Raw genomic sequence first — 144,179 nt, 5'->3', positions numbered from 1 at the left:
GAGTTTCTCCGAAAACAGTTTTATTCTTAGTCACTCTGAGATTGTTGAAAGTGTCATGATTGCTACTAATTTTTACTCGCAGATGCATAATAAATTTGTGAAAGCAGGACCCATGGGTGTCATGTTCATCCTTGTATCCTGTACATCTGACAAGGTGTCTGGCATGTAGTAGGCACTCAGTAAATATTTGTGGAAAGAGGATAGGCAGGCAGAGGAGGACTGGGATATGATCTCATGTCAAGAAAGCAAGTATAGGATGGACACCCAAATCTTGTCCATGATGGGAAATGGAAGTCACATTCACAAGCAGGAACAGGTACTAGTCTTGCATGATAACACATGTAAAGTCCAAGTGCAAGACTCAAATTCCATGACCAAATTCTCTGTTTACATCAGTAGCAGTTAACATGGGGGCAGTAACATGATTGGCTAGTTGAAGCTCAGACCTCATAAATAAGCCTCTCTCATTGTTTTAAAGGGTTAACTAGCCCTCTGAGTGAATCAACTGATACAACCATGTTGTCAGCTGGAAACTCCAGGAACTGTTCAATGTAGATGCTTAGAGAGATTTTTAAATAAAGTAGACAGTTTAGCTGCTGCCGTCACAGTGCTGAATCTTCTCAATGAGAGAAATCTTGCATGAAAATATGATAGAAAGAAATATGATGAATGTCAAAGCAAGTGATAAAAACAATGAGTGTCAGAGCAAGTGGTAATTCACAATAAAAGGATCACTGTGAGATACAGAGGCACTCCAGCATTCATTGGTAGGCAGTATTTACACTAGACTTTAGATACATGATTTGGACTTCCCTCAATGATAAGGAATAGGAAAGGCAAGAGATAGGAGTTAGATATGGTGACAGGAATGTGTAAACCATGCTGAGGTTCCATGTGACCAAATTTCATGAATTTCCTGAGTACAAAAGATTCAATTTCTGAACAAAGATTTAGCCTTACTGGGGAAGAGTTTGCTGTCTATAAAAAGACCAGGGTTTTCAGTGAACATGTTTGCCCTTGTTAAGCATAATCCTGAGCTGTGAATCTAGCTGTTACCAAGACTAGTGTGATTGGTAGTGTTGGTATCATCAGCTGATCCTTCACTAAGCTTTACCCGTGTTAACCTAATTATCCAAGTATGCAAGAGGTAAATACTGAGATCATTCCAGTCTTAAAATTAAGAAACTGAGATTTAGAGATGTCAAAAAAGGAAAGGGACAGAATTTGTCCACAACCACAGAACTAGAGGCACCTACATTGAGCACAGGGTTTATATGGAGGAGTGACAAGAGATTGGAAGAAAGGCAGTGATTTGATGCCAAAGGCTAGATTAAGAAGTTCAAGGTTTTTTCTGCTATTCGCTGGTAGCTGTGGAAGCATTTCTCTCCTTATGTCATGTGGGCTGCAACCCAGTTGTCCTCATCCTATCAACACACGAGTGATGGATGGTTGGGCTAATCCCTAGTACTACAAGTATGCAGCAAACTAGGTCAATGGGATTTCCTCAGCCTCTGCGGTTGTTGGGGCCAATCATAGGCCTGCAGAGCTGACACACTATAGTTCAGTTTTTCTCTCACTGATTCTTGAAGGCATCTTAAAATGAGAGATCATGTAACTCCCACTTAGATCAAGTTCTCCATTAGTATTCAGCCAGCTTGCTTTACTTCTCTGTCTGCTAAAAATCCACAGGTGACCAAATTCTAAGGTGGCTTACATTGGAATTTCCCTTCAATATAAACAATTCAACTTTTGAACAAAGATTAGGTTAATTGGGGAATGGAAGATAGGAGACGGGATTTTCAGTGGACTTGTTTACTCTTGGTAAACTTAAGGACTATGGCTAATATCTTGTGGTAGAAGAAATCCTTATCCTGCTGGTCTGATTTTCTATAATCCCTAAGATTTAGCATAGTTCATAATGCATAGTATGTCTTTATTAAAGAAACGAGTAAACATTTCTTTGATAAATGAGAGGGGATATAAATTGGATTTAACAATTTGCATTTAATTTCAAAATGTCTGATTTGAGAGAAATGTTGTACATATTGAAACATGTTTGAGTAAGAAATAAGAAATTGTCCTGCTTCTTCTTTCACAAGTCTTACTGTTACTTAGGAAGAATGAGGGCAGTCTACCAATTTTTCAGTGATTATTATTGTTGTTAAAGAAATTGCTTTTTTTTTCTTTATATTATCTCTTTACACAGAACAGACCCAGCTGTTCTTTGAACTATATTTGCCTTTAAAATCACAATGGTGATTTCTGTAACCTCCAGAAAGAGTGGTCCAGTAAGGGAACAAGTAGGTTCTTCAAAGTTCTTTAAAAACACAGGATTTTAGGATTTTAAAATTCAGAACTTTGTTGCTGTGTTTATGCTGTGATGTAAGGGAAGTAAATTGGTAATGTGGACCTCAAATTCTTCATCTGTGAAACTGAAGATAATAATACCTTCTTTGGGTTCTCATGATAATTAATGAGAAAATTGTGTAAAGCACCTGACACATAGTAGGTGCAAAATAAATCTCATTTCACTTCTTTTGTGAAGTGAATAGTTTGTACAATTAAACAATAAGTATAGCTCTGCTAAATTTGGTCTGTGTGGAGGTTCTAGCACTGTTACTATGACAACTCACTTTTTTTTCTGGAAAGGCATTTTCCGTAGGATTGGTAATTTTAAAAATTAAGCTGCTCTATAAAGTTACCAAATACCTGCCAAACACTTGGTATACTCCATCTCTATTAACCAGTTTTCTTGGAGTATTTTTACTTTATTTTACTGTAAGATAGGAAGGAGTTTCTTTTTTTTCCAATAGACATACCTGGATACCATAAAACATGCTTTATTCTCTGTATTTAAAAATAATTATTTTAAAAAAATACACTAACTTATACTGAACCACTCCAGTCAAAGATTCCTTTTCAGGCATTTGAAATCATAGAAGATCAGGACTATTTGTTGTTCTCAAAATATCAAGGGTGACAAACACATAGCATAAATTCTGGGATTTCCACAACCATGTTCCTGGCACTCTTTCCTAATATTCCAATTTTTCCTTGAGAATCCTCTGAACATAGCAGTACAAAAGACAACTGCCCTTAAGTTGGTGTTAATGCCTAAGTTCATATATATATATATATATATATATATATATATATATATATATATAAACCCATCATGTACTAAACTGTGTGTGAGGTCAGATGCCCATGAAGGTTTCTTGATATTGTGTCTAAAATTAATCATTTGATATACATCGCTTGGGTTAATAATGCCTTCCCTCCAAAGATCTCTTTGAAATGCTTTTTATCCATGAAATTGGTGTCACACTGAGACACAGAGAGAGGCAGAGACATAGGCAGAGGGAAGGGAGGCTCCCTGAAGGAAGCCTGATGCATGGAACTCAATCCCAGGACCCTGGGATCATGACCTAAGCTAAAGGCAGACGCTCAACCACTGAGCCACCAGGTGCCCATATTGATAGTTTATTTTCAGTGTTGTATAATATTATATCTACAAATATACACAATATACATGGAGCTCTGAAACCTAATATTCTGTGAAAGACAAGCACAGAAGAGAATACACTATATGATTTTTCTTTTAGAAAAATTGGGTATTAAAAAAAAAGAAAGAAAAGTTGGGTATAACTAATCCATGTTGTTAGAGGTCATTATCTTAGTTACTCTTGAGGGGAGGTAACTGGAAAGCAGCTTATGGCGGCATTCTGGAGTGCAGGTAATACTCTGTTTATTGCTCTGGGTGCTGGTTGCATGACATGTTCCCTTTTCAAATATTCATCCACTTTTATGGTATTATTTACATTTTTCTCTCTGTAGAATGTAAAAATTATTTAAAGTACAAAAGTTCACTGAGAACTGTAAAATAAAAATAATTTTACACACCGATTTGTCATGGTGTAACTATCGGATATCAGAATAAAACCACCTGCGGGAGAAGGATCAGTACCTACATAGGAGCCATTATTAGATGGGTAGTGGATTTGTATCAACTAGAATAGATGTCCAAAAGTCAATGATGGAACATCTTCAAAGTACTGAGGGAAAATAACTGTCACTTTTAGAAGTATATATCTAGCTTCGCTATCATTCAAGATTGTGGGGTAAAAAAAATACAAAACAAACAAAAAACCAGCAACAACTCTCAGACATTTTCCAATATATGAAGTTTACCACCTATAGATTTTGGCTGAAAGGATGCACTGAAGTAAAAGTAGAAATAAATTCACATTAAATGCACATACAAAGTCATTGATATATTTGTAATTAAATATTGATTATACTACATAACTTTTTAGATATTAACAAAAAATGGAACTAACATCAAGAAAAGGTGGGTGGTAGGGAAAAATCAGGAGATAGTTAAAATGCTACGATTCTTGAATTTTTCAAGAAATGATACAGATAATGATTTTAGCTTCTTTGTTTGGTAGATAGGGAAATAGACAACTTGAAGTTCAAGAAATCAATGAGCTAGCAATTTCTTATCTAGGTGTGTACCCTGGGAAAAACTCACATAATTTCACAAGAAGACCTATGAAATTGGGACACCTGGGTGGTGCAGCAGTTAAGCATCTGCCTTCAGCTTGGGGCATGATCCTAGGATCCTGGGATCGAGTCCCACTTTGGACTCCCTGCATAGAGCCTGCTTGTCCTTCTGCCTATGTCTCTGCCTCTCTGTGTCTCTCATGAATAAATAAATAAAATCTTAAAAAAAAGACCTATAAAATACATTTTTTATGATAGTGAAAAGCTGAAGAGAACTCACGTTTCCATCAATGGGGGAAAATATAAATTATGTTACACATAGATGATGGAGTACTGTAATATAGTTAAAATGAAAGTACCAGATCTATGTCTATCAAAATATACCAATGTTTCTAAAATATTGAATAAAATAGTGAGTTATGAAAGCATATATGGTATAATCACATTTATATAAACATTTTAAAGTCACTCAAAAATAATATATATGTGTGAATGTATATTATAGAATTTAGAGACCTGGATTGGATACATATTGATGACAGAGATTTCTTCTGGAGAGGCCTCTGGTTGGCTGAGTCAGTTTAGTGTCTGCCTTTGGCTCAGGTCATGGTCCCAATGTCCTGGGTTTGAGCCCCCCCGGCATTAGGCTCCCTGCTCAGCAGAGAGCCTGCTTCTCCCCCTCCCTCTGCTGCTCTGTCTGCTTGTGCTCTCTCTCTGTCAAATAAATAAAATCTTAAAAAAAATTCCTCCTGGAGAGGTAAAGCCAACTATTAATAATGTATTTTTAAAAATAATTCCATCAGAAAGGGGGACCCTCTTGCACTGTTGGTAGGAATGTGAACTAGTGCAGCCACTCTGGATAACTGTGGGGAGGTTTCTCAGAGTTAAAAATAGATCTGCCCTATGACCCAGCAATTGCACGGCTGGGGATTTACCTCAAAGATACAGATGCAGTGAAATGGCAGGACACCTGCACCCCAATATTTATAGCAGCAATGTCCACAATAGCCAAACTGTGGAAGGAGCCTCGGCGTCCATCGAAAGATGAATGGATAAAGAAGATGTGGTCTATGGGGATCCCTGGGTGGCTCAACCGTTTAGCGCCTTCATTCGGGGCAGGGCTGATCCTGGAGACCCGGGATTGAGTCCCACGTTGGGCTCCCGGTTCATGGAGCCTGCTTCTCCCTCTGCCTGGGTCTCTGCTTCTCTCTCTCATTCTCTGTGTCTCTCATGAATAAGTAAATAAAATCTTAAAAAAAGAAGAAGAAGAAGATGTGGTCTATGTATACAATGGAATATTACTCAGCCATTAGAAACGACAAATACCCCCCATTTGCTTCGACGTGGATGGAACTGGAGGGTATTATGCTGAGTGAAGTAAGTCAATCGGAGAAGGACAAACATTAGATGATCTCATTCATTCGGGGAATATAAAAAATAGTGAAAGGGAATAAAGGGGAAAGGAGAGAAAATGAGTGAAAATATCAGTGAGGGTGACAAAACATGAGAGACACCTAACTCTGGGAAACAAACAAGGGGTAGTGGAAAGGGAGGTGGGCAGAAGGTGGGGTAACTGGGTGACGGGCACTGAGGGGGGCACTTGGCAGGATGAGCACTGGGTGTTATGCTATATGTTGGCAAATTGAACTCGAATTAAAAAAAATAAATAATTTTAAAAATTAAAAAAAAAAAGATTCATCAGTCGGTTAAGCATCCAGCTCTTGATTTCTGTTTAGGTCATGATCTCAAGGTTGTGAGATTGAGTCCTGTGTCTGGTACCATTCTGGCATATAACCTGTTTTAAGATTCTCTCCCTCCCCTTTGTCCTTCTTCCCCCCACAAATAAAATAAAACAAAAAATTAGATGAAACAATGTCAAAATATTGATACTTTTAAATTATAAGTGGTAGGTACTTTGGCATGGTCTTTATCCTTTCCATTTTTCTCTCTTTTCTCATAATTAAAAGAATTAAATATCTTTTTACTTGAAAATTGATATTATTTAATTCTTCAAACAAATATTATCAAAACAATCTTACTGATATTGGGAAATTCTGTTGCACTGTAGAAAAATGATAGAAACTTCTAGGAATGAGAGTCTAGTTGGTGAGAGTTGAAACCCATAGGTCACAGCCAGAAGGGTCTAATTTTTGACAGAGAAATACTTCCCCTGATGTTTTTAGAAGACTGTGATTTTCCCTTAGGAAGGCAATTTTCTGTTTTCTTTGCAGAAAACAATAATTTATGGCTTTTCAATTTAAAACTTTTCCTTAGACATTTTTTAAAAAACTTTCTTCAACTATTCACTCTGACTCTTCTTCCTTTTCATAAATTTCTTTTCCCTGTTATATCAAAAGATAGTCAGCAATTGAGTATTTTGAGTCAATTAATACGTAGGGCTTTGAAAATAGTGTATCTAGCATTGACCAGTAAGCCAATAGGATATAGATCCTCACCCTGTGCTGCTATGAGGTAGAGAGAGTTATGAATTTGGAGTTCTTGTTTTCCTACTCTTCTTGAAATGATGGTATCTCAAAAAAATATTTTTAAATAGTTTGCAATGAAATATTTGATATACTCATATATTTGTTTTGTATTATGTGTTACTGGTCTGTTATAGTTATATAAAAGAACTTTTTTTAAAGCAAAAAAATGCCTTATATATGTCATTTAATACATATATATTTTGGGCATAAATCCTCTCTCGGATTTTTGATTTGCAAATATTTTCTTCCATTCTGTGGGTTGTCTTTTCTCTTTCTTGGTGGTGTCTTAATGGACAGAAGATTTTAATTGTGATAATGCCCAATTTACTTATGTTTTTCTTTTGTTGCTTGAGCTTTGGTGTTACATCTAAGAAAACATTTTCTAATCCATTCAAGAAGATTTACTTCTCTGGTTTTTTGTTTTTGTTTTTGTATTTTGTTTGTTTTATACATTTAGGTTTATTTCGAGTTGATTTTGTTTATGGTGTGAGGTAGATAATCAAATTCATTTTTGCATCTGGATATTTAGTTTTCCCAGTATCATTTTTTGAAAAAAAAACTTTCTTTCCCTATTAAATTATCTTGGAAAACTTCTTAAAAAATATTTATTCATTTATTCATGAGAGACACAGATAGAGAGAGAGAGAGGCAAAGACATAGGCAGAGGGAGAAGCAGGCTCCATGCAGGGAGCCTGATGTGGGACTCGATACTGGGACTCCAGGATCATGCCTTGAGCCGAAGGCAGGCACTTAACTGCTGAGCCACCTGGGTGTTGTCCCTGTCCTGGAAAACTTATTGACAATCAATTGACCATAAATGAAAGGGTTTATGACCTTTCAATTCTTTCAATTCTCTTGATTTCTATGTCTCTCTATACACTAGTGCCACACTGTCTTGATTAATGTAGATTTGTAGTAAGTTTTGAAATTAGGAAATCTGAAACCTACAATTGTGGTCTAATATTCTTCCTAAGATTTTTTGACCTGTGTCCCTTGCATGCCCATGTAAATTTTAGGATCAGCTTGTCAATCAAAAAAAAATTTGAAAGATATCGCATTGCATTTAAATATCAATTTGAGGAGTATTATCATCTTAACAGTATTAAGAAATACTATCTATTGTAAATGGAATTTTCTTCATTTTTGAATTTTTTGTTATTAGTGTGTAAATATGGTAATTGCACTACTAGGTATTTACTCAAAGGATACAAAAATACTAATTCAAAAGGACATATAATCCCTGTGTTTATAGCTGTATTATCAACAAGAGCCAAATTATAGGAAGAGCTCAAATGCATCATCAACTGATGAATGGATAAAGAAGATGTGGTATATATACCTCACACATATGTCTCATATATATGAGTGTGGGAGGTGTGTTTATCACATATGTGTGTGGAGGAGGGAATGGAATATTACTCAGCCACAAAATGAAATATTACTCAGTGATAAAAAATAATGAAACCTTGGCATTTGCAATGATGTGGATGGAGCTAAAGTGTATTCTGGTAAAATAAGTCAGTCAGAGAAAGACAAATACCATATGATTTCATTCATGTAGAATTTAAGAAACAGAGCAGATGAACACAGAGTTAAAAAGAGAGAGAAAGGAAAACTTTTAAAACAGACTCTTAACTATGGAGGACAATCTGAGGGTTTCTGGAAGGGAGGTTGATGGGGGGATGGTCTAAAGGGGTGATGGGTATTAAGGAGGATAATTGTTATGAGCACTGAGTAATGTATAGAATTGTTGAATCGTTATATTGTACACCTGAAACTGATATAACACTGCATATTAATGATAGTGGAATTAAAATTAAAATCTTCAAAACAAGTAAATAAAAATGATTCATGTCCCTCCCACATGCAAAACACCTTTTCCTTCAACCCAGAAGCCCAACAAAGCATCAGGCTCCGGATTAAAGTTCAGGAATTCATTATCTAAATCAGGTGTAATTACAAATAAGCCTTCATAAATTTTAAAGATCTGGGAAGCAAGCACAGATGTCATATGTTTCCCAAAAACCCAACATAAAATACTGAGACAGAGATACAAGTACTATAATAGGAGCTCCCATGAAAAAAAAAACGCTGGGAATGAGGAAACAAATGACATTCACTGATTTATAGTAATCCTGAAATCTAGCTGGGCACATGTCACTAATTTACTGTTCTGGGGACAGAAAATGTATATTGATTAGAGACCAGTCGAAGTATTTGGAAATAGTTCTCTTTGATTCTCATTTATCTGGGTTCTTGGATCTGTCATCTTTTTTTTTTTTTTTCCATTAAATATGGTCTATGTTCACTCTAAGAATTTGGGGATTCAAAAGTCTCTTTTCTTTGAACTGTGTTCTTTTCAGTCTAATCTCTTATAATTCTTTTAAAAACTTTGTTGTTTTCCAGTGTATCAGATTATAAGAAGCTTCATGAGACTGAGCCACAGTTCTCTGAGATCAGACCCTTTCTACTTTGGGCTCAGTGTCTGAATGATATGGTCTTCAAAATTTTCTGAGTTTTAATAATTTTGATCTAATTTTAAAAAAATTTAAACTAGAAAGACTGAGTTGTATTTAACTGGGAAGTTTGCATGCCTTTCTTCTCCAATTTCTATCCTTATGAACTTCAAGGAAAAGTGGAATAATAGTTAAAGAAAACAAAGAACTAACCTCTTCTGGCACCTCTGAATGCATTGAAACAGGGTTTTCAGTTCACTAGACCCAACCATGTGATTTCTTCTGACCTCTCACCAGTGATTTGACTTAACAACTTTTGCTAGATGTCACTGAGCTTTATAGATAAGCAAAATCAAAGGAGAGAGTGATTATTCCTTTGATTCTTTTTTTTTTTTTTAAATTTTTCTAATTTTTATTTATTTATGATAGTCACACACAGAGAGAGAGAGAGGCAGAGACACAGGCAGATGGAGAAGCAGGCTCCATGCACCGGGAGCCCGACGTGGGATTCGATCCCGGGTCTCCAGGATCGCGCCCTGGGCCAAAGGCAGGCGCTAAACCGCTGCGCCACCCAGAGATCCCCTATTCCTTTGATTCTTAATTTTAGATGCTTTTGCTCTATTTGCAATGAATTTGCTAATAAGATAGTGTATCTAATAATATCATGCAAGCATTGTTTTTTTTAAATTCTTTTTTAAAAATATTTTATTTATTTATTCAGAGAGAGAGAGAGAGAGAGAGAGAGAGAGAGAGGCAGAGACACAGGCAGAGGGAGAAGCAGGCTCCATGCTGGGAGCCCAATGTGGGACTCGATCCCGGGACTCCAGGATCGCGCCCTGGGCCAAAGGCAGATGCTAAACCTCTGAGCCACTCAGGGATCCCCTGAATTTTTTTTTTAATATGCCCAAGACTTCTATTTTTTTAACCCTTTGAACCCCTTTACCTATTTCTCCTGCCCTCAGCCTTCACCTCTGGAAACCACCAATCTCTTCTCTGAGTTTTTGTTTAAGATGCCATGTATAAGAGAGATCATAGGGTATTACAGTGTTTGTTTTTTCTGTTTGACTTATCTCACTTGGCATAATGCCTTAGCATAATACACACACACACACACACACAGAGGATTATTATTCAGTAATAGAAGAGTGAAATCTTGCCATTTGCAACAACTTGCAGGCTATACATATATAAAACACTTCTGTATCCACTTATCCATCATTGGACACTTTGGTTGTTTCCATATCTTGGCTATTGTAAATAATACTGCAATGAGCGTGAGTGAGGGTGCATATCTTTTCAAAGTTAGTGTTTCTGTTTTCTTTGGGTAAATACCCAGAAGTGGAATTGCTGGATCACATGATAGTTTTATTTTTAATGTTTTGAGAAACCTCCATACTGTTTTCTAGTATAATGGCTACACCAATTTATATGCCCCCCAACAGTGCATAATAGTTCCCCTTTCTCCATATCCTCACCAACACTTGTTAATTCTTGTCTCTTAAAAATTTTTAAATTTTAATTCCAGTGTAGTTAGCACACATTATATTAGTTTCTGGTGTACAATATAGTTATCCAAAAATTCTATACCTTACTCAGTGCTCATTATGATGAGTGTACCCTTTATCCCCTTCACCTATTTCACCCATACCCCAACCCACTTCCATTCTGGTAACTCTCAATTTGTTCTCCATAGTTAAGAGTTGGTTTTTTGGGTTGTCTCTTTTTATGTTTGTTTATTTCTTTAATTCCACATGTGAGTGAAGTCATATGATATGACTTATTTTATGTAGCATTATACTCTCTAGTTCTATTCATGTTGTTGCAAATAGCAATAATTCTTTCTTTTTATGGCTTAATATTCTATTTTATATATTCCATAGGTATATATGTATATATCTCATAGGTATATATGTATAGGTATATATATCATATCCCCTTTATCTATTCATCTATCAATGAACACTTGAGCTGCTTCCACAATTTGGCTATTGTAAATAATGCTGTAATAGACACAGTGGCGTCTGTTTTCTTAGGTAAAATGTCTGTTCAGATTTTATGCCTATTTTTTAAACTGGTTGTTTACTATTGAGTTGTACAAGTTCTTCATATATTTTGGATGTTATCCCTTTATCAGGTACAAATATTTTTCTACCATTCAGTAGGTGGCCTTTTCATTTCACTGATGGTTTTCATTGTTGTGCAGAAGCTTTTTAATTTGATTTAAACCTACTTGTTTATTTTTTGCTTTTGGTGTCAGATTTAAAAAAAAAATCATTGCCAAGATCTATGTCAAGAAGCTTACTGTCTATGTTTTCTTCTCAGAGTTTTATGTTTCAGGTCTTACATTCAAGTCTTTAATCCATTTTGAGTCAATGTTTCTGTTTGGTGTAAGATAATGGTTGATTTTTTTCTTTGTATGAAGCTATTAATTTTCCCAACACCATTTATTGAATATTGTCCTTATCCCCATTTTATATTCTTGGCTGCTTTTTTTGTAAATGAATTAATCATATATGCATGGGTTTATTTATGGGTTCTCTGTTCTGTTTCTTTGATCTATATGTTTGTTCTTTATGTTAGTACCATACTGTTTTAACTACTATAGCTTTGTAATAGAGGTTGAATTAGGGTTAATGACATCTCCAGGTTTCTTCTTTCTCAATATAGTTTTGGCTTTTGGGGGTAGTTTATGTTTTATTACCAATTTTAGGCTTATTTTTTCTATTTGAAAAATGTCATTGGAATTTTTATAAGGATTGCAAGAATCTATAGATTGCTTTGGATAGTACAGAAATTTTAACAATATTGATTCTTCCTATTCATGATCATGTGATCTTTCCATTATTTGTGTCTTCTTCAGTTTCTTTCATGAATATCTTATAGTTCACAATATATATGTCTTCCACATTTTTGGTTAAATTTCCTGTAGGTATTTTAAACTTTTTGATGCAATTATATATAGATTTGTGTCTAAGTTTTTCTGAGATTTATTAATGTATAGAAGTGTAATGGATTTTGGTATATTGATTTTCCATGTACAACTTTACTGATTTCATTTGTTGGTTCTAATAGTCTTTTAATGGAAGCTTTAGGCTTTTCTTATGATATTTTGTCATCTGCAAATAGTGGTAGTTTTACTACTTCCTTTCCCTTTTGGATGCTTTTTATTTTTCTTGCCCAACTGCTATGGCTAGTGCTTCCAATTCTGTGTTGAATAAAAGTAGTGAGAGTGGCATCTATAATTTACTTTCTTGTGCTTTACTTGTCTGTTCTTTTTTAAATCAGGGTAATGCTGGCCTCATAAAATAAATTTGGAAGTGTTTCCTCTTTTTTCTTTTTGAAGAGTTTTAGAAGGATTGCTATTAATTCTTTGATTGCATACTAGAATTTACCAGTGAAACTGTTTAGTTTTAGACTTTTGTTTGTTGGGAGGTTTTGGATGAAAGAGTCAGTCTCCATTCAAATAATTGTTCTGTTCATATTTTTTATTTCATCATGTTCAGTCATAACAGGGTGTATGTTTTTAGGCATTTATCTGTTTCTTTTAGATTGTCCAATTTGGAGGTACCTGAGTGGTTAAGTCAGTTAAGCATCTGCCCTCTGCTCAGGTCATGATTCCAGGGTCCTGGGATCAGGCACTGTCGTCAGGCTCCTCACTCAGTGGGAGCTTCTCTTTTCTCCACCCTTTATCCCTGTCACTATCTCTGTCTCTCCCTCAAATAAATAAATAAATAAATAAATAAATAAATAAATAAATAAATAAGTCTTTAAAAAATATATTGTCCGATTTGTTTGCATATACTTATAGCAATGTTTTATGATCCTTTGTGTTCCTGTGCTATCAATTTTAACATATCCTCTTTCATTTCTGATCTTATTTGAATCCATTCTGTTTTGTTGGGGTGGTCTAAGTAAAGGCTTATCAATTTTCTTTATTTTTTTGAAGAACCAATTCTTAGTTTTATTAATCTTTACTATTGTCTTTTTAGCCTATATTTCCTTTATTTCTGCTCTAGTATTTGTTATTTTCTTCTAACTTTGGGCTTATTTGTTCTTATTTTTCCAGTTTATTCAGATATAAAGTTAGATGTTTTTTCTTGAAATTTTTTCTTGAGATTTTATTAATTATGGGGGGGGGCAGTAAGGAGCAGAGAGAGAGAGGGACAAGCAGACCCATGTAGAGTGCAGAGCCCAAAATGGGGCTCAATCCCAGGACCCTGAGATCATGAACTGAGCAGAAATCAAGTGTTGGTAGCCTAACTGACAGAGCCACCCAGGCACCTCAAGATTTTTTTTTTTAATTTTTAATTTTTTATTTATTTATGATAGTCACACACACACACACACACACACACACACACACACACACAGAGAGAGAGGCAGAGACATAGGCAGAGGGAGAAGCAGGCTCCATGTACTGGGAGCCTGATGTGGGATTCGATCCCGGGTCTCCAGGATCGTGCCCTGGGCCAAAGGCAGGCGCCAAACCACTGCGCCACCCAGGGATCCCTCAAGATTTTTCTTGCTCTTGAGGTAGGCATTTGTTGTTATGAATGCCCCTCTCAGAAATGCATCTCACAAATTTTGACATGTTATATTTTCATTTTGTGTAAAGTATTTTTTTTTACTTCATTTTTGAGTTCTTTTTTGACCTGTTGGTTATTCAATAGCATGTTACTTAATATCCACTTATTTGTGAATTTTTCAGTTTTCCTCATGTAATTTCTACTTTCATACATGTGTGGTTGGGAAAATTTTTTGGGGGGGTGGGGAAGGAAATGCTTAATATGATTCCAATCCACTCAAATTTATTAAGACTTATTTTGTGGCCTAACATGTTGTCTATCCTGAGTAATGTCCCATGTGCACTTGATAAAAATGTGTATTCTGATGCTTTTGATTGGAATGCTTTGTATATATCTACTGAGTCCATCTGGCGTAATGTGCAATTTAAGGACAATGTTTGGTTATTGATTTCCTCTCTAGAGTATCTATCCATAGATGGAAAAGGGGTATTAAAGTCCCCCGCTATTATCATGTTGCTTCCAATTTCTTCCTTTAGATCCACTAATACTTTATTTAGGTGCATCTGTGTTGGATGCATAAATACTTATACATGTTATATCCTCCTATTGGGTTGACATTTTATCATTTGGGTTGCCTGTCTTTGTGTATTACTAAAGTAGTTTGTTTTAAAGTCTATTTTGTCTGGTATAAGTATAGCTACCCTACCTTTTTTGAGAGTTTCCATTTGCTTGGAATATCTTATCTTCTTCTATCCCTTCACTTTCAGTTTGCATGTCATTATATCTGAAGTGAATCTCTTGTAGGCACCATATAGATGGGTCTTGTTTTTTTATCCTTTTAGCCAGTCTGTCTTTTGATTGGAGAATTTAGTCCATTTACATTTAAAGTAATTATTGATAGGTATGTACTTATTGCTATTTTGTTAATTGTGTGTGTGTATGTGTGTGTGTGTGTTTTAAGCTATCTTTATAGTTCCTCTCTTACTTTTTTCTTCTCTTGATATCTTCCTTTGTGGTTTGATGACTTTTTTTAGTGATATTCTTATATTCTATTACTTTTATGTATTACTTCTAGTTTTTGGTTTGTGGTTACCATAAGGCTTACATATAAGAACTTATTTCTATAATAGTCTTTCTTAAGTTGATAACAATTTACATTTGACAACATTCAAAGCTCATTTTTACCACCCCAATTTATTTTTTTGATGTCAGATTTTATGTGTTTTTATTTCCTATCCCTTAATCATTGTAATCAGTTATTTTAACAACTCTTGTTTTCTTAGCCTTTATATTAGCTTTATATGTGATTAATCTACTACCTTTACTATATTTTTACATTTCCAGTGATATTTGTTCTTCCTTATGTTTTCTTGTTACTAATTAGCACCCTTTCTTCTCAGATTAATTTAGTCTGTTGAGCATTTTTTTGTAAGGCAAGTTGTGTCTTTTGCATGTCTGGGAATCTTTACATTTATACTTTAATTTTGAATAACTTTGGCAGGTAGATTATTTCTGTTGGAAGGGCTTTTTTGGTTGTTGTTGTTTCAGTACTTTGCTTGTATTGTGTCACTTTCTGGACTACGAAGTTTCTGATGACAAAACTGCTACTAGTCTTATGAGGATTACCTTGTACATAATAAGTTGTTTTCTCGCTTGCTGTTATTAAGATTCTCTCCTTGTCTTAAACTTTTGACATTTTAATTATAATGTGTCTTGGTGTGAATCTCTTTGGGTTCAACTTATTTAAAATTTCCTGAGTTTCCTGAATCTAGATGTCTATTTGCTCTCCCAGGTTAGGGAATTTGTTAACCACTATTTCTTCAGATAAGATTTCCGCCCCTTTCTCCCTTCTCCTGTAATGAAAATGTTAGTCCATCTGATGTTGCATACCTCCTTCATCTGTCTTCATTTTTTTGAAAAACCTTCTTTATTTTTGCTACTGTGGTTTGGTTAGTTCAACTGCCTTGTCTTTTTTTTTTTTAAATTTTTTTTTATTTATTTACGATAGTCACACAGAGAGAGAGAGAGGCAGAGACACAGGCAGAGGGAGAAGCAGGCTGCATGCACCGGGAGCCCGACATGGGACTCGATCCCGGGTCTCCAGGATCACGCCCTGGGCCAAAGGCAGGCGCCAAACCACTGCGCCACCCAGGGATCCCCTGCCTTGTCTTTGAATTGAGCTACCTCTTTTTCTGTTTCATCTAGTCTTCTATTGAAACCTTCTACTGTATTTTTAAGTTATTGTATTCTACAGCTCTGTGACTTGTATGTTATTTTCTTACATATTTTTCCTCTTTGTTGAAGTTCTCATTGTGTTTATTCACTCTCCTTTCCAGTTCAGCAAGCATCTGTATGACTATTATTACCTTGTTGTAGGCCATGTTTTATTGACAGTGCTCTGGATTTAGTTTTTTTTTTTTTTTTTTTTGGATTTAGTTTTTGATACAAAAGCATTTCTTACTTTGAGAGTGTTGCAGGATGCCTGGGTGGCTCAGTAATTGAGCAGCTGCCTTTGGCTCAGGGTGTGATCCCAATCCCAGGATCAAGTCCCACATCAGTCTACCTGCAGGGAGCCTACTTCTCCCTCTGCCTATGTCTCTGCCTCTCTCTCTCTCTGTGTCTCTCATGAATAAATAAATAAAAAATAAAAGCTCCCTCTAACTCAAATAAATTATATGGGATGCCTGTGTGGCTCAACAGTTGAGTGTCTGCCTTTACCTTAGGGCATGATCTCGGTGTCCCGAGGTTGAGTCTCACATTGGGCTTCCTGCATGAAGCCTGCTTCTCCCTCTGCCTGTGTCTCTGCCTCTGTGTGTGTGTGTGTCTCATGAATAACTAAATAAAATCTTTAAAAGAAGAGAGAGGGAGAGAGAGTCTTCTTGCTGACTGGCAAACTAGGAATATGAAATACTTCCCCTTTCCAACCTAGCCAATTTTTCATTCATAATATCTCTCTAAACTTTTCTGAAAACTGAACAGTTCCTTCTTTGCTTCATTGTTATTAATACAAAGCTAAAAAGAAAAGCAGTTTGACATTTTTATTATTCTTTTTTGAAATCTCCTTAGCCAAATAAGCTTATTTATATGTTCTCTTTTTTTGTGTCAACACAAGAAATACCAAACTTAAATTTTAGTATAACACAAAAAACCTTTTCTCCAGCCTCCTAAAACACTGTCCTTTCTTTCTTTCCGGATGTTACTAACAATCTCCTGTAGACCCTTCTAGCTTCTTCTTGCCACCAAGTTTTGAAACTAATGCTGTATATTTTAGGTTTTGTTATGACAGGATTCACTTTCAGGTATCAATTTCTGTTTTTTTTTTTTTTTTAACTGCTATGTAACAAAACACTGCAAAACTTAGTGACTTAAAACAATGATTTTGCTTTATCTCTAATTTTTATGGAGGTTAGTTGACCTCAACCAGGAAATTCTTTAGTCATTTTTTAGGATCTCTTAAGTGGTTGTATTCAGGTGGCATCTGGGACTAAAATTTTTTTGGAGTGTTAGGATGGCAGCCTCTTTTTCTCTGTATGTAATCTCAGGGCTTCTCCTCTCACATAACCTCTTCACATGGTATCTAGACATGGACCTTCTAAAAATGTAGCCAGATTTCCTACATGGAGACTCATGGGTCCCCAAAGCAGAAGCTGCCAAGTCTTCTTAAGGCTTAGGCCCAGATTGGCATAAAGTGATTCCTGATACATTAGTGAAAGCAAGTCATAAAACAATCAGATTCAGTGGTATTCAGGTTTGAATACCAAGAAACAGAGTTCATTGAAAGTATTCTTTGGAGATTAGCTGCCACGTATGCTATAATTTAAGTCTTCAATAGGTTACTTTGATTGCTATAGTTAGAATGAATTGTGGGGGACACCAGTAAAGTAATATAGATGAGAAATAAGTGTGGCTTATTACATGTGGTAGTAGTAATGGAGATGAGTAAAGTGTTCAAAGTATATTTAGAGATAGATTTAGAAGGATTTGTTGATGTATTGGTTGTAAGGGGTGAAAAATAAGGAGAGGTCAGAATATGATTTTTAGTTTTTAGGTATATGCAACAGAATAAAAAGGTGGTTCCATTTATTGAGTTATGTTAGACTGGAGTAGGAAGACATTTGGAGCATTTCCAACAAATAATTCTGTTTTTTGATTTGTTAAGTGTGAGAGACATTTAAGACATATAAAAAAAGATTTCAACTAAAGATTTCAAATATATAGGTGAGGAGAGGAACTCAAGGCTAGAAATCTATATTTCATAATTGTCAGGTATACATGGTATTTAAAACCATAAGATTCAACTGAGATTATCTAGGAATAAATACAGGGGATGAAAAGAGGGCCTAGGGCTGAGCCTAGGAAATTCCAATGTTTAAAGGTCTGGAGAATGAAAAGGAGGCAGCAAAAAAGACTAAGAAGAAGCTTAAAATGTGGTATGATGGTAATCAAGAGTGGGAATCACAGGTGTCTGGAAAAGAAATTGTTTCATTGTGGAAGGATGGTTTCCCTGATTTAAATTCTGATAAATCTGTAAGATGAAGACAAAGCATGTCCATTGGACAGCTTTAGTGACTAGCTTGTTTCATTCTAACAACTTGTTCATTGATTATATATATATATATATATATATATATATATATATATATATCAATTCCCTGGCCTTTTATATATTTATTATGTAGTTATTTATTATCTTTGTCCTCCACTAGAATATAAACTCCAGGAGAGCAGGGCCTTTTGTCTGTTTTGTTTATTATTGTAAAACTGTGCCTGGCATGTAACATTTGCCATCAATTCTTTCAATCACTCAACAATCTTAGGAAGGTAATATAATTATTCTCAATTTAAGAAAAGGAAACCTGAATATCAGAAATGAAGATTCACACAGGGAATACACTGGATAACCATGTTTCAAATCCAGATATGAGTCTAAAGTTTCCTATTATTTTCACTGAACCATTCATCATCTACTAAGAATGTTCTGTCACATTTATCATAGTTTTGCTGGGAATATTTAGTGGTTAACCATTAGGTATATTTTAAAAAGGCATCATAAGTGTAATTCCTATTTGATTAAGTATGTGGTTGGAATAATAATATCTGTTTTTGCTTCTTTGGAAGTTCTATCTTAAAATGCAACTGTTCTTCAAAAGAGTATTAATATGCATATTTTCTTAATTAGCATATAATCTACATATTAATAAATTTATTTTGCACTTCAAGTAACAGGGAAAATGTTCACATAAGTAATACATTAAATAATAGAACCCAAACAGTTTTTTAAACACATGCACTGCAAAACAACAGAAAATTTAACCTATTACATGTATCTTTTTAAATGTGTGACTTTTTAAATGTTTATACAGGTAACATGCAAGACACTTCAGTTAAAATGATCACAGACATTACATGAATTATTTGGTTTTCTTGATTTCCAATTAATTTATCCTGTGTGGAGATTTAAACACAGAGTAGCAAGTAAAGGAAGAAGTTAACTAGAGACTAATAGGAGGAAAGAAATGAAAATGAGGGAGAAGAAAGAAATAAATATAATGGACAGCAGAGGGCTGAGGGAGAGGAGAAAATAGGGAGGACATTTTAGAGGAAGTGAGGAAAAGGCAAAAAAGAGTTCTAAGAGCATTTAGGTACCCGAGAATGGGTAGTCCTTGGAATTCTGAAGACAGATTCTAGAATTTTAGAGAAGGACCCTTTCTTCCCATGTATCTGAGATAATCAATATAAAGCCAACTGATACACTCATTTTGTGTATCCTTTAGGCCATGCTAGCTGCTGTGCTAACCACTTTACATATGTTAGCTTCATGTGACCTGTATCCTTACTTAAGATCCCTACAAAGTTATGTATACATATATATCTCCCAATTATGGAGATGAATAATGATAATGGTGGTGGTGGCTAAAACATATTTAATGTTAATATCTTAATACATGTTAAGGACTATGCTTATTGTAATCAATCCAATGATATTGCTGCTGTTAGATACATAAACAAACAAACATGGTCAGGTAAACTTACCTAAGATCATGCAGTAAGTGAATTGCAGAATGGAAATCTTAACAGATACGATTCCAAATTCCTGTTCTTAGCTTCAAACCACACATAATTTGTAGAAATGAACCCATCTGTACTTCTCAGAGCCCTACCACTTACATATTTTGGCCATTTTTTGCCCATGTGTGTGCATTGGGTTATATATAATGATGATGGTAATGGTAATGATGATGGTAAAACATAATGAGATTGGTGTATACACACACACACACATACACCCACTCATATGCATACACACACCACAATACTAGTACAGATATTTATTATATCCTTCCACTTGATCTTTAGCTTTAACAATTTCATTCTTGCTCTTCTATTGTAAATCCTAGGGACCATTTATTTAGATCTTTGTCCTGCATCCTTTCTGTAAGAATGGTGCTTGAGTTGGTAGGTAGGTAGAGTTGCAGGAAACTTCCCTGGCCTTGAGAGTGCTCTGGATGGGGGCATTTGTTTATGGCCATATGAAATAAAGTTTGCTAGCAAAAGATGAGCTATTATTTCCCTGCTTGTGATGGTTGAAAACATTTCAGAACTTATCCCTCTGAAGTTACTTGCTCAGTAATAAAAATAAGGGTTCTGCCTTCATATTTCAAACATTGTTCTTTGAGAAGATACAGAGAAAAAATGGAAATGTTGTGGACTTTGAGTCCTTATCCATTACACACTAGCTAGTTACCCTGGACAAGTTCCTTAACCTCCAGAAACTTCAGTTTTAACATCTACAAAGTGGAGATAATACCTGTCAAGCAGAGATAATTCATGTTAAGCATTTAAGATAGTGCTGTGTTTATAATAGAAATGCAGTAAGTTTAAGTCCTCCTTTACTGGAAGTAGACTTCCTAATCTTTGTTGCTCTTCCCAACCCCAGAATGCTGAGTCTGGGAGTCGAGGCAGATAAATAGGGAAAGGAAGAGGTGAAATGGTATAGCTGTGCCCCTGCTGGAAGCAGTGTAGATTTGTATAACTATTTAAGTGAAAATAGGCATAAAAATATGCAAGCCTCACTAACCAAGGAATGTTATGACTGGAAATTTATCTTTAGGATATAATTTAACAGAAGAAAGCTATAACACAAAACTGTCAAGTAACAATGTTTATTACAACTCTGTCTATAACAGTAAAAAGTTAGAAACTTACGTGGTTAAGTAAATTATACATAAAATAAGAATTTCTTAGGAAGAATAAATATTAGAACAAGGAGATGGGTTTTTTATATAATGTTAAGTAAAAAATAAAAATAATATATTCATTTTGTTTATGCCAAAAATAATATTCATATGGAATAAGACTAAAAAATGATTTGAGAAAATGGATATGTTTTATGGTGTGATAGGATTAAAAACAATGTTTAAAAATTTTAAAAATTTGATAAAATAAATTGTACTTATTCAAAGAATATATATTTGTGGGATGCCTACCATTTTCCAGGTATTGTTCTAGATAAAACAAATACTTCAGTGAACAAAGCAGGCCAAAAAAATTGACCCCTTAGACCTGGTGTTGTCAGAGTACTTTGTAAAATTTGTTGAAGTCCTATTATATCTAAATTAATATATTTCTCAACTAAAAGTTTTAAAATTACATAGTTTTGGAGGCAAACAGAGAAACTTGGAAAACAATACAATATTCACCCATGTTCCCAGGACACAGAGCTAACATATATTTATATTTTTTATTTCCTTCTTAACCCTACTTCTAGGAAATAAAAGAAAAATAGCAAAAGTAATGAATGCCCTTATTCCTTTTACCTTTATTACTTAAAGGTAATCCTAGTTGTAATATAGTTATGTTATCATATTTATCCATGTTTTTAATTTTTATGTATAAACACAAATAATATATGATTAAAAGTTTTAAAAATTTATATAAATGGTGTTACGTGGTATTTATTCTTATATGATCATTTTTGTTCATTCATTTTTACTGCTACATAATATTGCAATGAATTACTAAACAGTTTGCATAAAAGTGGAATTACTAGGTGGTGGATACATGCATCTTCAACTTCGAGGAATATTGCTGAGGTGCTTTCCTAAGTTGGTTTAACAGTTGAGAGTCCCAACAGCAATGTATGTCTTCCTGCCTCCTCACAAAATGTAAACATTTTTTGCCTGTTTATGATGGAAATCCTCCTTTTTGTTTTAATCATTTACTCTCTCTAGGGCTTGGGACAAAAATAGATAAGAGGTCAGCTCTTGAGTCCAATATGAGGCACTAGTAAAGGAGTCTTTTTCTAGGCAGACAGAAGTCCTAATCCTGTGAACTAACAAATCATAGGGAGCACTTTGAGTGAGGCTTACTATTGACAGTGAAATCAGTGGAGGCTCATGCCATGCTAATTTGAGATATATGGGTATACTAATATGTATTTAATGAGATTATAGGTATTAAATGAAATGTCAGAGGTCTGATTCTTAAGAGATGTTTAGTTAATGTCGTTACATTTTCTTTCCCAATTAAAAAAAGTACTCAGGGTGATATGCTAAGTAACTTTCTTTTTGCCTATGTATGCAAATATTTATAGTGGTCTATATATTTTGATGTGTATCATAATCAGTGGTCTCCAATTTTGATGTGTATCATAATCCCCTGGAGGTTTTTTTAAGGCACATGCTGCTAATTCAGTTTCTGATTCAGTAGATCTGGTATGGAGCCTAAAAGTTTGTATTTCTTATAAGTCCTCATATGATGTTGCTCTTGCTCCTAATCTGGGAACCATTCATTGCAAACCACTGTCCCATATGTATCAGCCAGAATGTTATATCACTGCTGTGTGGGTGTTGGAGGATAAATGTTGTCAGGGTTACACTGATTATTCCATTGATCAATTCACTGATATTCCTCTCTATTTCATATTGGGACTCCCTGGAATGCACCTATGCTTTATTTAGGTGATGGTTCCTGCAGCAGTGGAACAATGTTCTACCTTCCTTCTTCACTCAGCACATTTGTCTGATGATTCATGAAATCACAAAAGGATTTAACTTTTTTGCTTCTTTCTGCCTGTCTGACTCATTACAAATGAGCTAAAATAAGCAGGTTGAGATGTAGGGCAGTTTTCACTGGTAGGAAGCTGCTTGGCACCGGGAGCCATCTAGGGGAATGGGCAAGGGTTGCAAGGTTCTTATTTTAATTTAATGTTATCCATCTTGCTCCCTTTTCCACCATCTTACCTTCTCAACTGCATCTTCAAACTCAGATGTTCAGTGCTCTTTCTTTGAACCCTTGCCTAGAATCATTCTTCACTTAAATTCAGCAACTGAAAGACTATGCAAAAGGGAAGCAAGATGAAATTCTGGGGAATCTATCCACTTGAAGAGGTGTAAATTTTAGACCACTTCTTTCTTTTCTCTCTATTTTAAAAGTTTTTATTCATAAAAGTGTAATTAAAATATATTTTCACATAAATAGGAAATATATTCATAACCATATGCTTTCCAGAAAGTATATTTCTTATGAACACTGGTATAAGTTATTCATTTGGGATATACTTCAAATATAATATTACAGATTTTTAACAACAAATATAAACTCACGATATTAGATGTCAGAAATAGAAGATATAAAAGATGTTATACATTGCAAAAAGCACTACACAAAGAAGAGGGTGGAGTTTTTTATACCCTACCCATAAGATCCATGTGAGCCAAGGCTGTCTTTATATTTTCCCAGTTTTATAGAGAGATAGTTGAAATATAGCATTATATTATTGTAAGGTATACAACATGATTTGATATGTGTATATATTGCAAAATTGTCACCACAAAAAGTTATTTAAACACCCATCACCTCACAGTTACAATATTTTTTTCCTTATAATGAGAACTTTTAAGATCTACTCTCTTAATAATTTTCAAGTACACAGTACAGTATTTCTAACTATAGTCATCATGTTGTATATTACATCCCCAGGACTAAATAATTAGAATTTTGTACCCCATGCTCGTCATCCATTTATTCCACCCCCCACCCTTCCTCTTCCTAAAACTACCAATTTGTTGACTGTGTATGAGTTTTTTTTTTATTAGATTGCATTGGTAAGTGAGATCATACAGTATTTTGTTTTTATTTCAATTAGCACAGTCTCCTTAAGGTTTATCCATGTTATAAATTACATGGTTTTCTTTTTCTTAATGGCTGAATAATATTCCTTTGTGTGTGTATGTGTGTGTGTACGTTCCACAATTTATCCGTTCAACCTTTGATGGACACTTAGGTTGTTTCCATGTTTTGACTATTATAAATACTACTTCAGGAATGATGAAGGTACAGATATCTCTTTAAGATAATGATTTTGTTTCCTTTGGTTATGTATACAGAAATGGGATTGCTGAATCATATGGTACTTCTTTTCTTTAGTTTTTTTGAGGAAATTCTGTACTATTTTTCATAGTGGCTATACCAATGTATACTCCCAACAACAGGTGACAGGGATTCCCTTTTCTTCATGTTCTTACCAATAATTGTTATATCTTGTTTTTTTTGATGATAGCCATTCTAACATTGTGGTTTCAATTTGCATTGTGTGTGTGTGTGTGTGTGTGTGTGTGTGTGTCTCCCTCTCTTTTTAATGACCTCGGATAAAGATAATCCCTTGAATAGAGCAGTGTTACAGAAATGAATGAATAATAAGGAATGCTAGAAAGTACAATGAAAAGACAGGAACTTTTAAGTTCATCAGATGTTTAATTCTGATTTTACTGTGTGGATACTCTTGTGCAACTTTCTTAGTTTTTCTGAACCCTAGTTTTCTGGTTTATTAAACAAAGACTGAATCCTATTCCTTGTCTGAAATCATCACAGTGAAATTTAAATGAACCACGCTGATTGGCACATTGACACCCAGATGATATTGGTCCCTTCCATTTGAGCACCACTAGTTTCTTAACAAAAAAATACAGTATTAAAGTTATTGCTAAATTTATGACTAATATGGACTGTATTTTCATACTCCCTTATACAATTACTAATTACCAATTCTTTTATTGGAATCCTGTAAGAGATCATATTTTATGGAGATAATGAGAAAAGTGAGCTTAAAGATACTAAGTAACTGCCTCAGGGTAAGTCAGGGAAACATAAAGCAAAAGCTGGATTTCTAAATTCAGAATTCTTGCTCCCGTGTCTTCTTTCTTCTGAGGCTAGGCAGCCAAACTGTAATTCTTGATTCTAATTTAGCAGAAAAGGTGGTTTTGGGACCTAGAGAAGTTTAAGTCATTTAAGTTTGTGTTATTCAATTTTATATTTTTCCAGTGTAAATGGGAGAAAACCAGACGACAGTGTAGATCACTTTTTGCTATGATTTGTATGACCACTTTATTATTATTATTATTATATCTGTATTCATTGATTAGGTAACATTAAAAATGTATTAGATGTAATAGCCTTTGAAATAGATGGCTGCTTCCCAGACAAGCTTTAGTGCTGAGAAACTGTATGTACCAGAACAAATCATTACATATTAATAAAAACAACAATAATAAATATAGTATTTATTGTAGAACTGTCAGGTATGGATTATTGTGGTAAGCTCTCTATAAGCTCTTTAGGTGCATTATATGAATTGCTCCCCAATTATATACATCCCTCTGAAGAAAATGTTATCATTATCTCCATTTTATACATGAGGAACTAACTAAAGCCTTGGAAAGTTTAAATAAGTTACCTTAACTCAAGCTCAGAAAGATTAAAAGCTGAACTCAGAAAGATTAAAAGCTGAACTCAGAAAGATTAGAGTGTGATCTATCTCCAGAGCTGAAACTCTAAATACTAACCTTATAAATATTTATTGAGTGCCATGTATGTTGGGCCCTTAGGATAGAGGAATTACTAAAACAGAAAAGATCCTTGCCCTCTGGGAGTTGAAGTCTGGTTCTAAATATAGAATAAATGGCCTAGAGTGAATATAAAAATTTCCTAAGTAATGTCTGTGGAATGAAGGATATCTTTGGAGTTTTTTTTTTTTTTTTAAGGGAAAGAACAATCCAAACCCTAATAAGTTTAGGGAACTCTGCATGCTGTTTTCCTGTCTTCAGGATGAACATTACATGCATATTTGAGTATTAAAGTCAATGAAAAGTCCTGCTATTTAAAAAAATTAGCATTTTTGAACTTATTTGAAGACAACCTCCTGCTCTCCAAATTATGTCTATTAATTTGTTATTGCATGTATTCCATGAAACATAGTTTAGGAAATGGCTGCACTGGACAAAGTTCTTCAGTATTTAATCTCTTTATTTTGGTGTTCATGTTTTCCAAGTATTCCAAGCTAACACAATGTATATGAAGCAGCCCACCCCATGAGTTTATAGTCTCTGTTTATTCATCAAAACCTCCCCCAAAAAGCTAGTCATGCACCTCATAATCAATAAAGTTCCATGCTCATTCCTAACAGCTGCCTCTGTTCCCTTCTTAGCTGTCCGTTTTTTTTTTTTTTTCTTAGCTGTCCTTCTTAAAAGTACAGCTGTCCCCATTCATAGCCCATTTTCCCCCCTATGGTATGCTCGTTTCTGCCTTACCTCAGCTCTGTCCAGCTATGTGGTAGGGGTTAAAAGGGAAGAGATTGTGATAGTTTAAAAAAGTCAACAAGCAAAGGAAATTTCAAGGAGTTTAGAGCATTGAGATCAAGAATAGGAGAGAGATGAAATGTTTATGTTGAAAGTTGTTTGTGAGCTAACAGGAGAAAAGGTGCAAGTCAACGTAGGTGAGAAAAGATCCATCTTAAAGGTGGAAGTTGGGAAGGTGGGCAATTAACCTTGTTGATTCTTTAGCTCTATGGAGTTCTCAGAATAAACTTGGAGTTCAAATGTTTAGTTTGGAAAAACTAAAGTTCTTTTCCTTATCAGAGCTGATCAAGAATTATCTGTTCATCTGTTATTTTCAAAGTAAAAACTGCCATTTGAAATGGTTATTATATTAAAATATTTCCATTGTTTCTATAAAACCCTTCTAAAATTATAAATTTTAGAAATCTCTAGTGCCATTTTTCCCCAGAGAACTGTACTTACTTCTTTTCTGCAAAAAGATGTACCCCTCAACCTGTGCATATTCGATTTTATAAAGAATGTACAGTGCTAAATGAGCACATGGTAGGGGCTAAAATAAACATTTGTCCTTTTCCCTTTATACCGTATTTGATAAATAAGTGTATAATTCTATGTATGTTGACATTGAGAGGTCCATAGCCATTTAGAAGTCCAGAAAAGCTTCTTGTCTTTAGGAAGGACCAGAAGTTTGTTCTGCATGAAAAGCAATTATGTTGTCTTTACAATGAACTTTAACTCAGGAACTCACAAGCATTTGCTGCTTCTGGACTTGGATCAACCTTCCATTATCTTACTTTGATTTCATCACAACCCACTAAGGTAAGAATAATTAGTCCCTTTTTAAAGATGAGAAAAGTGAGTCTCAGAGAAGCTAAATGACACTAAGGAGGTGATGCTGTCAATGTGCAAACCCAGTGTGGTCTAAGTCACTGTCCTAATAGGGTATGTGTGTAAAATACTTAGAACAATGCCTGGCAAGTGGTAAAGGTGAAATAAATGCTAGTTTCTATTTCATTTTACTCCATTTATTTTCCTATGAGCAGTAAATAAACATTCTGCTAATGTAAAGATCATTGAACTGCTGCTTTCAGCTCCCTCTGCCCGCTGACATGAATTCATTAGCTCAGTGAGCTCAGCAGCTTCAAGTAGCTGAGAAAGAGAAGGGGTGGGGGCAAGGGGCACTCTGTGGCGAAGAGGAAAAATTGAAAATAAAATTAAAAAAATTTTTCCACTTTATTCACTAAACAGAGAAGCCTTTCAGTTACCTTCTCTGGGAGCATGGGCTCAATGAGAGCAAATTTATAAAATCCTGCTATAGTTCATTTTGAAAAGTATTACTGGTGCCCATTAAAAAGCACAGTCCAACATTCCAATTAAGCAAAATATATGCCTTATATTCACCATACTGTTCTTTTGCTTCATCTTTAGGTGATATACCCTGGCACACATGAGGCTTTGGGATGCAGACAGTAAAAGCTGGTGGAAGTTGCTTAGCAAAATTGCTATTAGTGGTTTAATCACTTGTGTTAAATGCTGTGGATATAATCCAAAAGTGGTGGAAATTGCTTTCTGGAGTGCTGGACTTCAGCAGTTTTGTAAGCTTAAGAAATTTTCTCTCAGCAGAGTATTTGGGTTTAAATTTTAGGTCTGTAAATACAGTCAAGTACTGTGATTCATAAGTAGAATCAGACAGTGTCTATCCCTGATCCCACCATATATGATTACTTATTTATGTTGCTTTTCAGGCCTAAGAATTGTTGCATTATCCAGTAGTTGAATAAAAGAATTGTTTAGCTTCATTATGGTTGTTCTGCCTATTTTGCTAGAATCCTGGGCCACCATTTTCACTACCCTGCCAGGCTTTGTCCCTGGAGGTATCTCTGTTTCATGTTGTAGTCAAGTTCATAACCACTTGGAAGAACAGAAAGGCCACTCCTTGACTCCGGGAAGAACAGGCTTTTGTTTGTCTTTAAAAACATTTTTTTTTATTACCTGTAAAAGTGGACTTCACCCCAAAAGAAAAAACAAAACAAAGAAAGCTGCTTCAAATCTAAATCAACTTTACAGAGCCTAAATGCCTCAGTTCGTCTATCATTTGGTATGGATGGGTGCTGACCAGGAGTTCAAGTTTCTGACACAAGCAAACTCATCTGATTTGACTTCTTCTCTGATTTGTCCCTGGAACTCTAGCTTTCAATAAAGTTTCTAACTCGGAGCTTAAAATGGACCCCCTCCCCCAAAATTTCTCTTCGTGTATAGGGTAGGATAAGGAAGGTTGGGATGACACATACATGGCACAGATTGTCATTACTTCTGTGCCCACAGCAGACATTGTTCAATCACAACACTTCTTTCCAACAGTTCTTGGAAGTTTTAGCAGTACCTGGAGTTTAAGAAGTCCTTAATTAATTGTTGAATGAGCATATGCTCTGTTTCCTGAACTTAATTGCAAGTTTTCTGAGAGCAAGTGGTCACTGTGTGCTTCATTAGGTGCAGTACATCCAATGAAACTGCTTTTAAAAGTTTAGCTGTTTTTTTCTTGAGAGCAGACTTAATTTCATATGCTTGTTTATCATCCATTTAGATATGGGAGGGTATGGATTATTAAATAAGGTGGTAAAGATAGCCAGAAATACAGAGTATATAGTTTTATTAGGAAGTGTTGATCTAAAAGAGCAGTAAATTGCCACAGACCCAATACAGGGTCATGGGGAAGTTGATTTTTTTACTCTTTGTGTCTCTTTAATTTGTCACTGTAAAGCAGAGAACATAGCCTTTGAAGTCAGGCTTTAAATTCATGCTTTATTTTTTTTAAACTTATTGTGTGGTATTGAATGAGATTTTAAATTATTATATATACTCCCTTACCCAGTTTGCCAAGGCATAAATTAGACATGGTAATTATCTCAGTTTATTTTTTTTTTCTAGAAAAAGCAAATTATGTAACACAGGTAACACATTTTTGCTCGCTCATTATTTGCTATTCAGTGAAGACCTTAGAGGAGGGGGTGAGGAGATAAGCCATGACTATTTGAAATACAGAGCATATAAGTAACATAAATTAGACATAAACCTATGCCCCAAAGTTGTCTCATCTCTGACTTGCCCTTTTTAAATGATCTAAAATGCATTTATGTCTCCTAGTTCTGTCAGTCTCTGTAGAGTTAAAAGCAAATATAGACATATGTGTTTCTTTCGTATTCAGAAACATCGGAATTCTGCATCTGTGCAGCTCTTGGAAATGCATTCTCAAAGAAAGAACAGTTTGCCTAACAGCTGTATAGCTTCATTGCCCCCTTTTGATTCTTTAAAGTGTCCTATAAAGTGCTTCCTTTCTCAATATTGGAGAGGGGGCCAGTGAAGGGAGGGGATGGAGGTGGAGAAAAAGTGAACCTGCTTCCTTTGATTAATGGTATACATTTCAACAGCTCAAGGGCTCTTAATTTTTTCATTTTTTTAAAGATTGGGTAATGCTGAAAGTTTTATTCATAACTTTATTACTATTTTTTGAAAATGTTCTTGTATTTCATTAAGAGAGGTAATTTTTGAAGTGAAGCCAGGCTAAATATTGTCCTGTAAATTGAAAAGCATAGATGCTGTAAGGGAAAGTTCACTTGGTTTTCTCCAGGAATTTCCATATGAGCTAATTAATATGTTTAGTTATTACCAAGTCTCTCTCATTTTTACTGTTATACAAGTTATGGTTACAGCATTCCTGCATTTGAATCATACCATTCCTCCTGACCCAGCTTAATGCTACAAGTATGAAGTGTAAAGATGATTACTTTGCATGTTAGAGTCACTTGAGACTAGTGTGGGAAGGCTTTTGTTTTGCCTAATTTCACAAGGCGACAAGAGTTAATGTCTCAGCTGGAAGATAAAAGTTGGGTCAATTAGCCAAACATTATTTTTCACTCTTTCCCACCTCACTTCCAGATCTGTTTCCTTTTAGATTGACTTTTTCCTATTCCTTTGAGTTCCTCCAGTTGCCAAACAAAGTAGATGAGACCTGCTGTAACAATTTCATGTAGGCAGGGTGGGTGTGCTACACACTAGAAAAGGTACAGAGCCCCTGCATTTTCACTCTGTAAGAGAGATCTGGGTTTGAATTCATTTTCTGCCACAGCCCAGTCATGTGACCTTGGACTTTCCCTCTCTGAGCCCCAGGGACCCACATCTGTAAAGTGGAGATGAACAGTAGGAATATACAGATGTATATGTGTATATATATATGTATATATATATATATAATCACAAAGTACTCCTCCCTGATGCATAGTTAATATTCAATACATGGTAGTAATTAATGTTTGATATTTGCACAGTATATATAATGTCATGCTTTTCACTGATATTCTGTATGAGATTGACAGTTACCCAGCTTCACTGCATGGTTCTTTAATGCCACAGTGAGGACTTAGCCTCAGATCCCTTCTTTGGACTTATAAAGAACCATGTATTCTGAATCTTTTCTTTTAATTCCAGTATAGTTAACATATACTGTTATATTAGTTTGAGTTATCCAGTATAATGATTCAACAATTTCATACAATACCCAGTGCTCATCACAAAAAGTGCAGGCCTTAATCCCTATCACCTATTTCAGTCATCCACCCAGCACCTCTGCTCTGGTAACCATCAGTTTGTTCTCTATAGTTAAGAGTCTGTTTCTTGGTTTTCCTCTCTTTTGTTTTCCTTTGCTTGTTTGTTTCACTTTTAAATTTCATATATGTGTGAAATCATATGGTATTTGTCTTTCTCTGATTGACTTCAGTTAGCATCATACTCTTAGCTCCAAATGAGTTGTTGCAAATGGCAAGATTTCCTTCTTTTTTATGGCTAAATGATATTCCATTATATATGTCTATATCTATGTGTACATATCTATATATCTATATGTCTATATCTACATCTATATCTATATATCTCACATCTTCTTTACCCATTTACTTATCAATGGACACTTGAGCTGCTTCCATAATTTGACTATTGTAAATAATGTTGCTATAAACATAGGGGTCCATATGTCCCTTTGGATTAGTGTTTTTGTGTTTTTTGGGTAAATATCCAGTAGTGTGGCTGCTAGATTGTAGTATAGTTTTCTATTTTTAACTTTTTATGGAACCTCAATACTGTTTTTTAGAGTGGCTGTACCAGTTTGCATTACCACCAACAGTGCATGAGAGTTCCTTTTTCTCTGCATCCTCGCCAACACTTGCTTTTTCTTGTGTTGTTGATTTTGATTTTTGTAATTCTGACAAGTATGAGATAATATTTCATTGTAGTTTGATTTGTATTTTGCTGATGATAAGTGATAGTGAACATCTTTCCATATATCTATTGGCTATCTGTATGTCTTTGGAATGTCTGTTCATGTCTTATGCACATTTTTAATGTGCATGTGTTTATTTTGTAGGGGGGTGGTGTTGAGTTGAATAAATTCTTTATATACTTTGGATACTAACCCTTTATCAGATACATCATTTGCAAATATCTCTTCCCATTCAGTAGGGTTTGTTTGTTTGTTTAGTTTTGTTGATTTTTTTCCTTTGCTGTGCAGAGACTTTATTATTTTAATGTGGTTCCAATTGTTTGTTTTTGCTTATGTTTCCCTTGCCTCATGAGACATATCTAGAAAAATGTTACTGCAGCTGACATAGGATACATTATTGACTGTGCTCTCTTCTAGGATTTTTATGGTTTCACGCCTCACATTTAGGCCCTTAATCCATTTTGAATTTATTTTCACAAATGGTGTCAGATAGTGATCCAGTTTCATTCTTTTGCATATTGCTGTCCAGTTTTCCCAACACCATTTGTAGAAGAGATTGTCTTCTTCCCATTGGATATTCTTTCCTGCCTTGTCAAAGATTAATTGACCATATAGTTGTATGTTTATTTCTGGGTTTTCCATTCTGTTCTAGTCATCTATGTATTGATTTTTGTGCCAGCACCATACTGTTTTGTTTACTACAACTTTGTTATATAACTTGAAACTTGGAATTATGATTCCTCCACCTTTACTTTGCTTTTTCAGAATTACTTTGCCTATTCATGGTCTTCTGTGGTTCTATACATTCTGATTCTGAATGTAGATCTGAGTTAGGATATTTTTTTCTATTTATTCATAAACATGTCTTAAATTTTAGTATAGAAGATGTGATCACTTTTGCCATAAGTAATAGATGTACAATCAATGCCTTATATTTCCTTTTTGATTTAACTAGCACTTGAGGGCTTTCTTTATACTAAGTGCTTTGTATACAATGCTTCTTATTTCCAAAAACTCTTCTGAAAGGAAATATTGTTATTAATATGAGACTGGAGAGGAAACTAAGGTTCAGAGAGCTTAAATAATGACCCAGGTCAACGAAATATAAGTAGCTAACAACCCAGATTAATACATAGGCCTGTTTAAATGCAAACTCATGACCTTTCCACTATGCCGTGCTACCTCCCCATACCTCAGAATAATGTAAAAGTAGCTTTACAATTCATGATTGTTTCCATCAGTATAGACAGCGTTATCCCAATTTACAATGTTTTATAACACTGAAATATACTTTTCATTTATGTTATATGTCCATTATGGGTCATTTTTCTGGGACTCAATGTTATTATATGAAAGTCTTAAAACAGACAGAAAAATAGCAAAAATGAGAAAATATGATGAATCTTAAATCTTTTAGTCAGAAACAGTATATGTTACTTCTGCTCACAGTCTGTTGACCAAAATAAATCTCATAGCCAAGGCCAATATGAATGGATTGGGGAGGTATATTCCGGACAGAGAGAGGACAGCAATTATTTAGGAATACCAATAAATCTAACAGAATATTGTGTGATTTATTTATTTTCCTTGTCTAATTTTATTCAGGTTTATATACAAATGTGTATTCCCTGAAACACACACTATGTTAATGGTAGGAGACAGTCTGAGGAGAATGCAATAGAAGAGAGACTCTGCTAGAGACTCATTGTGGATTTGACATATCTAATATACTAGATATTATTGAGATATGATACTTATGACCTTTGTGTTGACCAGCATCAAAATATGGGGACTTGCCCATTTGCCAAGTTCATTTCTTTTGCTGCTCTGCACACTAACACATAGCAATTTGGGAGATGATTATTTTGCATCTCTGCAGTAGCCAATAGACCTGAAATTGTGTTTCTGAGATGATATCCTGAGTTAGAATTGCATTTTCAGTTTCAACCAGCTGGTTGGTATGGAGGAGATTTTGTGTCTGCTTTGGCACCTCCACGTTTTTATTCCTCCTCACTGCTTCCATCTTAGGAAAAGCTTTCGGCTACATTAGGAGATTAAATATGAGAAGGTTAATAACAGGAAGATAAGCAGAGGAATTAACTGGAGAGTAAAATCAGATAAAAAAATTTTTGTGTGATTTTTTTTCTACAAGTGCTTTTTTTCTTCCATCATTATTTACTGCTATTGTTCCCTTTAAAATAGAAACTTCAATTTATTTTTCCCCTCACTGTCTCATCAACTATTCTGGTCCTGGTCTTCAGCACCCTAAACTTCAAACACAGTAAGAGCCTCCCAGATTGTTTCCTGGTGTCTGCTAGTTTCCTCCCTCCTTTGTCATGAATGATATCAGAAACAACTGAATTGGGGCACCTGGGTGGCTCAGCCGATTAAGCGATTAAGTGGCTGCCATTGGCTCAGGTCATAATCCTTGGGTCCTGGGGTTGAGCCACACACCAGGCTCCCTGATGAATGGGCAGCCTGCTTCTCCCTCTCCAATACTAGTGTTTTCCTGCTCTCTCCCCTGTTCTCTCTCAAATAAATAAATAAAATCTTAAAAAAAAAACAATTGGATTGTTATAAGAACCAAAGTTATAGAGCCTCACAGAGTGTAGACCCATAAAATTTTGGCAGCTCCATTGAGAGCCCCATCCTTATTCTTCTTCCCTAATTACACCTCTCTAACTTCTATCTCTCCTTCCTTACCTATCCAGTTCTTTTGGACCTACACTCATTTCAGCTTTCCATCTTGGCATGGTAACTCACATACTCTTCTTCCTAACTCCTGAGATAGGGATGACATCTACTATATTCAAATACTCTTCCAAAAATTCTTCTTTGATCAGTCAATGCCACTGTCCTAAATTGAAAACCTAACATTGTTTCTCTGTTTCCTATTGAATCAAGTCTGAACACTCTCTCTAAATTTTTCTGTGAAATTTCATCTGAGATGCATCTGGCACACATAAACATTTTTCATTTTCTTTAGCTGGCTTTCAGTCAAGGTAAATTGCTGTTCCTTTCACTTTAGAACTTTAACAACCTTCTTACCAAGCTCATCTTTGTTCCTACTAACTCTGTCATGCTCCATTTTACACAGTGTGGTGGGAGGAACAGAGACTTTAACATAAGGGAAATGGCTTTGAAACTTGGCCCCATCACTCACTAACTATGCAACTTTGGTCAACTTATATGTTACTCATCATTTATATGATCCTTTCCATCTTCCTCATCTGTCAGGGGATTATTAATACTTTGTGGGATTAATCAGAAATTAAGCAGATGCTTCCTTTGGGGGATCCCTGGATGGCTCAACAGTTTAGCGCCTGCCTTCAGCCCAGGGTATGATCATGGAGACCCGGGATTGAGTTTCACATCGGGCTCCCTGCATGGAGCCTGCTTCTCCCTCTGCCTGTCTCTCTCTCTCTCTCTCTCTCTCTCTCTCTCTCTCTCTTTCTCTAATGAATAAATAAAATCTTAAAAAAAAATAAAGGATGTAGAATTTTGTAGATAGTCAACAAATTGAGTCTTGTTAGTACTTTTCCATCCAGTCTCTCCCATCCTCTAGAAAAATCTTGTCAGAAACTTTTTCTATTTCCATTCTTCATTGAACGTTCAGGCTTGGACTTTATTGTACAGAAAAGGGGAAATGTCAAAGGGTTTTGAAAAGGGAACTGGAAATATGAGATTGACTTTCAGAAAGGTCACTCTGACTGCTATGTGGAAGAAGGACCAAAGGAAATTGAGACTGGAGGCAACTACAGAAGTCTCCTGATGAGAGGACACAGCACCTTAAACCGTGGCAGTGACAGTGGCAGCAGTGTGCCTCTGTGATCCATTTCTCTACCATATCAGGCATGACAGAATAAAGCCCTATCACTGGGCCCTTCCCCAGGGCCCAAAATAGGACTCAACTAACTCAAGCATAAAAGTTAAAGTTAATGAAGGTAAAGAAGCCATAGCTCAGAAGAAATAGTCTTTTTCAAACTGAAGAGTTAAAATTTCAAGAGGAAATTGCAGTCATCCATTTGGGGATGGCAGCCCAGAGCTACAAGTCATGTGATAGGGTTGAGGGGTTTTGTTTTTGTTTTTGTTTTTTTGCCTCTGAGGGCTTTAGTCCATGTCTGTGCTTTAACAAGGCTATGGATGCAGAATAAATTCTGGAAGTCAACTATTTGAGAATGTTAGTGCAAGTTAAAATAGAATGCATGCCAAGGACAACAAAAACAAAAACCAATGCAAGCAGAAAACTAAACACTGAGATTATGTGTTATGCATTAAATAATCAAAAGTTTTTCAGGTTTGGGGAGGGGCAGGAAAAGCAGATGACAGAAGGGATAGAGCAGATCTCAGTGAGGCAAAGTAACACAGCAGCATTTAGAGGGAATAGAAGGGAAAGAAAACATTCTGTCACTGACCGATGAAGCAGGTGAACAAGTGGATCAGAGTGTATGTCTATGGAAAAGACAGTAATTGAAACTCTATATGAACCAATATATTTTAACATCCTGCTGGTTGATAATGTGGCTTGAAATTATAAGGATGCTGAACAAAAGTTGCTGAAATCACCTACTAATCCAAACACACTAACCTGTAAGGATATCTTTGGATGAGATGGTTGCCCTTGGTAATTATAGGAGTCTGAAATGAGTCTGACAGGCAGAAGAGAAAGAGCAATAGAAACACCAGCAGGAGTCAATGAACACACCTTTATCACAGTTTACTGCATTTCTGGATTTAATAGCTTTTGGGTTTTTTTGGTGACTTCTTAAATAGCACATTTCTCAGAGATGGTGACTCTTTCAGAAGAAGGAGATTAGTTTCTTAGCAGGTCAAGAGCTCTATGGAAAAGTTCCAAGGTCCTTATGGCTTACACAGCCCCCCCCCCCCCCCCGCCCACACACACACACAACCCTCACCCCTAATGAGTGTGTTTAGTTTGTCGGCTCCAGCCTTAGGAACTGGAAGGGACAGTGCCTTCTGTCTACCTTCACTTTCTCATTATGGGAATGTGAATACAGCAAGTGGATCCTGTCACAGGACTTAGTGTGTGACTATTAAGCTGGGATTCATATTCAGGTCTCCTGACCCTTGGACATCAAGTCCATTGAACTGTGTGGTACATCACACTATCCCTCTGCGGATGTTCAAAGATCATCTAAGACTGCATAGGGCTTGAGCACCTGACTCCCCAGCAATGACTGTTTCTTGTTGGAGACAGTATCTTACCAGATTAAACCATGGTGAATAAGTGATTAAGTTAATTTATAGGCTTTAAAGGGTATTTCTCACACCCACGTTGATTTTTCCTTACAGTTCTAAAGGTTCCAAATGTCATGAGCTCACAATCAAGGTCAGTGTAGATAGAAGCAATGTGTCTGGTGAGAAACAAATGCCTGAATCCCTATAATATGGGAGGAGTGTTTGAGGGGGAGGCCTCCTGCTGACGAGAGCCCTTGTATGCTGCTACACATGCACTGTGGGCGTCTGGTAATTGTTAGCTCTGAATCCTGCAACACTGAAGTCCTAGCCACACAATTTAGTCCACCACTGTATACAAACTTATGTGGCTTGAGGACATGGTCATTAGTGTCAGTCAAATTTGCAGCACCTTTGGTAACTAATGGAATCTCGCTGAGCCCCCACCTTTTTTTCCCCATAAAATGGGAGCAATATGACCAAGTTTACTGAGTTGACACACGGATTATGTGAAAACATAGGTGGAATTACATAGCATGATGGCTTATCCCTTGGCATTGGTGGATAAGCATTCACTTTTTTTCCTTCTAATTTCCAGAGAAGCAAGCTATTCCTTATAAATTGCTTAGTACTTACTGTTTGGAATCAAACATTTTGTAGTTACTAATAATCTTTTTTTGTTAATTACGTGTGTGTAATTTTAATATTGTACCTTCTTCTATAGAAGTCAATGGCTATTCCTCAAACCCTCCAGATGCACATAGCACCTAGCATAGAGCCAAGACCTTAGTAGCCCTCATTAAATGTTTATCAGCTGTCTGAATTTGTGAAGATGTGAGCATAAGATAAGAGCACAGCTTGAAGTCAGTGTTTCTCTTGCTAGGCTGCAGTTCTGCCTGCAGGGTGTTTGGCTGTTAGGATTGCTAGGATTTTAGATTAGTTTTTGGTGAGAGAGGCACAGAGCAGGAGCTGAGTTTTTGGGCAAGAAGGGAATAGTGCTGTTGAAACCCACAAAGCCAGCTTGTTAGCTCCATCCCCTGTACATTGTCTTACTCCTCTTTGTAACTCCCTCAGGTTCCTTTCACAATTCCTGGAGCATAATAATTCATGTATTTGCAATAAATTAGTAGAACCATGTTACCTTTGTTCTTTATATTAAAATTATTGATGTGTGGTTCATTCATCTACTTAGCAAATATCATTGAGCACCTACTATGTACCAGGCATTGTTCTAAGGGCTTTTGTTTTATAGCAGTGAACAAAACAAAAATCCCAGGAAAAATAGAGCTTATATCTCAAGAAAAAATAGATAAGAAATGTACTTGGTTACGTTAGTGAGGGTATGTGCTATGGAGAGAACAGAGTATGGGAATAGAACTTGCATGTGTGTATGCACACCTGTGTGTAGCATGCACTTTTAAATAGGATGGTTCAGGGAAGGCTTCTCTGAGAAGGTGACATTTGAATAAATCCTTGAAGGAGGTGAGAGACCAAGCCATGTAATACCTAGAAAAAAGCATAATGAATACTAAGTGAAAAGGCTCAGAGGCAGGAGCATGTCTGACATCTATAAGGAATGAACAGGCCAATTTGGTGTGGCTGGAGTGGAGTATTTTTTTTTTTTTAATTTTTTTTTTTTTTATTTTTATTTTATGATAGTCACACAGAGAGAGAGAGAGGCAGAGACACAGGCAGAGGGAGAAGCAGGCTCCATGCACCGGGAGCCCGACGTGGGATTCGATCCCGGGTCTCCAGGATCGCGCCCTGGGCCAAAGGCAGGCGCCAAACCGCTGCGCCACCCAGGGATCCCTGGAGTGGAGTATTAATACAACAGAGGATGAACTCCAATCCTGTGGTACTAGTAGCTCAACGTAGGGACATGATGGCATTTTTCAGCGAATTCCTAAGAGTTGGGTGAAAAATTGCAAGCTCTGTGTTGTAACCAGATACTACAGTGATATTAATTCATTAATTCATTTATTCTTTCTTTCATCAATTCATTATTTATTGTTGATATTATATAAATATCAACCATATTTGTTGAGCTCTTTTAACTAGACCTTACATTTATTGAACACTTGTTAGGTGCTAAGAAATATGTTTTATGTAGGTTTTACAATAACCTTCATACAACCTAATAAGATAACTATACCGCTGTTTCCAGATGAGAAAACTGATATATTTGAAAGTATTTTTAAAACATTTATGGTTGAGGGGCTCATTATTTTACAAGGGAATTGAGATAACTACACTCATACTGCACAAGATAGTTATAAGTAATATGTATGGCTCAACCAAGTTGGAGGAATTTAGATAAAGAAGCAAATATCAGTTCTTTTTACCCATTTTTCCCTTGAAAATATAATTATAGTGACAGTACTTCTTCTATACTCTTTGTGTTTCTGAAAAGCCCAGACGTGTGTCAAGGTTTCTAAGTGCCAGCCCTCTTTCCACAAGAAAATGTCATGTAGTTCAGAAGCACTACCATCTTAACAACTTAGCCTCACAGAGTTCCTGGAAAGCCAGAATATGACCCTGCCATTTCAGCCTGACAGTTTCTTTAAACTCCTGAGTCATCTTCTAAAATTAAATAGGGATTAAGATGGTCTCTAATGTTCCAGAAGAAAACATTTGGGGGGAGTGTAAATTTTTGGAAAATAACTAAATGGACTGTAATAATTGAGTTTGGTGCTCCATTGCACTTAAGGCACCTTTGCAATCTCTGTCAGATTAATTATTTACACCTTGTCCATTAATCTGCTTTAAAAAAGAACTTTGCCCCCTTCCTATTATCATTTTCTAATCATATCAGTCACCTTATATAGATAATAAATGTCTTGATTTCATCATTTGTAAAATGCTATCTCAGCACCACTAGACATGGAAGGAGGAGCTAGTGAGTTTAATTAACTAATAAATAATTGAAAGCACTTTGCCACATAAAGTGCTTTGGACATTCTAAAAAGAGACTAGATCTGGCTCCTGTGCAGTTGAATTACAACGGGTGCAGTTCCTGCATATGGGCTACGTCTGATCGGGGCCAATCTGTTGTAGCATTTTCCATGTTGCATTTTGACCTTTATTGTCTGAGAAAGAAAAAGAAAAGTTACCATCATTTGCCATCCTGCAATATGCATACACCAAGCCAGATTAATTGCTTTGGCCTTTTTAGTCCATGTGACAAAATCATTCATCTTGCTTTTTATTTCATGTTTCTAACTCTTTGTGGTGCTTAGGGGATTATTATTTCTATTGATAAAATATCTTTTATATTAGAGAGAGCTCCCCCAAACCAGCACTGGAGCCAAAGTTTTGTTTTGTTTTTGTTTTTAATTTATATGAACCATAGGCCAGCAAAGTACAGCCCATGGGCCAGACTTGTTTTCATACAACTCATTTTGTTCAACATTTTTAAACAAGTTGAAAAAGAATCAAGAAAAGACTAATATTTGAGAAACATGGAAATGAAGAAACATTCAAATTTCAGTGCTCATGAAGTTTTATTGCAACATACCATGTCCATTCACTTACGTTTTTTCCATGGCTTCTTCCACCCTATGATTACTAAGTTGATTAGTTATGACAAAGACTATAGGACCTCCAAAATCTAAAACGCTTATTATCTGCACGTCATGGATAAAATTTGCTGACTCTTGGTATAGACTATTTTAAGAGCTCTATATGTTGGTGGATCATGAGCTTATAGTAAGTAAAATAACCTGTCTCTGGATAAAAAAAAGTTGTTCATTCATCTTTTTTACTATGGAAAAGAACCATGTTTTAGCACTCAAATGAAATTACTTCAGAAAGATTATTATAATTAGATAAAAATTTTAAAAACTCCATATGGTACTAATTTATAATATGTCCCCCTGTGTCATTTAATGCTTTTTTTTTCTGGTTTTGCTTATATTCAATCTTTTTATTACATCTGTTCATTTGTTCATTAATTCATTTTTTAATAGTCTACCTACATTTGTAGTCTGTCTACTCCATGCCAAGGGCCCAGAGTAATAAAAAGGAGATGGAGCACAGCCTTTGCTAAATTCATAGTCTATTGGAGAAAAAGCTATTTGAGTAAGTAATTTCAATGCAGTGTAATAAGTGTTTCATAGTACTATATGCAAATCCTCTGGGATCCCAGTAGAGGAAATGATTCATTATGGGGGGTGGGGGAAAAGGATATTTTAGTTTGGTCTGAAAGATGAATAGCAATTCTTTATGCTAAAAAAATGGAAAATGTCATTTTATCTTTAAATTTTATTCATTAATTTATTTAAATTTTTAGAAGGGGGAGGGGCAAAGGGAGAGGAAAAAGGGGAATCTTAAGTAGGCTTCACGCCCAGTACAAAACCCAGTGTGGGGCTCCGTCTCAGAACCCTGAGATCGTGACCTGAACCAAAATCAAGAGTCAAATGACTAAGCCACCTGGGTGCCCCATACTTTTATTTAATTTTTTTTTAAATGGAAAGGCTCATTTTAGGAGCAGACACCAAGGCCCGCTGGACAGAGATATTAAAATATATATATATATGGTGTGTTGGAAATGCCAGGTACATTGTATGGCTGGAGTATAAGATGCATCAGGGGAAGCACTGGAAAATGAGTTTGGAATTAGAGAAGAAGATTATGAGCATTATCCATAAGGCTGAGAGGTCTGTACTCTATCCTTCAGGCAGGGAGGCAACAGAGCTTCTGAGAGAGGCAAGGCATGGTTATCTGTGCACTTTAGAAAAATACTCCAGCAGCAATGTAGAAGATGGACTGGAGGGGTAGGAATCTAGAAAAGGAGACTAGTTGTGAGGCTATGACTATATTCCCATCCAGAGGTAAGGTTCATGGTGTACTAAGGCTGTTATTGAGGAGACTATCAAAAAGGAATATATTATATTGCTCCTTTATAATAAAATCAGCTTGAATCCTGCTAATGGTTCTGAATATCTCAGATTTTAATCTTAGGGGAAGAGGAGAGGCAGGAGGCAGAAGAGAGCCCTGCTGGTATTTTCAGTATTTGATAGAATACTTTTAATTGCAGTTGCATTTAATTTTTCTTCTGAACCACACATATAATGGTCTGTGGATCCTTGTGCTTTAACTTCTATGATGGGCAGGCAGCCCTAGAGCCAGTCTGAGGGACTGCTCTACTCTGGCTATCCTGACTCAGGCTTTCCTGAGAACACTCCTACTTGGGAGGGGTCTCAGAGACCACTCTTATAGCAGATTTACAAATCTCTGGTTCAGAGCAGTGTCTGGATGTGCCAGGGCCCGGGGTGGGGGGACTCTGTCACCCAGCAGTGGTGCTGCAGCTCTGTTCAGCTTTCCTCCTGTGGTTCCAGGGCATACCCTGTGTGATTATTTGTGAGGTGTGGAATTGAAGAGCTGCCACTCTCAGTTCCTGTGCTGCAATATCATCTGGCTGAATCTAGGCATGTGCTGTCACCATTTCTCACATCCTCAGTAAGACTATAACTTGGCTGTCCAAGGTTTCCTATTGAAGTCTACACCTTGGCAGGACAAGGGATAACTTCGTGGTTTGTCTTATCTGGGTTGTAAGGAGTGGATCTGGGGATTACAGCAGGCTTGGATTGCTGAGAGAGGTTTTTATAGGATTATCTCCCATGTCTGAGAGATCATGACAGTGCTAGAGATACAGACATGAAAAGGTCACTTTTTCAGTGTATGGACTGTTTGAATGATGCAAGACATCTCAAATACTTACCCGTGACATTTGAATCTAAAGAGGACAGGGTGATAGCCTATTACCTTCTTAGTGTTGCTGACGATAAACCAGTATCGACCTGCACTGGAAGTGCGGGCAATCCTCTGAGACCTAACAGAGGTGGCTCCTAAGGGGTGACTACTTTACCCAGACTTGATACAGGAAGGAAAAACAGCCTCATGTATGGAAAAGTCATAGACTTCAGAGGCAGTAGACTCAAATACCACATACTTTTCTCTTTATGAAACTTAAGCAAGTTACCCTTTTGGAGCCTTATTTACTTTGTCTATGTAACCTCCCTAGGTTGTTTTGAGAAACAAAAGAAATCACGTGTGTGTATGTGCAAGTGTGTATGTTTGCTTACACATAAAAAGCACCTTTTGAATGCTTGGTGAGAAATGAGCTCTCAATAAATGTATTAGTTTCTAACCACTTTTGAAAGACATGATTGATTTCAGTAATAAAAACAGACTCCCGGGAAGGATGGACATGGTATTCATTATCTCTAAGAGAAGGCATCATGGCTTACTCACAAAGTCTTTGATTTGGGGTGTCTGGGTGGCTCAGTTGATTAGGCATCTGACTTTGGCTCAGGTCATGATCTTGGGGTCCTGGGATCGAGCTCTGTGTTGGGCTTCCCACTCAACAAGGCGTCTACCTCTCCCTCTCTCTCTCTCTCCCCTTGTCCTTCACCCTGCTCTCAAATAAATAAAATCTTAAAAAAATAAAGTCTTAGAGACTAAAGATCTCAGCTTGATTCATCAGTCTACCATTCAAGATGAGAATTTGGACAAATCATGTACCTCTATAATTCTCAGTTTCCATATCTCTAGAGTATGTACTTTATAGGATTAAAACATATAATAAAGTTTTTATAGAGATAGGCCCAATTTGGGGGGGCCCAAACTTTCTGTAATTTAGCAAGGAGAACTTTAAGAAAGTGAACACAAATTATAATTCCAAAATTAAATTCAGGGCTTTGGAAGAGACTTATGTAGGCGAGGGGCCTTCATTAGCTGCATGGTAAATCCACCTCTGAGTTTCTGGCACTTAAGTATATTTATATAATATATCTAGTATAATTAATCTTTATTGGATAATTTTATGAAAAAATGAATATGAATTTGTTAATTTGACAAGCCTGAAGCTTAGAGATAATAAATGCAAAAGTTATGGGAAAACATTAGTTGAGGGTTTTGTTTTCTTAAAAAAAACCTAGAAATACTAATTTAGCTTTATGCAGGACACAGCAATTTCAGAACAATAAACTTTTAGTGAATATGTTGGCAACAAGCACTGTCCTAGGCATAGGAGAAACAGTATTACTTGAATGAATAATAGGTACAGCATTTCTTGGAGACGGAATGCCTGTCAGTCACTATCCTCCACATGGACGTTTTTGATTCTGCAGTGTATCCACATGGAAGTTTTTGATTCTGCAGTGTATCAGTCATTTTCCTGACAGAGTAGTATCGTGAAAGAGAATAAAATTTTTCAGAGCTTAAGAGATGTGAGGGATCAGTTTACATATCAGAAAGATTTATTCATGTATAAAACATTGACTTGGCATTTACTTGTGCTTAGGATTGAGGCAGGCACTAGGAATATATTAGTAGTAATATTAGAATTGATATATAGTTTTATTGTTATGATTGTTTTAAAGGAAGAAAAAATATTCTCAGCAGCTGACTATCCTATGGTCCACTTAATTATTTACTTATAGATTTACCTGCAATAGCACTCACCTCTTCTTCTTTACCTCTGGTCTCAGAAATGTCTTATTTAAGGCAAATCCCTCCTCTCTGAGCAATAGATGATTTTTCTGTGACATTCAAGGTGAGGATGCCTTCTTGCCAATGTAATGATCTTAACCCATTACTAGTTGAAAGCATTGCTACTTTTACCCTAGAAAATCACCATAGAAAATGCTTAATAAGGGGGCACTTTTAAGCATCCAACACTTGATTTCAACTCAGGTCTCAATCTCAGGGTCCTGAGTGTAAGCCCCGCATTAGACTCCATGCTTGGCATGGAGCCTACTTTAAAAAATGTGTAATAGGTATTAACCTAAGACTAGAACTAGATGTTTATTCTCTTTCACGCTCATAAACAACAGACTATATCACAGGTGGCTGGGATAGAGGTGTGCAGGTTGGCTGTTGCAGAGGTCCTCTTTGTCAACCTGATATTTGGAGCTCACTGACTAGACCTCAGGGCTTTGGAGTGGTTTTGTAGAACTGTGCCCTAAAATAATTCCCCCAAACCTGAGGTAAAATCTTAGGAATGTGTATCATTAGTTACCTTTCATTCTGGGCTCATTCAGAGCTCTCTCTAGGTAAAGAAATGGGATATGAATCCTTATTCCAAGCTTATAGGGACTCACTCAGGACCTGTGTGTCTTGGTAAGCATGCAGCTTGGCTCCCATCATCCTCAGGAGTGTTCTTTTACTTTGAAAGATCAATCACTAGCACTGATATTAAAAGGGCAGCTGCCTGGGAAAAGCACTTTGCTTTGGGGCACTCAAATAATTCAAATGTAATAGTTTCCTCCACAGAGCAGGCAGTGGATTAGATACTCGTCAGAGGGAGTCTTTGTCTTCTTTCAAGACCACAGTTGCCCTGAATGCCCTAATTTATTATGATTTTTTTGCCCCAATAAAAGCACCTCATATTTGCCTTGTGCTTTATAGTTGACAAATCACTTTCATATCCATTATCAAATGTACTCTCAGCACAGGTTTTGCAAATGAGTAGAACATAAGAGGAAGTAGGTAATTTAATAAGTAATAGCATCCCTATTTTATACATGCAGAACTGAAGCTCAGGAAAGCTAGGTGACTTGGCAAAGGCCATATTATGGTAGGATGGTTATGATGGTTGTATACAAGCCATTTAAGGCCAAAATAACTCTTTCTGTTATATTTTTGCCTTTCATTTACAGCTCACAAAGAGCTTTCATGTGTATTATTTCATTTACTCCAGGGCAATTTGGCTATGGTGGTTGAGAATATGTGTTAGATCTCTGTTCCAGTTCCAGCTCATTATTTACTAGCTGTGTGATCTTGAAGAAGATACCTCACTTCACTGACCTCAGTTTTCTTTTTGGTAAAATAGAGATAAGAATAGCTTTCTTGGGGGATCCCTGGGTGGCGCAGCAGTTTAGCGCCTGCCTTTGGCCCAGGGCGCGATCCTGGAGACCCGGGATCGAATCCCACGTCGGGCTCCCGGTGCATGGAGCCTGCTTCTCCCTCTGCCTGTATCTCTGCCTCTCTCTCTCTCTGTGTGTGACTATCATAAATAAATAAAAATTAAAAAAAAAAAAGAATAGCTTTCTTGCAAGCATGAGAGATCTCGTGTAGAAAGCACCTTGCACAAATTCTGGCATCCAATAAATACTCAAAAAAAATGCCAGCTACCATTGATATTATTAATCACTCAGTGACCGAACCGTTTTATTATTAACCATTCTTCGACTCTTTTGCAAATGTGAGAACCAAGACTATGAGGAAAAGCAGAATGATATTCATTAGGTTTCAAAGGCCCTAAAAAGAGAAAAAAAAAAAAAAGTGTTGGTGTATGCTGGTAAGATCTGGGAAGCGTGGAATCTTGACTCTGGACATCATGACTAAGGTTCTTGGCTCAGTTTGGTATGAGATGAAGGTATTTAACAACTTGTGCTCTGAGGTTTTTGAATGGCAAGTTTAATTTTTCAGATAAATGGAGTTGGTGATAATAAAACTGTACGAGGTGTCCCTTTTCTCTTCTCCTCTGGAGGTGGCCTCATTCTGCTTATACCTTTAATAAGTTGAAGTTAGCCTACTATCAAATCAAGTTCCCTCTGCTCCATGTGCCAGAACATGTGTGAAATAGCTGGTACAGGTGTTATATTTGTAATCCAGAATGAACTGGTGATCCCTATAGTGATGCTTTTTACCATACAGAGCTTTTGAAAGAGTATGATTGTGTTGAGATGTGTTCTCTCTTTCATTTATATTTACCCCAGACAGGTGAAACCTGGTAGGACAAATTGGAAGCTGCTTGCATTATATTGAAAGAATTAACAGGCAGTATCAGTGTCATCTCTATTGGGACATTTGCTACATTGGGGCCTAATAAATGAAAAATTCCTTGGATAAAAGGCATTTTAGCAAAAGGGGAGAGAAGTTGTTGGCTTGCATCTCCATTCTGGGGCAGCGTGCTATGTTCAACAGGTCCAGATCCCCTCACATGTGGAAAGTCTCCCATTGTCACTCATTCTCTGCATTCCTCCCAGCTAATAGATGTGAGCACTGGGGCAGATAATCCAAGACTCATTTATATATGGCTTTTAAAAATCCTTAAATGAATTTTTCAGCAAATTGACTTTCTTAATTTAGTTTTGGTTAGGCTTTTCATTTACAGCTCTCATTTTTCTTAATGAACATGGGTATCTCTAGCTGACTCAAGAGTCAAGCAAAAATTCTCAAGGTACAGTTTTTGTAAATTAACTTTAAGTGAGCAATTCCTATAGAATGTTAATAATATTGATTTATCAGATGATTATTGAACATATTCAACATGCCAGGGTTTGGGGATAGCCTTGGTGATACAGCAGGTAGGGATTCTCCAGGCTGGTTAAAGAAGCAGACCTAGGAAACTGTATTTCATGTGGTATGTCATGCAGATATTGCTGAGAAATTCTTTCCCATGGAAATGTGGTCCAACTTTGATTGAACCACAGTTCCACAACCTGGGACAGTAAAAAACTTTCCTCCCATTTCCCATTTCTGTAACTTACTTTGTATTTCTTCCTGTCTCCAGGACTCTTGTGTTCCGTATGTGTACACAGACACTGTCCTGTTCTCTCCCAGTGCAGACGTAAAGCAAAGCCTCTTTCCAACTTACCCCCCTACTCATTTTATTTCCTACAAACAATTTGAGAGTTGCAAAACTTTGCTGATAAACTGAACAGTTATAGTGAGGGGGGTTCACATATTTCAGATCATGGGATTTTCCTACCATCCTGCTGGCTTCCTCTCCACCTCTGCTTCTTGTACTGGTTCCTTCATGTTCCTTCTCTCCTTCCAAAGCCTTTTTCTCCTTTCTCCTGCATGCACCCCCTTCTCTGCTTGTCTCTCAGGGGGTAAGCCCATCAAGCCAGGCATCTACATAGGAAATGGGCTTTTCAAAGTATCTTTTCTTTCACTGCAGATCTTTTACTATAAGAGGCTTTCCTTTTTTTTTAAATTTTTATTTATTTATGATAGGCACACAGTGAGAGAGAGAGAGGCAGAGACACAGGCAGAGGGAGAAGCAGGCTCCATGCACCGGGAGCCCGACGTGGGATTCGATCCCGGGTCTCCAGGATCACGCCCTGGGCCAAAGGCAGGCGCCAAACCACTGCGCCACCCAGGGATCCCCTAAGAGGCTTTCCTAAGGAAATAACATTCTTCCCTATTGTTATAATACAAAAGTGTAAATGTGATGAATAATGATGCAAACGTATTATGGAACCTAAGAAGGGGTGTCTAACTTTTCTTGGAGGGAGTGGTATTTCCAATCAGTGAAATTGGCCAAGCAAATGTGGCAGGTGGGGGGTGGGGTAGGAAAATACACACTTCTAACAGGGGAACAAACATGAGCAGATGTTCAGAGATGAGAAGCAGCATGATATATGAAGGGAATTGCAGTTAATTCAGTGTTTCAGACCATGAAGCAGTAGAGAGACTGGTAACATTTGAGGCTGGAGAGGCAAGAAGGGCTGGGTCAGAGAGGGCCTGAAGTCTCATGCTAGGGAGACAGGATCTGGTCACACAGTGGAGAGCCACTGACAAGTTTAAGCATGCGAGGGACACTGCAAGGTTTTTGTTTTGCATCTATCATTGTAGTGGCTATGGGTATCTGTAATTTGGAGACCCAGAGCAGAAAAAGCCTGGATTACTATCTAGTCCTTTCCAGTTCACATTTAAAAGGAGGGATTTGAGGTCTCAAAGTGACTTTATGCCACACCAGTTAGACCAGTCTGCCCATCCAGTGGCCAGCATGCTAAGTTCAAGGTTCAGAACCTGTTGGGCATAGTCTCTAACTGACCTACCAGGATGCCAACAGCAAATGAGAACCCTTCCCTTCCACCTAGCTGGGCAGTCCATGAGAAATTTTCTATGAGAGGAATCTTGGAATATGATAAATAAATGTAAAATTCTATAAGCTTAGTTGCTAAAAACAAAGCGATAGAGTTTTAAGTGGTACTGTTTTTATAGTAATATTTTAGGGATAGAAGACTATTTCTAATAAGGGGCTACATCTGCAGGCAAATCAGACAGGAATAAGTAAAATATGCTTTCTTTTCTTTTATCATTTTTGAAATGAGCCATGCCCTGCATTTCCAAATGATAGAAGGACAAGAAAAGTCTAGTCCATTTCCAGTGAGATCTGGGAGTCGGGGGAGAAGTCACATGAATGCTGAAACCCTAAATAATATCAAAAGTTTTCTGTTAGGTTTGTGTTTAGCATTTGAGAAGTTAACATTTCTTCACAAAGGTTTAAATATATGATGTGTAAAGAATCTAGGAGAACCTCGTTCTCAGTGCTCAAACAAAGACATCCCCAAAAGATAAATCTTATATCATCCGAGACGAGGCTAGGCTTGTCCCCTTGCGTCTTCCCCTGGCAGTCTCATCAGGCATTCTCAGTCATTGTAGGGTGTGGCTTTGGGTCCCATACTGGGCACTTTGTTCCAAGTCTTACCTCTTCTCTCTTTTTTCCCTATATTGCAGAGAATAGAGGTTTGGTTCTTCGAGTAGATAAATCTAGCTTTCTTGTTCCTACTTTCTAGTCAGGTAGATTTAGGGGAGAGATAATTATTTTTTTCTGTACGAAATGTGGAAAGTCTACTATTTCTCACAGGGTTGCTATGAAGATTCATTGTAACGGATCTAAAGGACTAGCACAGTGCATGGCAAATAAACACTAAATAACAACAGTTACTGGTCATGTTACCCTCCAGTAAGTTTATCCCCAATTCCAGGACCACTATTAAGGCCCGATTTCTATGTGTATTTAATTTTGTATGTGGTTTAATCCTAAAATAAGTGAATGAAGCATCTGGAATCCTCTTTCTCATGTATACATTCCCTCTGTATACATATGCAGTGAATCTGGAGGCCTTTTAAAGGCAAGCAGTCTTCCTATTAAATATCACAGATGACATTAATATAGCTGACTGGACAATTGCACTCCAAAGGCCAAAGATACAGGGGAAAAAAAAATCCAGCTCAGTTTGGTACCAGCCTTGTAGTCCGAAGCAGGAAGTTGGAACACAGCCAAAGAAAACACCAAATACATTGTACCAGCGTATGGAACTTCAATTTGCAGACTGCATTCAGATAGCACCTCTCAGTGTCCTTAACCCCTCATTGTAATTCTCCTGCACTGTAGGAAACAGGAAAATTCACCCACTCTCTGAATAACCCCAGAGGAAAACTCTCCTTTGTGCCCCCAAATCATAAATGTTATCTGTTCTCAAAGAGTTTCACATTTCCAACAGGAAAGAGTTGCTGATATAGTCTAAAAGAACCACCCAGAGGCTGTGGCATTTAAAAGTCAATGCTAAATGATGTAGTTTTAAAGAAAGATTCGGGGGACGTTGCCAACATTTATATTTCATATTGCTTTGTGGAACTGCTTTCAATTCCCTCTCAGTTCTCCAAGCAGTAAAGATTCCTAGGTTGCTATGGAAAATATGCACTTCAGCTGACTGCTATGGTAACTAGTCACATATGGTGGAGAGGCATAATATGGCACAGGATTTGCATAACTAATTTGAGCATGTTAGTGAACAGCACAATCTGTGCATAAGAGGCTAAGCAATGTGAGGCTTTTTTTTATTATGCATACAAAGGTATTAAATGCTAGTCTCTGTTTTTATGTTGTAAGCTGTTGACTCCTCTGATTTCAGGTATCAGTTCACACAGTATGTGAATGTCAAGGTGTGGCATTGTGTGTTCATGAGCTTATAAAGTTGAATCAGTCTCATTGTTTTATAACACTTCATTTGTCTGGAGTTCCTAATCTCAAACCCCCTGTTTACAATATGAGAAGGATTTAATTAGACTTATATTAGTTTACCAGTATCTTACTTAATTCAACTCAATTTTTATATTTGTTTGAGGTGCTGCTGTTTGCCTGGATCATGCTGTTTCTATGTTTTTTCAATGCCTGCAGTGCTTTTGTCTGTATCTTAAGCTAGACTAGGGAATAATATATGGTAGATAAGGAATAACTGGGAAAAAAAAAAAACAAAAACTTTCCGGTTCTGGTGTTGTGTTCTCCAGAAGCCTTGCACTGGCACCCTTGTCTCTGGTCAGGTTACGTTCTCCACTTTATCTTGCCATGATATTCTTAAGCTCAATTATAGAATGTTTGCACTGCTCTACAATTGACAGTTTTAAAAAATATGCCTCTCCTGTTAGATTCTGAGATCCTTAAAGGGAGACATCTGTGTCTTATTCAAATTTATGTCTCTATGGCCTGGCATAATTCCTATCAGAGAATAGGCATGCAGTTTATATTTTGGAATGAATAACCAAATGAAATGATGGAGAGAGGAGTGAATGAATGATAGGCATATCAGTCATAATATATCTACATTTTGATCATTTAGGGGAGAATTTTATGCAGAAAATCTCATATTTTTTCTCTTCTTTTTTTATAACTCCCATCTTCCTCTTAAATTATAGAAGATGAGGTTAGTGGATTAGTTGTCTCTGTTGTTAATATACTCATTCTAATGTTGTTTTTGTATAACATTTTATATCATGGGGAAAAAAAGATCAACTGAATAAAATGCTACTCACTTCCTTAATACTCTGTGTCCAAAGATCTGTGTCACTATATGAAGGCAGAAGCACCAGCACCCCAGTACGTCCTCACCACACTTTTCCTAACAACGCCCTGGCCCCCCACCCCCCACAGCATGGGTAGGGAAACCACCAGCTGAACCTGGGTGCCATCCACTCACTCCTCTCTCCTCTCTTTTCCACTCTCTCACGTACATTCGTACACACCTCAAATACCAGCTCATAGTTGAATCGGCTTCAAGATAGAGGTAACGGGAAGTGAGGTAGACAGAGAATGAAAAGCAAGGAGTTCCTTTTTTAATTGTTACTTTATTTTTTTTTATTTTTTTTTTTTTTTAAATTTTTTTTTTTTTAATTTTTTTATTTATTTATGATAGTCACAGAGAGAGAGAGAGAGAGGCAGAGACACAGGCAGAGGGAGAAGCAGGCTCCATGCACCGGGAGCCCGACGTGGGATTCGATCCGGGGTCTCCAGGATCACGCCCTGGGCCAAAGGCAGGCGCCAAACCGCTGCGCCACCCAGGGATCCCTAATTGTTACTTTAATAAATAAAACCTATTTTGAGATAACTGTAGACTCACATGCATTTGTAAAAAGTAATGCAGAACCCCAGTGTTCATGGCAGCAATGTCCACAATAGCCAAACTGTGGAAGGAGTCATGATGTCCTTCGACAGATAAATGGATGAAGATGTGGTATAATGGAATATTACTCAGCCATCAGAAAGGATGAATACCTACCATTTACATCGACGTATATGGAACTGGAGGGTATTTATGCTGACTGACATAAGTCAGAGAAAGACAATTATCATATAGTCTCATTCATATGTGGAATATAAGAAATAGTGAAAGAGACCATAGGGAAGGGGGGAAACTGAGTGGTGAAAAATTAGAAAGGACATGAAAGACTCCTAACTCCAGAAAACAAAGGATTGCAGAAAGGGAGGTGTGGGTAGGGGATAGGGTATCTGGGTGACAGGTATTAAGGAGGGCATCTGATGAGATGAACACTGGGTGTTATACTATATGTTGGCAAATTGAGATTTAAATAAAATAAAAAAAAAGATGAAAATGGGAAAAAAAAGTAACGCAGAGAGATCGCACGTACCCTTTATGAGTTTCCCCCAGTAGTTATGGCTTATGAAACAGTAGTACAATGTCAAACCAAGATATTGATATTGATCTTGTTAGGACACAATACTTTGATCACCACAGGGATTCCACATATGGCATTTTTATGGCCACACTCACTTCCCCACCCCTAATCCCACCATAAACTGTGGCAGTCACTAATCCATTCTCCATTTCTATAATTTTTTTTCATTTTAAAAATATTATGAGGGACCTGTAGGTGGCTCAGTCCATTAAGCCCTCAACTCTTCATTTTAGCTCCAGTCATGATCTCAGGATTGTGAGATCAGAGCCCCCCATCTGGCTCCGTGCTCAGTGGAGATTCTCTCTCCCTCTCCCCCTGCCCCTCCTCCTGTTTGTGCATGCACCCCCCCCTTTCTAAAATAAATCTCTAAAAAAAAGAAATAAAAATAAATTGCATATTCTAGATACTAATCCTCTGTTGCATTTATGCTTTGCAAATATTTTCTTCCATTGTGTAGCTTGTCTTTTCGTCTTCTTAATACGGTCTTCTACAGACCCATTTGTTTTTAATCTTAATGAAATCCAGTTTATCAATTTTTTTTAAATGAACAAACTTTTGGTATCAAGTCCAAGAACTCTGCCTAACAATAGATCCTAAAGATTTGAAAAAAAAATTTTAAGGCCTTATAGTTTTAAGCTTTACATTTAAGTTCATGATCCGTTTTGAGTTCATTTTTATCTAATGAGATTTAGATGAAAGTTTATTTTTTGCCTGTAGATATTCAATTGTTTCACTATCACTTATTGAAAGGGCTATCTTTTCTCTTTGAATTATATTTGTACCTTTGTTAAAAATCGGTTGGGCATGTCTTACTTGTTCCATTGATCTATGCGTCTAGCCTTCTTTGAATCTCACATAGCTTAAATTACTATAGTTATATAATAAGTCTTGAATTCAGATAGAATGGTTTCTCTCACTTTATTATTTTCCAGAACTGTTCTAATTATTCTGGTTCTTTTGTCTTTCTGTATAAATTTTAGAATTATCTTGTCTATAGCCATCAGAATTCTTGCTGGGAATTTAATAGGAATTGTGTTAAACCTGTATTTAAATTTGGAGAGAATAGTTTACTATTTGAATTTTACAATTCATGAACACAACGTGTCTATTTATATAGAACTTCCTTGATTTTTTTCATTAATGTTTTGTAACTTGGTTCATATAAGTCCTGTATATGTATTATTAAATTTTCACCTAAGTATTCTTCCTTTTTTGTGTGTGTGCAGTTGTAAATAGTATTGTACTTTTTGGTTTTGGTGTCCCCATGTTCATTGCTAATTGGTATTGCTGAATTTTATTTGCTAATAATTTTAAAGCATTTTTTTTCTGTCTATATTCCTGATGGTTATTGATCTGTACCTTTTGTTTTTATATTGTCAGTCTGAGCTATTTGAATAGCATTAGAAATGGCAAGTGTTCCTTTCTCTTCTCTTTCTGTAAGAAGCTATAGAAAATTGGCCTTAATATTATTATTTTTTAAATCTGGGAGAATTCTCCAATGAAACAATCTGGACCTGGAGATTTCTTTTTGGGGAATTTTAAAAATTATAAATTTAATTCCCTTGAGGGTTAAATTGTTATTAAAATTATCTATTTAATATAGGATTGGTTGTAGCAGTTTGTGATTTTGAAGAATAAATCCATTTCTCCTAAGTTGTTGAAGTTGTGTCTAAAGCTGTTTGAAGTATTCATTTATTATCCTTTTAATGTCTCTAAGTTCTGTAGTGATAACTCCTATTTTTTTTCTGATATTGGTAATTTATACCTTCTTTTCTTTTTCTTTCTTGCTAGAGATTTGTTAATTTTGTTATCTTTTCAAGCAACCAGCTCTTTGTTTCATTGATTATATCTATTGATTTTCTGTTTTGAGTTTATTGATTAATGTATTTGATTTCCTTCCTTCAGCTTGCTCTGATGTCATCCTTTTACCAATTTGAGTAAAGTGCAACAACATTAGCCCCATTTATATCCCTTTCCTCGCCCCTGTTTATAATATAATTTTAATAATATAATTAGAATTATGATTTTCTTAAACATTTTTTACATTCACTTAGAACCGCATCAGATATATATTATCATTCTTCTTTCCATCATCAAACATAATTTAGAAAACATAACAAAGGAAAGTATGTATTTACTTGTATTTTTATTGTATAACCATGCTATTTCTTCTTTTTGTTATCCTTTCTTTTCTGCTTAAAGAACTTTCTTTAGATTTTGCTCTTTGATTTTGTTTTTTCTGTTTTTAGAGTAAGTCTGCTGGTGACAAATTTTTTAGTTTTCTTCCATCTGAAAATGTCTTGATTTTCCCCCTTAGTTTCTGAAGAATTTTTCTGGGTACAGTATTCTGGATTTTCAAGCTTTCAGAGCTTGAAAAATGTTGTATTGCTCTCTTATGGTCTCCAGAAAGAGTTATATGAGAAATCAACTGTCAATCAGATAGATTTTTCCGTGTAGGTAAAATATCATTTCATATTTACTGCTTTTACAATTTTTTTTTGCCTTCAGTTTTTTTAAGATTGGCTATGATGTGCATTAGGTAGATTTCTTTGAATTTACCCCATTTAGGCTTTGCTTAGCATCTTGAGTTTGTAGGGGTGTGTGTGTATGTGCATGTGCCAAATTTGGGAAGTTTCCATCCATTATTCCTTTGAGTGATTTCCAGATCTACCCCCTTTCTCCTTTCCTTCTGGAATTCTGATGACACAACTATTAGATAGTTTGTTATAAGTCCTACAGATCTTTGAGGCTCTTTTCCATTTTGGGAGGATGGTGTAATTTATTCTCAGGGTTTATATTGTTTTATCTTCCTGCTTACTGATTTGTTTCTCTATTCCTTCCATTCTCTTATTGAACCCATCCATTGACATTTTTATTTCAGTTATTGTATTTTTCATTTCTAGAATTTCAATTTGATTTTTCTTTATGTCTTCTATTTTTGTTATTGTTGTTGACTTTCTGTTTCTTTGCTGAGACTTTCTATTTTTCCACTTCAGATATGTTCATAACTGCTCATTGAAGCATTTTTATTATGGGTGTTTTAAATCTTTGTAGGATTATTTTAACATCTCTCTCATTGTGGTGTTGCACCTGTTTTTTGTTGTCAGCTTTAGATCTCCCTGGTTCTTGGTATGTTAAGTGCTTTTCTATTGAATCTTGTACATTCCAAGGTAGGAGAAAGGGAGAGGCAAATGCCACTTAACTACTGCTAAGTGGGGACAGAAGTCTAGATTTCCCACCCAGCCTCAGTTGACACTAAGGAGGCAAGGCTTCCCAGTATTGCAGAGTGGAAATGGGAGTTCCAGCTCTTCCCTAGGCTTCTTCTCTCTACATGGCTTCTACAGAGACCATGGTGGATGGAGGTAAGAAGGTATGATCTTACTCCTGTTGGATGATGGCGGCGAAAGTCCTGACTCTCTAGCAGCCCTCCTCTGACACTACCTCCCTGGGAAGAAGAAGGGGTACCTTATTATGGCCAGGTAGGAGTGGAAGCCAAGCTGGTCAAGCAGTCTCTATTGACACAGCTTTGATGGAGATAGCTTTATTACTGTCCAGTATGGATGAAGATACTAGATCCCTAGACTATCTCTGATACCATCCCATCAGGGATTTTGGGGAATCTCATTATCAGCTGTGAAGGATGGAAATCTATGCTCTCAACTTGATCTTCATCAATGTGGGTGGGATTAGATCCATAGTTTTTTTTTTTTTTTTAATGGTGCTTGGTAAAAGGAAAGACATTATAATCTAAAATTGTCTTTGTCTTTCTAGACTGCCCCTTCCTTGGCCCTTTGACTAGGAAGGAAAAGCATTTGTTAGAGTTTTGTGTATGTGTGTGTGCTTGTTGACATCTCTGGGTTTCTGGCTTTTTCTGTTTTAACTCTGGAATAGAAGAAGCAAGGAGAAAGTACAAGGAATTCAGCACTGTGTTACTCCTCTAGTTCCTAGCTGTCTAGATGGTTGGCTTGTTTTTCTCCACCTTTTAGAGTCTTCTCATATTTGTTCTCTATATAATACCCAGGGTTTCTAGTTCTACTTAGTAGGAAGGATTGGGAAAACCACCTCCACTTCATCTTTCCAGAAGTAGAATATGTAAGTTTCATTTTTATTATTTGTTTAGCACTTGGCATGTGGCATTTTTCCTAAAATCTGGAACATTATTGCCACTACTATTTGAGAAATATCATTCTAAGCTACACACTCTGGCAGTATCACTACAAAACTTAAGTTGGCAGTAGTCACAGGTTGAATACAAAGACTGACAGTCTTGCTCTAAGTACAGGCATGTATGACCAAGACTCAGTCATTGAAAAATAGCTGCCAGTTTTTACCCTATGTGTATCATTTTAGCATCATTCTAATAGTAGTAGCAATAATAATGAAAACAACAATAATAATTGCTGCCATATTGGGGTGCCTGTTTCAAAGTGGTTTGGATATATCATTCAGCCTAATTTGGACATCAACCACTTTTATGTACATGATTTTCTGTGTAAGTGTAAGGTTATTTAGTTTCTACTCTCAGACTCTGCTCTAGGCATTACTAGGCATAAGGGAGAACAAGATAGCCTAGGTCCTTCCTCTCATGAGGAGACAAACAATTTATAAGCAAAGAAATAGACAAACAAATCTTCTGGTAGAAACATGCCTTAAAGACAGTAAAACCTGGAGAAGTGTCAGAGAGAGCCTGGAGTGGAGCAGAAGATCTGTGTAGTATGGGTGTTATGCAAGAGGAAGGGCAATCCACCAAATTTTGGTGCCTTTGATGCTTACTAATAATTTTGAATATAAAGGCTAAATGTATCCATGTACCCTAAGAAAAGCAAGCTTTTTGCTTTCTATTGAAATCATTTTTTTTCATAGATGAGTGGTAGAGTATAAGGTACAAAATGTTTAGAACCTTGGGTTTCCATCACTGTCCACTTTATGTGCTTTGGGGCAGAATTGTGCTGGTCAGAAATATAGAACTGTTTTTGCAAGGCCTTTATCAGAGCTGAAATAAGCATATGGTTTATAGCACTAGAGAACTTATTTCTCTAGTGCTTTCATCTCTCTATTCATGGTCTCCCAATTTTGTGAAGAAACCAGAACAGCTTTACATAAGAAGAAACAAAATAGGTTGTTGAGGAGTAAACTTTGTTGGATACTTGTTGGATTTTAATAGAGAATGATTAGTACTCAATCTCAATTTCCCAATGATTAATTACTGTTAAAAATAAGGTAAGAGTTAGATACTGTTTATTGAGCATCTGTTATGTGAAGTGCACCTGCATATATTTCATGTAATCTTTATGTTAAATATACTTGGCAAGGGTTTGTTCAATTCTTTGTTATGAGGAAGGGGAAAAAACCACTCAGGGAAAGCTGCTTTTGTCTGTTCAAATCCCCCCAACCTAGAATAATTATCTGTTCTCCTCTGCCCTTTTCAGTGGGCTGACTACTATTGTCTGGTCCAACTATGGCTTCCTTGCTGGCTTGTTTTTTAATTAGGTTTGGACAGAGGGTGGCCCCTGCAAGAGATCAGAAGGCCAGAGAGGAAAAAGACTAATGTATTCATTTCCTGCTATAGTATGGTGACATTTGTTCCCTAGTGATTGTAGCTCCTGCCAGGCAGCAAACACTTCTTTGAAGGCCCCAGCTCTCATCAGACTCTAGTTCTCTATTTTTCTCCCTTGCCCCAAGCCCTAAAATAGTAAAGGCATCTTAACCTTGCTCGTGAGTCCTGAGCACCTTATGTTTCTTGGTGATTCTCTTAATCCTGCCCAACCTTCTTTCACCAAATTATCTTCAGAATCCCATCTGAATTGCTTTTTATTTCCTTTGACCCTCTAGACTGTATGCAGTTAAGCTGCACAATTAGTACATGGTAAACCTGGGATTCTTAGGATTTAGACTTCAGTCTGCTTGATTCCGGAACTTATGCTTTCCACTAAAATTGAGCTTTGCTCCCCCATCCCCACATTAAATTTTACCTAAGTTATGGAAAGCTAATAATGATTCTTTGGGGTGCCTCAGTGTCTTAGTCAGTTAAACATCTGATTTTGGCTCAAATCATGATCTTGGGGTCCTGGATTGGAGTCCTGGTTTAGGCTCCCTTCTCAGGGAGTCTGCTCATTCCTCTGTCCCTCCTCCTGCTTATTTTCTGTCTCTCTTAAGTAAATAAGTAATTTTTTTAAAAGGGAAAGTTCATCATTACTCTTCAAAATGAGTAATTAATGGAGATGAAAAATACAGAATAGGTACTATAGTCTGTAATGGTGTAATAACATTATATGGTGACTACACTTATGGTGAGCATTGAATACTGTGTAGCATTATCAATCACTGTATTGTACACTTAAAATTAATATAGTATTATATGTCAACAACCACAATAAAAAGAGTTAAGGACTCACCTACAATGACCAACATAAACTCAAGAAGTAAGTGTTCATATTAGCTGGTTTTGTAGAAATGTGCCCTCTACAAATGCAGAAGCAGAAAACCTGCATATGCACATGTAATGAGCTATTTGGGAAGTTCTTTTGGTGTGTTCTCATTGCCAAATTTGTCTCAATTAGAAACCTTTCTGATCATTATAAGTGTTCAGTATGGTGGTTTTACTTTAATTAAAGAATATTGGATCTCTGATCACTATAATATAGTTTAAAAGGTTTGGCTATTTAAGACTTTAAGTATTTTATGGTTATGTCTTATGATGATCACAATAGCTCTTTTCACTGTGAACATTAATATAAGATAATTGACCTTGGCTCCCATGATTTGCTTTCAGCTGGGGGACACAGCTCCCATCATGGTCAATTATCTCACTGTAATTCCAACAATAAAAGTAACTATTGCTTAATAATTTTCTAATCACCTTCTTGGACTGGAAAATGGGATATACTGCTAATATGACTGCTTTCAAGGATGCCTGGGTGGCTCAGTAGTTGAAAATCTGCCTTTGACTCAGGTCATGATCCCAGGGTCCTGAGACTGAGTCCCCCATCAGGCTCCCTGTGGAGAGCCTGCTTCTCCGTCTGCCTCTGTCTCTGCCTCTCTCCCTGTGTCTCTCATGAATAAATAAATAAAATCTTTTTTAAAAAATTACTGCTTTCAGTGAAATTGCTGCCCCACCATAGGTAAGTCACATATAGTATGAAATGCTTTCTGAGGCTGAACAATTTTGGCATATTCATATTTTGAAGATAATTTCATATTGGAGACACTTGGAGGATGAATTAGAACTTCATTCCTATTCCTGGACCTTGTGCTTCGTGCAGATAAGACAAACTGCTTTGTCTTTGCCAATTAAATTCAGCTGTCCCTGCTCCTCTCAGGCTTGCTCATCTGAGCTGCTCAGAATTCCAGCAAAGTGCATACATATAAGAACACTACACCCCCATGTGGTGGCAACAATATTCTTGGGAAGTCACGTATGATCAATAGGGACTTTGCTATTTATAGACATTTTTTATCTTTCCAACCATGGCATTTTTATACCTCACCAAAGTTAGAAAATATTTTTAGGTTAGTGAAAATAACCTTAAAATATGTTCTGTATATAAAATTGTTAAACTCTATTTGTGAAAAATAACTTTCTTTCCTGGCTCAGTATAGTCATATCAGCTAGAGAAAAGAGATTGAACCCATAGATTGACAAACAGCAAGTATCAAAAGGTTTTTTTTTTTTTTTTTGAGCACCTATTTTAGTAGTCTATTATGCCTTGTCAGAGAACAGTACAGACAGTATTGGACTGAGAGTTAGAGGGATGCTTTCTAGATCTAGACTCTTCACTTGACAGTCCTGTGTCCTGGGACCTCATTCATAGCCTCAGCATTGTTATATGCAAAACAGTGGTTTGATTTTTATCTCATTTGTCATTTTTAAAAAGGATCAATTAGAGAGTAATGCTTTTTAAAGTTATACTTTCAGTTTCTTTAATTATACATTTAAATTTTAGCTGGACAGCGTTAAGTTGTATAACTAACTAATTTAAAATGTCAGAGGCTCAGAACATTGCTTTTGGACACATTACCTTTAAAATATTTTCTCATATATGCTGTAGATTTTAAAACAACACACACCTATAGATCTCTATTTATATTGACTATACATAAAAATGAGAGAGGAAGAGAGAGTTTGATTGTTGAGGTAGCTGTTTCTCTACTACAGCTAAATGATTATAGCTCTTTCATATTGTTATGGAGTGGTTCTTGGTATCTCTTTCAACTTTTTATGTTTAGCTTTATAAAATCTAAGTCTCCTCTACACAAGACGTGTTTTTCTGATGACAGTAGTACATTAACCTCATCAGGCTAGATGATGTGATTTTGATTGGCTATCTATTTTATGCCTGATGTATCATATAAAGGCACATTAAAATTCAGAAAAGTTGTGTGAAAGAGCTATCCATAAACCACAGTATAAATGATGAGTATTATTATTATCCAGTGTTCACCTGACACTGAGTTTGGGATATTATTTATTACCTTTTTTTAAAAATAAAAACAAAAAAAAAAAAAAAAGGAAAATAGAGCCAAAGTTAGAAAACAGGTAGATGGAAATAGGATAGAGAAGCCTTGGAAGGAAGAAACTATCACTTGAATGCTTCCTGGAAATCTTTGGATTTAACACTTTATGGTATAGTTTGGTGAAATTGAGAAGGAGGGAATGTCTAAGGAGAAGAAAAAGTCTAAAACAGTATCTTTCCTCTGGATCTGAGATGTTGATATGAGATTGAAAAAAAAAGCCTTTTTGTAAAATACTTAATCAACCATTGCCTTGATGTTAAACAGATTTTGAAAAACAGTAAATGACACTTAAGGGAGTTTTTGAAAACTTTGTGTAACTTTTGGTGGAGAAAGATCATGACAGCCCCCATAATAAGAAAGCCTGGGGATTGAGTGAAACCTGAGGCTGGATATTTCTTAGCAGTCTTGTCAGAAACCCCAAGAAAAGCAAGAGAGTGTCAGAATATACCTGTCCAACAATCGTCATGAAAAGGCTGCAGTTTCTAGACTTTACCTTACAGGAGAGGTGAGAAACAAAGGCATAGAGAATTGATTTGCAAGGTGTTGTGCTGAGATTATTTTTCTTTCTTATTTCTTTTGTTTCACTCTTCTGCGTCATCTTCTGGGTCATTCTTTACAGTAACCATAGAGTCATGTTATTTTGGTTTAAAAAAAATGCCAATTGATAACACCATCTTCATTTCTTCTCCTAAAAAGCAAACATGAAGCTTCCCTGAGTCACCACATGGTCTTTCAGTAGCAAGACTGGGAACAGATCACAATGTAAAGAAACCTAAATAGCTCAGATCTTAGAAGTTTGATATTCACTGATTCAACCCATTTACTGTAGGATGACTTTGTCTCTGGGACTCTGCTGGATGATTGAAAAGCAGAGATTTTGAGCAGCAAAATGATAACTTTCTCCTTCTCATGAAACTTCTACAGTAGTAGGGAAGATAGTCAAATAATCATATTATAGCTATATTATTTAATACATAACACATACTTTAAAATCTATATAATAGATATCCATATAAAATAGAAGGAAAGATTTTATATATATGAATAAACATAATTATATAATAACTTCTTAATAGTAGTAATATAAATAAATAAAAGAGAGAAAATGTATTAGAATATATGAGAATATGTGGAGAACAACCCAGGGTCTTATGCATGTATGGTATGATTCTAGTTGGTATTATTAGGTCACAGTGACAGAGACAATTCTGAAAGTGGTATACAGCTTGCTTCTTACATACATTCATTAAGTATATAGCTTTGACCACTTATGTTCCAAGTAATGTGGTGAAAGGTGACCACAGTTTACAGATTGGATGAGATGATGGGAGTGAGAAGTGTAGTAGGGAAAGATCCCACTCATTTGTGGCCTTTTTAAATGTTAGTCTTTTACTTACTGGCCACCTCATCTGTGTGACCAGAAGGTCGGGAAGTTAGTGTCTTGTGTATTGAAGGTGTAGTCTCTCCCTTTCTTATAGTCCCACAGAAATTTGTTCCTGTACTGGTTTACTGGATGTTCTAGTAAATATATCTCCCATTAGCAAGAAGTCCTCAAATATTCATGAATGTCTTTTGATGTAGTAGGAGCTAACAAAGGAACTGGGGGAAGAAAAATAAATTATCACATTTCTTTTATTCATGAGGCTCAGAACAATATAGAGGAAACATGTATATAGGTACATAATTGCCATACTAAGTGGGGTGATAGAGGTAGGTATTGGGTAAAGAGATGGAGCAGAGGGAATGAGCATTTCTTACTTATGGTAGAGATGGAGGAAAGAAACATTCAGAAAAACTTTGTAGAGGAGCTATGGAAGTTTAGAAGGAATAATTATTTAGAGAAAGAAAGACCTTCTATGCAGAAGGAACAGCATGCACAATGGTATAGAACAAGTAACTGGCTTGAAACACCCCAGGTGAGAGACTAAGTAGAGGGAAAGAGAATAGTGGAAGCTAAGGCAGAAGCAATGGGAAGTGGAAGAACCCATCCAAGGGACACTTACCAGATAAATTTGCAGAGAGTCAGTCTAGGAAGGGAGCATGATCTGCTCCTATGGTACTGGGCACAAGTGAGTGTGGGTCACATTTAAGGCAGCCTTGTGGCACCCAGGGGAAAAAATAATTGTTTCTCCTCTGTTGGTTTCTCAAGTCTCATTAGAGAGTATCCCATTGCTCAGCCACTTTGATTAGATTGGTTTGGGTTCCTAATTAAGAGATACCGTTTTTTAAAAACATCTCTTTCCCACCAAAGCTATTACTCTTCAAAAGCCAAAGCAGTGCCAAGACTTATTTCAGAGAATTTTCCTGGTTCCCTGACCCCTAATTAAGTCCTAATTCATTCTCTTCTGAATGAAGAGAGGAGCTTTCCCTATCTTTCTGAATGTTGGGAGATAATGTCCCAAAGAAATTTATAATGCCAGTTAATTCTGTGGCTGCAGTAGTTCTTTTGAGGATTTTTGGTAACCTTGTCCTTTTACTGCTAAAATGAAAATATTTGGTTGAGGTAGCCCAGATCCAAGGGAGGAATGCCTCAGAGAAATGCCTTTCTGGCTTAGTAGAGCTTCATTCAGAGCCTCCATGAAGAGGGCCTGACATTACATTTGATGTTTTATTTGGCAAGACAGTGTTTATGTGATTGGAAGGAAGACAGAACAGAGTTAAAGGGAGCTCAGTTCTGTGCCTTAGAAGCTTGTGATTAACTGACCAGTTATCCTATAATTTAGAGTGGATCTTTCTCACTGTATTTAATTAGTAACTTATGGAATGCCCCACTGTGGAGTTAGGGATTTTCTGGCTTTCATTTTTCACTTTTGCATATAATAAATCCAAATGGTGAACTCCAGATATGCCAGTGCTATGTGATCTGTAGTATATGGTATTTTTATGGGACTGAATAAAACAAATATTACTTATTTTTTGAATGTTCAGTGTAAGGATGTTTTTATTAACATCATTTTTCAGGTACAGAATTGAGGGTTGAAAATTGTTACAGATTATATCATTTGTTCTACAGGTGGCTGGTAGAGCTGGGATGAGAACCAGGGTTTTTGTAAGATTGATAAAGTAAAAATTGAATGAACAGTTCAGAATGAGTAATGATGTATTTCATCATTAAAAATATAATGTTTCCTAGTTCTAACCATTCAAAAGGACTAGAAGCAATGAGAGCTAAATAGCTATGAACACCCCTAGTACCTTGAGAATGTTTTCTAAATACCATTTCCCTTTTCTTTTTTTAAAGCCAGGGTTTCTTGAAAAAACTTTATTTTTTAAGGCAAAAATTGATTCTAGGTCTGAGGTAGGAAATATGAACCTGGAATATCTTATGTCAGAAAGCAAGTAAGCTATCAAGATATGAAGCATCATGTCAGGAGCCTGTGACAAAATGAGAGAATTTGAGCATTGACAAGGATACTAATTGAAATGAATTAAAACACAGCAAATGTGTTGAAATCTATGATTTCAGAATAATACTGCTTAAAAATTACCTCATTACCAGCTTTGTGGGGTCCTTAGGGAATCCATTCATTACTGTGAAAACTGGTAAACAAAGTGTAAGAAATACTTATCCTGTTTTATATAAACTGAAATTTAAGTAAATTTGTAGCAAATAGTTGAAAGGAAATGTCTTTTTATAGCGATATTCTACCTAATAAAATAAGAAGGAATGGTAGAGCATCATCATTTTAAAATAATAGATCTAGAAAATATTTGCAACATCATAAAAACATCATAAAACGAGACAGACATAATAAGGCAGCTGATGGAAATATACTTCAACATTTGTGAAATAGTCTTGCTCAAAATACAGATAAAGTCTCTAGATTCAATTCTCATTTCATTGGAGATACAGGGGAAAAAGCATAAAACAATACAATCAAGAAAACCTAGCCTCTAGAAAGCTCTACAGGCTGAACAATATTTTGCAATAAATTGCAAGGAGTTGCGGGAAGAGAGATACCTTGGAGATTAGAAGAAACTTGAGATATAAAATGTATGCATAAACTTGTTTTGAATCCTAATTTCAACAAACTTTTATAAAGAATTAGACATTTAGGAGGGTTGAGCTCTGATTAGTTATTTGATGATATTAAAGAATTTTTTTGGTACTAGAGTCTTGTTAAAAAGAAGGAGTCCTTATATTTAAATCTTACTACAATGTTTATAAGTAGAGTGAAATAATTCCTGATTTTGCTACAAAATTATCTGAGAGAGTGGTTGAGTGGTTAGGAGTGTAGATTTAGTAATTTTCGCTATGAGGTGATGATTGTTGAAGGTGAGTGAAGGTGTTTTGGTGGTATGTAATACCATGTTCTCTTCTTTTAATATAATTTAAATTTTCCTTAACAAAATGTAAAATGGAGGGAGGAAAGAAGAGAATTTAAGTACTTCTGATTCCACAGCCAATGTTCTTATTCTCCATGCTTGATAATATTGTACTTTAATATGTGCTTTAAGATTTACCAGGATTCAAAAGTGTGATAAAAATCTATTAAAAATCTATGGTAGAAAACTCTACTTGTTCCCTACCTACCCAAGCCATAGCATGTACCCAAACAAATTGTAGAAAGTATGGGATTAGTACATATTTACTGAATTAAATCATAACTGTATATGTGGAACATGTAGGTAACATAACTATGTGACATGTTGCATACATATGGAGTGAAAATTTTGAAATAGAAATCAGATTTCAATTCTAGCTCTAAGTCAATTGCCTTAGAACTATTGAATTTTGGGCTGATCATTTCTCTGAGTTTGAGAATGAACAGTAATTACTTTATCAGGCTTTTAAGAAGCTCCAGTGAAATAATATATGTGAGGGACATCTAGGTGGCTCAGTGGTTGAGCCTTCAGTTCAGGGTGTGGTCCTGGAGTCCTGGGATCGAGTTCCACATTGGGCTCCCTGCATGGAGCCTGCTTCTCCCTCTTCCTGTGTCTTGGCCTCTTTCTCTCTCTGTCTCTCATGAATAAATACATAAAAATCTTTAAAAAAAAGAAATAATATATGTGAAATCCTATTAAAACTATAGTATTATACTAGTGTATGTTGCTCTTATTGATTAGTACAGAATTCAGATGATGTGAAAACTCAAAAAAAAAAAAAAAAAGAAACCCTTGGGATCTCTGGGTGGCTGAGCGGTTTAGTGCCTGCCTTTGGCCCAGGGTGTGATCCTGGAGTCCCGGGATCAAGTCCCATGTCGGGCTCCCTGTGTGGAGCCTGCTTCTCCCTCTGCCTGTGTCTCTGCCTCTCTCTCTTTATGTGTCTCTCATGAATAAATAAATAAAATCTTAAAAAAAAAGGAAACCCTTCTCACAAGGCTCAGAAATTTGGGAAGATTTCATGGATTATGAAGTACCTAAGTTGAACCTTGGAGAACACAAAATGTTTACTCTGGTAGAAAGAACACTGCAGAAGGAGAGCACAGAGGGAATATGGATTCAAGTAGAATGAATATAACATTTGAGGGGCATAGTGTTGTGAAGCCGGGGAGTATCATAACTTTAAGGGATCTTGGAAATTGTCTAGCTCAACTACTTCATTTAAGAGTTGAGAAAATTAAGGCCCTGATAGAATAAGTGTTTTTGCCTCTAGATGAAAGCTCTTAGGAAGTGGCTGAGCCAAGGACTTTAATCATCAATATATTTCCTTCTATGAGAGCTTCCTCTTAGTGGTAAGATTTAGCTGACTTAAGCTGAGGAGGCAAGATTGATTAAGCAAGGTAAGACAAATTGATTTTTTAAAAACGATTTTGACCATTAGGTTTTAATTGTGATCTCTTAAGGGGTGGAGAGCCTTAGTAGAGTTTTCAGCAGGAGAACTACAGGAAACAATAAGTTGAGAATGGTATACTTCATGCATAGGAGTAAGGGTTGCAACAGCAGGATAATAGAATGCTACTACAGCTCCTCATATGCGAGGATGAGGACTGCCTCAGAGGCATGCTGATGGTTTGGAGAAGAATGGAGACTCTTAAGGTGACACTTAGAAACTGTTGGTTACAGATTTGAAAGAATCATATAGGACCATAAAGGACTATAAGTAGATTCATATGTTGTAGAATATAAAAATTTGTATACAAGATCGATTAAAGAATTATATACCATTATCCCATTCTTCTATTTAGTAGTTATTCAAAAAATAAAATGAGGAGACAAATTCAGAGAGAAGAGTTGATTTATACAAGGTCACATGGATGACAAATGACTGAGTCAAAACTCAAGTTACAGTACCATTTTCACCATTCCAGTTTCTTAACCTTGGATCTGTGGATCATCAGAGAGTTGGTGACTGAGCCACACTTATTTTCTAAATGCTATGGACATATATACAAATTAAAAAATAATTGTGTGGTGTGTATGTGTGTGTGTGTGTGTGTGTGTGTGGTGGGAAAGTTAGTGGGAATGAGTGTTCATAATTCTTTTTTTTAAGATTTTATTCATTTATTCATGAGAGACACACACACATACACACACACACACACAGAGAGAGAGAGAGAGAGAGAGGCAGAGACACAGGCAGAGGGAGAAGCAGGCTCCATGCAGGGAGCCTGATGCGGGACTTGATCCTGGGACTCCAGGATCACGCCCTGGGCCAAAGGCAGGCGTCAAACTGCTGAGCCACCCAGGGATCCCAGTGTTCATAACTCTTAATAGGTCCTCAAAGTTATCTTTGGCTCCTAAAAAGTTAAGAACTTAAATGTGGGGATCCCTGGGTGGCGCAGCGGTTTGGCGCCTGCCTTTGGCCCAGGGCACGATCCTGGAGACCCGGGATCGAATCCCACGTCGGGCTCCCGGTGCACGGAGCCTGCTTCTCCTTCTGCCTGTGTCTCTGCCCTCCTCTCTCTCTCTGTGACTATCATAAATAAATTAAAAAAAAAAAAAGAACTTAAATGTGTGTGGTGATGTATTTAAAACCTTATCATGTGGGATAAGTATTAAATTAAATTATATTTTTCTCTTCTCAGATATTTTTCTCTGGCCTCATTATCCTCCTGAGGATAATATCTGGGGTAGGAGAAAGTTCATATATCCTCATAGTTGTGAGAGTGAGCATCTGAGCCACATATGGATATCTGACCTCTGGGGATTTGCTGGTATCCATGGAGGTATTTCTTGTCTTGGTTTCTAGGAATCATACTGGTATCCATAACTAAAGATTATAGCTTGTGGTATTCTCAGCATCTTTTGGCATGGATGGAACCTGATGACTTGGCTCCATCTTGACTCCTACTGGTATTTCAGTTCTGTCTCTTGCATCCTAGGTCTGTCCTCCATCCAGCTAATGGCTTGATCCTCCTCTCCACTACCTTTGCCTTGTGATCACTATAGAAGTGGTGAGGGTAGACTTGGAGCTCTCAGCTGATGGAAGTTGTCCAACTAGGAAATATTTAGTTACATAGTCGTACAGAGTGATGCTTGAGTAACATCTCTAGCTTACTCTCAACCTAAATACACCTTGAAATAATTTTTGTCACGATCATAGTTACCTCAGTTGGCACAGAGCCTCCGTCTGACATTTGTAAAATAGAGACAGTGATCTCTCATAAGCCTATGGCAATAAGAGGCTTATTTATATATAACATAAATATTATGAACAATATTTATAAAGGTATTAAAATAAGTGTTGATACCTAAAGGACAATTGCTACCATGTATTAAGTGTATTAAGTCTTATTTTTCTCGAGGCACCTGATGACTCAGTCAGTTAAGCATCTGACTCTTGATTTCAGCTCAGGTCATGATCCTCAGGGTCCTGAGAGAGAGCTCCATATGGAGCTCTGCTCAGTGAGGAGTCTGTTTCTCTCTCCCTCTGCTTGCTCTCTTTGTCTCTGTCTCAAATAAATAAATAAATCTTTTTTAAAAAACATCATATTCCTCTTAATATTCCTAATGCTTAGCACAAAGTTCAAGACATAATAGGAACTTAATAAATATTTAATATTAATGAATAAAATAAGTTTAGAGAAGGCCCTATATGATACTAGAATAGTAGCAACAAAGAAGAAAATCTAAGTTCTTAGTTTATTTGCAGCTATTCTAGAAAAAGTATCAGTTTGGTATCTTAAAACTTATAAATTTCTGTATTTCGTAGGCTATTTTGACAAGTATATTTTGTCAGATGAAATTAGATCAAGTTTCAGAATGATTTGCTACAAGGTATTTACTGTATTCCATAGATTATGTTCAAAATGCATTTTGTTTTATATTTGTATATGCTGTGTTCCATCCACATTTGGTGGTTCATACTCATCAAGTTCTGATAAGCTCTAAGTTGGCAGTGAGGTGTTGTCATTCATCCATCCATCCATCCATCCATCCATCCATCCATCCATTCATTCTTTTTACAATCAAGGAATAAAGCACTACACAATTCATAGACTTTTATCCTTTTATTATCCAACAATTTTCTTTTAGCTACACAGCAGTTCTAGACAATTGATCAGTTGCCATCTAGTGGGCAAAAACCATAATAGCATAAAGAAAGCAGGATGCAAAACTTAATTGTTGAGATGGGAACAGCAATGTACGTAACTGGAAGAAGGAACTTATTAAATTCACCACAATTTTTGCAACACTGATATCATGTGAAACTAAACTAGACATCATATCTATAGAGAAATATATCAAAACTTGAAATATTTTAAGGTAAAATATAAAAGAAAATTAAAGCCAGAAGTAGTTGCTGCTACATACCTAGTAGAATGACTCAAGAATAACAAAAATCACAAACTACAATATGAAATATTGATGACGATTCAAAATAATTATAATGCATAGACACCATTGATTGGAATGCAAAATGTTACATTGTGGAAAAAATTTGGCAGTTCCTTATAAGTTAAACATAAATTTACCATATAATCCGGCAATTTCACTCTTAGGCATTTATCCAAAAGAAATGAAAAATGTATCTTCACACATCTATACACAATGTTTTTAATAGCTATATACATAATCATCAAAAACTGAAAAAAACCAATGTCCACCAGCTAAATAATGGATAAACAAGCTGTGCTACATCCACACAATGGAATACTTTTCTGCAATATAAATGAACAAACTAGTGATACACTTAACAACATGGATGAATCTCAAATGCTTTGCTAACTGAAGGAAGCCAGACTGGAAAACTGCATATTGTATGATTCCATTACTACAACACTATAGAAAAGGAAAAATTTTAGGAACAAAAATCTTTTTATTAGTGGTTGCCAGAGGCTAGAGGTTGGGACAAGGGATGGATCACAAAGAAATATGAGAGACCTTTTAAAATGAGAAAAATGTTCTCTATCTTGATTTTTATGGCAGTTGTTACATGACTTTAAAGGTCTATCAAAAGTCATAGAACCATACACCTAAATAGGTATATCTCTCAATCTAAAAAAAGAGTGGGAATCAAATAATTTTAAAATAGTAGATCAAACAACCAGGCAGGTTTGAATATCAATCATTGAAAAAAAATGAGAAGGGTTATCAGTTATCATCTGCTACAGTATTGTGAGCCAGCAGTAAGAAATTCAGACAAACAGAAGGGTAAAGTTCTTCATGCACACCCCACAGAAATCTGAAATTGACTCATCTCATTTCTAATAATTCTATAGAAAGGTTTTCCCCCTCCACGCCCCCCCACAAAGTTCTATTTATTTATAATCTGTTTTGGGGTTTGTAAATGTGTTTAATTTTTGTCTCTGGGCTCATTTTACTTTCTTTATAACAATGTGTCTAGTGTAGTTTTGTGTAGTAAATATATATCAGTGAATATTTTGATTATTTTTTTAGCTTTGGTAAGCATTTCTATTACCATCCCTATTAGGCAAGTCAGGAAGTTGTTACTTTTTCAGAATTCTTCTATCAAACAGGTTAGGTTATTTCAAAATTCCATTTACTTTAATTCTGAAATGATATTATTCAAATAACCACACATACATATTTGTGAAAAAATAAACTTTAGTACTGCTTTCACATTTCGTGGGCAATGTGGAATTAAATTGTTTCATGATGGGATTAACAGTATTTTAAAAACAACAAAAATAAACAAACACAGCAAATAAATATAAGTTATGGAACAATGTGAAAGCTTGAACTTTAAATACCCACAATTGAGCAATAGTGACGTCTTAAAGTAGAGTGGGAATGGTCTGTGTGGTTATTTTTGTGCATAATTTCATTCATACTTATATGTACAGTGAAAGTTGTACATGTACAACTGAAAGACTGATATACATGTACATTGTCATTTCATGTCTTTATATCAGATAAAGTAAAGGAGGCTTGAAGATGGGTTAATTTGTCCACGGTAATATTTCTGAGGAGTGGCAGGACTTGAAACTCCTTCTCACTCCAGTTTCCTCCTCCTAATGCAAGCACAGGTCTGCCCTGCCAAGGGTTGATCCTGATAATATAGTTGTTTATTGCCTGTCATAGAAGAAACAGGGTTTTAGAGAAAGGCCAAAGGGAGCAGAACACATGGTTATAAATACCTACCACAGGTCAACTGGGCCTTTCCTCAAGTTTCAGGGACCCATCATGTAGGAATACAAGTTACCTACTCTGAGGACCAGGGTACAACTATTGTGCAAACAGTACTTTTAGTTTCTCCAATATTCTTTTTCAGGTCCAGCTTTTCTGTGTTGACAACCTCTAGTGAGCATCTCATTCAACTCCAAGTTTCCCAATGGAATCAATCATCCTTTAACATACCTTAATAATAATAAAAAAATACTGGCAGAAAGCATATTCTTTTAAATCTGGATTTAAGTTTTAAAATGGAAAATGAGGGCAGTCATTAAGCATCTGCCTTCAGCTCAGGTCATGATATCAGAGCCCTGGGATTGAGTCCCACTTTGGGTTTCCTGCTCAGCAACGAGTCTGCTTCTTCCTTTAACTCTCTCTATGATTTCTCTCACTCAAATAAATAAAATCTTAAAAAAAAAAAGGAAAGTGAGAAGTTTATCTTCTCTTCCTAGGGCCCTTTATATAAGTCCTCCTGTTTTAAATAATATTTTAAACATTTACTATGTTTAAAATAGTATAGTACCATCTTCTTTCATTTGAATCCATACAACAATCCTGTATGCTTTATGTAGCTCCAATGTATAGATGAGGAAATTAGGGGTTTAAATATATTAGGTAGTATGCTCCAAGCCATACATCTATTAAGTCATGGCATAACTGTCTCTGGGTCTGATTCCTAAGCCTTTGGCCCTATCTAGTAAGAATTTTTAAAAGCTAATAATTTCACTTTCCTTAAATAATATATTTTCCTGACCACCATAATTCCAGTATTCTAACATGAGATATAGTGAACTTGCATATGAAAAAAAATCATTAATCTCTAATGAACATTTACTATATACCAGGCATTGTGCTAAATATATTATTATCTTTAAAACTCAAACATACTCTGAGAGGGAGGTCCTACCATTCCATTTTAAGGATAAGGAAACTGACAGAAAATGGTTTAATGACATTCCCAGAATTACCTACTCAACCAGGACATGGTGGAGCTGATATTCAAATCCAAGTCAATGGGATTCCCATGTTTTACACAGTGGGAAGCACATGACCTTTGGAATTCAGCAAATCTCATTTTGAATCTCAGTTGTCCCCAATACTAAACCAATACTATTTTTTATTCTACTTTCTTCTATCATTATTTATGAAGATATCTCCTATACTAGAGAGATCTTGAGAGGTGGACTATTCCTGTTTAACCTTCTATTCCCTTTTCCTCCCCAATTAATTATTCTAAACAAGTAACAGAGCACCCACTTAATAGGGATTCAATAAAGTGATTGGTTGATTTACTATAATGAAAGCATTAAAATACTGAATGACTTGAAACTGGATGAAAAATAGATCTGATCTACTATGTTAGTTAACACATCCACTTATTCATTTAACAATTATTTACTGCTGATCTGTTATGTTCTTCACTCTGTGCCAGGTGTTCAGCTAATTTTCAGCTGATATACAACAATGTGGTAACCCAGGAAGCATCAATTCCAGTTGATTAATGCCTGTGTCAGACCAACTGCTAACTATGTTGAATGTTGGGTTATGGGCATATAATGATGAGCCAAATAAAAGATATGATCATTGTCATGAAAACTTCCAGTGAATGTAAAATTACTTCTGTGGTAGGAAGAAAGATACAAAGTGCTATGACAGTGGGCATCAAGGTCACTCAATCTAATCTGGATGGGAAAAAAACACTTATGATGAAAACCAGGGAGAGAAAATCCAATCAGATCCTCCATCATACAAATTTACTCTTCACCTTGTGAAGGCTAAAATTATACTTCTGTTTTTTGGGATCAGTGGTGTTCTATAAATAGCAGAATTCAGCTATTCATCTCCACCATGTTCTTGCATAGTGTGATGGATGTGTCAATAATAGTAAGTTGAGTGATGCTCTAGGCCCCTAAGGAAGGCCCCTAATGGAATATTACTTCATTAAATGTCTGTTGAACTGCAGTGTTGAAATACTTGTTAACATCCTTTTAAGGAGTGTTCAGATTACTTTAGGAATGAATGCTGTCATCTGAGTCAAAAGCTCAGGAAAATTCAAGAAAAGGTGCCGCTTCATATATAGAGTAAACTTACTTTGCTGGGGAGGGAGGGCATAAAAAGGAAGAATTCCTTCAAGGAGGTTCTATCGACTGCTATAAGAAAACAACCTGTACTGAAATGGAGTGACCTAGGAGACTGACATCTTCTATCTAGGAATTATTTCTTTTTTTAAGACATTTTTTTTAAGATTTTATTTATTTATTCATGAGAGACACAGAGAGAGAGGCAGAGACACAGGCAGAGAGAGAAGCAGGCTCCATGCAGGGAGCCTGACGTGGGACTCCATCCAGGGTCTCCAGGATCAGGCCCTGGGCTGAAGGTGGCACTAAACCGCTGAGCCACCCGGGCTGCCCTAGTAATTATTTTATGTTACCTAACTTTGATTGTTTTTCAGTAGAAAGAGTGAATTGCACAAATAGTTAAAAAAATAAAAAAAAAAGTTAAAATTGACAAAGTAATTCTATACTGAGATAACAACAAGACACTAAATGTATATATAGTTTGGCTCAAGTACTTCTGATATCTTCTTCATAAACATTAAAATTAAAAAAAGATGTTGAAACATTGTATTTTCATCCTTTTGTCCAAATCTTGTGTGACAGGGCATGATCCAGGTTCTTAAGAAGGCAGTGTTTGGATAGAAGACAGTGTGTTCTTGGGAGTCTGTCATTCTGGAAGGCTGGGTCAGTACTGTCAGATATCCATTATCCAGGAAATCTTGCTTATCCTACTGCAAATGTAGAGCATTTCTTATGTTAGCATCGTGTGCCTGTGCTCAGCCCATTAAGTCAAGACCACAATGAGATACCACCTCACATGGATCAGAATAGCTACAATTAGCATCTCGGAAAACAACATATGTCTGGAGAGGATGCTGAGAAAGGGGAAACCTCTTACACTGTTGGTGGCAATGCAATAACTCTGGAAAACAGAGTTCCTTAAAAAGAGGTTCCTCAAAAGTTAAAAAAAATAACTTCTCTATGACCCAGCAATTGCACTACTAAGTATTTATCTATAGGATACAAAAATAGTTATTCAAAGGAGCATAGGCACCCCAGTGACCCCAGTGTTTATAGCAGCATTATCCACAACAACCAAAATAAAGGAAAGAGCCCAAATGTCCATTGACGATGAATGGTTAAAGAAGTGGCATACAGTGGAATATTAGTCAGCCATCTTGCCATTTACAATGACATGGATGGAACTAGAATATATTATGCTAAGCAAAATAAGTCAGTCAGAGAAAGATGAATGCCATATAACTTCACTCATATGTGGAATTTAAGAAATAAAACAGATGAAGGGAAGGAAAAATATGATTAAGACTGAGACAGGCAAATCATAAGAGACTCTTAAATGTAGGGAACAAACTGAGGGTTGCTGAAGGGGAGGTGATGGGGGGATGGAGTAACTGGGTGATAAGTGTTAAGGAGGGTGCTTGATGTAATGAGCACTGGGTTTTATATGCAACTGGTGAATCACTAAATTCTATCCTTGAAACTAAAACTACACTATATGTGAACTGACTTGAATTTAAATAAATTTGAAAAAAAAGATGAGATGGAAGGTGACTGGGAGAAGTCTGATGCAAGTGTGGGGAAAAATGATTCTGCTCAATTTAACAAGCACTTACTGCACATAGTTGGGTACAAAGTACAGTGTGTTCTGTGATTATGGAGAATCTAAAGATTCAACATTCGAGTTTATTGCCTATTGGAAGCTTATGATCCTAGAGGTATTTAATATGGATCCAGGTTTAATTATACTGCAATACATGATAAATATTATGGGAGGTATAAAGTACTGTGAAGGTATAGGAAAGAAGAGATCATTTTCTGAAATTGAATGTGCAAATACTAACCACCTTCTCATTCCCTCTTTGAAAGCTTTTTGTTTTCCCCCAACACCTGTTGGATGGAGTCTAAGCTGCTTAGCACTGAACTTGAGATCCCCCATGAACTGACCGTAGGAGGAACTAAAACTACATTTTAGTTTTTATACACCAGTAATAGTAAACTGCTTGTAGTACTTTCTTCTTCCCTTACTACCTTACTACTATTCCTTCCAGAATTCCAACTGAGCACTGTTCTTAGCACATAGCCAATGCTAAATAGGATTTTTGAATAAATTAATGAATCCTCATACTATTCTGCTTCATGTCTTTATATATGTCATTCTCTGTGTAGAATGTCTTTCTCCATCTTATTAAGATCTGTGAACTCATTCTCTGAGACTTACCTCCTATAACTTCTAAGCTTTTTCTCAGTAGTCTTCCTCTTGTGCTGCCATATCCTTAGCACTTCATGGTGAAATGGTCAATTTGTGCATCTGTCTTCACACCATAAAGTAACTGCCTGATGCCAAGGGCCACATCCACGTAGCTACTGTCTAAATATGAGTGAAGTACAGATTTTTGAATTAGATTGCTTGGGTTTAATCCTGATTCCTCCCATTTTCTAACTGTGTTTTTTAATAAGGATTAAAAGGATTGTTGTAAAGATTAAATTAGTTATTATAAATAAAGGACTTAGGACAGACAACAACTGGCACAAAATGAACATCATATAAGTGTAAATTATGAAGTGCCCAACTAGAACAATTATGGAACTATGTGAAGGAAGTAGAGTTACTAAAGTCAATAAAGTATTTGTACAGGTGGAGACTTTTGAAATATAAGAAGTTTTTGGTGTGTAAAGATGAAGGTAAATTGTGAAGAGAAAGTCATCACAGGACAAAGTTAGAGTCAGGTAGAGTATAGCACTGGGACATTGAGCTAACCCCACATCCCCATGGCATACACACTCTCAGCAGAGAGCCAAGTACTAGAATATGTTTTGGAATGCATTCCTCCTGCAAGTTTAATTTCCCTCTTTTTTACTGTCTCCTAGTGTCTCCTGTGGGAGCCAATAAAATGGTGAAATAAAAAGAAATTGAAGGTTTGTAGTGTTGACTGAAAGTCGCAAAAACTGCAGGCTCTCTAGGTAGATTCTTCACTAATGGTAAAGCTAGGTAAATTTCATAATACATGCAACCAAGTCAATTCCATAGTAGAATATTATAGAATAAAATAATGATGTAAGATATTTTGAAGGAGGTAAATGCTATAGGTATAACTCATAAAATTTGTGAAATAGATTTTGTTTATCAAGTAATACTTCTACACTGACTTCCATTACAGAATTGATGACATTTGAAAAAAAAAAAAAACCTCATTCTGAAAACTTTGATACAGTGGAATGACTTCTGTATCCCTGGCACTGATCTGAATGCTTCTCTAATCCCTTTCTTCTCTTGAGGGAGGAACCACTTGAGAGGTAGCGGGAAATTGACAGAAGGTACACCTCAAGGGGTATTTCCTGTTTATATGTCCACAAATAAGGAAAATAAAAAAATAGGGCACCACGAGTATGGAGGACAAAGTCAGAATTGTGAGGTAGAAACAGCTTCTCAAGCAGAGGGCCTGAACAGAGAGTGTGATAAAAATGAGGGTACCATGTGTGAGGAAAAACAGCAATACTGAGTGAGAAGCAAGCAAACAGGTAAATGGAAGTTGATTTAAGTCTGGAGATGGAAGGTGGATATCACTAAGGGCTTGTGATACCATCCCAGCCCTATTAGCATGAGGAAGTTGGATTTATTCAGAGGGATATGAAGAGACAGGCCCTGTTGGGATGAAGAAGTGAAACACCATTACTAGCCTTGAGTAGCTTTTAGTCATACAAAGTAATTATAAAATCATGTGGGTTATTAAATATTCTTTACATCAAGTGACTATTGAGCTGTTATATAAGAACAGACACTGTGCTAGTGTGGGGATGTGTCAGTGAATAGACAGATGTGGTCTGTTCTGAGGGTTGCACAGAAATTGACTAGATAATGGAGATGGGTACAAGTTCAGGACAGGAGAATAATGTGGCAGAGGGAATGGCATGTCTGTGAAGGCCCTGGGCAAGAGAGAATTTGTTATAAAATGTTTTCCTCAAATACCAAGCATTGAGTTCAATGTTTTCTCTAAGAAATATTCTATGCATCTTGGTTTTGGGCTAGATTTTTTCCTACTTCTATCCATAGGACTCTCTATGTCTCACATCAGAGTTCTTAGTGTGTTATGTTACACCTGCTCACTTACTATCGCATCCTCTACTCTATTGGAGCAATCTTGGCCTTCACATTGTATCTCAAAAAGTACCTAGTACACTGCCTGACTCATAGATGTTCAATACATATTTACTGAATGAATATATACATGATTAAATTAATGGATGTAGAATCTCAAAAATGAAATTTCTCCTAGCATTTAGTACAAAGAATGGGGAGGGGAGGTAGAAGAAAGAAAAAGGGAAGCCCTCATATCTCTATATGTGTTTTAAGTTAACATTAAAAAAAAAAACAAAAAACATTGTATTAACTATCTTACCTTTTTTTAAAAAAGATTTTATTTATTTATTCGTCAGAGAGAGAGAGAGAGAGAGGCAGAAACATAGGCAAAGGGAGAAGCAGTATCCATGCAGGGAGCTCGATGTGGGGCTCGATCCCAGAACTCTGTGATCATGCCCTGAGCTGAAGGCAAACGCTCAACCGCTAAGCCATCCAGGTGTCCCAACTATCTTACTTTTAAAAGCTATTTTAAATCCTCTTGAGAAAGAATGTATGAGAATGGATCATAATAAATTCTGTTGTAAAAAATTACAATTACACAGATTCCAAACATTTAATTTGATTGACTCATTCAATAAATATTATTGAATACCTACTGTGCAGTTAAAAAGAAATGTAAGAAGGCTTAAGACCTTTAAAAGTACATGCTCTTAATTTTTAGACAGTATTTGGATACTTGGAGAGTGTAATAACAATATTTAAGTGGGATCTTGAGCAATTCATTTCACTTTGGATTCCTACCTAAAATATGAAGGTTGGACTTGATGGAGGTCTTTATTTTCAAATATGATGTTTCTATAAATAAAACTGAATGATAGAGTAGCAATATAATTTGGTTTAAAGCAACAAAATACCTTTTTCCTTAAATATAACCAAAAGACAATTATTATATAAATACAGAAGTGAATAATAGAACTCAAGAGCAGTACTGACCCTCAGAGATGGACTAAAATCAAGAAAAAGAAAACATTATCATAACTCTAAGAGACCATCCCAGGTAAACTCCCATTGTTTCAATTATAAAATCTCAACAGAGAATCTTATTGGCTGACTTGGTTCAATGTGGACTTAGTTTGGATTCTCATAGAAGCAGACCTTAAGACAAGAATTTTAGTGCAAATATGTGATCTGGAGGTGGGGGAACATGAGTAGAGAAGTGTGCCAGGGAAGAAAAGGCATCCAGTAAAGGGTATTATCAAATCAGCTCTCACTGTGGGTTACTGGAGACTAACCCACTGGGAAAACTCCAAAAAAAAATCACTGGTAGAACCTGCATCTCAGTTATCTCATCCAAGGTGCAAAGTATCAGTTATACATCAACCCCCATCAGCCACCAGCTGGGGGCTATTTTTAGGGGTGGTAATCTTCCATTACTTCTGGCTTGCTGTGGATTTAGGGAGAGTGGTTTTCTTCAGCTTTGGAGAAAGCCCTTGGGCAAAAATAAGCTGGGACTAGCAGTTATATGTTGGTACAAATTGAAAGAATAAGGACAAGGGATATGAGTAGGGCGCTGATAGATTTTACTGACTTTAATCCTTAATTTAATCCCGCCCTAGGTGGTGGGATGGTGTAGTTATCCATATCTGAAAGTGAGGTAGTCAGTTAGAGAGGTCAGTGTGGGGTGCATACCCCCAAAGGATGTATACTATATAAATTCTATTGGACTTCAGTGATATGAGAATGTGGTCTTGGTCAGATGTGTGTCTTGAAGGATGAGTGAAATTTGGTGAGTGATCTAAGCTTCAAGTTAGAGAAAGGGCAAAGGCCAAGGATATGGGAATCACTCAGGCACATTAAGAGCGTGGTGAAGTTGTGAGTGAGAGGTCAGATAGAGAAGTTCTCTGAACCCAGATAAGGAGGACTTTGAGAAATAGGCTGAGATGTTTGTAGTTAATGCATTAGATCATTAACTATATATTCTTGGAGCCAATATCAAGGTAAATTACATTTTAATCCCCAAAGTTTTAGTATTTTCTTTTAAAGAAAGTTCTTTTGTCTTGTAGCTGATATTTTCAATTTTATATAAGGACTCTTATTAAGTTTTATTGTAGTTGGTGGTACCTAAGACAAATGACTTTTACTTATTATTGAAGTGGGATATATGATGTTATGAATCAATAAAGGCCATATTTAACTATCTCACAGTATGTGCTTCTGTATAAAAAGTTCCCAGTATGTACTTTTCTGTGGCTAATTACTAAATTATTCTCAGAAAGAATTGTAGTCTCTAGCACTAAACATCCAATTCTCATTCATCTATCAAATATTCAAAAAATATTTCTTAAGGGCCATATCTTTAATGGTAGATCTAGAACTGTATAGAAAAGAGGCACCTGGGTGGCTTGATCAGTTAAGCATTTGCCTTCAGCTTAGGTCCTGGTCCCAGGGTCCTAGGATCAAGCCCGGAGTCAGGCTCTCTGCTCAGTGGGGAGTCTATTTCTCCCTCTCCTTCTGCCCCTCCTTCCCACTCGTGCTCTCTCACCCTCTCAAATGAATAAATAAAAATATTTTAAAAAGGAACTATACACAAAAATAAGTTACTGCCCTTGCAGCCCAGGCTCTTATAATCTCACAAAAGAGGTAGGTAAAAATTAATTTTAATACAAGGTAAAAAGCACACTAATGTGGATGTGTGCAAAGTGCTGTGGGGATGCTAACTCACTCAAGAGAATGCTACAAAAGAGGCAAATATTGTCACATCCCAATTAGAAGCAGAGATAAAGAGCTGATTGTGTCTGAAACCCATGTGTGCAGGTTGTTTTTCTCTCCTCTAAGGAGAGGCAAACTCCAGACTATTGGTAAACATGTAGCATTTGGTAATGAAGCCAATTTACTAAATGGTTTATGGGGAGTTTGCCCTTTTCTTTGGATGATCTCTGGCAAGGGCAGACAGCTTGGCAAGTGCATTAGAAAAAGCAGGAGACCAAAGCTGAACTTTTATCAAAACTAGGACAATGAGTTTGCATGCCAGCCCTAGGATAGAGGCAGTAAGACTAGGCTTATTACCTAGAGAATGAAGTCCTAGGAACAGGAAAGTAAACTTACTATATACAGGTATGAACTATTTTAGTTACTATTGATCTAAATCTTCTGAGAAGAAAGGAAATTGATGAGATGCCCAGGATTCTAAAATGATATTTTATAAGATGTTGCATTAAGAATGACATTTAATTTTAAAAGCTTTGAAAAAACAAAACCAATGATTGTTCTTTCATGTGAGTAATTCATTACATCATAAATGTATTGCGCTGTGGGGTTACCCTGAACAGAAACAGAAACAAAAACAGAAACTTGTTAAAGCTATAATTCCATTGCAATTGTAGTTACAACAAAGTGAGTTTCAGGAAGTGTTTGGAGAACATACCTGGATCCTATATTCACCCTTACAATCCATAACCAAATCACAAAGTATGTTATGGCAATGACCAAGCACTGAACTACAGATGGTAAGATTACTCATAAGGTACTTTTAAGTGCTGAGACTCTGTGGTTTTAGTTGACTCCTGCTTGGCTGGCTAAAGAGAAATTCCTATGATATTAGAACAAAAGGCAGGCCCTTTAGAATGAGACTTCATGGGCCTGCTAATGTCACCAGGCAGCAAGGATCTCCAGGCAGCAAAGAACTGGCTGGCTAACGGAAGGAAACTACACTTGGGAAGGAAGTATGATTTAGAAGCAACACTGTATATTTGAAAGAATATAGGATTTAGAGTGAAACTAAACCTGGGTTCAAAATTCTTTTTTTTTTTTTTAAGGTTTTATTTATTTGCGAAAGAGCGAGAGGAGAGAATGAGAGAGAACATGAGCTGGGGGAAAGACAGATGGAGAGGGAAAGGCAGAGGCAGACTACCTGCTGGGCAGGGAACATGATACTGGACTAGATCCCAGGACCCTGAGATCATGACCTGAGCCAAATGCAGACACTTAACTGACTGAGCTACCCAGGCATGCTCAAAATTATTTTCTTAGTTGATTACTGAGCTTTTGTTTCCCCCTTCCATGAAATAGTATAATAAACATTAAATATAATGGATTAAATGAGATAATACATGTAATGAGGTCAGCACATAGTAAGCACTCAGGATCTGTTAGTCATTAAAATTATCATCCTTATCTTTATCGTCATCTCTTTGCCGGAGGATGTCTCATCAGGGACCATCAAGCAATAACTACCTCATCTTTCTCTGGAGTTGGTCAGCCTTAGGCAACATGGCGGAGGATATAGTCTTGTAGAATATCAAGGTGGAAGAGTTCCTCAAATTATCTATGATGAAAGATCTCTGTGCACGTGTGCATGTCTGTTTAAATTTACAGTCAGTTACAGACCAGTACCTTTTAAAAATACAATAAAAATGAATTACTAGAGAAATGAAATGGGGAAATAAAACCCCCAAATGTACAATACACAATACCATGTATTTTCCTTTTTCAAAAGACATAAAATCAGTGTATTAAATTGTTGCAAAAGTTTCTAAATACTTATTCTCAGCTTACGTACTTACTTTGTAGTAGGTGGAAAACAATTTGCAGACTAAAATTAGTCCATAGGTCACATTTCGAGTAGCACTGATCTAGCTCATTCCTTCTATGCACAAAAGGGGGGAAACCCAGAGTGCAGAAAGGACTTACCCATTGTTACATAAACAAGCATAATTCCTTCAAATTAGTTAATCATTAGCATTTAAAGAACCTAAGGATTGGGGATATGTGTAAAAAGCTAGATACATATACCAGGAATTGTGATTCTCCTAGGTACTGTAGAGTAATGCCTCTACCATTCACTTATCTCACTAGGAAATTATAGTAGTTTTTCTTATCAGCTTTTAAGTATTTTGAATAGAAGTTAATGTTTTGTCAGAGAAGATGAAAGAAAAATAGTGACTGTTATGTATCTGTTTTATAGATACTAGGCTCTCTACACAAGATTTCCTTTAATTCTCATAACAACTCTCAGTTGTGGGTGGAACTATATATATTTTTCAAGAACCCAGAAAGTTAAGCAAGTTACCCAAATGGACACAAGAAAGTGGTGGGACTGAGATGAAAGCTCAGATCTGTTAGACTATAGTGTCCTTCTCTTTTCTCCATAACATTGTATAAACCTAGTCAGTAGCTTGAATGTATCATGCTTTTTTTTTTTAATTTATTTATTTATGATAGTCACACAGAGAGAGAGAGAGAGAGGCAGAGACACAGGCAGAGGGAGAAGCAGGCTCCATGCACTGGGAGCCCGATATGGGATTCGATCCCGGGTCTCCAGGATCGCGCCCTGAGCCAAAGGCAGGCGCCAAACCGCTGCGCCACCCAGGGATCCCTGTATCATGCTTTTGAAGGGAAATACTTTCCTTAATAGTTATTACCATTTGCATAACATTTTGTGTTTGCACTAGACTTTACAATAATTTATCATTTCATTGTCCTACATTTCAAAAGCAAAATATTTCATAGAGAGTGGGAGACAAAGACATTGTAAGGTATTCTTTAATTATAAATATTATAGGTTGGTTACAAATACGTATTCCACTTTGGAAACTTATGCTGGCTTACATTTTTAAATGATTTCTGGTAGAGCCCTACATATCCTTGGTTTTACTCAGTAGTCCATCCTAATCTTTTGTACCCTGATCACTACCAAATGTTTCCTAATTATTTTTACAACTTTTAAAAAAAATCCCTGGGTGGTGCAGTGGTTTGGCGCCTGCCTTTGGCCCAGGGCGCGATCCTGGAGACCCGGGATCGAATCCCACGTCGGGCTCCCGGTGCATGGAGCCTGCTTCTCCCTCTGCCTGTGTCTCTGCCTCTCTCTCTCTCTCTCTTTCTCTGTCTGTGACTATCATAAATAAATAAAAATTAAAAAAATATTTTATTTATTTATTAATGAGAGACACACAGAGAGAGGCAGAGACACAGGCAGAAGGGAGAAGCAGGCTCCATGCAGGGAGCCCGACACGGGACTCAATCTCAGGTCTCCAGGATCAGGCCCTGAACCGAAGACAGTGCTAAATTGCTGAACCACCAGGGCCGCCTTTTTACAACCTTTTAGTAATGATATATATTTATGGAGTATACCACTCATTCTGTTGAAACAATGTTTAATAAGCACTGAGAGATGTCTAGAATTATTGAATCAGCATACTGTACACTTGAAACTAAAATAACACTGTATGTTAATTATGCTGGAATTAAGAGAACTTAATAAAAACAATGTTTTTATGTCTACTCAAAAAAGTAATACTTTACCCCAATATTTAATCCAAAAAAGTAATAGTTTTGAAGGGAACAATAATCTTACACTCTGCTATATTTGCTAGTCCAACTGAATCTCATAATGAAAGTGACCTTGTATTTTCTCCTAGCAAATATTGAAATTTGGTCAAACCTTCTGTTTTTAGACATTCTTCATAATTCAAACTGTTGACCTACTTTAGATGGTCTGTGCAAAGAATATATGTAAGGATTTCAATAACTATGAGATAAAATTACCAACTACAAGCCCAGTCCATAAATTGGCATGGATGTTCAATAAGTATTGATGTGTTAATAAGGAAAGAAAAGGACAGATGGCAGATGTGTTGTAAAGATTATCAAGATATGAAAATTTATTTTTTCTAACAATCAACAAACAAGCATTTATTCATTTGTGCAAACCATATTGTTTTTCAACAAGCATTTATTGAACACATTCTGTCACCCAGGTATTGTGCACAAGTTATTTAGGACCAAAGTTGTTTTTGTTATTTTTTTTTGTGGGTTTTTTTTTGTTTGTTTTGCTGATCCCAAATGAGTTTGTGATTAAATACATCTTCTACAATATTCACTTTGACAGCTGGGGCTCTTCCAAATCTATATTTTTTGAGTTTATGTTGTTTTAAATATAGCTTGCTTTATGGACCTAAATATGATACCAGGAAACATTTTGTACAAGTTGTAGATATTTGGGATTTTTATTTTCTCACAATGCCCCATGAGTTGCCTAAGAGTTTTGTCTTATTGACTTTTATAGCCAGTATCCCAATGAACAAATTTATTCAAATAAGTTCTCTGTAAAACATTTTGTATATATTTATTTGAAATCTTTTTGATATTTTGTGAGGTTTCCCCAAATTTATAATATATAATTTTTCCCTATCTGTTTAGTAGGGTCATTTATACAAACATTTCTAGATTATTTTATTCCATTAGATTACTATTACATATAAGTAAGCAAACATCTCCTTCAGAAGGTACAGCACAGATAAAATTAATGCCTTAAAGGATACTGTCCAAGAGGCCTCAAAGCTCTTTCCTACTCATCCTTCAATATTTGTTTTACTGCTTTGTTATATTTGTAATATTTGTAATTTGTAATATTTGTTTACGGCTTGAGAGTTTATAAAGCTCTTCTATATTCCTTCAGTCATTTGATATTCACAATAATCTTTGCTGAAAATATTTTTATCATCCTTATTTGATTTTTTTCCAGGCCAAAAACATAGAATTAATCTTTGATTCCTTGTTTCACTTCAGAACCTATATCCAACCTATCAGAAAATCTTGTCAGTACTAGATTCAAAGAATGCCAAATCCAGCAGTTTCTCACTACTACTACCAATGTGACCATGTCAGTGCCCACCTGATCATTCAGACCACCATTATCTCTCATGTAAACTATGGGAATTGTTTCCTATCTGGTCTCCCTGCTTCCATTCCTTTACTTATCCAGTTAGCTCTCACTCCAGAGATCAGAATGACCTGTTTGAAAAGGGAAATTAACCTCAATAGCTTTCCATCACATTCAGAATAACATATCTCTCTGCTCTCTTTTAGGGCTTTAGCCACGCTAGCCTTCTTGCTGTTTCTTGAACAAGCCAAGCTCATTCTTACTTAAGAACTTTCGTGAGCACTATTGAGTCATTTGCCCATAACTTGTGATGGACAGCTCCCTCATTTTTTCATGTTTCTGGTCAAATCCCCTTTCTTCAGAAAGGCTTCTTTGAGTACCCTATCAAAAATAGCTCCTACAGGGATCCCTGGGTGGCTCAGTGGTTTGGCGCCTGCCTTTGGCCTAGGGTGTGATCCTGGGGTCCTGTGATTGAGTCCCATATCAGGCTCCCAGCAGGAAGCCTGCTTCTCCCTCGGCCTATGTCTCTGCCTCTCTCTCTCTCTCTCTCTCTCTGTGTCTCTCATGAATAAATAAATAAAATCTTTAAAAATAAATAAAATAGCTCATACATATCTTACCATGTTCTCTCCTAATACTGCTTTATTTTTTTCCAAAAGGGTTATTGCTATCTATTATGTTAATCAGTTACAACTTTGTAGTTGCTCTGTTCCTTCCATTAGAAACTAAGCTCCATAAAAGCAGGGGCTTTGTTGTATTTACCCCTGTCTCCCCAGCGCCCAGAAGAGTATTCAGCAAATAGTAGCTACTCAAAAATATGAATGAATCTTGAATGAATAAAGAAAAATGAAGTAAAGAGGCTAAGTGTTCCAAGGTCAGTGAAGCCACCTGATTGTAAAACCCATGTTTTCTCTACTATATCAGACTGCTTTCTGCTGAGCTAGGCCATAGAAAATTTGATTATTTTAATATTTTCCTGGTATCAGCCGTCACTCACCTGCCAGCGGTTCAACCAAGATAGTGATGTCTATCCGTTTGGAGAATGCAGTGTGAAATGGTTCATAATTTGCTGAAAACAAAGTAGATGAAACCTTCTATATCCCTCATACCTGTAGCCTACCACTAAAATTAAAGAAAGAAAAATCAATTGATCTAATTGCAAAACCACATTTTCTTTCTGCCTGGCATTCTAACCTCTCCTAAAGTAAGTATTCTTCAACACAGTGTTTTACACATTTGTGCATTGTGATCAATTTTAATTTGTTACTAATAATGAAGTACTTATTGTATTTACTTAAAAAATAAGTGTCTATTCAAACATGTCAATAAAACAAAGCTTCTTTTACATTTCTGAGTGCTTTTTATAAGCTCTGGTACTGAGAACTGCATGTAACCGTGGCTGATGTTTTGCTGTGCCACAACAGCTGATCTGGAAATGCCCATGAAATTATGGCCCCATGTTCCATTTATGTCACAGCACAGAGAAAGAAGGGTGAGAACTACCATTTTAAGATATTTGTGATTTGTGTGGGAATTTCAGCAGGATTTAGTTGTCTGGTCAGGGTTTTCTCTTCTTTTAACAGTTTAGAACAGGCGTACCTGTTCTAAACTTGGCCCTGTACTCCCTAGATTCTTATATATAACACCTATGATTTTATAACACCTATGATTTTTACAATTATAATAAGCACTGTCACCCTTTAGCTGCTTGAAATCTTAGGCGAGTTACAAAAGCTTTGTGAACCTCCATTTCCTTAGATTTTAAAAAAATGAGATAACGATATTTGTTCCTTGTTGTTTTTTTCAAGGATTAAGTGAGATAAAGTACATGACTCTGATTAGAGCAGTACCTGACCCAGACACCTAATTAGTATTAGTACTGTGCTTCTCCCTATGGAGCCTTAAAGTCATCTTTCTGACTTCTAACTTTCCCTCAAGAATGCGGTTGTGATGTAAGAGTAGAACATAGATTTGCCATCAATTCCTCTAATTGTCTCATTTTTTTTTCTAGTTATCTATTCCATTCTTTTTCCCTCATAATATATCTGCCATCAGTTATATATACATTGCTAATAACAGGAAAATTTTTGGCTTAATCGGGTACCACAGTGCTTGGTTTAAACCTTACAAACATTGTATTTCTCAATTATCCCACCCAGAAACCACCAAGAAGTGTTAATTGGATACTAAAAGCAAATTGGATTACCTTAGGATCTTTTCAACAACAATTTTACACTCAATCAGGTGGTAAGGCCATAAATTACACATATTGTACTAGTTTCTGGTTGACGTGTATTTTGAAATCCTCGACTTTGCTCATTTGACATTCAACTTTGCATTTTTATTAAGTCATTTGAAAATATTCCATGTTCTTAATGCCCTGACTGGTGAGATAGAATTGGGAAGCAATGAAGATTTGATAGCCATCTTCAGAGATCTTCAGTCTCTGGACACAGAGTTCATTCTGGCTTGAACTTAGGAGAATTGTTTATTCTTTAGTTATTTTTAAAGTAACGTTAAAAAGTATTTAATATACCTTATATTTAGTTTTGGAAAAAAGAACTGAAAAAAGCTTTAAATATATTTTTTCTCTTTAAACTCAGCAACAGGAACCTATGCCAGACCTGATCCCAAATCTTAAAAATGATGTAGTAGAATCCAGAGTCAGAACACCTGACTTCAAACTTCAACTTCTCTTCCTATGTGTTCTTGGAGAAATCAGTTTAATTAAATAAATCTTCATTTAATAACTTATTCAACAAATATTTGCTGAACACATCCTGTATGCGAGGCACACTTCTATTTGTTTTATTTTTTAAATTTTTTAAAAATGATTTTATTTATTTATTCATGAGAGACACAGAGGGAGATGCAGAAACACAGGCAGAGACAGAGGGAGAAGGAGGCTCCATGCAGGGCAGCCAATGCAGGACTTGATCCCAGATCTCCAGGATCAAACCCTGGACTAAAGGCAGACACTTAACCGCTGAGCCACCCAGGCATTCCACTTCTAGTTATTTTAGATATAGTAGTGAGTAGAGCAGACAATAATTCAGCTCTTAAAAAAATTGCAACTTATGTTAATTATTGGCACATGCCTGATTCTAAACATGAAGTAGATATATAAGAAGGAACGCAAAAGGACTGAGATTAGCATCATACCTGTGAGGACCTTATTCTGAAGGCTTAATTTCTTTATTTTGGAAAAGAGGGTGAAAAAAAGGAATTACACAAATATGCATATCTCAGTGGTGCCATGAGGGTCTGGATATCAGTTATAATCAAATCTGGTATTCAATTCAATAAAGAAGTATGGAAGCTGTGTTTTCATTATAACTGTGTAGACAGTTTTTTTGAGTGGAAAAGATATTCTAGATGGAATGCATGAAAAAATGTGGGGTCAAGAAAGAGCACCATTTAAAAAAAAGAAAGAGCAGCATTTGCTCAAAGAACAGTGAAATCTCTAGTTAGCAGAGTAAATAATGTATATGTAAGGGAGGAGTAGGTTATAAAGCTTGAAAGATCATTTCAAATACTCCTTTACCATCTCTCTTTGAAGATAATGGAAATTTTTCCATAAATTCTTCCTACCTTCCCTGAAAGAATATAATCTTTGTTTGACCTCTAGCAGACTTGTTAGAAGCCAAGTATTTAGAGGAGAGAACATTCAATTAATGGAGGACCTAGCAACCAAGTATATACACAGATGATTTAAAGTCTCTATAAGCCTTTGTTTCTTTTTTTTTTTTTTTAAAGGTTCATTTACTTATTTTAGAGAGAAAAAAAAGAGAGTGTGTGTAGAGGGGAGGTGCAGAGGGAGAGTGTGAGAGAGAATCAAGCAGTGCCTGTCCTTTCCCCCTTCCCCCTGAGCTAAGCACAGAGACTGATGCAGGGCTCTATCTAACAACCCTGAGATCGTGATCCTGAGATCATGACCTGAGCCTAAATTAAGAGTCCAATGCTCAACTGACTGAGCCACCCAGATGCCCCTATAAGCCTTTCCTTCTTAAATATAAACCAAGAATAATGTTGACCTCATAGTTCAGGAACAAGGGACCAAGACTTATTTATTCTCCAGGTCATTTTTGGAAAGGTATGTACAAAGAAATTAAGGAATAAATGCACATGTGATACTTGTTTTTGTATTCATTGATAACGCATAGCTGAGGATCAATAAAAGTTTTTTTTAATAAACAAATCTGTGTGTGCCCATCTCTTAGGAGAAAGGCGATGAAGTATACAGAATTTTATACTGCTATGCAAATGAAAGTGTTAATTATCACCTCACTGTTCTCCATTTATTGGTGCACATGCTTTTTTGAGCATACACATGTGACCACTAGCTGACCAAGAATAGGGGCCAAATCTTCCTCAGATCGAGTTTGTTGATACCTGTCATTCAGAAAAGCTCACTGGATGCCATTTGATCTGCTGGGGGCCAGAACAGAAGCTGATGGGTAATCTAACTGACAGTCCTAAAATCACCTAGTTTTTGAAGAAGAAAGCAGGTTTTCTTGCACACAATTTCCTGTCCCCAAGATCCAAATGGGAGAGCCCTGCAGCTGCATAGCCTGAAAGCAGATGTTGCCCTGTCAGGTGCTTTTGATTCTACTTGAGAAACCACAGGAAGCTGGTTGCAGACAAATCATCAGCACTGTAGGAAGGGGAGAATGGCAGTGTACATTGTGTGCTCACAGAAACATGGCACTTGGCCACACAGAGAGGAAAGTGACTAGAGCTTGTCCAGAAGTGCAAATAAGTGGGCCTGGCTGTTGCCTACTTCTACTTTGGTATAGAACTCCTCACACAGTGCTTTGTAGTGGAGTTGATTATTGAGACATTTGTTTTCCCTTTTTAATTAAAAACCTTTTGATGGTTAGGACCAAGTTCTAACTATTTTGGATACCCAGTACCTAAATTAGTGCATATAAAAAGTATGTGCCATAAGATAGTTTCAGATTTCAGTTATTTGAACTATATTGATATAAGGAACAATATGGATAAGCGGGCCAAAGGCAGCCAGTGGGACCTGAACTAGTATTTATTGAATATCTTAGAACAAAGAAGAATATTATCATATTATGTCATTTACTTTTATTTTTATAGTGATCCTATATCTATGCTAATATCATTTGTATTTTATTGTGAAGAGGGTTGGAATGTTTAAATGAATTTCCCAAAGTCATATATCTAATGCGTTGTAGAACTGGAATTTAAATCCATGTTTGTCTGATAACAAAGCCTATGCTTTTTTTTCCTTTGCCTCAAAAACTATTAGATTGTTTCCTTTAGTATGAGAGTTGAAATTTAGCTATCAAGAATTTAGCTATTTTTACTGCAAATTCAAACCAATTATATGTACAAGTTGTGTGGATATGGATGAATTATTTTATAATTTAAAAATTGTACCAGTATTTCTGGCCATTGGCATGGTTTTCAAATGCAAAGGAAAAGAAAATTTTCCATTATAGCTTTCAGGAACACTTTTGGTTGCCTATCCAGCATTCATTTTCCCCCTCTCTCCTTCCTCACAGAATCTATTGTTTAAGCACTATTTTCCCACTATAAAACCCATGTGCCTCAGGAGAGACAAGACCTACTTAAACTCTAAGGGTTGGCCTTTTTTTTGTCTAAGGTTAGTTCCATTCCAGTGAAACTTATCTAAGGTCAATCCCTTGCCAGTGTTTGGTTCTGAATTGACCATGTGATCCATTTGGAGTCTATAACATGCAAGGAGGGATTTCTCTAGGAAAGGTTATTCTTGATATTCTGAGAGACCTTCTGGATGCCAACTTCTTTCTTCTGTACACTGCAAATCATTAGGTGAAGTCCAGAACTGCTACGGCCATCTTGTTGCCTGCCTGGGGATATCGGATCTCCCTACAAAGGAGGAAGGCTAAGTTAAGAAATTAGCAAGGATAGTTCTTTCCTGGGTTTCAGCACCAATTAAAAGAGTGAAAGAGAGGGAGTGAGAGAGCGAGAATGAGAGCACATGCAAGATTGGCAAGGAATTAGATCTGACCCTTTTGGATTACATTGTCAATGATGCTGTGGCCAAGAAATGTTCTTATTGTTTAAATACATTTTACTTGGGTGTTCTTTAACTTGCACCCCAAAGATAAAACTATCTTGCATCCACAAAGAAAAAAATGACAAAATTGACAAACTTGATCCTTTTTGCTAGATCACATAATCTTTTTTATATTTTATGATTTACAACACATGGGATCTACCATTTCTTATCATATCCTATTCATTAAGTTCACTTTATAGATTTAGAAATGAGTCTCAGAATTAAATGACTTGCTCAAAGCCGTGGTTCAAATAAACAACTTGAACATTGGGGTTTCTAACTTCCAATTTAAAATCTCTTGCTTTTTATCTAAACTAAGCTAAAATGAAGAATGAGGGCAGTGTTAAGTTCATTGCTAATTTCTAATATAAAACAATAGAGTATATTTATTGTTACCTTTATTTTTTAAAGATTTTTATTTATTTATTCATGAGATATACACAGAGAGAGAGGCAGAGACATAGGCAGAGAGTCCCTGCAGGGTGCCTGATGCAGGACTCGATCTCAGAACCCCGGGGTCATGACCTGAGCCGAAGGCAGATGTTCAACCACTGAGTCACCCAGGTGCCCAATTGTTATCTTTATCATGAAGAATTATTTGAAAGCATCAGTTTCTAAAGTCTAATAAGCAAAAAGAAAATCTAGACTTACTCTTTTCTTTCCTATTTTTTCAATTATATTTCTTTTTCCTTTCCTTCTTTTTTTTCCTCTTAAAGATTCACCTTCATCCTTGAGATTGGCTGTGCAGTCCAGTCCACTGAGTTCCCAGTTCCCACAACTATTAACCTCTCAAGCATAAAAATGATCTGTTTGTCTATCTCATCCACAATATAAGCTACCTTAGGTCAGAAAGTATCTTATTTATATTTGTATACCCCACTTCTGGTGTTAGTAGTCCATTAATTCATGTTTATAGACCTGAGCTAAGCCTCTATAATCAACATTTTTGAGGAGGAAGTCATTCTGGACAGCTAAGTTTTATAGATAGTGGAGCATTAAATATACTAAGTATATAAACATACATTTTAATTCATTTCTGAATGTAAATCTTTGTTCAATGTTTTATTTTATCTTTTCTTTAAGCTTAGAGATATAGGTGAACCATTTCATATAATGCTGTCCTCAGAAATTACTCAGGTATTGGCTGATCCACAATCACTGCTATTTTAATTTTAATCTTATTTATTTTTACTGCTGTTTTTAAATACTCAAATCTAGCATTCATTTATGTATTCATCTACCCCTGTTCTCTTTATACTTGCTTGCAAAGAATTTCTCCTTTTCATTTTTTAAATCTAATATGGACTTGAAATTCTCATATAGACCTTACATCTGGAATTGTTAAGTAAGAATATACTGTTTTTGAGTAAGGCACTAAGCCTCTTTTTCATAAATTCTGGAATATTGAACTCTAATATATGAAATCTGGGCTTGTCTGTTTGAATTTTCAGTTTGTTTTTGTTTTTTTTTTCTCTTCCTAGTTTTCAGTGTTAGGAATAACTAGGAATAACTGTGTATTTTTTTGTTGTTGTTTATTTGTGTGTGTGGTTTTCTGTTTTTTTGTTTTTTTTGTTGTTGTTTTTTGGGCTTTTTTTTGTTTTTTGGGGTTTGTTTTTTGGTTGATTTTTCTTTTAACTTCAGGACCTGGAGAGCAGAAATTTTTGTGGTTTATGTTTAGTTCCCCTTCCTGTAAATGCAGGTGGGCTTTCTGCTTTTCCCCCCTTAGACTTATTGATTTGTCTTTTTTTCTCAATTAGTTTTTCATTTGTAACTGGCTGTGAGAGAAAACTTTTTGAGTAACTCCATGTACTTTTTGTTAAATTGAATAGAAGAATGTGTAAACATTAGCTCAGGTGGAAACTTGAGTTTGCTCCTGCCTGCCTCATTTTAGCTTAGCATTTCAACTTTAAAAGAGATTTAAATATGTTTAGCATTTTTTATAGAAAAGTTCTACCTTTTGAGGACACAGAACTATAAATTCTGTAATTAGTACAGTCAGAACTGAAGAGTTCTTCCTGAAAAGCTGTATTCACACAGGGGGAGTTTGCATAAAGTGTTTTCAGTTAAATTTTCAGAATTTGTTTCATGTTGAAATTTGCCACAGCATGGTACATAAGAAAGAGCATTTAAGAAGGTGTCACAAGGCCTGCACTTTCTAGCCCCAGCTGCACCTCAAATGCATTGTGCAAGAGTTAAAAGGTTTGCCCAATGTTAGCTATTTCTATGTGTAGAAATTATATATTGTCTGGTATACAGAGAATGTGATTCAATTCCTTTTTTCTCAATACAATATTTTTAGTAGCTCCTTGAAGATCCCTGGCCTATGTCGTCATTGCTGTTGTTGTTGTTCAGAATTCTATATTCATGTGTTGGCAAGATGGAATCTAAACTCCTTAGCTTGGTTAAACTACCTAACCAACCTCATGTCCTATTACTTCCCACCAAGAACTTTGTGATCCAACCACATGTGACCTCACCATTCATTGAGCATACTAGATTTTCGTGGCACTTACTATACCCTATGTGGAGCCCATCCCGGCTTATCCACTTGGCAAATTCCTTCTCAAGATTCTGATCTAGTGCCATCTCACTAAAGGGCTCCCTTGTCTTCTCCAGGCCACAGTAATTGCCACTCTCCTGGTTTCCCATAGCGTGCCTATATAAACTTTCAACCCACTTCTCACTTTGTCATGTCTTCTTTAGTATGTGAGTTAACAAGGTGTGTGATTAGTCTTGGCAAACTCAACACTTTTTCCTACTTTTGGCAAGTTGAACCCTACGTAGAATTCTATCACTTAACAAAGTAAGAAATTACTGGCTTATATAATACCCATATGGAAAAATTAATTTAGGAGTAACTTTATTTAAAACCCATACCAAAAAAATAATAGAAAGAAATAAAACCTGTACCATTGATTTTAATTTTATAATTCACTTAGAAAACTAATAAAACTCCTGATCTTGAATCCTAAACCCTCTAAGATATTTTAAATAAACATTATTGAGGCATAATTTATATAATAAACTGTATCTATTTTAAATTTACCATGTAATGGAATTTTGATATATACATCTGTGAAGCCACTGCCACAATAAAGATATAAATAATTTCCATCAACTCTGAAAGATTCTTCATACTCATTTTTAGCCCTACCCTTCTATCTGTAGGTATAGATAGCAATAGACCTTCTTTGTATCACAATATGTTAATTTCTATCTTCTAGAATCTTATATAAGTGTAATTATATAATTTGTTGAATTGAAATAATGATTTTGACATGTGGATATATCTCATTTTGTTTACCCACTTACCTGATGATAAACATGTGAGTTGTTTCTACTTTGATGATACTATGAAAAAAGCTTCTGTAAACATTTGTATACAAGCCTGCATTAGACATATTTTTTCCTGAATACTTAGAATGAGAGTTTATGTTGAAGTTTTTAGGAAATGTCAAACTGTTTTCCAGTATGGTTGGACCAGCAGTGAATGAGAGTTTCAGTTCTTCCACATCTTCAGCAATACTTGGAAATATCAACCCATTTAAATTTTAGTCATTCTAATGGGTATATTTTACCCACTGGCCCACTCGAAAAACAGTGATTATGTAGAGACAATAAAGTGGCTACTAAGAAAAGCAGGGGTCCTAAAGATAAAAAAAAAAAAAAAGAAGAAGAAAAAGTTATTCACTGTTGGAGTTCTTAAAAGTCTGGTCATGGGCAATTTTCTCATGTTCTTCTCTTGGAGGTTAAATATCATTCATACTAAGGGTTTGATGCAGTCTATTTAGAGACAAAGCATACACTTCTTTTCTATCCCAGGTATTTACTATGAGATCTAGATATATGTATCCAATTTAGGGTTAGAAAAGATATCTTAAATTTAAATAAACAAACAACAAGCAAACAATAAATAACAATGTCTCCCAACCCACACATAAGCACACACTCTGTTTTACCCCTCTTTAACTATAGCCTACTTCAATGAATGACATTACAAATTATCCAGGTATATATAAATCAGAAACCCAGAAGTCATTCTTGATTTTTCCCCCACGTGTGATCTGGCACCAATGCCTCTTGCTTTACTCTAATGTGTTCTTTGAGTCCAGCCATTTATCTTTGTTTCTCCACCTAGTACTCTAGTCAAAATCTCCATTATGTATTGCCTACATTACTGAAAGTACCTGCTAGATGGTCTATCCACTGTTCTTATTACCCCTTTTCAATTCTCCACATTGCAGCCACAATAATTTTCTTAAAATCTGAATATATCATTTCCCTCTTTTCACATAAATTTTTATATATATGCCTTCACACATGTACATACATACACTTGTGGCCCAGATGACTTTGAGTAAATTCTACCAAAAATTTAAAGAAGAAATAATACTAATTCCATGCAAACTATTCCAAAATAATTGAAGAGGAAGCAATATCTTCCAGTTCATTCTATGGGACAAGTATCTTATATCAAAAACAGAAAATTTAAGAAAGCAATACTTTAGACTACTATCCCTCAGGGACATAAATGCAAAATTCTAAACAAAATGTTAGTATATTGTATAAAATTATAGTATATGACCAGGTAAGTTTTATCCCAGGAACATAGTGTTGTTTAATATTTCAAAAGTCACCATATAAACTAAGAAAAACAATCCTATCATCTATCTATCTATCTATCTATCTATCTATCTATCTATCTATCTATCTATCACACATGAGAAAATCCATTTCTATTCCTGATTTAAAAAAAAAAAAAGAACTCTCAACAAAGTAATGAAATTAGAAAGGGACCTTCCTTAACCTAATAAAGAACCTTATGAAAAAGCTACAGCTAATATTATACTTAATACTGAAATATTGAATACTTTCACTTTATTATCAGAAACAAGACATCTACTCTCACTACTAGATATCTACTCTCACTACTTTCATGCAACACTATACTGGATGTTCTATTTAGCATCTTCAGGCAAGGAAAGGAAACAAAGGAAGAAGTAAAACTTTTTATTTACAGATAACGTGATATAATCTGAAAGAATCTACAAACAAAGGGGGTGCAAATTGGTGAGTTTAGCAAGTTTGTAAGATAAAAGTTTGCATACAAAACTAAACTATTTCTACATAGTAAGAATGAACACTTAGAAACTGAAATCAATAAAATCTATTTACAATAGCAAAAAGTATGAAGTACTGAAGTATTTAGGAATAAATCTGATGAAAGATGTAAAAGAGCTGTACATTGAAAATATAAACTGTTGCTGAGGAAAATTAAAGATGACCTAAATAAATGGAGAGGTACTTTGCTCCTGAGTTGGAAGATTCGTCACTGTTAAGATGTTCATTCTCTACAAATCAGAGATTCAACACAATCTGTATCAAAGTTCCAGAGAAATTTTCATAGATATCGACAAGCTAATTCTAAAATGCACATGGAAATTCAAAGTATCTAGGAGAGTCAAAAGAGCTCTGAAAGAAAGAACTGGTATAAACATGGTATATGTGTAAATGTAGATATATAGGTCTATAGAAAGGAATTGAGAGTCCAGAAATAAATCAGGCTTCTAAGGACAACTGATTTTTGACAAAAGCATACAGTTCAGTAGAGAAATGAAAGCTATTTTGGTAAATCATTCTGGAACAATTGGATATATATATATATATGCAAAAAGCTAGATCCCTACCTCACACTGTATATATAAAATTAACTTTAAATTTATCATAGGCCTGTGTGTAAAATGTAAACTACAAAAATTCAAGAAGAAATCAAAGGATAACATCTTTGTGACTTTAGGCACATTTCTTGATATGATGCCAAAAGTATGAACCATAAAGTAATAAATTGGACAGGCACTGTTAAAAGAATGAGAAGATAAGCTACAAACTAGGGAAAAAAATATGTGCAAACATATATCTAATTAAGGTCTTACATCCAGATTATATAAAGAACTCTCAAAACCCAACAGGAAACAACTCAATATCAAAGATGACCAAAAGATTTGAATAGACACTACCAAAAAAGATAAATAGACAGCACATAAGCACATGAAAAGATGTTCAACACCATTAGTAATAAGGGAAATACAAATTAAAATTATAATGACTATACATCTATTAGAATTAAAATTAAAATGACTGACCATATGAGGTTTTGACTCTATCTGAAGGGACTGAAGTTCTGATACACTATTGGAGGGAATTAAAAATGGTGCAATCACTTTGAAAGTTTCTTAAAAATGTAAAAGTATACCTATCATGTGATCAATCTATTCGAATCCAATAGAAAAGAAAATATGTGTATATACAAAGAGTTGTACACAAATATGCTATGTAGCCCCAAATTGGAAACAATTCAAATGTCCATCAACAGATGAATGAATAAACAAATTATAGCATATCTTTGCAATGTAGTATTACTTAACAATAAAAAAGAAATAAATGATTGATGTACACACATTGATGAATCCCAAATATGTTGAGTGAAAAAAATTCAGACAAAATAATACCATATGATTTCATTTATATAAATTTCTAGAAAGTGCAAACTAATGTGTAGTAACAAAGACCAGATCTATGTTTGCTTTGGGATGGGGACTACAAAAGAGTTGAGGATCAGAGATTATAAAAGGGCATGAGGAAGCTATTGAAGATGGTAGATACATTCACTGTCTTCATTAGGCTGACACTTTCAGGGATGTACACATATGTTGATACTTACCAAATTTTACTTTACATATTTGTAGTTTATTATATTTAAATTATAATTCATAAAGCTACTTTAAAAATATTTCCCCCCCAAAAAAACCAAAAAAACAAACAAACAAAAATAAAAATATTTCCCAAGTAGTTTCCTAAGGCTTTTAGAATAAAAACAAAAATCTTAAAATATAACTTGCATAGTCTGACCTTTACTTTTGTCAGCATCTTCTCACTTGATGTTTGCCCTTGTTTTCTGTGTTCTAGTTATTCTGAGCTTATCTCAGTCCTTCCTATGCTCCTTGTTTTTGGCATCACATGTTCTTTGTATGTTTTATTTCCTCTACTTGAGATGCTTTTCCTTACTCCATTTGTCCAGTAAATTCCCATTCATGTTTCAGATCACTTTCCCAATTATGTCTTCTCTGCACTTGCTATTAGATGAGATCCCTCTATATGCTTTCATGGAACAATGAAGCTCTCTCTACTCAGAGTGCTTATCCCAAGTTGCCTTCCTTACTAATTTCCATGAGGCCAAGACTGTAGTGATCTACTTAAATTGTATTCCAAACTTAGCATAGTGTGTAGCACATGATAGACACACAAAAGTATTTGTTGAAGGAATTGAATGAATAAGAAAATAGTAATTGGGAGCCAAAAATGGGAAATGAAGTAAATATGCTGACATTATGAAACCAGCAAAGACTTTTCTGTGGTCAGATGCTAACAACTTGAGCAAACACAATTCAGATCTTCCAACACATTATACTGGAGACTGACTATCCTTATAATGAAGGGAGAGAGCACCAGCAATTTTAGAGTGGGATTAATTCACACACTGTAGTAAAATATAGTTTTCTCACAGTGATCTTATTTTAAGCAAATGGGAAATGGAAATCTACTTAGGCTATATTTATAATTTGATGCCATCAAAGACTTTAACCAGCATACTTGCAGCTTATTAAGAGAAAAAGAGATAATTGGGTCATAATCTTAATTCTATAGTATGTTGCCGAAGAATGTAAGAGAGATCTGATGTCTTCGTAGTTTCAGGCAAGCATTTGTTTCATTGAGTATTCACTTCACTTTGTTTGGGTAGGATTAGCTGAGGGCCCCTGCTTGCAACATAATAGAGTGGTGTTCTTCAGGGTAAGTAAGTCACCTCATTTAGCACTTGCAGCTAGGAGAACCATCTATTGTTCAGATGAAAGGAAACTGATAAGGAAAATCTATTTGTAGTAGTGAAGCACAGTGGCAATATAAGGCCATTTAAAATGAGCTGTGTTTTTGACACAGTCTATCCATGAATTGCTGCTTTCAAAGTTGAACTCTGATTTAGTATATATTTTTTGGACAATGAAGAGTTTGCCTTTGTTTCACAAATGGGCAAACAATATAAAAATAGAATTATTTATTGCATAGGAGTTTTGCTGTGTTTGACATATACTTGAGATATGTTTCTTGGCTAGATTTGGTATGTAATGAATGAATGAATAAAGGAATGAATTAGTGAACAAATTAATATTGTTAAGCATTCATTGATAATAAGTGCCAGGTCAGCAAAATAAATCAACAAAATGGATGACGGGCACTGAGAGGGGCACTTGACGGGATGAGCACTGGGTGTTATTCTGTATGTTGGCAAATTTAACACCAATAAAAAATAAATTTATTATTAAAAAAAATAAATAAAATAAAATAAAAATTCAATCTGGAAAAAAAAAAGAAAAGTCAATCTCTAGAATGGAAGAAATATTTACAAATCACATATGTATCTGATAAGGGATTAGGATCCAAAATATATAAAGAACTTATTAAACCAGATAGCAAAAAGATCTCCAAAACCCCCAAAATTCAGTTAAAAATGGGCAGAGGAAGTGTGTAGGTATTTTACCAGAGAAGACATACAGATAGCCAACAGGTACAATGAAAAAGTTCTCAATATCACTAATCATCAGGGAAATGCAAATTAGAACCGCAAAGAAATACAACACCGCTTTTGTTAGAATGGCCATCATCAAAAAGACAAGAGATAACAAATGTTAGTGAAGATGTGGAGAAGAGGAAATCTTTATGTACTGTTGGTGGAGATGTTATGGAAACAACCTGAATGTTCAATAGATAAATGGATAAAGGAGATGTGGTTTATACAATGGAATATTATTCAGCCATAAAAAGAGAAATCTTGCTATTTGTAACAACATAGATGGACCCTGAGGACATCATGTTAAGTGAAATAAGTCAGACAGAGATAGGCAAGGATTGTATGATATAACTTATACATGGAATCTAAAAGAGCCAAACTCATAGCAATGGAGAGTAGAATGGTGGTTACCAGAGACTGAGGAATGGGGTAAATGGAGAGATGTTGGTCAAAGAGTACAAACTTTTAGTTATAAGATAAATAAGTCTTGGGGAGCTGATGTACAGCATAGTGATTATAGTTAATGGTACTATTTTATATATTTGAGAGTTGGTAAGAGAGTAGATTTTAACTGTTCTCACCACAAAAAAGAAATGGCAGTTATGTGAAATGATGGAAGTGTTAGCTAATTCTATAGTGGTAATCATTTGACAATATATGACTGTATAAGATCAACATGTTGTGCTCCTTAAATTTATGCAATTGTATATCTCAGTTATGCCTCAATAAAAAATAGAGCTTTTATAACTGAAAAGTACAATAACACATTAAAAACAAAACAAATGTTTTAAAGAACTAAAGACAATTAGTACATGGGAAGATTTCTGAAGAAATTACCCACAGTGCAGCATAAGCAGCTAGTAACAAATATAAAAGAAAGATAAAGTAAATATAATTATAATCTAAGAAAAAAAAGGATAAGAGAATATAAGAGAAAGAAAAGTGCAAAGTGATATGCCTTCACATTTTTTAAAATTGATTAAAGACATGAATTCTTGGATTCATTTTGTAATTGATTAAGGACACGAATCCTTAGATGTGGCCATCACAAGAAGACTTAGGATAAAGTAAGTGAACTCCATATCTAATTACATTGGAGTGAATCTCCAAAACAACAAAACAATGAACAAAATGAATCATGTGAAACAACTGAGCAATTACAGAGAAAAGACAACTGGATTTGTTCTTCAAAATACCTGGGAAAAATAGCTGGCAACCTAGAATTTATACTCAGCTAAACTGTCATGTAAAAGTCTAATAAAATAACCAAATAAAATAAAAGTAACATTTTCAGAAAAATCAAAAGATAACATTTTTGCTTAAATATCATCTATAAGATACTTATGGAGGATAAAACTGAGTCCCTTAGGATTTTTCATGGAAATTTAAATTGATACAAACATAAATTGACTATTATACATTAAATTTTTTTTAGTGTTCATGCTCTTTGCACCAAAAATTCCTTATCTGTAACTTTTAGCCTCATAATTTTGTTATGGATATGTGCAAATATTTGCCCATAAGAACATTTCATTTTTTTCATAATATTGAATTAAGAAATATTTTTGACCTGCAACAAGAAGGGGCCTATGAAATATGCCATGAAATATTGAAATACTATGGCATTATTAATGCCATTTTGGTACAAAGATTTTTGTCTAAAAGCATGAATAGGTACCAAAGGTATGTTATTTTCAAAAACAGCCTACACTGTTATATATAGTTTGAATACAGTTTTGTTGTGGTATTATTGGAGCTATCTCTTCCAAAATATTACAATTAGTTAGTTCTGGCAATGGAGTTCTGAGTACTTTCAAATTGTTTTTTTGTTCCTCACAGTACATTAAAATTATTTCTAGGGATGCCTGGGTGGCTCAGTCAGTTGAGCATCCTACTTTTGGTTTCAGCTCGGGTCTTGATCTCATGGGTCATGGGATCAAGCTCTGCATCAGGCTCTGCACTCAGTGGGAGTCTTCTTGGACTGCCTCCCTCTGCCCCTTCTCCCATTCTCTCTCTCTGTTTCTGTCTCTCTCTCAAATAAATTAAAAAAAAATCTTAAAAAAACAAATAATATTTTTTAAAATTTAAAAAATAAGATTATTTCAACACTAAACTTTGCTTTTGTACTTAGTACTTATTTGTAATAATATTTTTTCTATCTTTGGATATGAAAAAATGTGAATATGTATGCCAGGCACTTAGATCAGGTACTTTCACAAATATGACATTTTAGTTAATCCTCATAGGAACCCTATAATATAGGTATTTTATTTAACAGTCCCTCCCTGTTTTTTAATACATGAGAAAATTAACCGTCAAAGAGGCTAACTGATTATCTCAGTTATATAGTAAATGCAAAAGCTAGGACTGGAACTCAAGACTCAAATCTTATTCTTGTAACACTAAAATCAAATTAGATCAACAGGTCTAAAAAGAAGTGATTTTTGTTTGTTTGTTTTTCTTTTATTCAATTTTCAGACTGAAGATATTTGTCCAGGTGGTACAGATAGTGATGTTTGGAGTTGCTTTTTCAAAATGGTATTAAGGGTAGAAGTATACATGATGAGAAGTCTTACAGGCAAAAATTTGCCTTGCCTTATTTTGAAGCTGAGGACAATCATTATTTCAGAATACTAGTTGCTAACACAAAATGTCAAAATTGATTTTGAATCAGTGGGCTGCCTTTCCTCAATAAAAGCTGTATTCTTTCCAACTAGGAGGGTGGGGGCTTGGGACCTGGATTAGGAGATAAACAAAGATCCATACTAGTTCACCTAGGGCCAAGGTAGGAGCTATGGAAACTCTGGTTCAACTCATGTATTCATTTGCTTTTTATTTACTCATTTATTGACTCAATCATTCCAAATGGTAAACACAATTATTTCAAATACAGGTCAGGTAAACTTGCTAACTATGATTCAAATAAAGGTCAACCAATAACTAAATGTGACTGGCCTACATACATAGGGGCAGATGAGTAGAAATGGAGGAATCAGAAATGATAGAACATGAAGAGTCAACAGTCATGGGGAAAGCATCATGCATTTTAGATTCAGTTTTATAGAGTCTGAGTCTAGTACAAACCCTCACTTGTGGGTATGTGTTCCTCAGTAAGAGAGACTTCAAAGAGCTGAGAAAGTATGTGAGGAGACTTGGGGAGAGTATAATTTGTGAAGGAAGTTTAAAGAGTCAGAATTGTTCAGTATAAAGATATTATACATATTGTGTGGGTCTAACAAGTTTATTCTTTCATATTAAATTTTCTTGAAAAAATAAAATCAGGACATTAACATAAAGCTCTTCCAATTTACTGAGTGCCTAGAACAAACCAGGTAAGAGTGATAGGCATTTTGAAATATATGATCTCATGTAAGCCTAATAGCAATCCTATAGCATTATTACCATTTTACAGAACAGGAAAAGGTGGTTCAGTGAAGTTAACTAGATTGGTCAAACATTCTTAGGACTTAGGACATTATTACCATTTTACGGAACAGAAAATGTTGGTACAGCAAAGTTAACTAGATTGATCATACATTCTTAGTACATTTATTAATAATTATATACTTCGTTACTGTTTTAAAAAGAGCTACTCTTAGCCTTTATTTCTTAAGTCTCTTCAATTAGTCTGTAAACTCATTGATGACAGACATATTCATAGGCTTATTTGCCTTACATATTTGAGGAAGCACAATGATAAAAATGCAGTTTGTACTAAAAACTTATTTATGATTTAATTACATGAAAACAGTTTTATTAAAGATTGAATGAAAATAAGTGGACTTCAATTTGCAGTGAAAGGAGAAGGGAAGGAGCATAAGTTGAAATCACACAGCTATCATTGGCAAAACCTACTGTGTCTGATTGGCTCCAATGTTCTGATGTTTTCTAAATCTACCACAGTTTCTTTTTTTTTTAAGATTTTATTTATTTATTTATTATTTATTTATTTATTTATGAGAAACACAGAGAGAAAGAGAGGTAGACATAGGCAGAGGAAGAAGCAGTCTCCATGCAGGAAGCCTGATGTGCGACTCAATCCCGGAACTCCGGGATCACACCCTAATCCAAAGGCAGACACTCAACTGCTGAGCCACCCAGGCATCCCCACACTTTCTTTATAAGAATCACTAGGAAGAAGTCCCTCGAATTAATAATTACAAACCCTATTATGGAAAGTAGGTGAAAAATAGAGATGTGTTAGCTGTAAGAAAAAGCCAGAATGACCTATAACAACTTTGCTCCTTGGGTCAGATTGGTTGGGTTCAAATTCCAATCCTATAACCCAAGTATATTGTTATCTACTGTATTATTGTTCCCAATATTCTCTCCTTCCTCCCATTGAAAGGATTATCCTTCTACAGATGACTGGCATCACATTTGCCATATGATCTGCCTTGGCTAATAAAATGTAAAGAGAGGGATCCTGGGTGGCGCAGCAGTTTGGTGCCTGCCTTTGGCCCAGGGCGCGATCCTGGAGACCCGGGATCGAATCCCACATCGGGCTCCCGGTGCATGGAGCCTGCTTCTCCCTCTGCCTATGTCTCTGCCTCTCTCTCTCTCTCTGTGACTATCATAAATAAATTAAAAAAAATTAAAAAAAATAAAAAAATGTAAAGAGAAAGAAGTTTGTAATATCTGAACAGAAATTTTAAGAGCCACTGCATATTCAGCCATTAATCATTTTTCCTTTTGTTGTGAAAATATCATGCCCCTGATAGACGCTGTTTTTCTGTTCATGGAACAACATGGATAGAGTCATAGTCAAGCTATGAAGGACATCTAACATGAAAGAGAAATATACATTTGTGGTTGAAAGTCATGGAGATTGTTTTTTAGTTGATTCATTAACTAATATACCAATTTTGTTAGCATGGAGACATCTCTCTGATTCAATTTCCTTTTTTAAAAAATAAGAGTTAGTGGTTGTGGTGATTAAATAAATTAGTGTAGATAAGGTACTTAAACCAGAGCTGAGCTGGTAAATACTTCTCTGAAGAAGAAAAGTCTTGATCCATGGTGTTTGCAAATTTATTTGGTGTAAATACTTCCTCCAAGGCTAATTCCAAGTTATCATCTGATGTCACTGAATGGGAAGTTACAAAAGAAATACACACATTGGACTCTCAAAAGTAGAGTCTGGCTCCAGCCCATTGCTGAATTTAGAACAGTGCACATAGCAAACACTATATTTGAGCATATCAAATAGTAAGCACTATAGAAGAGTTTAATGAAGACAGGTGACTGAATGAAATTCTTAAATTTCCTTTACATTCTTAAGATTCTATATTTGGAAGGCAACTCAGAGAATTTAAGCACTGGAAGTGAACTTCAAGGGGCTGGTATACCCATTTCATCATGATAGACAAGCGAATTAGGGCCTAGAGAGGCTAGGTAGCTTGCTCAAAGTTATCCGGTCAATAAGAAGAAACATCAAGGTTCTTAGAGTATACTATACTCTTTCCCTCCCAACATAAATCACTTCTTTTTAAAACTTGCTATGGAAAGGATCAGCAAAGAAAGAAAAGAGGATAAATAGCTAATTCTTCTTACCTTGTCTCAATTTCTGATTGGGAGTAATAATAATAAATAAAATATTAAAATTAAACCCTGGTCATGTCTATTGATAATCCTATTCTTTTGGTTTGTAATTTTAAGTCAATTTTGATGGAAGTTGTCATTAGGAAAAAATTTTAATAGTGTGTGGTTGTCATGTATCATTTTGAAAAGTGATGATTATTAGAACTGGAAATATTACCAATCATTGAAATGTCTAATTAAGGTTGGTTATTTTGACTAATAAAAAGAGTACATCATCTCCTGGCATCCCCAGTAATATCTCCTCCTAAAAATATTGCAGTATATCCCCATGCGGAATACTCCCAAATTAGTGCTTTTCAGACCAATAATCCACTGTGTTCATATTTTAAGGTAACAGTGATTCATTTTTTTTAACCATAGTGGTTACTGGCTGTAACTATGGAATGCATTGTCATGGAAACCACATCCCCCCTTCTCCCCCTCTTCAATTCACCCCAGAGCTATTATTGAGAAACAAGAATTAAAGGAAAGCATTTTGTCAGATGCATATGAGCAGATAACAGGTACACACACACACACACACACACTGTGTGTGTGTGTACATGTGTAGAGATAAATGAATTCTTCCATTGATTAAAAGGAAACAATAAAATATTAAACTGAAATAAACATTTTTCTTTATATATTGCCTTTGGCTTTCTCAATCTAAACCAGCACAAAATGTAAAATGAGAAATAACTTGAACATAGCAGCCTTAAATGCTGCCCTAGAATAGGAGGTCAGCCTTAGCTTGGGTAATTCATTAGGGAAGACTGTGTTAGTTATTATTGGAACATCACAATATAGAGCATACAATACTTTTGGGGTGTTTGAAATCCAAATTATAGGCTAATGAATAAGGGAAATATTGTACAACTTTTTTAGAATTCATTCGCCTTTGGAAAAACAGCCATAATTATAGATGCTCTGTAGGTGGAAGTGCTCACACAATCACACATTTTATGGTAACATAAAAGGATAAAATGATAAGGGGTACACTTAATGTGTGAATGTGATTTTAGGACTCTACAGAAGTCACCAGACCAGAGTTCTCCTAAAATGTGACCTGATATGTTTAAGTGCATAGCTTTAGACCTCCTGAGTCTCAGCAGCCCCTAGATGCATGACAGATTGAAACAGTCATGATTGTCAGCAGGGGATTTGACTAGGTAAGGATTCCTACACTTAGGGTAGGAATCTCAAAGGCTGAGGCATAGCTGCCCTCTTCAGCTAGAGTCAGATTTGCCTCAAATTTTACTGTCTTTTCATGCTGATCTTTGCTCATCATTTGCTGCATGTTGGTTTCCCTCTAGGAGGTCTTAATTTAGTAGGCAGGACCCATATTCCTCTTACCAGAAGGCTGATTAAAAATCCAGAGTCCTTCATATCCTCCTGGCCTATGGAATGATAACATAAAGGTTGAGCCTGAGAATCCCAGGGAATTATGCAATTTGGTTTGGTTTCCATTAATTTGACCCACGAAGGTGGGGGCAATCTGGATATAGGCAGGTGAAATAAAATTTAGAGGGCACTGCCTTTGATTTGACAATTTGCAAGTTGGTGTTTTTGTTGTCATTCTTACTGAAACTATTTAAGTTTGAATTATTTAGTGGTATGTGGTATTCGGGCTCATTAATTTAAAGTATAAGTGGTCTGGTATTCTCATGGAACTGCATCAGAAAGATGTAGTTCTGGCTGAGTTTGCTATTGATATTTAGGACTATTTTGTTGTTCTATGTCAAGTACGATCTGGGGTCAACTCCCAATCAGAGATTTTTAAAACTGCCATATTCATGTGAATATGATGGGTCTCATCCTTCTCAAATCTGGAGTCTTTAGAACATGCTTCTGGAGAAGTGTGTGATATCTCCTATGATGTTGCTTTGTAAACTATCTTCTGTCACTTGTCTTTGAATCTCATCTTTATGCCTTATTGATTGTGTGACTTGGTCCTTAGTTTCTTCCTCTAGAAAAATGTATCCAATAATATCATCTCTCAGGTTAAAACATTAAGCAGACTATATAAGTAAAGAGCAGCTGTTATGTACTACCATGGCTTACCAGAGGAATTTCTTTACCATCTTTAGTCTTCATGACAGCTCTGCAAAGTAGGGGTGAAAGCCCCAATTTACAGATAAGCAAACAGAAGTTTAAGCATTGTTAAGTGACTTACACAAAGCCACTCAGCACAAGAGCCAGAGTCTAATTGCAGATCCTGACGTCTTGCTCTTTTTCCACCAACCATTTGTAAGGCATGGTGCCAGACACTCAGGTGGCACCAAAAGGGTGCTAGTTTTACCCACTTCCTACTCTTCTGCATGGCTTCCTATCACTTTTTTTTTTTTTTTTTTTTTTTTTGGTCTCCAATAAGCAGTTTTGCAGCTGGGCCAGCCACATGCTGATTTTTTTTTTTTTTCTGTCTTTGGCAATTTTGATAGCCTCACTTTAAAAAGGAAGAGAAAGAAAAAAAGAAAAAGAAAAAAAAAACAGTAAAGCCTCCACCAGTCTTGTCATTCATACTTCCAGAAAGGCATAAAGATTTCTGGGGCTTTCTAGAGCCTCAAAGACATCAAGGTGGGGAAGGGGCTGACTCTCGCTTTTTGAGTTTGAAAAATGTTGTATCAGAAAAAGCACTGGTTCTGAGGCAGATCTACCACCTAGGGAGTGAGTCAGCTCACTGACCCAGAAGTCAAGGGCATAGGGCCTCAGGGAAACCGTTTCCAGAGCACTTCTACCCGAGGTCCCTTTCCCAGCCATTAACTCAGGCACACCAGTGTTGGAGGCCAGCGTGGACAATGCACCCAGCAGGGTTTCACAGGGGCCTCCCCTTCTTCAGAGCTCACCCTTGGAGGTCTCCTATGGTGGGGGTAGCAGCCGCGATGGAGGTCGAGTGTGGTCTCAATTCACATATCCCGGGAGCCCTCTCACACCGACCCCAGAGATTCCTAGGTTGCACGCAGCGAGCAGCAGGCTGGACTAGGCTGGCGAGCACCTTGCTCCCTCCCTCTGTCGGCCCCTCCCTTCCACCCCACTTGCCCGGCCAGCACTCCCCACGGTGACTCTGGATTGCAGCAAGCCACTGGCTTTTTACCAAATCGGGAGCTGCAGTATTTTTTTTTTTTTTCCTTCAGAGAGAATAATTTCAGCCCCCTTCAGCTCGCATGACAATCTTGTGTGACTGGGGCGAGTAGGCGGGCACATCCTTTTACATGCTAATACTGCCCCACCTCCTTTGAACCCTCCTCTAAGCGCCTGGCTCCCTTTTATTTTTATTTTATATATATTTTTTCAATTAAAAATTTTTTTTTACCTACTCTAAATTCACCATAGGGGGGGGAAGCCCTTCTTGGTTCTGTCCCTCCCCCACGCCTCGTTCCCCAGGGAAGGGAGACCCCAAGACGCTTGTTACTTGCCCGCGTTGCTTCTACCCGGGCGCTGGGATGGCTGCGCGGGGTGCAGGGGGCAGCTCTCGGAGCGGCTGCTCGGTCTAGGCTGTCACTCCATGTGCCCGGCGAGCACCGTGTTCGGGTCCCCCAGCGAGCTGCCACTGCCGCAGCCCGAAAGGAATGTCCCCTGTTGTTAAGGACCCTGACTGTTTTACCCCAATGATTTGCCACTGCAAAGTTGCTTGCACCAACAACACTTTGTCGTTGATGTTTGGATGCAAGGTAGGACGAGGTTCATGTCTTTTTAATGCATGCTGCCTCCCTCGGGGGAGCTAACAATTCCTTTTGTTGTTTGTTTATGTGTCTGCTTGTTGGGAGAGTGACAAAAGCTACGACTTGCTCTGCCCTTTCTGGGAGCTGGCTGGGTTTGGGGGCCTTGAGAGCGCACTGATTTTTCTGGCATCCGATGTTGGGTTGTAACTCCTTTGTGGCAGGACCCTGGTCTCTAATGTACCGAGGTTTCGAGAGCAGATCTCCTCGGAAAGGGGGCGCCTTAGGTGACTCTGTGCTTGGGATCTTGTTATACATTTAGTTAGTGACTGGGCTTCTGGATGCTCATTTGTGAGCTCCTGATCTCATCGCAGGTGACCACTGCCTGGAGCCCCGGACCCAAACGGCCCACAGTCAGGGTTATCTGGGATGGTGGATGTGCTTGAGATGCAATTGAACATATCAGTTTGCAATATGACACTTTTAAATCTGAGGAGCCTATTTTTATTCTAGACAGAATACCTAGAGATAGGCTCATGTTGCCCCTAATTGTGTATTTTTCTCTAAGCTTATAGAATCCACTCTAAATCAACACTCAGAAATTTTATCAAGAGGTGATGCACTCAGTGAAGTTTCTAACGAATAACTGTCCCACCCCAGATTTTTGTAAAGGTGATTGGTGCTCCCAAGGAAGTGAGATTTGAAGTTTTGATTTGAAGAGCAGGTTACCATTCATTCCTCCTTGTGCCTGACTTTTTTGGTGGACTCCAAGATGCACCCCCTGAAAAAGATGCATATAACATGGTATTTGAGCAGTCTTTAGTCCATGAATGATTTGAGTGCACATCCCCTGACTACTAGATATACACCTTCACTTCTTTTCATTATGAAAAGCTGGGGAGTTTGTCTGGCCTGTCTGTATGAAACACTTTCGTGGCCACTCTTATGACTCTAAGGAGAGGGAGAGTATCATGCAAAAATCACTTTCATAAGTGAATAAAATCACATGATCCCTGTTGCTCTGAAATATAACACTAGTGACTGGGTTGGACACTGGCAAGCACCTATGCTGTAGAGTTAATGAAACATACACATTTAACCTCGTGGAGAGCACTCAGAGGAGGTATAGATGTAATGGTAAAATAGGGAGTCAGGATTATGAGTGTTAGACTGACGATGCCTAGAGAATCTCTCTTCTCTGAACCTCTTGTTTTCTACCAAATGAGAGGTATAGATGAGGTGATCTTTCATGCCTCTGATATTCTCCCCCGATTCTTTTGTAAGATCATTTAATGGTAAAGTTACTGCCAGAGATTTACATTTTTATTCAACATAGTAGATTGCACCTTAGAGTCAGTTAAAAAAATGATCCTATTAAAGAATAGCTAGATGCTCCTTCTGAAACCCTTGGAAAGGTCTTAGAGTTTTAAGGTTTGTGTATTCATTACTGTCAGGAAGATGTATGTGAATGAACAGCAACAATAGCCAACTTGCTAGTTCCTCTTCCTCACACAACCTGCTACACTCCCCTGTGCTTCTATCCGCTCACTTTTCTAATTCTATTTACAGCAGCATCTTAGCAATGGCTAATATTTAAAATTTATTCACATAAACTTATGAGAATTGCTTTGCAACACTAAGTGATTATTAACTAAGGTGAATTATTTGTCAAGAGAAATGAAACACAAGCTAATAATCAAATAAGATAAGTTATTGGTGTGGAAATGTTGTTGAATATGTGTTCAACCCTTGAAACTCATTTTCAAAGAAGTTTCTTCTATGCTGTTAAGTTTCCCACTGATTTGCAGACCATTGGAGGGAATTGGTATAAATACGAGCACACTTTTTTTTTTTTTAATCTGAGGAATTATATTAACTTCCTTTAAGTTCTCTTCCTCTTGGTGTTCTGGTTTGAAAAGTTCAGTTTGTGAGAGAGAACCATATCAATAGCATGAAACACTTTAATCCTGTGTGTTGGTAGACATTGTTCTATGGAAAATAAATCAAGTCTCTATGAAAATAAAATATGCTTTTAGAGGGTCTACCTCATTCCATTTTGTCAAATATTTGAATAAGATTATTCTTAAGCCCCTATCTGATGGATGACAACAGAACATAATGTGGAAAACTTGTATATTATATAGGTCTGGGTTTCAAAACTAGAAATATCACTTACTAGAAATGCAATTTCTCTAAGCCTCAGTTTCCTCATAGGTAAAATGGCTACAGTAATAACTACTGCCTTACCTTACATATTGCTATGTCAATGTGAGAAATGCAGTTTAAATGAGATACATGCAGTGCATAGTATTTACACATTCATCAAATGATTGATATTTTCACTTAGCCTTGGTTATTTTTACAGCTCTACTGAGAGGGTTGTCACTTATAGAAGGACCTTCTTTAACTGTTACTTCTTTGGATAAATTGCTTATCTTTGCTGTGAGCTTGATCATCCCTTCTCTTAAAGTTACTTTACCCTAGGTGACATGTTTATATAAAATGCAAAAAAAACATTTGTATATTGATAAAACTTTCATAAAACAAAGTAGGTTTATGAAAATTAATGAAAAACTGACACCATGGTTTTACTCAATAAACAAATCTTCCATGAGCAACCAATCAGTGCTAGACATTGGAGATGTGGCAAGAAATAACTTTTGTCCCCCTATGGTCTCAAAATCAAGTGATGTACTAGACTACTGTATTAATTGTAGAGCTGATTGATGGAAAAAAATAAAACAAGGATTTTAGTTGAATCTCAGAGCAATAAAAGTGGAATTAAAATAATTGTTGGGAAAAAAAACCTCGTGGATGTGGAATTTTTTATATGGAGCCTCCAAAAATGCATTTATTCCAGTATTATCTATTAAGTTTGCATAGAAAGTTATTGGGATGAATACTCTCTTTCTGGAAATATGTTTATTATGGCAAATTCTAAAACCATGTTTACATGTAGGTCAGACTTCGTCAGTTTCAAAAACATTTACACTGTTTGTCCTTATTCTCCCAAATCTAGTAATAGCTTAAAGGATACTGAGTAACTTGAGCTTTCAAGGAAGAAACCCCAAATAATTTTATTTTGTCACTTAGCAATCTCCAGAGCCCCCATTTGCTGCATCTGGGCTGTTACTCAAGTTTAGTTAGCTGACTATAGAACTTATGACTATAAACAGTGAAGTATCTTTTTGTGCTAGGCTCTATCCAGACACTGTAATAGGCATTAAAGATACAAATCTAAGTATTACACCATTCCTTTCCTCTAGGAATTGCAAGTTTATTGAGGGAGATAATTGAGGGAGATAATTCTAATCCCTTCCCTAAAATATAGAAAATTCATAGTCCCACCTATTTCTCATAAGGGAAACCAAAGCATTATTACTCAAAAAAAGTTTTCCTATTTTATCAGTAATCCTTTTGCCCTAGTCCATACTCCATTATCATACAATGCTGCTTTGGGGAATGGAATTTCTTTGGAGAAGGAGGCCTTCTGAAAGTCTTTCCCTCTTCAAGGTAGTTTTTGTATTATTATCTGAAATTACGCACCGTCTTTACCTTTGCCTAACTCTGTCTTCTCCATATGCAAAGATCCAAGTTCTGAATTCAATGGCCAGGCTATATATTGTTTTTCTTTCTTTTATCTTGTCCATAGCTGCATTGCAAGAGTCTGTAGCACCTGCTTGTTCCCTTCCCTTCATTGTTTCCTTTCCAGTCATGATTTCCAAGGCAAAAATAAACAAACAAGATGGAATATTTGTTATTTTCCCTAAAATTCTAAAAGGTTAATATAAAGTATTGTATTTTCTTGTATATCATTTAGGTCTGGGTTTACAATTATTGCTTTGCTTTTTTATTAACTCAAAAATATTTGTTGTTGAAATAAGATTTTGCCTAAGGGATCCTCTCCCTCCCCCACCTCCTATAGCCATTTGTTAATATAACAGCTCATCCAAATCAAACTGTTAAGCTCCTAGGCCACATTAGGTGCCTTTAATATTCTGTCTGATAGATTATGATAGGGAAAAGTTCTTAAAAATGTTTTAAGTCCTGGAACCTATTTTTTTTCCCTGTGAATGTTTAGACATTACATAAACTGTCCCACCCCTCAAATGAAAGGAATCATCTGGCACAAAGCAACCTCCCTTTTGTCTATATGGGGACTCTTCCCAAAGAAAGAATGAGAATAAAGAAGAGGTTAAAATGGTAAAAAATAGAAAAAAAGGATGGAACTGAAAGAAGGAATGGATTCCTACTAAAGAAGTAAAGGGAAAGAAAAAACAAATCAGCTTGATTAAATATCTACAAAGGCTAGACACTATCCCAGGTGTTTACAAGGATTACTTCCTCCAATCTCCAAAGATATCAGGCAAACAGAGAAAGCGGAGGATGGAGGGAAAGAACGGAAATTAGGATAGATTGATGAGAAGGGAAAGAGACTTCAGGAAAGAGAATAAAGAAGGGGAAATGTGTTGCAAGCTTCCATCCTCCAGAGGGTGCTTACTTACACAATCTCCCAAGATCAGGGCGTCTATCAGTACCTCTCTGGTGGACAGTTCCCTGGAACAAGGGCATTCAACCTCCTACAAGCTTCCTTTTTTCTGCTGAGAAAGTATCTTCGGGGGATAAATAGTTTTGTTAGCTCATTTGCTTATTTAAACATAGCCAAATTTGTTACAAAAGAGTGGTGAATATATCTGTCTTTATATTCATTAATAGATACATCACTATGTATATTTTTGTCCTTGATAGGATAGTATGTGAGTATTTTGAATATTTCTAGTGCCTGGCTATTTTGGTATGTTCTTTATTTTCATCTTAAAATAGTGTGTGTTCATTGAAATACATTTTTAAAACAAAATCAGAAATAAAATAAATTTTAGACTAGATATTGAAATTATTAATATTTTAGTGTATATTTTCCTAGTTTTTTAATACTATTTTGTTGTTGGTCTACATATAGCTTATTTTTAAAAATGTGGTTGGAGTCATAGTAAGTTTACTTTTGAATGTTTTAAATTTACATTAGGATTTGTGTATATGTTTTAGTAGCTGTATTCTTTATCTTTGGATTTTTAGGTTTCCCCCCATTTTCTACTATTAAAAATACAATAAAATACATATCTTGGTTAATAAGTCTTTCGAATTTAGAATCACTTCCGTTGGATAGTCTACAATAAGAATTACTAAGACAGGGATCCCTGGGTGGCTCAGCGGTTTGGCGCCTGCCTTTGGCCCAGGGCACGATCCTGGAGTCCTGGGATCGAGTCCCACGTCAGGCTCCCGGCATGGAGCCTGCTTCTCCCTCTGCCTGTGTCTCTGCCTCTCTCTGTTTCTCTGTCTATCATGAATAAATAAATAAAATCTTAAAAAAAAAGAATTACTAAGACATATTTTAAATGTTTTAAAACTCCTGATGATGAGTTATTGCTTTACTTTAAAGATGGCTTTATAAATTTGCATTGCCACAAGTTACTTTATATATTATACCATTTTCTATTTTAAATAGTTTTCTTCTACTTTATGGATTGATAGATAAAAGGTAGTTTATTGTCCTGTGAATAAGGTTACAGCTCTGTTTGACTTTGAGGTTAGAGGAGTTCCATGACTGTATTTATGTGTCCCAGTATAAAAATACCTAATATGCAAAAAAATCCAAGTGTTCAAAATGGATATATCAAGGTAACAGCTATTGACACTGTCAAGACATTAGTCCTATCACATTCATACTCATCTACTACCATGTGTTCTATATGCTTTATAAATGTAAACTCACTTAATACTCACAGTAGTCTTCAGAAATGGGTATGATAGTCATTTCCATGTTAACAATAGGGAAACCAAACCATACAGACTTTAAGTAACCTGCTTAAAGTCACATAGCTTTTATGTAGCAGAGTCAAAATGTGAGCCCATGTAGTTTGTCTAGAGCCCACAACTCATTTCCACAATTAACTATGGGGGTCTCTTAAATAGCAACTTCCTATAAGTTCCTTTAAATCAGGAGTCAATGGTCAGCCCGGGTGGCTCAGCGGTTTAGTGCCTGCCTTTGGCCCAGGGCATGATCCTGGAGACCCAGGATCGAGTCCCACGTCGGGCTCCCTGCATGGAGCCTGCTTCCGCCTCTACCTGTGTCTCTGCCTCTCTCTCTCTCTCTCTCTCTCTCTCTCTCTCTCTCTCTCAGTCCTGAATAAATAAATAAAATCTTTACATCTTCTTCTCAGGTCATGATCTCAGGGTTCTGGAATTGAGCTCCACATAGGACTCCCTGATCAGTATGAAGTCGGCTTGTCCTTCCCCTGCTGTCCCTCCCCCTGCTCATGCTCTCTCTAATAAAATAAATAAATCAGGAGTCAATTTTCAAAAATATAATTTATACATACCTTTCTTGGGATAAATTTGAATTTGAATGCAAGGTACATCTATTGGAGGACTTACCCTCCTTTTAAACCTTTATTTATTTAAGAGGAGTTTAATCTAATATATCATTTCCTGTAGTATTCATGTTCTCATTTCCTACATAAGGTTACTAAACTGTATAGATAAGACATGACTTTCTTAAGTTTGCACAGCAAGCCACAGAGCCAAAGTTAGAACCAGGTCTCCTAATTTGTAAGTCACTGTTATTTTTCAATGCCATGATCTCTAACTACAAACTAGAAGTTCTGAGAATCAAGGTGAGAGAAGAGAAACTGACAAGTTTTATCCATAAAAAGTAGGAAAAATAACACCTTGCTTACAGGACTATTGTAAGAATTAAGTGATATGTCACATATAAAAACATTTAACACAATGTCTGGAATGTGGGAAATATTCAGTACATATTTTTGTTTTTCATTTTATTAAGGCCACTTTGCAAACTGGTGGGGAAAAAGTGGAGGCTGTTGGTAGTCAACTGAAAAGTGTTTTTCAGTCAAATACATTGAAATTCATCTGTTACTAAATGAGGTATACTTTAACCTACCACATTATTAAAGTGTTTTAATGCTACAAAAGACAGAATCTAGAAGTTTACATAAATCACAGACAAAAAAATATCCTAGATTAAATCTGACCCAGAAAGAGAAAATGAAAAATGAGCTAATAAGTGAAACAGGAGCTGAATATCCAAAGAAGCAGGTTGCATAGTACTTGTGCCCCATTTGACAAAGGATACTTGCCAGTTCAAGGTCCTTTTCAAATTTTTTTATCTATAATAGTGGAAATTGGGAGGGCACCCTACATTTAAAAAGATAAAGAAGGTTAAATGTTATGCAGTAATTAAAATATGTTCACAGAAAGGAACTTTGAATCATAGAATTTAGGATCTTAAAAAACTTGAGACTTTTTTATTTGTTATGAAGTCTTTCGCTTTGTAATCACTTATGGATTTCCTAGTGAATTTTCAAAGTCTGTATGGTAAAATCATGTCAAATCCCTTCTGAATTAAATTACTTCAGGATTCTTGTGGTACCTAATACTTAATGCTTGAATTTTTTTGATATTCAGTTATAAATTCTGTTTCCTTGTTCTATTATCTATCTAAACTGTGACATCCTTAGGGACAGGGTCCGTGTCATATTCATTTAGCATAGTACCTAAGAGATACAGTAAATATTCCATAAAAGGTAGTCAATAAATATTTGTTGAGTGAGTGAATGAATTCTATAGGGGCTTGTAAATGTATACTGAATGAATGAGTGAAAACAAATGTGTATTTTGTTATAGTTCATTGTTATTTTCCTTTGGTAGTTCGCCTCTGAGAACCTATTGTGCTATCAAACTTCCTAGAGTTTGTTTCCCTGAAATATAGACTAGGCATTACTCAACATGTTACCATGGTATGATGGTTAATTTTGCATATGAACTTGATTATGCCATTGGGTACCCAGGCATTTGGTGAAATATTATTATATGGGTGTATCTGTGAGGGATTTTCTGGATGAGATTAACATTTGAATCTTTAGACTGAGTTAAAGCAGATTGCTCTCCTTAAATGGTGGGCCTTATACAATCAGTTGAAGACCTGAATAGAACAAAAAAGCTGAGTAAGAAGGAACTTCTTCTACCTTACTGCTTTGACCTGGGATATCAGTCTTTTCTTGCCTTTAGTATCAAACTTAAACATTAACTCTACTTGGGTCTGAGGCCTGGTTGGCCTTCAGATTGAAACTTATACCATCAGCTACCCTGATTCTCAGGCTCTCAGACTTGGACTAAAACTGCATGTCCACTCTCCTGAGTTTCCAGCTTGCTGCCTGCAGATTTGGAGACTTCCCAGCCTTCATAATTGTTTAAGACAGTTCCATATAATAAATCTCTTTCTCACTCTGTAAAGTTCTGACTAAAATACCTGGAATCTAGGGTCAGATCCATAGACATGTTATCACTAATAAGTCATTCTTGTCTAGTAAGTTACAGAGAAGCTAGTGGATTATAAATTCACTTGAATCTCTGTGTTATGGGGATCTTATTGCAGTTAAGCTTGTTTTCTCAGAAATTCCTAGATGTATTTCATTATAAATTACAGAGTAGGGGCACATGGGTGGCTCACTTGGTTAAATGTCTGCCTTCAGCTCAGATCATGATCCCAGGGTCCTGGGATCAAGCCCCACATCAGGGTCCTGCTCAGCAGAAACCTGCTTCTCTCTCTCCTGTTCTCCCTCATTGTACTCTCTCTTTCAGTCAGTTAAATAAAATCTTTAAAACATAATAATAATAATAATAATAATAATAAATCATAGATTACACCTCTAGATACAATACAGTAGAAATCACTCAATATTACTTTAATGAATTTTGTATCTATATTTACATATATGAATGTCAACAGCCTTTGAACATATTGTACATTGCAATGCTTATTAAATAATAATTTTACTATGAAAATGTAAGTGATAAGATCAAAGGAAATAAGAACATTGTCCTAAATTATGGCTTCTGGAAACCTCATAAATAGTATTTTTTTAAACATCATTTGTGTGTGTGTATGTTTGTATGTAATTCTTTTTTTTTTTTTTTATGATAGTCACACAGAGAGAGAGAGAGAGAGAGGCAGAGACACAGGCAGAAGGAGAAGCAGGCTCCATGCACTGGGAGCCCGATGTGGGATTCGATCCTGGGTCTCCAGGATCGCACCCTGGGCCAAAGGCAGGCGCCAAACCACTGCGCCACCCAGGGATCCCTGTTTGTATGTAATTCTTAACATAAAACATTATTTTGATAGTGTTCCATTGCATTGTCTTCATTTAAGTTTTGCCCAAGTTTCTGAGGTGGTTAAAGCATTTTATCTGATGAGATAGCACACTGAAAACAATTATAATCTCTAAAATGTTGGTCCAATACATTCTAACAGCGTTAACATCTGCAGTATGCATTAAGCCAAACCAGGGGTTAAAATCACTGTGTTATATCTCAAATATGGTAGCATCAAATTATGATTAATGGTATCATTTTCATAAGCTCTCAAATAATATGGTGGCTTGTCATTTGGCTTAATGTCTAAAATTAGGAAACTTCCATTTTATCCTTGGAGCTATGTCTCATGTTCTTACTGTTTTTGGCAAAAGCCTCCATTTGGGAAAAGGTGGATACACTTGTTCATTAATCAATTTCTAGCTTTCTTTTGCTGTTATATTTAGCATTATAGTGGATAACTCTTGGTTATTCAAACACCGTAAGATATTGTCCCTGCCTTAGGAGTCTTTCAGTTTGGCTAGTGCATGAGCACTAAAACAAAACAAAACAAAAAGCAACAAACCACACATGGAGAAGGAAAAACAACCAACAGGGCAGGATAACTCTTACTGAGTGCTCAAGATGTAGAAGGTCCTGTTCTAAGAACTTTATATGAATTAATTTATATACTATTCAACATAACTCGATGAAGGGAGCCATCAATCCTGATGTAATACCATCTCTTCATATATACAACTAATATCCAGTGAGGGATCCCCAAAATAGTTGATTTTCTTTTCTTTTCTTTTCTTTTCTTTTCTTTTCTTTTCTTTTCTTTTCTTTCTTTTCTCTTTTCTTTTCTTTTCTTTTCTTTCTTTTCTTTTTTTCTTTCTTTTCTTTTCTTTCTTTCTATAGTATAGTTAACATATAGTGCAAAATAGATGACATTTTAAAAGCATCTCATGTTTCAATAGGTTGGGAAGCCCTGCTGTAGAGAAGAGGACAAAAGAACCAATGATTGCTTTAAATATAGTAAGAGAAAACTTTTTGGAAGTAACTGAAATTAATCTGAGGTTTTCAAGACCTTGGCCTGGGTCAGAAAGAAAAAAGAGTTCAACTTTGTACTCAAGTATACTACTGATATTTATGATCCAATATTTCTTTGCTAGTGTTGAAAGAACATAACAGAAACTAGTGGCATGGTATTGAAGGTGGAACTTCTCTTTGGTTGGAAGAGGGAAGGGAGAAGGGAAGAGGAAGAGGCAGAGAGAGTGTTAGATTACACCCAACCTACTATGTGAATGAGGCAGAGAGATACCTTGGGTAAGTTTTGAGCTTTAGTGTGTTCTTGGTTAGGCAAACATAGAAGGAAGAAGCAAATTCTGAAAGTAAGGGTTGGTATTAAAAGTGTTATATGACTAGACTGTTAGTTCTGTGATGTTGGGGAAGTTCTTTCACCTCTCTGAGCTTCAATTTTCTTATATATACAATGGAGATAAGGTATATTTAATAGGCTTGTTATACCATAGAAATAAGAAAGCAATTAATACTATGTGTGGCAGATAGTAGCCAGTACATAGAAATTAGTCTTCTTCTCATCTCTCAGATACAGTCCTTTCTCATTTCACTTCTCTTTTTATTAGCATAATATGTGATTGCCTAGAAAGAGGTCTTTTCATTTTCACATGTAAGATTCAGGAGTTAAGATGAAAAAGTTTACTGTATGAACCAAATCAGTTATTATCTATATTTAGCCACTTTACTGAGTATTCAGTGTGCTATCATTTTGTTAGAAAGATTTTATTGATCATCTCTAGAATTTTATTGATATATCCCATTTTGTCCTATTTAAAGTAATACCGGCATAACTTTCCTCTCATGATTTTACCTCAGAGAGTCTGCGAGAGAATGCTTCCAACTCCTGAACCACCTCACAAGTGAGCACAGATTCAGCAATATGTCTGTTATTATAGCTGTTGCTACCTAAGGTATTGGTACCTAGAGGTATTAAGCAGGTATTTTTTTCCTTTTCTTAACATTTACTGCCTGAGAAAATTTTGTTTTACATATCAGCAAACCTTATTTCTTTTATTTAAAAGGCCAAATGACTATGAAAAAGAAATGCTCCTTGAGATTCTGCAGCCTGTCTAATTCCCAAATAAACCTTTATTGAGTTTTGTAAAATGAAAACATTTTCTCTCTGTGCTTGAGCCTTGTATATTGCCCTTTGCTGGAGCTATTTCCCCAGCAAATTGCTATGGTTGGTCTCTCAAGCCAGAGGGAAGAAAAAGGTTTTATAATGAAAATGCTGACAGGTTCTTATCTACAGCAGTATGAGTAAGGATGCTATGATCTCATTTATTGTAGAAACCGGATGCCTGTTTTGGCTGAAGGGAGATCAGGCTTTCTCCAGAGCTCTGGGGTTTTGAATTTTTATCTTGAAAAGTTTGCAAGGAAAAAAAAATAGCTGTAGGGAAATAGGAAACCAGGGCCATGCAAACTGCACCTTTATTCTTCTGGTAAAGTAGTAAAATGAATTTCAATAAGGCTCTCAGATGAAGGTGGTCAGAGGGTTTAAGAGGCTGGAAATGGGAATCGTGTATTTGCTTGGTGCATGCATGGCTTACCTCTTTGTAATGGTTTTATCTATTTAGAAAGAACTTTTTTTCTTGATCTTATTTATGTTTTAAAATGATGATCATGATTTGTCAACAGCATTCTGAAATTAGTTATCTTTTGTTCCTCAACATAATAGCTCTGCAAGATAGATATTTTATGGATATTATAGAAACTAAAGCACACTGAGTTTAAAATCCTCTTCACTATGGATGTTCAAGTATCAGGCTAAACACTGTATATGATATTTTTAAGATGATCAAATAACTAGTTTGGGCTAGATTGGATATTCTTTAATTTTATTTTTCTGTTTTTACTTCCTAAATAATTCTATGCCTTGCCCTAAGTCACAGAGCTTGTAATGGTGGCATTGGAGTTTAAGCTTAGTTTTCTGACTCTAAGCCCAGAGAAAGTCTCTTTTCCCTTGTTTGTCCCTTCCTAAGCATTTCCTAGGGACTGACCATGCTTCCAAAGCATTCAACCAAGATTTTCCTGGGATCCTGCCAAGAACAGAGGGCAGAGGTAGTGCTTGCCCCATAACACATATTTATGTGATCAAAATCAGTATGTGTTAACTGTATTGAATTTTGAAGGGCTTGAAGGTGCACAGTGCAGAGGCTCAGGAAATGCATACCAAATCAAATCAAAATGCACCTGTGTAGTGAAGACAGCTAGACATATTGGAGTGTAAGGGCAGAACTAGAGTCTCATGACTTCAAGATACTGGTCCCTTCTTTCCTATGGTTTCTGACCTGTTGCAGATAGCCCCTAGCCTGGAAATACAACGTGTTTTGTGTTCCTGCAACTGATAGAAATGAGAGCATGTAGTTAGGCCAGATGACAGTTAGGTCTTTTCTTTCATTCTTTTATATCCCGCTTTATAAGTACAGAACCTGGATACTACCTTCTCCCCTTCTGTCAAATCAATTTCATGTACAGCTCCATTATTGGTTATTTATACTTTGAATGTTAAGCCTAGAAACTCAACAAAAATTTCCATGTCCCAAAGCCCAGCTATTTCTGTCCTAGGAATATGAGGGCCAAAATATATCTTTGAAAAATGAAAATCTGTATTTTTGTGTAAAGGTGGTCTAGGTGGTAGACTTTCTGAGTTCTAGGGAAGTAGAGAAAAATTGCTTATAGAGTTGACTTCAGATGAATCAGCTTTCTACTAACAAAACCAAAATTTAGGTGTTTGCTGGCATAAATTTATTTGTAGGACTAGCTAATTTTTGGATATTGCCAGACCCACATGCACTTTTTTGTTCCATTTGTATGGATTCAGTCAGATAATTTCCAAATTTTTTGACTTAAAAAGACAACCCAAAATGTATTATTTCACTCTAGCACAGGTAGGTGTTCTGCATTTTTGAATAAACATTTGACAATGACATATAAGTCTTCCTTATATACGCCTTTAGAGAAGAGATCTATCTGGCAAACCCTAGATTTCTTTTGCAGTTGTCAGTGAACTTATTCTCTTTACAGTTAATTGGTGATATTTTATTTCACTTATTTCTGTCTGCAACAGTTTAAGAAAACTGCAGTGACTAATTTCAGCACAACCAAATTCTTAGCAAATTAAGAGATAATGGATGGACTTTAGATTTGCAAAGGTTTAGCTTTAAAAAAACAAACAAACAAAAACAAAAACAAAACAAAATAACCCCTAGGTATATATTGGGATTACTTCCTCTGTGGAAAGGCTGCCAGTATGAGTCTTTACAGTCCCAGAATATTAACATTAAGGACTTGATGTTGTGCTTCACAGATGATGATAGTTTGGAATATCCTTTATTACCTATCATAGACTCAGTCCATTTAAGCTAATTCTGAGTTAAGTCATAGTGCATCTTTCAAGGTGTTCCAAAATCCTATTCAGAAAATATTAACAAGGTGGTTCACATGGTGTGTCTACAGTTGCTTACTTTCAAATGAATGATCCTGAACAGTTTGAAGCCCTAGCCTTGCATAGTCTGGCTATTCAGAGCCCTTAGTGTGTTAACAGTGGGTGCTCTTTCCCAGCCTCCGTTCTTGAGTTCAGCTGATAAATTCAAAGCCAAATTCTTAAGCAAGCAAGCCTTTAATAGTGGTCAAAACAAAAGTACATGCTAAAGATGGGGGAAGGGGAACGCCCAAAAGGGGCAACTGCATGGGACATGGGTGGGGGTGTCAGGGTTGTCTTTTCTTCTTGTGTTTACTGGAGAAAGGGATATGGGTCTGAGGTTGCTTCCAGTCATCTCAGGGACTCCTTCCACAATTGGGAAGGTAGAGTTTTTGGCTCTGTAAGGGTCCTTCTTGGAACTGTCCTGACAGCATTCCCTCTTTGTGTGTGTGTGGAGGGAGTTTTCCAAAACCTCATTTTCATTACAACACATTTCCAACACATGTAAATGTGTTGTAATGAAACTATAGGTTACTGTAGGGCAGTAGTTATAGGGAAGAATGCATGCATGTCCCCTGGGGTCTTTCCCAGCTGTTTGGAACTTGGTTTTTGTCTCTTATCCAGATGAAAGCACCTATTCCCTGCTCTGATATAGCTAACTGCTTACTCTATCAAATGCACTCTCTGTTTGGCTGCTTTTAGATATGAATCATCTAGCACCTTGTACTGTTACTTATTGGTTGCATGTAAACATTCAACTTCCCTACCCAGTAAGAACACTAGTGTTTATATAGCAAATAAATTAAGTATTTATCATCTTCTACACTTGTCCAGGGCCGTACAATGGTAAGGACCCTTTGCAAGAAGGAAGGAGATCAAAGAAATAGTAATAATATGGCTAATCCTTGCTTATCCTTCAGGTCTCAGTTTGTGTTCTCTCCTTATGGAAGGTATTCCTGGCCACTATATTATCTCTTTGCTTCCATGGAGTTGTGGACATTTTTGTTTCTTATTGAACCGAACCGTCACAAGGCTCTAAAACCAGGAGATGACAAAGTCTGGGACTTAACATCTTGAACACAGCTACTAGTATAGTGTTCATAACATAGTATGTGCCCAATATAGGTTTGTTGAATGAATGGTTTATGTAATCTTGATGTTTAATTATTTAGGCAAGTCAGACCTAGTGTTAATTTCAGAGAAGGAGGACCTGTCCTAGTTTTGTTAAAGCTTCCTTTGCTTCTCTCATAATGACACCCATCATACTTTATTTTTAGGATATTTTTAGCTGTGTATAATTTCCACTGAGTTTCACTTCAGGAGAGCAAAGAGAAAAATAAGGCATTTAGTAAATATATGTTGAATGAAAAAATGAAGCCCTCAACACTGACATCTAAAAGTTAGTTGATGATATGTGATAAAGGAATGAATAGATAAGTGAATGACTATAAACATAACATCACATAGTAACCTATATTTTGTGAGTTAGTTTAAATTCATCTTAAAACAATTGATAGTTTTCTAATAGCTGGAAGGGATTTGTTTTGCTTTTATTGCTTGTAAACTGACACCAGCTTTCATCTCTCTGACAGCCTCAGAATCCAGGTATTGTCCAGTGTCTTTAATAGAGTTGAATGATTTATGGTAGGACTGTGAAGAAGAGCTGGGCATGAACTTTACAGGATGAGGCCTGGCTCCAGCGCTGCCACAGAAACCTGGGGGCCTTAGTGCCCTGGGAAAGGAGATCACTGAAAATTCGCCTCTGTGTGGTGGTGTGCTTCTCAACACCTCCATTTTCTCCATCCCAGCTAAATTAGAGTTATCAACCCCTGTGTAAGTCCTTCTGAATTGAGCCCAGTTAAAACTAGTTTATTTTCCGTTTGTTAGCCAATTTGAATGCTTCATTCCCTTTAGAAATTGTTCTGGCTAACTAGGCAAAACTGCTGAAGACTGTTGCTACGAGCAACCAGCTAAGAAGTTCTTAATTTAACTAACGGGCCACTTCAACTCCATTCTAGAAATGAGTTTATGCATATGTGTGCTTGCTCATGTGCCTACTTAAATAACAAATATACATGCAAATGAATAGGCTCATCATTACCTATAGATTCAGGTTAATGAGGGCTTTTGTGTAGAAGAACCAATCAAAAAGAGGAAAATAAATCTTTTGTGACTGTAAGAAAATGAATGAATGAATGAATGAATGAATGAATGAATGAATGAAGAAGAACCCTGGTCAGTAGTCGTTAAGCCACCTGAATATCAAAATGCTTCTATTTTTAGATTATTAATGGTGGTATGAATTCTGGACTACATGTAGAAAATCTAGCTTGTGTACTCCAAGAGGGCCAGAACTTGATGTACCACTTTACGCCTTCTGACCAGCACGATACGCTGGAGTAGACACCTATTAACCTTTTCTGAATAAATGAAGGAATTACTGTCTAGATAGTTGTCCCATTTTATCAATGAGAAATTGGAAGAAAACGAATAACATTCCACAGGTTTATAGAGAGAAATGGGCTAAATTAGTCTTCAAACTCTGATCTAATAAAACTGTACTCTCAAGTGAATGTAGTTTTTTCTCTTAAGTACTTGACAGGGCCAAAGTCTAGACACCTCATGACTTAAGAATGGGTACCTGTGAAGATAGTATTGCAGAGGTGGAGATGTGACGTTGCAAAGTTCAAATTTTTGGCTTGAAAACTCGACTCCTGACATTTACCAATAGTAGGAAAAGAGGCAAGATACTTAAAATTCCTGAACATAAGTTTCAAGTACAAAATGGAAATACTAGTGGTTTATGAAAAGACATATTGGAAGGATTAAATGAGATTGTAAATTAAATATGTAAGCACTTAGTATGGTATGTGCTAAGAAATACTGACTGCTAATATTACTGTTACTCAAAGCAGAGGAGAAAATGATGTGGTAATGTGCTAGCTATTCTGGGGAATAGATTCCACCAAAATAAATAAATAAACAATTACATAAAAATCTTACATAACTGAATACTTGCAGCACTATTTTTTTTTATCTAGCTCTTTATGGATCTCTTAATGGATTTCCTAGCCCAAAAAGCTATTTTCATTCTCTTATTTAAAATTGAAGTTTAGAATATTATCAGTTGAAGAGCTGGCTAATTTGCTTATGTTAATTATCATTATATATGTGCAAAAGCAGGTTTTCTTCTAACCCTAACACTTGAAACCTAAGTATCCAATTGTATGTTAATATTTTGATAGAGGTGGAATTTAGGGTGGGATGCTTTGTGAAACTGAGCTTTATTTGTTGATCTCAGAGAAGAAGCATTTGTGATTGAGATCTGCTTGACCCTTGCAAATATGAATAGTAAATATGTGCTTCCTTCATTTGCTGAGCCACTTGCTTCAGCAACCACGGCCCATCTGGGTGAAAACCACCCTCTTCAATTTCTTGTGGTTTTGTTTAGATCTAATCCGAAGGAAGAAAGATCTAGGATTTACAACAAGTCAGGGTCCCAAGGTTTTCTTCAGAGAAATTGAGTAAGTCCTACTATAGTGCACACAGTTGAAAATGTGATTCATATGGACAGTCTTTCTTATAATGATGGCACATTCATTTTTAAAAGATGACTCAGTTAATCTAAGCATAGAAATATCTCATTCATCTGCTACAATAGGAAATTACAGGTTCTTCTCAAGCACTTTTTTCTCAAAGAAAGTAAGCCCCTTTGAAATTTGTAAAAGGATTTTTAAAAAATTTTTATTTAAATTTTAGTTAGTTAACATACAATATAATGTTAGTTTCAGGTGTACAATATACTGATTCAACACTTCATACAAAACCTGGTGTTCATCACAACAACTGCACTCCTTAATACCCACCACCTATTTCACCCATCCTCCTAACCACCTCCCCTCTCATAGCCATCAGTTTGTACTCTGTAGTTAATCTGTTTCTTGGTTTTCCTCTCACTCTCTCTCTCCCTCCTTTAGCTTGTTTGTTTTGTTTCTTAAATTCCACATAGGAATGAAATCATATGGTGTTTGTCTTTTTCTGGCTGACTTACTTTGCTTAGCATTATACACTCTAGTTCCATCCAGATGAGCAACATCTTTTCATGTATCTGTTGGCCATCTAAATGTCTATTTTTTTGAAAAATGTTTATTCACATCTCCTGCCCATTTTTTTTTCCTGCCCATTTTTAAATTGATTATTGATTTTTTGGGTATTTGCATTTTATAAATTTGCAAATGTCAGGATTTCATTCTTTTTTATGGCTGAACATTCCAGTGTGTGTGTGTGTGTGTGTGTGTGTGTGTGTGTGTGTTTACATCTTCCTTATGCATTCATCAATTAACAGACACCAGATACCTGGGCTGTTTCCATAATTTGGCTATTGTAGAGAATGCTGCTATAAATATCAGGATACATGTATCCTTTTCAGTTTGTATTTTTGTATTCTTTGGGTAAATACCTAGTAGTGCAATTGCTGGATTGTAGGGTAGTTCTATTTTTAACTTTTTTTAAATACTTTTTTTTTTAAGATTTTATTTATTCATGAGAAAGAGAGAGGTGGAGACACAGAAAGAGGGAGAAGCAGGCTTCTGCAGGGAGCCTGACATGGGACTCAATCCTGGGACTCCAGGATCATGCCCTGGGCCAAAGGCAGGCACTAAACCGCTGAGCCACCCAGGGATCCCTATTTTTAACTTTTTGAGGAAACTCCATACTGTTTTCCAGAGTGGCTGCGCCAGTTTGTATTCCCACCAACAGTGCAAGAGCATTTCCTTCTTTTACATCCTGGCCAATACCTGCTTTTTCTTGTGTTGTTGATTTTCACCATTCTGACAGGTGTGAGGTGATGTCTCATTGTAGTTTTAATTTGGATTTACCTGATGGTGAGAGATGTTGAGCAACATCTTTTCATGTATCTGTTGGCCATCTAAATGTCTATTTTTTTGAAAAATGTTTATTCACATCTCCTGCCCATTTTTAAATTGATTATTGATTTTTTGGGTATTTGCATTTTATAAATTCTATATATTTTAGATACTAACTCTTTATCAAAGTTTGTTGATTGCTATTTTCTCTGCTGTGCAAAAGTTTTTTTTTTTTTTTTATTTTGATGAGGTCCCAATAGTTTATTTTCAAGGTTTCAGGTCTGACATTAAGTCTTTAACCCATTTTGAATTTATTTCTGTGTATGGTTTAAGTGTTTTTGTTGAAACTGCTATAAACATCTCTGTTTGAGTGATACTAGTGATGTGGGAAAAATGTTAGGGTTGGAAACTGATGGCCAAGAAAGAATTATTGAGACTTCTTTGGTGCAAAATGGTGGTTTTATTAGAGGATGAGGACAGGTCCTATGGGCAGAAAGTGCTGCACTGGGGTGACGAAGAGTGGCCCATTATATACTATATATAGGATAAGTCTCTAAGGAATTTTTGAAATAAGGTTACCAGGACCTTAAGGGGACTCACTATTGTTAGGAAAAGGCCATTTATTACTGTCCAATAAAATTTTAGTCATGAGACCCTTCAGATGTACAGTGGTGGGTCATATGCTTGGAGAATGACTCTTAACAAATATCTTGGGGTGTTAGAGAAAAAGGAAATTTCAAAGGAATTTCTATATGTTAAAGAAGATTTACAGGATCCTGGGGACTTGGGCTAAGACTGCCTTTTGCCCTTAGCAAAATATTAACATTGAGCCAGCAGCTGATTTCCTAGAAGAATGTCACTCTGCCTGTTTCAAGGATTGTCAATGGGCTGTAAGTAGTAAGGAAATTTAATAATTTTACTTCTGCCTTTGTTTCCCAAATGAAAACAGGCATGGGAGCTCTTTGGGGAAAATGATCTCATCAAATAATTACTAATCCATTTCGTATTTAATATGTATGGATCTATACATGTTTCTTTTGCCAGGTGCTGGTAAGGCTTTGCAAAGATAATGATGAAGAAAATAGAGATAGTCTCTCCTTCATGGAGTTTATAGTTAGATGACTAAACAAATATATGTATAACAATAACAATTAAAAAGCAGATGGCATGGTAGGAAACCATACAAGGCCTGATTTAAACTGGGAGGTAACTGCAAGGTTTCACTGAGAAAGTAATATTTAGGGAGGATGAATTAGAAATGTCAAGAAAAAATGGCTATGGGTAGTAAGGTGGGGGCTGCTGGAGGTAGAGGAAAAAGACATACTTGAGGGGATTATCCAGATTTAATGATTAATGAATGGGTAGAATGCAAGGTAAGTGTCAAAAGACATTTCAAAGTTTTATGCCTGGAATTTTGGGATAAATATGTTTTTTTTTTAATTTTAAAAGATTTTATTTATTTATTCACGAGAGACACACAGAGAGAGGCAGAGACACAGGCAGAGGGAGAAGCAGGCTCCATGCGGGGAGCCTGATGTGGGATTTGATCCTGGGACCCCAAGATCATGCCCTGGGCCAAAGACAGGCGCTCAATCGCTGAGCCATCCAGGCGTCCCAAAAAGGCTGCTGCATCCCTGGGTGGGTGCAATGGAATAAATATGTTAATGTCAACAGAACTAGAGAAATTGGGAGTGGGTGAGGAGGAATTTGATTTTATTTGCACTTATATGTTAATTATATATCAAGTCATCCACAAGATTAACAAACACCAACCAGTTGAATTGCAACACTGAGAAAATGAGAGTCAAGCTGAAACTACAAAGCGTATAGCCAGGGACTGTTAATGCCCTGAGAATGAGAGCATGCAGAGAGAAGCACAAAGTTGAAAATCCTTACTGTGAGAAGTAGAGAGTCAAAGTTTAGTAAAGACCAAGAGATCTAGTACTACAGCAACTAAGTAAAGAGAGAATCCCAAAGATAGGGGAGCTGATGTTACTGTTCATTCAAAACTATGATATATATTGAATACTGTATACCTAGATTGTGCTTTGCATGTGGGGCATCAAGATAAACCAAGCAGACATATGACCTAGAACAGGACATTTTTAATTGAGATAAAATGAGATTTGGTAATTTCGGTAGTCAATAGGTTGAAAGCTAAATTGTGGGTTGTTTAGGGGCGAAATAATGGGGGAAGGATACATGCCACAGCTGTATTATTTGGGGAAATCTTCAGAAAAAGAAGGGAGAAAAGAAAGGTGTGACCTGGATGGATCTGTGTGATCAAGTGAAAGTTCTGCTCAGTCCTTTAGAGAAGACAATGAAGATGGGAATAAAGGAAACTACCCAATAATAGGAATTGTAAGCCTTCGCTACCAGAGCCAACTTTGCTATAAATACATTCTTTCTATTTTCTGGGCTTCAGTTTCATCAGTAAAAAAGAAAGAAAATGGTAGTAGGTGACTTAAATTCTAAAGTTCCTTCCAGTTCTAACATTCTGAAATTTCCACAAGGGTAGCATACCTGAGATGCGTCTCACAGGAGGTGGTCAGGGTGAGAATGAGAGTGTATAGGACCTAACATAATAACAACAATAATAATAGCTACAACAGCTATTCTGAGCAAGATACTATGCTAGACATATTTTCCTTTGCAATAGCTCTTGGAAGCACACATCAGTTTCCCTGTTAAAAAAGATTGAAACCTGAAATTATAGAGATTAAGTGATTTGACCAAAGTTGCTAGTCAGTAAGTAGAAAAGATGTGATTAAAATCAGGCAGACATGAAAATGAGAGAAGATAGAGTCTTCCCTCCTACTGGAATTCTGCATCTTTAAGAAAAGAGGAAAGCGAAATGTTTGAGAATAAGAAAAAGAGTTTGGGAATTGAGCCCCTGAAAAGGAGAAAAGGTGTAGGCCAGCCATGACTGGGAGAGGATCCAAAAGGAAGACAGGATAGCCCCACCAAAGTAGCCATGCCTCGGTCTGTGGTTTTCACCCAGCACTGTGACTGGTCCTGTATGGCATTTTGTTCTACAGCTTGAGAGCCAGAATGGAGAAGCAGGAACTGGAGCTGATCCAGGATCCAGGACTGACACATATGTCTTGGCGGAAGTTTAAGTGGGAGACCAGGGAGTGATGGCAGGCTGTGCTGCCTGGCTGACTGCAGGCTCAGGGCTGGGCAAGGAGTCAGGGTAGACAGAAGCTGACTGGTAGTGTGGATGCCTCTGCCTTCACTTGCTCAAGTTATTTGGTACATCCTCTGAAATAATTAAAAGTCCAAATAAAGGAAGGAGAACTTGGAATAAAACAAAGGATTCAAATCTAGACACCGTCCCTTGCTCACCAAATGAACTTTGAACAGGTTCAGATGTCTTCAACAGCTTCTTAGTCTCTGTTCTCTACTCTGACTTGTGGGGCTATTAATGCCGATCTTGCAGTTTGTTGTAAATATTATCTGATATTCAAAGGGTATGAGTGGCTTATAAATAATGTTACTGTACCATCTTATTAGTGACATTGTTTGAGTGAGATCTCATTTTGTAGAAATTTTTTTCCTGATACTTCAGCCATATTTCATCAGTTTTTCTCACAGGAAAATTACATCCTCTCCCTTCAAAATTTCTTCATATAAAAAGAGTTCTCAAAATGACTCCATAAAAATTAATTTTCCTATAATGCTGTGGATAATGAGGGAAGATTTTTTTATTACTGCTTTTTTTTTCTTTTTGCAGTTAACATTCATTCATGTACCCTGTGATTGGCTTTACTGGCTGCTCTTGTTTGATTTCAGCGTATTCCCAATTATCTTTAGTAATTATTGTCTCTTAAAGTTGTAAAAAAATAAATATCATTCATTTACAGCATATAGTATCATCCATGTTAAAATAATGCAGTTAGATACAAAGTTATATCTTTAATAAACATTATGAAGTTTTACCAACTTCAGGTTCTTCTTGTTGGATTAGGAGTCAGTTTTAATTAGTAGTAAAGAAAGTAAATGCAAAAAGTAACATTTATTATATACCTACTGTATGTAAGGAACTGTCCCAAGTGTGACATATGAAGTAGAGCCCATTTTTAAAAATTAAAGTATAATTGACATATAATATCCTAGTAGTTTTAGGCATATATTATAATGATTCAATATTTTTATATGTTATGAAATGATCCCCATGACGTCTTGTTACCATGTGTCACTTCATAAAGTTATCAAAATATTATTGACTGTATTTCCTATGCTATGCATTATATCCTCATGACATATCATATAACTGAAAGTTTGTACTTTGTAATACCCTTTACCTATTTCTTCCACCCACAATCCTTCCACCCTCTAGTAACCAGCTGTTTGTTTCCTATGAGTCTGTTTCTGTGGGTTTTTTTTTTTGTGTGTTTTTTTTTTTTTTTTGAATTCTACTTATAGATGAAGCCATATAGTCTTTGTCTTTCTCTGACTTTTTCACTTAGGATAATACTCTCTAGATTCATGTTCTAACAAATATCAAGATTTCATTCTTTTTTTTTAAGATTTTATTTATTCATGAGAGACACAGACAGAGAGAGAGAGAGACGCAGACACACAGGTGGAGGGAGAAGAGGATCCACGCAGGGAGCTGGACATGGGACTCGGTCCCGGGACTCCAGGATCACGCCCTGGGCTGAAGGCGGCGCTAAACCACTGAGCCACCGGGCTGCCCTATTTCATTCTTTTTATGGCTAATATTCCAAGTGTGTGTATGCTGGGGGGGGGGTGTTTATATATACACTCCACATCTTCCTTATCCACTAATATATGGAAGAACCGTTAAGATGCTTCCATATCTTGGCTGTTGTAAATAATGCTGCCATAAATATAAAGGTGTATATATCTCTTCAAATTGGTGTTTTATTTTCTTCAGATAAATACTCAGAAGTAGAATTGCAGGATCATATGGTAGTTCTATTTTTATTTTTATTTTTTTGAGGACTGTTTTCCATAGTATATTGGCTGTACCAATTTACATTCCCACAGAAAAAGTGTAGGAAGGTCCCTCCCCTTTCTCCACATCCTCACCAACATTTGCTGTTTTTTGGCTTTTGATAATAGCCATTTTGACAGGTGTGAGGTAATATTATGGTTTTGATTGGCATTTCCCTGATTAGTGATATTGAATATCTTTACATGTACTTGTTATACATCTGTGTGTCTTCTTTGGAAAAATGTCTGTTCAGACCCCTGGCTATTTTTAACTTTTTAATATTAAGTGCTATAAATTAAGCCTTTATTGGATGTATGAGTTTAGATATCATCCACCATTCAGTAGGTTGCCTTTTCATTTTGTTCATGGTTTCCTTTGTTGTGCAAAAGCTTTTTAGTTTGATGTAGTCCCATATGTTTATTTTAACTTTGGTTGCCCTTAACTGAGGAGACTAGTCCAAAAACATATTGCTATGAGTGATTGCAAACAGCTCCATGTCTCTGTTTTCTTCTAGAAGTTTTATGGTCTCGGTCCTTACACTTAAGTCTTTAATACACTTTGAATTTATTTTTGTATTTGGTATTACACAGCGGTCTAGTGTCATTCTTTTGCATGTAGCTGTCCAGTTTTCCCAACAATGAAGAGACTATCTGTTCCCCATTGTAAATTATTGCCTCCTCTGTCATAGATTAATTGATCACATAAATGCAGGTGTATTTTTGATCTTTCTATTCTGTTCCATTTATCGGTGTGTCTATTTTCATGCCAGTACCATACTTTTTTGATTGCTATAGCTTTGTAGTGTAGTATAAAATCATGGAGCGTGATACCTCCAGTTTTGTTCTTTTACAAGATGCCTTTGGCTAGTCAGGGCCTTTGGTGGTTCCATACAAATTTTAGAATTGTTTGTTCTACTTCAGTGGAAAATACCATTGGTATTTTGGTGGAGATTGCATTGAATTTGTCAATTGCTTTGGGTAGTATTGATACTTTTTTTTAATAATAATAAATTTATTTTTATTGGTGTTCAATTTGCCAACATACAGAATAACACCCAGTGCTCATCCCGTCAAGTGCCCCCCTCAGTACCCGTCACTCATTCACCCCCACCCCCTGCCCTCCTCCCCTTCCACCACCCCTAGTTCATTTCCCAGAGTTAGGAGTCTTCATGTTCTGTCTCCCTTTCTGATATTTCCCACACATTTCTTCTCCCTTCCCTTCTATTCCCTTTCACTATTATTTATATTCCCCAAATGAATGAAACCATATAATGTTTGTTCTTCTCCGATTGACTTATTTCACTCAGCATAATACCCTCCAGTTCCATCCACGTTGATGCAAATGGTGGGTATTTGTCATTTCTAATGGCTGAGTAATATTTCATGTATACATAGACCACATCTTCTTTATCCATTCATCTCTTGATGGACACCGAGGCTCCTTCCACAGTTTGGCTATTGTGGACATTGCTGCTAGAAACATCGGGGTGCAGGTGTCCCGGCGTTTCATTGCATCTGCATCTTTGGGGTAAATCCCCAGCAGTGCAATTGCTGGGTCGTAGGGCAGGTCTATTTTTAACTCTTTGAGGAACCTCCACACAGTTTTCCAGAGTGGCTGCACCATTTCACATTCCCACCAACAATACTTTAATAATATCAATTTTTCCAATCCATGAGCATGAAATATCTTTCCATTTATTTGTGTCATCTTCAATTTCTTTTATCAGTGTCTTACAGCTTTCAGAGTATTGGTTTTTCATCTCCATGCTTAAATTTATTCCTGAGTACTTTATTCTTTCTGATGCAATTATAAATGGAATTTTTCTTAATTTCTCTTTCTGATAGTTCATTATTAATGTATAGAAATGCAGCTAATTTCTGTAGGTTAATTGTATCTGTGACATTATTGAATTCACTCATTCTAATAGTTTTTTTTTTTTTTTGGTAGAGTCTTTAGGGTTTTCTATATATACTACAGTATCTGCAAATAGTAACTTTACTTCTTTCTTAATTTGGATGCCTTTTATTTTTCTTTCTTACCTAATCACTATGGCTAGGATTTCCAATACTATGTTGAAAAAAGTAGAAAGAGTGAGTATCCTTGTCTTCTTCCTAAACTTAGAGGACTTTCAGCTTTTCACCATTTTGTATAATGTTAGCTGTGGATTTGTCATATATGGCCTTTATTATATTGAGGTTCAGTCCATGTGTAGCCACTTTATTGAGAGTACTTATCATAAATGAATGTTGAATTTTGTCAAATGTGTTTTCTTTATCTATTGAGATGATGATACGATTCTTTTTTTTTTAAATGAGATTTTTATTTTTATTTATTTCTTTATTTTTATTTATTTATGATAGGCACACAGTGAGAGAGAGAGAGAGGCAGAGACACAGGCAGAGGGAGAAGCAGGCTCCATACACCGGGAGCCCGACGTGGGATTCGATCCCGGGTCTCCGGGATCGCGCCCTGGGCCAAAGGCAGGCGCTAAACCGCTGCGCCACCCAGGGATCCCTTTTTTTTTTTTTTTTTTTGATGATACGATTCTTATCCTTTACTTTGTTAATGTGGTATATCACATTAATAGATTTACAGATACTGGACCATCTTGCATGCTTGAAATAAATCCTAGTTGATCATGATGTATGGCCTTTTTAATGTATTCTTGAATTTGGTTTGCTAATATTTTGTTAAGGATTTTTGCACATATATAAGGGATACTGGCCTATTATTTTCTCTTTTTGCATGTCTGACTTTTATATGAGGATAATCCTGGCCTTGTAAAATGAGCTTGGATACATTCCCTCCTCTTCATTTTTTTTTGTAATAATTGAGAAGGCAAGGTACTAACTTTTCTTTAACTGCTTGATAGAATTCACCTGTGAAGCCATTTAGTCCTGGACTTTTGTTTTTGGGAGTTTTTAAATTACTGATTCAATTTTATCATATATAATCAGTCTATTCAGATTTTCTATTTCTTTGGGAGCTAGTCTTGGAAGATTGTGTGGTCCTAGGAATTTATCCATTTCTTCTGGGTTTTCCAATTTGTTGGCATGTAATTGTTTATACTAATGTTTTAAGATCCTTTGCATTTCTGTGGTGTCAGTTGTAACTTCCCTTTCATTTCTGATTTTATTTATTTCGGACTTCTTTTTTCTTGATGAATCTGGTTAGATATTTATGAATTTTATCTTTATGAAAAACTAGCTTTTAGTTTCATTTATCTTTCTATCATCTTTTTAGTTTCTATGTCATTTATTTTTGCTCTGATCTTTATTATTTCCTTCCTTCTACTAACTTTCGATTGTATTGTTTTCCTAGTTCCTAGGAGTAAAGTTACAATGTTTATTTGGGATTTTTCTTGTTTCTTGAGATAAGCCTGTGTTGCTATGAACTTCCTTATTAGAACTGCTTGGCTGTATCACCTACATTTTGGAAACTTGTATTTCCATTTTTGTTTGTCATTAGATATGTTTTTATTTCCTCCTTGATTTCTTTATTGATCTATTAGTTGTTTATCATGTTCTTTAGTCTCTATCTTTGTGTTTTTTCCAGTTTTCTTTATTTTTTAAGTTTTCTTTTTTAAAAATATTTTATTATTTATTCATGAGAGACACACAGAGAGAGGTAGAGACACAGGCAGAGGGAGAAGCAGGCTCCTCACAGGGAAGCCCAATGTAGGACTCGATTCCAGGACCCCGGGATCTTGCCCTGAGCTGAAGGCAGATGCTCAACTGCTAAGGCACCCAGGAGTCTCTAGTTTTCTTCTAATTCTTTTTTAGCTTTGTACCACTGTGGTCAGAAAAATAAATATTTTATATGATTTCTATCTTCTTGAATTTATTGGGTTTTTTTGATCATCAATCCTGAATAGTGTTCCATGTGCACTTGAAAATAATGTGTACTTTTCAGTTTTTGGATGGAATGTTATGTATATGTTTAGGAAGTCCATCTAGTCTAAGGTGTTGTTTAGAGTCAAAGCTTATTTATTGATTTTATCTTTGGATGATCTATCCATGGATGTAAATGGCATATTAAATCCCCTACTATTGTCGTAGTTCTGTCAATTCTCCTCTTATGTCTGTTAATATTCAATTTGTATATTTACGTGATCCTATGTTGGGTTCATAAATATTCACAAATATTATATTCTCTTATTTTATTGACTTTTTAACCATTATGTAATGTCCTTTTGTCTTTTGTTAGAGTCTTTGTTTTAAAGTCTATTTTGTCTAATATCAGTATTGCTACTCTAGATTTCTTTTCATTTCCATTGTTACAGAATATCTTTTTCCAACTCTTCACTTTCAATTTGTGTCTGTCTTTAGATGTGAGGTCTGTCTCTAGTAGGCAGCATATGAAAGCATCTTTTTTTTTTCCTTGTCATTTTCTCTGGTCTGTAAAGTTTCTGCTAAAAAAATCAGGTGATAGTCTTATGGGTTTTCCCTTGTATGTGACTATTTGTTTTTCTCTTGGTACCTTTAAGATTCTTTTTTTTAAATGTAACTTTTGCTATTTTAATTATAATGTATCTTGTGTATCTCTTTAGATTCATCTGATTCTGGACTCTGTTTGCTTCCTGGTCCTGGATATCTGTTTCCTTCCCCATGTCAGGGAAGTTTTCAGCCATTATTTTTTAAATAAATTGTCTTACCTTTTCTGTCTCTCTTCTCTTTCTGGGAACCTTCTGTCTCAGAGTTCCCTTAAAATATCCTTATTTTATTTTATTATATTTTATTTGTTTAAGTAGGCTTCGTGTTGGGTATAGAGCTCAACATGGGAATTAAATTCATGACACTGAGATTAGGACCTGAGCTGAGATCAAGAGTTGGACGCTTAACTGACTGAGCCACCCAGGCACCCCTGCTCCTTAAACTATCTTCACTTACTTATTTATTTTAGAAGATTTTATTTATTTATTCATAAGAGACACACAGAGAGAGGCAGAGAGTAGGCAGAGGGAGAAGCGGGACTTGATCTCAGGACCCCAGGATAATGGCCCAAGCCAAAGGCAGACATTCAACCACTGAGCCATCCAGGCATCATAACTACCCTCATTTAAAAATATTTATTTATTTATTTATTTATTTATTTATTTATTTATTTATTTATTTACTTTTTGCTCCTCTTATTGGGTTAGCTCTACTCACTTGTCTTCAAATTGACTGGTTCTTTCTCCTGCTTCATCTAGTCTGCTGGTGAGCCCCACTAGTATATTTTTTAGTGCAGTTATTGTTATTCTTCAGTTATGTCACTTCTATTTGGTATTTTCTTATATTTCCATTTCTTTGCTGAAGTTCTGTGTTCCTCCATTCTTCTCCCCAGTTTAGCAAACACATTTATAACTATTACTTTGAACTCTTTATTAGATAAATTATTTACCTTTGTTTTTTTAGAAATTTTATTTTGCAGTTTTATTTTGTTCTTTTATTTGGAACCTATTCCTGTCCCCTCATTTTGTTTTGCCCTCTTTATTTGCTTCTATGATTTAGGAGTAAGACCTTCCTGTGTCAGTCTTAAAGGAATAGCCTTGTGTGGGAGCATCCCTCTGTAGACTGCATGTTCCTGGCTGCCTTGGCAGATCAGCTGGAGCTGTACTCACATAAGTTGGGGTCCTAGGGCATACTGCATATAAGGTCTACCTTGGTGGTGCATTGGAGTTAGTGTGGATGCAGTCAATTAGTCCTGGGGCTCATCACACTGGGTGACCTTAACAAGATGGTGGGAACTGAAGTACACACAGGACAGAGAGTGGCTGCATGTATTGTGATATCTGCTTTAATAAGATATCTGGAGCTGGAGCAGATATGGGTTGGGGTGTTCCAGGGCACACCTCATAGTGCTGCCCTTGGTGGGATAGCTGGAGCTGGATAGAGCGTTTTGCAGGGGCCACTTGGGTGGAGCAGTTGAATCAGGCACATGTTAGATTTCTCCCATAATATGCTATGCCAGAGCCACCTTGGCAGGATATCTGAGGCCAGAGCAGGCATTGGTCAAGGATGTCCCATGGTATACCACATCAAGACTGCGTTAGCAGGACCACTGAATCAGGTGCAGGTTAGGGTGCTTTGGCAGGATGGCTGAAGCTTGGATTGATGTATGCAAGGGTGCGGGGTGCTACTCTGTGCCACTGCCACTTTGGGGAGATGGCTGGAGCTGTTGTGGGTCAGGGGCTGAGGGTAGCGCTTGCAGGACTCTGCTGCCATCTGTGATATCAAGGTGGAGGAATGTAAAAAAAAATATATATATATATATAGCACTAGCAGTTTCCTCCAATGTAGAGAAAGTTCCAGCAGTTTCCTACCTTGTTTGGTGGACATGCTAAAGTTAGTAAATGGGTTTCCTTTATTGTTAGTCTAGTTTCCCTTTAACCCACTGTTTTCTTGCTGTGTGCACTAGGGCAGGTGAGTATGTACAAGGGCCCCTTCTGATATCTCTCCCTACTTTAGGTTGCTGGGTCAGGAATGAGGTTTCTGTCATTACTGTGTCTCTATCACTTCTACCCTTCTGTGTATGGTCCTTCTATCGTTTCTTATGCAGAAGCTGTTCAGTCAGCCCTCAGTTTGTTTCTTCTTCAGGAGAAATTGCTTTATATGTAGGTATAGATTTGGTATGTCTATAGAAGGCAAGTTCATGGTCTTCCTAGCCACCCTCTTGAACTACCTGTCTCACATATTAGTCCATTTTAAAGATGAAGAAATAGGCTCTAATGGGTTAAATAAATCTCCTCATGTGGTATTGCTAGGAAGTGACCCAAAATTTTTCAGACTCAAGTTCATGTGTTTTTTCTGTTTTAGTGCATTCACCAGGTGAACTATCATTAATGCATGAATTTGGAAGCCATTCTAAAATGAAGCCTCTTTTCAAGTTACCTCAAAACAGAAGTGGCTATAAGGGAGGAGTCCGTTACAACTGTATGTCCCAAATAAGAAAGAAGGTAGCAAGTTAGTACCTAATCCATTAAGAAAAGGTAGAAGAGGAAGATAATCAGGAGGCAGAGATAGATTGAGGTAGAAATCAAAAGGTTTTTATACTAGACTTGTAGCTAAACACCAGCCCTCTAGGTTGAGAAAAGAGCAGGTGAGAATTCTTCAAGAGTAGATCACAACAATCATACCTTATTTTGCTTGAATATAGGATTAGTACCTGCCAACATTTTCTAAGGACTTTTGATGACATAAAGCTCTTCCCCTCACAAGACAGCTCATCATGTTGTTGGGCAAGGCTGATCATCATAAAATGCTTTCTTAAATTAATAATAAATTAACACCAGTAGTTATTACATTTTCCATATGCTTCTGGCATTTAATTAACCTTATGTTATTACCAATAAACAAATATTAACATTAATATTTATTAACATTTCTAAGTTTACCATCCAATTTAAGCATGTCTCCACACCACAAACATTTTGAGAGTATTAGGGACATGCTCAAGCTCTGATAGTTGATAAGAACTAAACTGAGGTCTCTGGTTCTTCATTATACCAAGCTGATTGCTGACAACTTCTAGTCATTGGCTCTTTTCCAAGAAGAAATTGAAGACTTTGAGGTACAGCAGAGTCTGCATGGATCTGGGGATTCTGAATGCTGAATACCAAAAAGGGAAGGGAATGAGGTGGGGAGTGGGCTAAAGAGTGGTAGCAAGAAAAGTGGATGTTGTAGTAGGCCCGTGACTGTGGGAATTTATCCATAAGGAGATGACTAGAATCCTGAATTATAAAAATTGCAATGCAGTAAAGATTGATAACTATTTCATACTATGCATAAAAGGAGATGAAATTTTAATGTTTGAATAACAAGGTTTTCAGAACTACCTGAAATGTCCTAAAGGAATTCAACAGTGATGAATTATGGCAGAACAAAAACACAGTATTTTCAGTTGACTTTTAGAAATTAACTATGTTCTCATACTTAAAGCAATATACATTTAAATATATATTCTTGTTTATGTTATTAATTCTAGATATCTTACTGATTACTTGGGAGGGATATTTTTTTCAGTTGTGTATCTCAGGACATATGCTATAAAAGAACAATTAAATTTAGAGCAGAGTTTAAAAACATCACATATGAGAAGGTAGATTCTAAAATAAAGTTAGACTTTACAATTACTTGTAATACTCCTCCCCCACCAAATTTATTGTATTGTCATCTAAATGACCAAGGTTTGCTCTGCCACTTGTTTCTGTGTGGTCCTGAATGAATAGCTTAATTTCTTTGAGCCTTGCTTTCCTCATTTATGGACTCAGTTTAAAATCCACTGTATTATTGAACTGTGAGGATTAAATGAAATAACACTTGTGAAGTATCTAGCACAATGTCAGCATGAAGTCTGACATCAGAAACAGAGAAAATAAGTCAATTTTGTATGTGAAAGAAAAACATTGTGAGTTTAGAAGGTTGGACTGGATGACTCTATCTCACTATTTGGCTCTCTCCCTTCAAGATACCTTTTCATCTATTTAGTGAGTTCCAAGAAAAGATCTATCCAAGCACTGCTGTGTATTTTTCATAAAGCAGATTGAATCCCCTGGCATACTTAGAGTAATTAAGAATTTCAAGTGAAATATGTTTAATGTTATACTGATGCATGTTTCTTTGATGACTGACATTAAATAAAATAACTAATTGAACTGAATAATTGAATTTTCAAAGCAATTCAGTGATAGAAATTAGCAGTACAAAAGTAATTGTTTCTATCAAAGGACGTCATGACTGAACACATTGCTTTTTATGGTGGAAAACAAATATATCTTGTACTTCTGAACCATATTAGGTCTATCTAGCTATAATATAATCAATGTGTACTTGATTAATTTGTACTCTAAATTATGAAATTACTTTAAAAAGTAAATCTGCAAAAAATGTGTGATAGTGACAGACATTTTTAAGCTGAGTTGTTTAAGTTTAAATATTCATTCTTCAGAAATGATTTTAATATAAATAATAGTGAAAGGGAATATAAGGGAAGGGAGAAGAAATGTGTGGGAAATATCAGAAAGGGAGACAGAACATAAAGACTTCTAACTCTGGGAAACGAACTAGGGGTGGTGGAAGGGGAGGAGGGCGGGGGGTGGGGGTGAATGGGTGACGGGCACTGAGGGGGGCACTTGATGAGATGAGCACTGGGTGTTATTCTGTATGTTGGCAAATTGAACACCAATAAAAAATAAATTTATTATTAAAAAAAGAAATGATTTTGGATGAATAAATTTTAATAGTAATAAATTTTAATGATTTAATATAAAATTTTAATACATTTTAGTTTCTTTATCATTAAAATGGATATAATAGTACAAACTCTAGGAATTATGATAATTAAATAATACATGGAAATCATCTGGCAGATTGCATGTGTCAACATGTAAGCATTAGACATATATTTCAAATCCATATAATTGCACTGGAAAGTCTATACAAAGACTATTTTATTGTGTGATTTTGTTTTGTTGTTTTTTTTTAACAAAATTTGTGTTTTAGAAAGGAAATAATCACTGACTGATTGTGTTTTATAAATCTGAATAATTATAGCTGAATTTGATTAAAACAAAGTTCACCTCCATTACATTGCTTTGTATTCAAAATATGCCTATACTTAGGAAGAGATTGGGATACCAGTTAGGCCAGGAATGTAGAGGCTCATTCTGTAAGATGTTGGCTTGTCATATTAGATTTTTTGTGATTATACTGCCTCAGGGAATCTAGCTGTGGTGACACAATCACAGAAAACAGTGTCATGCTTCATTCCAGCTATGGTCCCTTAAGGTTTTTGAAACAAAATTTAATAACTGATTAGGTTTCCTATATCTTCCCTGCTGTTCCTGTGATGCTTTCATTTCCCCATAAACACAAGCAGGGGAAATTTTTTTTTATCTCTCCCATTTGCCCACGCTAAAAATTTAGAAGTTATTCTCAATTCTTCTGTTTATTTTAGCACCAAAATCTACTCAGGTACTTAGCGTTCTGATTTGATCTCATTAATATTTTGAATCTGTGTTCTTTCCTATTATTTTACATACACACTGACCCAATTTATACCCTCACCTTCTCTTGTTTGAACTGGATTTACCTTTTCAACTAATCTCCTGCCTCAGATCGTACCCCATCTCCTCCATGCTCTAACCAGAGGGAATTTTCTAAAATAGAAATCTGGTAATATTACCTCTCTGATTAACAGCTTCCACATGGCCTGTAGGAAAAAAACATAAAAACAAAAACAAAAAACAACTGAGGTCCTTATTAATGGAGCTCTAGGTCTTTGTGGTCTGGCTTCTGCCTCTCCAGCTTAGAATTGAAGAGTTCAGGCTCTAGAGTCAATAGACCTTGTCATAAATCCTAGCTTTATTATATATTTGGGCAAATGACTTAATCTCTTTACTCTTTAGTTTCCTTATATGTAAAACTGGGATAATAGTACTTATTTTAGTTGGCTATTTTGAGGACTAAATGAGATAATATTTATTTATCTATATGACACATGGTAATATGTCCCAGATTTAGAGTCCTTAATATTTGTCACTTTTTTCCTCCATATGTATCCTATGTACTAAACATATCTAAGTGCCTTCTGTTCACCCAACAAGTAAATTTCTCTCATTTTTTGCTTCTGTGACTTTGTGTTTATTCCCTTTGCCTGGTTTGTCACCACCTGTCCTCTTTTTCTTCAACCTCCTTGTCTATCTTACTCACCTATCAGACTTAGCTCAAGGGCATTTCTTATTGGAAGGCCCTCTGAGTTCCCCATTGACAAAGCTTGAAACAGCCTTCTCTGTACTCCATTAGTGGATCAAGGCCAAGATTATGCATTCAGAATCTTACTGCCTGGATTTAAACCTTGCTCTCTGTGTAATCTTGGGCAAATTAACTTTTCTAAGCTTTAACTTTATCTATAAATTTGTGTGAATAATAGGATATATCTAATGGGATTATGTGAAGATTAAATGAGGCAACCTATGTAAGTGCTTAGCATGATGTGTAAAACATAGTAAAGGCCCAAAATCATGAGTCAATAACTATAATAGCAAGTAGCCTAGCTTTCATTGTTCTAACAGAGCACCCATGATATTATATCTACCAGACTGTAAATTCCTCCTTGATTTTTTCTTCATACACTTTTATGTTCCCCACACATGGTTTGGAAACTGGCTC

The sequence above is a fragment of the Nyctereutes procyonoides genome, unplaced genomic scaffold (genome assembly GCF_905146905.1).
Source record: "Nyctereutes procyonoides isolate TBG_1078 unplaced genomic scaffold, NYPRO_anot_genome, whole genome shotgun sequence".
NCBI classification, from domain to species: Eukaryota; Metazoa; Chordata; class Mammalia; order Carnivora; family Canidae; genus Nyctereutes; species Nyctereutes procyonoides.
This window is presented reverse-complemented; position numbering follows the sequence as displayed.